Source organism: Panthera onca, chromosome E1 (genome assembly GCF_046562875.1).
Source record: "Panthera onca isolate mPanOnc1 chromosome E1, mPanOnc1 haplotype 2, whole genome shotgun sequence".
NCBI classification, from domain to species: domain Eukaryota; kingdom Metazoa; phylum Chordata; class Mammalia; order Carnivora; family Felidae; genus Panthera; species Panthera onca.
The window spans coordinates 11,032,628-11,139,660 of NC_138352.1; the positions used below are offsets into that span (position 1 = coordinate 11,032,628).

At 49.3% G+C, this 107,033-nt stretch overlaps 2 protein-coding genes across 4 annotated transcripts; both read right to left on the reverse strand.

The window, feature by feature from the left end:
- Nucleotides 1-11,799: 11,799 nt before the first annotated feature.
- On the reverse strand, nucleotides 11,800-17,131 carry FOXJ1 (forkhead box J1). The gene is made up of 3 exons (XM_060645318.3): nucleotides 16,574-17,131; nucleotides 15,374-16,042; nucleotides 11,800-13,575 (listed from the first exon to the last, which is right to left on the reverse strand). The coding sequence occupies exons 2-3, from the start codon at nucleotides 15,872-15,874 to the stop codon at nucleotides 12,820-12,822; spliced, it is 1,257 nt and encodes a 418-aa protein (XP_060501301.1). The 5' UTR covers nucleotides 15,875-16,042; nucleotides 16,574-17,131; the 3' UTR covers nucleotides 11,800-12,819.
- Nucleotides 17,132-17,907: 776 nt separating this feature from the next.
- On the reverse strand, nucleotides 17,908-100,244 carry RNF157 (ring finger protein 157). 3 transcript variants are annotated; one of them, XM_081791111.1, is made up of 20 exons: nucleotides 99,863-100,244; nucleotides 75,699-75,817; nucleotides 46,553-46,641; nucleotides 40,631-40,777; nucleotides 40,076-40,193; nucleotides 39,541-39,607; nucleotides 39,198-39,241; nucleotides 38,781-38,832; nucleotides 36,792-36,859; nucleotides 35,913-36,072; nucleotides 35,646-35,758; nucleotides 32,828-33,066; nucleotides 32,013-32,121; nucleotides 30,007-30,118; nucleotides 29,380-29,567; nucleotides 29,044-29,109; nucleotides 27,987-28,035; nucleotides 26,071-26,181; nucleotides 22,304-22,344; nucleotides 20,530-20,639 (listed from the first exon to the last, which is right to left on the reverse strand). In XM_081791111.1, the coding sequence occupies exons 1-19, from the start codon at nucleotides 99,948-99,950 to the stop codon at nucleotides 22,304-22,306; spliced, it is 1,980 nt and encodes a 659-aa protein (XP_081647237.1). In that variant the 5' UTR covers nucleotides 99,951-100,244; the 3' UTR covers nucleotides 20,530-20,639. The 3 variants fall into 3 exon arrangements, with proteins under 3 accessions (XP_081647236.1, XP_081647238.1, XP_081647237.1); XM_081791110.1 differs by lacking the exon at nucleotides 22,304-22,344 and having other exon boundaries at nucleotides 17,908-20,639; nucleotides 99,863-100,243; XM_081791112.1 differs by lacking the exons at nucleotides 22,304-22,344; nucleotides 26,071-26,181 and having other exon boundaries at nucleotides 17,908-20,639.
- Nucleotides 100,245-107,033: the final 6,789 nt, after the last annotated feature.

A 107,033-nucleotide genomic window follows, 5' to 3' on the forward strand; every position in this document is an offset into this window, starting at 1 on the left:
CCGGACCCATCTGGGGGATAAGTAGAGTGCACGCGGGAGAAGGCAATGAGAGAAAGTGGCCTGGTTCGGGTGGTGGAACACAAAGGGGACTCTACAGCTGTTAGCCAGGGCACAGGGGACACAGAGGATGCCTGCCTGGAGCTGGCTAAGGGCCAGATCTTTCCGTGAGGCTGAGGACTGATGGATCCTGCCTCTGTGGTGGGAAACCAGGAGGTCTTCCTCCCTAACCCTATGCTGCCTTGAGGCAGGGGATTGAATGAGGTGACCCTGCCTTGGGGGTCCCCAGTACACTCTTGGGACCCATTTGCTCTTGCTCTGAGCATTTGGTCTTCTGTTTGTACGTGTCCTTCACACCCAGGGAAGGGTCTTCCCATCTGTCTGAGACCCACTGAATGAATGAATGAATGAATGAATGCATGAATGAATGAGCAGAGAGAAGCCAGTGACAGATGCACCTGTTTCTCGGTGTGCATTACCTGCCAGACACCACACACAACCACGTCCTCAGCGGGGGCTTTTTAACAAGGTCAAGGAGGGGGGCTAGGGTGGGAGACAAGGCCCGGGGTTCCCGAGGGCAGGCAGGACAGACCCGAGCTGTCTGTCCCCTGGCTCCCCACTGTCTCCCCAGCTCAGCGCTCTGACTGCTGGATCTGGCAGAATTGGAGAATTGGGGCACCGCCCGTCCGCCCCCTCCATCCATGCCGCTACACTCTGCTGAGCACACGCCATGTGCCACTCCTGACTCTTGGCGGGTGCCGTGGAGAACCGGGCACTGCCCCTGCACTCCCTGGAGCCCCCCTCCCCCCCGCCCCTTGCAGCAGGAGAGGCACACATGCTGTCAACATGGTGAAATAAAGGGGGCACGCCAGCGCCGCCGCGAATGGAGAGGTGGCAAATGTCCCCTAGCTAACAGAGCCCAAGAGAGAAGCCAACCTTAGCTGTGCAGACATTCTCAGAACTGCTCCTCTCTCTGTGCCTCAGTTTCCTTACCTGTAGGTGGCACTAGAAGGCTCCTAAGGTCTCCTGGGGACTAAAGGTACGTGTGTCTATGACTGAGGACCATTCCAGCTGCCCCCCCAGCCTCCACAGAGAGGGCAAACAGACCAGACTCGCCCTCTACCCCCTCTCTCCAAGAGTCGGGGCCTGCAGATCCCTCAGACCAGACTCAGAACCTTGAGTCTGCCAGAGGCCCAGCCAGCTGATGCGGGCCACCTTCCCCAGCCTTCAGCCCAAGACCTTCCCCAACAAATCTGAACTCTGGACGGCAGCCAGGAGCACCGAGGTGGGCAGTCTATGCTGAGAGCGGGGAAAAGGCGGGAGTATGAGGCAGGAAGTGGACAGATCCCCTGAAACTTGTCCTGACTTTGAGTCACACGACAACCTGCAGAAGTGAAGCAGAGAAAGGGATCGTGTTGGAGGCCAGCCCCCAAACAGAGTTCTAGACCCACCAGTTAAAAGGGCTCCAGGTCAAGGGTGGCCTCCAGAATGCTGGCCAGCTGGAGTCACTGTAAGTTCCAGGGACACTCGGTCCTGATGCTGCCCCTCCCTTAAGGATGTGGCAGTGCTGGTGCTGTCATTGGTTTGGGTACCAGCCCGGGGGCCCTGACATGTGCAACCAACTGCCTTTTCAAGCAGAGGTGCGGAAAGGATTGGTGTGAGTTCTCCCAGGAAGTTGTTCTACCAGCTGGGGGGGGGGGGGGGCGGGGGGCAGCACCGCTGGGGACTCAGACCGTGGGAGCCTGAAACTAAGTCATGTAGGGAGTTACCCAGGTAAAGGGGGAGAGAGGGAAGGGGTTCATTCAGGGCGGGGGTAGGAGGTAGGGTGGGGATAGTGACTGTGAGTAACAGTGTGACTGGTCCCAGAAGGAGGGACAGATGGGAAGATGAGTGGGAGGAGGAGCCAATCTTGGTCATACTTAGAGGGCCTGCAGGTGAGGGGAGTCACTGCAGTGTCCTCAAGGAGAAGTGACATGGCCAGAAGTGCTCCTGAGAAGAGCAGAAGAACACTGGCCGCTCACCCTCCCCTGTACTGAGCAAGCCAGGCTGGTTCCCTCCTCCTCCCATTCTGCATGTAACTCCTTTCCTCTCTGATTCCTGCAGAATCCCCGGGACTACCCTTAAGGCGTACCTCGGAGGCTCAGGCAGTTAAGCGTCGAGTCTTGATTTCGGCTCAGGCCATGATCTCACCGTCGTGATAGCGAGCCCCCTGTCGGGCTCTGGGCTGAGCATGGAGCCTGCTTGGGTTTCTCTCCTTCTCTCTCCTTCTGTCCCTCCTCCGCTTGCTCTCTCTCTCTCTCTCTCTCTTTAAAAAAAAAAAAAAAAAAGAATTAACTCAGGACAGACCAGTCGAGCATGACAAGTGGACCGCATGTGTTTCTCTTTCTTCCTGAGCCCTATCCAAATGAAAGGAGATTTAAAAAAAAAAAAAAAAAAAAAAAGCTATACTACAAAAGCCCTGTCCAAGAACGTTCATAGCAGCTGTAATCACAATAGCCCGGCCCTGGAAACAGCCCAGACAGTCATCAGGAGGAGACTGGATAAAAAAAGCTGCTAGGGGCATCCAATGGAATACTACTCCCCTGTAAAAAGGAACAAACTGTTGACGCCTGCAACAATATAAATTTCAAAAATTACACGCTGAGTCAAAGAAGCCAAACACAAAGTACAAACTGTTTGAGGTCATTTATATGAAATTCTAGAAGAGGCAAAACTTACCTAAGGTGACAGAAATCAAATTAGGGGTTGGGCGCCTGGGTGGCTCAGTTGGTTAAGCATCCTACTCTTGATCTCAGGTCAGGTCTTTTTTTTTTTTTTTTTTTTTTAATGTTTACTTATTTATTTTCAGAGAGAGAGAGGGCATGTACACACTTACGTGAGTGGAGGAGGGACAGAGAGAGACAATCCCAAACAGGTTCCTCACTGTCAGCCCGACATGGGGCTCAGTCTCACAAACCATGAGATCATGACCTGAGCTAAAAGCAAGCGTTGGACACTTAAGTGACTGAGCCACCCAAGTGCCCCTTGATCTCAACTCAGGTCTTGATCTCAGGGTCATGAGTTCAAGCTCTGCCCTGGGCTTTGTACTGGGTGTGAAGCCTACTTAATAAATGGAAGGAAGGGAGGGAGGGAGGAGGAAAAGAAAGAAAGAAAGAAAGAAAGAAAGAAAGAAAGAAAGAAAGAAAGAGAAAGAAAGAAAGGAAAGAAAGAAAGAAAGAAAGAAAGAAAGAAAGAAAGAAAGAAAGAAAAAGAAACGAAAGAAGGAAGGATGAAAATTAGTGATTGTTGTTTGGGAGGGGAGGAGTGGAGGGGCCAGTAAGAGTTGGCTAAAAAAAGGGGCATGAGGCAAAAAGATAAAGCGATAGAAGGTAAGAGAAAAAGGACGGTGCAATTTAATGTTTAATGTCTGAAAATAGTTGTCTCAGAAAAAGAAATCGGGGCACCTGAGTGGCTCAGTCAGTTAAGTGGCTCAGTCAGGTGGTGATCTCATGGTTCATGAGTTCAAGCCTCACATCGGGCTTCATGCTGTCAGTGGGGAGCCTGCCTGGGATTCTTTCTCTCTCCCTTTCTCTCTGCCTCTCCCCTGCTTGTACTCTCTCTCTTTCAAAATAAATATATAAAAACTTAAAAAAAAAAAAAAAAGAAAAAGAAATCAAAGGGAAAGAAATGATCACAGAAAGACTTTGAGACATTGTCGCAGATTAAAAGGCTTCAATGGTGCACTGCAAGTGAATGAAGAAAAGGCCCACAATGAGGGCCACCATCATGGACTTTCAGCACACCAGGTATAAAGCACAGACCCTAAGCACTTTCTAAGAGAGAGAAACAAATCAAATGCCAAGGTTTAAGATTCAAGGGGTAGCAGATTTCATAGCCACAGCCATGACCATGGCTTCAAGTTTCTGAGAGCGATTTTATACCCAGCCCAACAGGCAATCAGATATGAGAATTGGCTAAAGATATGCATACATATTCAAGATCTCTTTTTGAGATCTTGCACTTCCTGTGCACCCTTTCCAGAAGTTTCTGGAAATAAATCAAACAAAGGGTAGAAGTAGAAACAGGGAATCCAGTACAGGAGAGAAGCAAAGAGAAGCCATAGGATAAGTTTGATTTCAGCTGAGTGGGAAGACGGTGTCTGGGAGGGATGCCTGCAAAAAAGAAAGAAAAGTAAAACTGAGATTCTCTGTTGCAGCTAAAATTTCATATTGATACTTATATGCTTGTATAGGTGTAAAATATGCCTGGAAGTCTGCAGGAGAAACTAGCAACTGTGATTGCCTCAGAGGACAGCTGGGTGGCTTGGGGTTAAGACAGAAGGGACATTTGCTTTTCACTTGTCACTGAAGCCCCTTTTTGTATCTTTCTCCAATTTTATAGCATGGGTATTTACGGATTATTTAAAAAGGTATTCACAGGGGGTGCCTGGATGGTTCAGTCAGTTGGTTAAGGCATCTGACTTCAGTTCAGGTCATGATATCATTGTGAGTTCAAGCCCTGCCTCAGGCTCCTGGCTGTCAGCACAGAACCTGCTTCGGATCCTCTGTCCCCGTCTCTCTCTGCCTTTCCCCCACTCACGCTCTCTCTCCCCCCCCCAAAAATAAATAAACATTATACAAAATAATAAAAATAAAAATTAGGGGTACCTGGGTAGCTTAGTTGGTTAAGCATCCGACTTTGGCTCAGGTCATGATCTCGAAGTTTGTGAGTTTGAGCCCTGCGTCAGGCTCTGTGCTGACAACTTCGAGCCTGGAGCCTGCTTCGTATTCTCTGTCTCCGTCTCTCTCTGCCCCTCCCCCACTTGTGCTCTGTTTCTATCAAAAATAAAGAAAATGTAAAATAAATAAATAAATATCAAAATTAAAAATTAAAAAAAGGTATGCACAGAACCATTATTACACTAGATGTTAACTTAGATTTAAATAATAACTAACTAACTAACTAACTAACTAACTAACTAACATATTCACAGGAGCGCCTGACAGGCTCAGTTGAAAGAGGCTCAGTCGAAAGAGTGTGTGACTCTTGATCTCGGGGTTGTGAGTTTGAGCCCCATGTTGGGTGTGGAGATTACTTAAAGATAAAATCTTTTTTAAAAATGGAACAAAAGGGTACCTGACTGGCTCATTTGGTTGGCCATCCGACTCCTAATCTCAGGGTCGTGAGTTCAAGTCCCACCCCCCCCCCCCCACTGGCTGTGGAGTGTACTTAAAGTAAATGAATCCATTTTTAAAAAGGTGTTAACAGAGAAGAGAATAGTATTGAGAAGGATTTGTAAGACCTTCTGGAGCGTTTGTTGAAGATTTAGCCATAAGGGAACAGAAAACTAAGTAACTGACGAGAAATGAGGCACTTAGGACCACCTACATCCTACATGAAAAGGACTTAGAGCACACTCTTGGCTCAGCAGGGAGCAGTGGGAGGGACCTTGTAACATCACGTGATCTCTGGCTGCTTAACCCCACACCTGACCACGTGGGCGAATGGACATGAGCTACATAAGAAGCCAGTACATAATGTCTAGATAAGCTGAAAATCCAGTGCTGGAAGTATTAATTAGAAAGATGGCAAGGCGTATTCTGAGCAAGTGGAAGGATTAAAAGCGGTCACGGTTACTTCTGGGGCAGAAGTTACTGCTTGAAGGGCAGGAGATTTCTTTGTATGTATGTATGTATGTCTATAGGCTTCAATGCTCTGTGCGGAGCCCTGCGTGGGGCTTGAACTCACCACCTTGCGATCAAGACCTGAGCTGAGATCAAGAGTCAGATGCTTCATGGACTGAGCCACCCGGGAGCCCCTGTTGTTTTTACATAATAAGTCGTTTTTTTTTTTTTTTTCAAATTTATTGTGATATAATTGACATATCCAAATCTTTTTTTAACAAGGAGAGAATCCTTTTTTAAAATTATCTTATTTTATTTTTTAAATGTATTTGTGTGTGAGAGAAAGAGAGAAAGAGAGAGAGAGTGTAGGGAGGGGCAGAGAGAGAGGGAGACAGAAGATCTGAAGCCAGCTCCGGGCCCGGTGCAGGGCTTGAACTCATGAACTGTGAGATCATGACCTGAGCTGATGTCAGACGCTTAACCGGCTGAGCCACCCAGGCACCCCAAGACAGAGAATCTTAAGCAGACACTCAGTGAAGAGCCTGACACGGGGCTCGATCCTACAACCCTGCGTTCTTAACCTGAGTCGAAATCAAGAGTTAGATACTAACCGACTGAGCCACCCGAGTGCCCCCCAAATCTTTTTTTTAATTAAAAAAAAAATTTTTTTTTGAGTATTGGCTCCATGCCCAATGTGAAGCTTGAACTCACAACCCTGAGATCAGGAGTTGCATGCTCTATAACTCTCTTTTTAAAAATATTTTTTAATGTTTATTTTTGAGAGAGAGCGAGACAGAGTGCAAACGGGGAGGGACAGAGAGAGGGTTAGAGAGAGAATCCCAAGCAGGTTCCACGCCGTCACCTCAGAGCCCAGTGCAGGGCTTGAACTCATGAGCCGTGAGATCACGACCTGCCGAAGTCAGACGCCCGACCGACTGAGCCACCCAGGGGCCCCACTCTGTAAATAACTCTTTTTAAAACTGGTTTTTTTAAGGGGTGCCTGACTGGCTCAGTCCATAGAGCATGTGGCTTTTGATCTTGGGGGTGTGAGTTCAAGCTCCGTGTTGGGTGTGGAAATGACTTAAAAATAAAATCTTTAAAAAAATGTATAAAACTGATCTTTTAATAGAAGCACATGTATCGTTATGGTAAAAAATTAAAACTTATATAAAAAGAAAAAAAGAAAGATCCACTGGCTGTTAGTTGGAGAACATGCTGGAATGAAATGGCCACACCAGGAGTTCCAGTGAGAGGGGAGGTGGGCTTGGTGCCATCGTTCCCAGAATGGGGAATGTGGCAGGAAGGAAGCCTTTCAGGGAAGGTGGGGACTCAGGCGGGGGGTATGGAGACTTTGAGGTGCCCGTGGCACAGGTGAGGGGTGCTTGAGAGGCTTCTGGGTAAGGAAGGAGGGTTTCAGGAGCGCCCTCTCAGAAAAGGAACCATACCCTGTGAGCAAAGCTCTGAGAATAAAATTCCCATCCTGAAACAGATGACTGGGGTCCTGAGAAAACGACTCTGCCTGCCTCTCGGAGTGAAATCAGAGGTCACGGCAACAAGGCCACCCTGCTCCCCAAATCAGTGGGTCAGAAAGAGTTAGGGAGACAATCAGTTTGGGGAGGAAGCGTGGGGGAAGGGACACAATGGCCACTGACACCTGCAGTATCAGCCTGGTTCTAAACACCCCCCCCCCCCCACCCCTCGCTTGGCTCCCCAAGGTCACAGGGCCAGTCAACTCCAGAGTCAGGGATGAGAACGCAGAAGTCAGTTTTCTCCTCTGCAAAAAGAGGGCCCTGAGCCCGCTCAATGTCTGTGCCACATGGAACACTTTCCCCCTCCCTTCCCTCTCCTCCCCCATCTGATTTTCTCCCGAACTCTTCCTTCAGACAAGAGCTCCCTAGGCCAGAGGGGCGGAGTCTTTGAGGAGCCTTTGAGGGGTGGGGACTGACCTCCCTTAATGACCCGCTTCTTTCTGTGTGGAGGGGGTCAGACCTAGTTGATTCGGGTTCCTTCCTGGGCTGGGAGACCCTCAAGGTCCCTCGCTCTCAATAAAACCCACACGGGAAGTAGGGAGCCTAGAGAGACCCAGGGAACGTGGATGGGGGTTGAGTCCTGGCCCCTCTGTGAGGCCCACCCTCTCACACCCCCGACACCCCACCCCTTCCCTCCAAAACTGACCTTGAACTGGTGGTCCTGACTTCGCCTGGCCTTGTGGGACAGTGCCTGCCCCTGCCCAGCTGCCCAGGCAGTTCCCGCCAGGCCAAGGTTAATCTTTAACCAAACACCAGGCTCTGGGGGCTCCCGGGCTCCAGGGGTGTCGGGCTCAGCGGCCCCAGGACCCCGTCCTGGTGCACCGGGGCAGCTGGGACAGCTGAGCTGGGCACTGCTCTGTCCTGGTGACCTTGTAGCTGGGGCGCGAACAGGCAAGAGGCCCGTTTGCCCGCCACGTGGGTTTAGATGCGGTAATAACAGGTGTGGGGGAGCCCTGAATGCCAGGATGTCCACACCAGCCCCGTCTCTGGGCTTCCTGTGATTCTCATTCCAGGGACCTGGGCCCCCGGTGGGGGAGGGGCTGAGCGGAAGAGAAGGAGGAAGCCAAGGCCTCTTCTGCCTCCTGCTCCTTTCTCCTACCAGGGTCCCCTCTCCCTCACCTGGCTCACAGCTGCCACACACCCCACTCAGCTTCAGCCGGCCTTCAGGGCCCCACCTCTTTTACTACCCCACCCCTACCCACAGGCTCAACAAAGGAGCCTCTTCCTTGCGTCCAGAAGAGGGTGGCATGGGGCTTTTCTCAAAGATCCCCCTGGCCTGAGGGCTCTCCCCCTGCTGTCTCTGTACCCTGGGGGCCTCGGGGGCCTCTTCACCCCCAGCCGCCGGAGAACCCCTAGGTGTGCGTTGTCTGCAATGAATATTTTCGCCAAGGCTCCTGGCGTGTTTTTCTACCTTTTATCCCTCTGCCTTGCCAGTACATTCACTCAGTACTTGAGAAGTTGGGCACTGTCCTTGATCCTGCAAATGTAGGAATGAGCAAGACAGGTTATCTGCCCAGAGGGGTCCAGACGTGTGGGTTCTGAGGCTGAAAGCGGAGGCAGGGCCTGGGTCCCACTCCGCCCCCCCCCCCCTTGCCTGCCCTGCCAACACAGGGCCACGGTTCACGGTGGGCAAGTTAGAGGGACGAGGGATGCCTCGTGGGGTGAGGAGGGGCTTAGTGCCCCAGTGAGGCACGAAGGGGGGCAGGGGGACTGGGGGTGGGAATAGGCCCATGGACAGAGCGGCGGTGGCTTGGCCGCGGGCAAAGGAGACTGGGCAGCCTCTGGGCCTCAGCTCCGCTCCCTGCGCAAACAGTAGGTGGGAGCTCCCCTCCCCCTGCCCCTCTCCCCCATACCTGGGGGAGCCTGTGGGGGGGGGAGGCTGGGCGGGTGGGTAGGCACACTGCCTGCCCTCCCCACTTCCTGGAGCTCTGACTTTCCCCAGAGCTCCGCCTCCTTCCTTCGAAGGGAAAGAGGGTCTGGGGCTCAGCCCCAAGCTGCCACCCTGGCTTCACGACAGCCTTAGGGTGACGGGGCTGGGCTGGGGGTGGGGGCAGCAGTGAGACCTTGGGCCCCGTCACTCCCCCTGGTTACTGTGCACCTTCCTCTCCCTGCCCTGCCACTCAGGTGGGTTGGCTTCTGGGGGACAGTGCCCTCCAGCTGGGCCCTGCCTGCTCTGGACACTCAGGGAAAGTCCAGCCCCAGCACTCCCATCGGAGCGGCTCTGACCTGTCCCACCTGGGAGCCACAGACGGGGACAGACACGTGTGCCTCCAGAGGAAGGTGACCCCCTCACCCCCAGGGGCTCCTCGCATGTCTTTGGCTCGCACTGTTCAGGGCACCCCCAGCATGGGTGGCCTCACACAGCCCCGGGCCCTTCCCCAGGGTCCTCCCCTTCCTTGTCACCTGTATTTTCCTCCTCATCACACAAGACCGTGTCAGCAGGACCTGGGGCCACTCTGCCACCCCATTGTTAATGCAGGCCTCCCCGCCACATCCCCACCCCCGACAGGCCCGCCACATCCCCACCCCCGACAGGCCCGGGCCTGCCCCGCGGGCCAGCCCACTGCCCCCTGCCAGGAGTCCAAATACACCTGTTTACCTTTGGGCCTCAGCCCGGGATGGAGGTGCGCCTGACTCATGACCGCCTCTCCCCCAGCCCTCTCTCCCCTCCCTACCTTCCAGCCCTCCGGCTGGCTGTCTTCCTTCCGCAGGTGTGGGTCCCGGAGCGCGGATGGGGGTGGCGTAGACAGTCCTGCCCTCAGCTCTGCAGGGGGCCTGGCCCATTTGCTCCAGGACTGCAAGGTGCTCCGGAAGCCCCGGGACCTTCCAGACACTAGAGAGTCACTGGAGGGGGTGGGGGTGGGGGCCGTCCTGTGGAACAGGATGTGCTGGAGCAGGGACGGGAGGGCCCCCAAGGTCTGAGCTCCTGCCTGCCTCCTCCCCGTCACATTCCTGGCTGGGGGACCCATGGGGGAAGGAGGGCAGGGGGAAAGGTGGTGCCTCTGGAGACCGAACGCTTCGGGAAGGCGCTGTCCCCACGAAGTGGTTCAGGGGCTTCTCACCTCAAAGGTGGGGGTCAGAGGAGATAAGGAGCCTGCTGGGAGAGCTTGAGTCAAGGGCGCCAAGCCACACAGCCCGAGAGAGATAGAACCACGCAGTGCAACGTGTGAGCCTGGCAGGGGGGCAATCTGCAAATCTGAATAGGGTTCGAGGGATCACCCGTGAGCGCTGGTTTCCTGGCCGTGGGCGCGGCGCTAGGCTTCCATGGGAGCGTCCTTGTTCTAAGGAAATACACGCTATTCAGTGCTAACAGGGCATCACGTCTGTAACTTACTGGCACATGGCGCGAAATCTATTTAGATTGGGATTGCATTGAATTTATATATAAATAGGAGGTAAATGAACATGGTTAAAAACCCACCCAGCCAAGGGCCAGAGCAGGGATGGATCGGGCTCTCCCCGCAGCCTGTTGCCCCGGGGGAGAGTTTGTGAAGCTCAGCGGCCCAGCCCCTCTATTGGAAACATCTGGAGACCCTTAAAATTGCTGATGCCTTGGTCCGACCCCACCTGTCAATCCAGAGTGTACTCCCTTTTGGCCAGGACTGGAGGCTGATCCTGGGGGTCAATGAGAAGGCTGGGGCCCCCTTGTTCCCCTCTACTGGGGACCGTGGCTAGGAAGGCTGGTGCGGGTGGTGGGGAGAGAGAGGGAGGGGTGAAGGGAGTCTCAGTGGAGGCAGCCGCCTCAGCCTGCTGTGGGGCCGGGGTGGGCTGGCTTCTGGGCTCAGGAAGGCCCCAACCCCCTGGCCCAACAGTGTGTGCGCCCTCCCGAAATATTTGGAATAATTAGCAAGTGAAAGCCGCAAGTTAGCACAGGGAATGCCAGGTTGGCCTAGAGCCAGACTGGAGAGAAGGGAAAGAAAGGGGCTTCGGGAGAAAGGGGTCTGTGGAGGCTGGGCAGGGTTGTGCGAGACAGTGCTCGTTTGTGCCCCGGGTGTGGGAGGGGGCTGGGTGGAGAGGTGGGCTCCAGACAAAGCTGGGGGGAGGGACTGAAAGGTGCCGCTGTGCGTCACCCAAACACACATTTCCCGTGCCTCAGTTTCCCCATTAGGACTCCGGCAGGCTGGTCCCTCGTGGGGGACCCCCCTGGTGGCCCTTTCCTCCTCCAGCCTGCGTTGGGCCCGGGAGGGAAGGCGCCTGGCTGGGTGAGCACATGCCGGGCTGGGGCCCTCTGGCCTCACACCCTGTCCCTCCAGGAGAGGACCCAGGGAGGGTGATGCTGGAGACAGGCCCAGGCCAGGACCGCAGACTCAGGCCGGCGAGCCCGGGCAGGCCCTCGCGGTCAGGGACATGTGAGCGTGTCCCTGGGCATGCTTGGCCCTTGTGAGTCCCCAGGGCCAGGGAGGGGGCTGCGTCTCCTTTGTCGCCCTTTCGCCGGGGACTATGGGTGCAATTCTCCCCATTGTGCAGACGGAGGTGCTGAGGCCCAGGCTGGAGGGGACCCCTGAGGACTGCCTCTCAGCCCCTTCCTCCCAGGGGACACAGAGATCACGGAGAGTTCATCAAGGGGCACTCTGGAGGCCTTCAGCGCCCCCACATCTTCCTCCCAGCCATTCCCCTCCTCCCAAACTGGCCCTTGCCTTCTCCTAAAGTTGCAAGCAGGTCCATTTTCAGATTTTTAAAAATTTTATTTTTAAAAATGGTTTATTGTAAATAACTTTCCATGAAAAAGGTTAGGTTGCCCCACAGGGCAGGAGGGTGGATGTGGGAAGCAGACTGAGGGGCTCAGGGGAGAGCGGGACACTCCCCCCCCCAGCAAGCGCGGGCAGGGATGCGGGCGATCCGTCCCCCCCCCCCCCACCATTCCTGGTCCCAGAGGTTCTAGCAAGCTCCATCCCTCCCAGTTAAGCCTCAGCTACAGCTACACTCACTACATTAGTCTGTCTGTCCCCTCCCCACTGCAGCTCAGCTGCCCCTGCCCCCAACCCCCAGAACCCCAACTCCCCCACTGCTCTCTGCCTCAAAGATTAGGGATTTCCACTCTTTGCCCCCACCTCTAGGGATGGGGCCAGGCAAAGACCCCAGAGGCCTTAGAAAACCTCCTCGCCCACCAGGCTCCCCGACCTCATTCTGTCTCTGCCTTCTGTCCCCTCCCCCCTCCTTCCCCAGGCCCAGGGGGGAGGCTTTGCCCGGAGGGGCCTCCAGGGGGTTAATTTGCTGTCACCTAATTAGCATTTGTTGTACCTGGGATCTTTCTCTGGATAGAGACCTGGGGAGGACAGCGGGAGAGGAGGGAGAGGTGTCGTAGCTGAGGCACCCAGGGGCGGGCCCTGTACTGTCGCTCCCCAGCCCGGGCCAGCGCCCCTCCACGTGCAGCCCCCACTGTGCGGGGCCGGAGCCCGTCCCTGGGGCAGGAAAGAGGAGGATCAATGAAACACTGTGTGTGCGGCCGGGGGCCGGGGAGGCAGCAGTTCTGGTCCTGGGCCTCGGCTCTCAGCCTCCTGGGCTGGAATCTGAAGGCAGCCCGGGCTGGGGGCCGCAGGGCCTCGTGGGGCCAGCCTCGGGAGACCTGGCCCAGCCCCTGCCCGGGGCGGTAGGGTGTCCGTGGGCCTGTGCCGGGTGGGTGGGTGGGGGGGGTGCATTCTGGGCCCTGACGCGGGCACTGTCCAGAGCTGGGGGCGGGGCCCGGCCTCTTACAAGAAGGCGCCCACGCTGGCCCAGTCTTGCAGGTCGGCGGCCAGGGTGGCGTCCCCGGCCTCGAAGAGGGGCTCCGGGGGCAGGCAGCCACTGCCGCTCTCGTCCCAGGGGTGCTGCAGGAAGGACGTGGCCAGGAAAGTCTCGTCGAAATCCAGGCTGTCGGCCGCCTGCTCCACCGGAGGCCCCCAGGTCGCGGGGCAGTCGATGTGGCGGCCGTGGACGGTGAGGTCCACGTCCCCGTGCGAGGCGGGGCTCAGCGGCGGGCTCAGCTCCAGGGCCTCCAGGGTGCCCAGCTCGCCGCCCAGCGCGCCGGCCTCGAAGATGGCCTCCCAGTCAAAGTTGCCTTTGAGGGGCTCCAGCTCGCCCTGCTCCTCCTGGGTCAGCAGCAGGGTGCTGGGGGCCCGCGGGACCTTGGCCACCCGCTTGGGCAGCGGCTGCTTGCGCTTGTGCCCCAGCCTGCCCTCGCCCGCCTCCCCCGTGGCCTCCTCAAACTCCCGCAGCAGCTGCTGGGCCTCGGTGTTCACGGTCAGCGGCCCGGCCCACGGGGCGGCGCCGGGCTCCTGCGAGGCCTGGCGGGCGAAGGCCGGGTGGATGTGGACCGGGGGCAGCCGCCGCTTCTTGAAGGCCCCGCTCAGCAGCCGCTCGGCGTACTGGGGGTCGATGCGCCAGAAGCCCCCCTTGCCGGGCTCGTCCTTCTCCCGAGGCACTTTGATGAAGCACTTGTTCAGGGACAGGTTGTGGCGGATGGAATTCTGGGCACGGGGAAGGGAGGGGGAGAGGAGAGAAAGAGGTCGGCTGGGTGAGCCGGAAGGGCCGGCGATGGGGGGGGTGGGGAGTGACTCGTGCTCCTGCCCGCAGGGGAGGAGGGACGGACACAGCGCTCTGACCGGTGGCTCTGGGACACAGGCCACAGGGCACCGGCGGCCAGGAGTGCGGCCGGGGGGCTTTTGTTCCCTGTTGCCGGGATATCCTCCTGCTCAGTCATCCGAGCCCTGAGCCGCAGGGTGGCTCTCAGGGCCACCCCGGCCTGCCCTCCCTCCCTTACCCCACCGCTTGCGGTCTCTGGCCAAAGGCTTCAGCTCCCCCAGGGCCTGGACGGCCATCTCACTCCGCCTGGGCCTGGGCCTGGGCCTGGCGGGCCCTGTTTGTGAAGAGTGGGTGGGTTGAAAGGTGGGGGTGGGGAGTGCTGGGCTGTGGAGGGTGTGAGGGTGTGTGCTCTGAGCGTGTGTAGGGATGAAGTGGGGGGGGATCTGATGCCTTGCCTTGTTTGTTGAGCCCCTGCTGGCCTGCCCTCCCCGCTCGGCCCCTCCCCCCCCCACCCCACCGCAGGCTATGAGGCCTCAGTTGATTATTACCCAGCCTGGAGCACAGCACTCATTCCTGACGCCCAAGTCCCGAGGCTTAAGCTTCACGGGCTTGGGGGAGGAGAGAAGGGGGGGGGGGTCTCTGCTTTCTCATCGAGGGTACAAATGACACTTGCCCCAGTCAGGGCCCCAGCAAGTGTGGAATGGCCTGGGACCGGGATTCTGCAGCCTGCTCCCGGTGGGTGCCCCAGGGAAGAGTCTGGGCGTTCTGGGGCCTCTCTCTCCAACTAGACCCTGATCTAAAGTGGAAGGCTCATATCTGCTTGGCCTCAAATCACCACTCTGCCTTGTTCATTCCTAGGTGCACAGTCTTGTCCAAACCACGCCAGGGGACAGGGGTTTAGGGCCCAGAAGGCAGAGCACGTGGGTGGGTAGTGGCCCCCCAGTAAGGCTGGGATGTTTACATGGAGGCTGGGCCCCTTGGCTGCTCTGTGCCAGGTTCCGGAGACTTGGAACATGAAGCCAGTGAGTGCGGCAGGGAGAGCCCCTGTGGAAAGCACCTGGCCCAGGTAATTGTCCCCCCGGGGAGGTTGACTGAGAGGAGGGGGAGGACAGGAGGCAGGAAACTGAGGAGGAGTTGGGTGAGGGGCCGGGGCAGCAAGGTTACTTTAGGAAGGCCCCACAGTCCCTCCAGGGGGACACAGCTGGCCTTCACATGCCATGTCCCCCCACCCCCAGCCCACCTCCACTGGCCAACTGCAACAAGACAGAATGCAGAGCCTGGCAGGGGCCATGCTCCAGCATCCCATCCCGAGTTGGGCCTTGACAGACTGTCCTCGGGCAGGGCGGTGTCTAGGAATTCTAGGACTTGGGACAAAGATGTGTCCCTTAGTCCATCATCCTCTCTTAGAGGACCATGTCCGCGCATAATCTGGCCCTGATCTTTGGGCTGGGTCTGCTGGACGAGCGACAGGTGCTTTCCCCATGAATTTTGGGGTCTGCATCCTTTCTAAAGCCCTTTCAACCTCCTCCCTCCTCTCTCTCTGAAGTCAAAGGGAGGGGCAGTTCCAAGCACTGGGCTCCCTTGAGGTCCTTCCTCGACGGCCTTCCTCCCTTGGGGCCCTGCCTGCACAGCGGGCCTACTCGGCGGCGTGCGGACCTGGGACCTAAGTCCAGTCAGTCCGCCCCGCGTGGGGAGAAAGGAGGTGAGTGGGGAGGGAGCGGCCGCCACCTGCACCTCCCCTACCTGCCAGGTGGGATCAGCGTGGCGGAAGTAGCAGAAGTTGTCCGTGATCCACTTGTAGATGGCCGACAGGGTGATCTTGGTGGCCTTGCTGGCCTGCATGGCCATGCAGATGAGCGTGGCGTAAGAGTAGGGCGGCTTCACACTCGGGTTGGTGGCGTAGTCCACGTCGTCGGGGGGCGGGGCCTGCAGCCCCGGGGGCGCGCTCCGCGACGTGCATGACGACGTGGGCTTACCCGGAGTGTGCGGCTGCCCCAGGCAGGCGGGATCGGCCGCCAGGGGCGACCCCGGCGCCACCGAGCCTGGCACCTGGTGATGGCCGTGGGGGTCGGTGCCCCCCGGCGGCAGGGCGGGGGCCTTGGCGTTGAGAATGGAGAATTCCTGCAGCCACTGCAGGCTGGTCAGGCTGTCGTCCAGGGCGGCGGCGGGCTCCTCCAGGACTCCCTCCGGCCCCGCCTCCTCCGCCGCCCCTGCACCCGAGAGGCGTAGCCAGCTCTCCGCCATGTCTGCGGGGACCCTCCGAGGGGGCGGTCAACATCCACGGCTGAGCCGGGGGTAGCCCGCCGCGCTCTCCGGCCCGCTGACTCCCGCGGCTCCAGTTACAGGGCCTCCCGGACGCGCGCTTCCATCCCGCGACCAGGGGGTCGCCTCCTCGGAAGACCAGTGTGGTTCCTGCGAAGGACCACGGCGGGAGCTGAGCACTTTCCCCACCCTCGACGGGAGAGTGTGTGCGAGGAGGGGGAGGCTCCTCTAAAATCGTCCCCGCTGCTGGGGAGGATCTTTGCTGGCCGAGGTCTGGGAAACAGGACCAGTGCCCTGGGGTCCGACCCCCGCTGTGTCCATCTCACTCTTTTCCTCTCCGAGGTTTTAGAGGAGACTTTCTTTACTGGGTATCCGAGGCTATCACCTTCTCCCCCAGAGCGGGAGATCAACCCTCTCACAACAAATGGAAACGGGGCGAGGGAGCCCAGGAGGGCAGAGGCCAGAGACGCGGAAGTCGTCTGATTTTTGAAAAGAGATATTAGGATGGGGGGTAACGGGGAAGGAAGGAAACAGGATAGGAATTACAGGGGGCGAGAAGTAAGTGTCCCCCAAACTCAGATGTCATTCCCGGATCCACCAGTTCACTCGAGGACGGATGGGAGAGCGGGCTGGTACAGACACCCTCCCTTCCCGCGGCCAGCAGCCGTCTCAGTCCCTTACCTGGCTCAGAGCGCAGCCCGGGCCAAAGGAAGGTTCTGGAAGAAGTTCCTCCCACCCCCCGCGGCTCTCTGTCCCCAGCTCGAGTGCCCCGCCAGCGCCCCTTGTCGCCCCCCCGCCCGACGGCGCCTCTCTGAGCGCTAGTGGCCCCCGGACCGGCATTAAGTAGCCGCTGCAAAGGCTTCTTCTGCTGCCATGGCGACGCTCCGCCCCCATAAACAGCTTCCGCTGCTGCTATTGGCCAGTGCGTTTCTAAGGAGATCGCGGGCTCTAGCCACTCTCTCTGGCGGTAACTCTCATCGAACTCCCTCCTTCTGCCGCCCTCTCCCGCGCCACCCAGCCCCCCTACCCGCCACCGCGTCCCGGCTCCGCGCATTCCCGCCCGAGGGCCCCGCGCAGGACTCGGAGAAGCGCGCGGCTCTCGCCCGAGGCCCCCGGCACGCCCGCGAGCCGTCCGCCGGCGCAGCCGCGCTCCCGCCCTCGCTCCCTTCCTGTCCCGGCTGCTCCGGGCGTCCACGGCTCCGCGGACCGAGCCGGGGGCGCGGGGGCCAAGGCTGGGAAGGCTGGGAGCCGGCTCAGGCTCGGGAATCGTGTGCTTGGGGTTTCCTTTCCTCTCCTCTGGGCTCACGTTTCTGTGCCCTTTCCCACCCTCCCGACCCTGAGTGTCGTCTGGGTGCCCGCGGGCAGGTCTGACTCTCCGATGCCACCTGCCGCTCAGGCCCGCAGCAGTGGCTGCACCGATCCCAGGCACACCAAGGCGAGCAGGGTTTCCCGGTAAGCGGCCCCCTCCCCACCCCTGCATTCGGCAAGGTTCCCGGAAGCTGACTTTCCAGAGGCTTCTGCGGAAGCGCTCTCCCTCCTTTTCAGATAGCTGAGGGAACAAAGCCGGTGAGTGAAACTCACAGAGGTCACAGACTTGCGGAATTCTCGTAGCAGGGTCATTCGCCCCGCTCGTTTCACCAACTTTCTAGTGGCATGGACTAAAGGTAGGGGGACACCAGGGGCTGCTTCCTCCCCTCCTCCTGGTCCCTGGCCGGTCACCAGCTTTCCTGCTCTTCAATTATTGAGGAGCTGCAGTGACGGAAGTTCTCCGGTTTAAGGGTGAGGGTGGGGTGAGGGCTCCATACTCAGGCCTCCGCCCAGAAGCTGGAGGGCAGGGAGTGGGAAGCCCGTGTCCTCAGGGTGGCCCCTCAACTCCCACCTCCCACGCGGAGCAGGTCTTTCCCTACCTTCTGCCTCCCCCACTCCGCCATTTGGAGAGTCTCTTGAGGAAAAATGTTTGAGTGCTGGAGAAAGTCGGACAGAAACTTTCACAAATGAGCCAAGGACACAGTTAATAGCTCTCCTTCCCTTGTAAACAGTTTTATTCGTTTTAAAGAATCATGCAGCAGTCCATAAATATTGCATCCTTGATGTCCCCACTGTAGTGTGCCCACGAGTGTACTCCAGGGAGTGAGGGGTACACAGATGGCACAAACAGTACACACACACACACACACACACACACACACACACACACTTGCACACACCAGGTGTGCAGGTCCTAAAGCAAAGTGATCAACCAGCATGCCAAGATCAGGTGGACAGGACACCAACTCTCCCCAGGTGAGACAGCTCAAAGTGTGCGGCTCTATGCCCAGGAGATGCCCCAGTGCGGGCATAAACTCCAGTGGGTGGAGCTGGGTGGGGAAGGAAGGAAGGCTCCACGCGGCCGGGATCAGCACACCACCTGGAGGCCACGGGGACCTCGGGCCAGAGTTGGCAGGAGAAGCCACAGGCCTCCAGAAGTCCGTGCCCTTGTGCGAGAGGCCAGGCCCCATCCCATCCTCACTGGGCCAACTGCTCCTAACACAACTGTCTCCGGATGACGGACTGGGTGCGGCAGGGTCAGGAGCTGCCCTGTTCCCTGATCAAGCTGACTAAAGACCAGCTCCTTTGGATGGGATGTTTCTGCTTGCCTCAGAGCCAAATGAGAACAAAGAGGTAGGAGAGACAGAGTGACAGAGACACAGAGGGACCGGTCCGAGAAACAGGAGCGAAAGGGCCATTTCTGACCTGGGCATGTCTTGATTATGGAACCAAGACCTTAAAGAATCTTTCTGAGCCTCTTGCTGGGAGAGGACCCAGCCTGTGCTGTAAGGAAGGACACAGACCCTCCAGGAGGGGCGATGATAATGGTTTTTCTCTCGGGGCTCCTGGCCACTGTGGCAACTGTTTACCTACATCTCCTTCATCTTGGGTAACACCACACGGTGAATACTACCTGCCGAGAGGGCAGGGAGGCTGTGGGCCGCCACCCCCGGCTGAGGGAAGATCCCCACTCCCTGGGGCTTAAACTTCAAGGAAATCAGGCAGTGGGGTTATTGCTCTGACCTCAACCGCAGAAGGGGCCGTAAGGATGTTGGGGGAAAGGACAGGAGTCGGGCCTGAAGCAGCAGGGTCCAGAAGCCCCGGCAGGGCCTCAGAGAAGGGGACATGGGGACTCAAGACAGAAGCTTAGATTCAGGCACGACTCACATATCGTGTCTGTTGGGACAGCAGGCCTTCCCCCCACCAGGGCAGGACCTGAGCCATAACCACTAGGCCGGGCAAGGGTCACCACCGCCTGGCAGTGCAAAGAAGCCACACGGAAGGGGTGAAGGATTCCCCGGGCACGGGGCTCACTTTGGGGTGTTAGAGACGACCCTGAAAGGCTCTTCCAGGGTAACAGTTCCAAATACAAAGACAGGCCATCGTGATGGTCAGAGCCTAAAGGCTCTGTGGTCTCTGGGCCTCATAAATTGCTGTATCTAACTCTGCTTCCCTATCTCATGCTCCACTGAGAGACCACCTTTTCCCAAAGCCAACAGACACATCTGTGCAAGAACTGTGCGGAGCCACCGATGACAACACTGTCCAGAGAGGAGGAACTCCCAGCAGCTTACAGCCCGGCCTCGCTGTTTTAGACTTTTGTTGACATGCCTCGCACGGGGCTGAGGAGAGGTGGCGGGGGTGGGGGTGGGGGTGGTGCATATGATCTGAACCACAGAATCTCTGAATCTCTAAGGAGCCTGCGGGAGGAGTGCCTCCCCCTCCCCTGCTCAGGCTCGGCAGGTCTGGGAGGCAGGGAAGGGTAACACTTGGGGTGGGGAGGCCCCGGCTCCACGTGTGCCACTTCCTGTGGGACTCCTGGGCACCGACTTGCGAATCACTGTTCCACCCCTCTCTCAGCCTATCTCTTCAACTATTGACAAAAAGGGGTGGGGACAGGGACAACAGATAGAAGAACACCACCGGACCGGGCTGTGGTGAGGGAATGTGAGAACATCCGACAGCTCCTAACACAGGTGCCTGGCACACAGAGGTGGTCAAAGATGTGTTTTCTGAAAGGTCACCTTAGGATGGAGTCCCAGGCCTTCAAGAACGCACCTGCTCCTAAATAACCCTCCCGAGGGTCATCACGTAACTGGGGGATGCTCAGATTCGAGGCCTCCTTCCTAAGCACACAGATGCACGAGGCACAGGGGACCAGCTCTGTGACCAGACCAGATGTTCCAGAGACCAGAAAATGCCAGAGGGGTGTTTGTAATGAAGCTGCCAAGACTCCAGGTCTTCTTGGCTGTGCCCCCTAAGGAGAAAAAGATGCACGAGGAGCAACCAGCCCGTGGACCTGAAGGTCAAGGTGGGTACCTTCCAGAGAGTCTCTGCAAGAGGTCTCATGAGCTGCAGTTCACTGAGAGGCTTTGGCCCGCGAGGAGAGAGGAGGCTGCCAGTTCCTTCTGGGTGGGGAAGGGTGGGGATTACGGAGGGCACCGGGCCGGGAGCGGGGGCAGGCTGACCTCCACGTCTAGCTTGCATCTGGGTGTAGAGAGTCTTCGAGGTTTCGCTGAGGACGCCGAGGAGGCCAGCAGTCCAGTGAGGCCGGGATGGAACGTGAGGGTGGCAGGGAGCCCAGGGACGGGCTGGGGCTCTCACACGGCCAAAGGACCCCACACGCAAGGCCTGTCCTGGGGGTCCTCCAGGCTGCCGGAGGGTAAGCGCGGGCGCTGTGTGTGCCGACGACCGACGTTGTCATCGGCCTGCCAGGTGCCTGGAGAAGAGAAAAGAAGGGTATAGGAGCCAGACCCCCGGCCAGGTCCGGATGGGATCTCCAGCAGGATAGCCCAGGAGTTCGGCACGGAAGCTAGCAGGACGCGTGTTACCTGAGACCCCCATGTGTGTGCAGGCCACAGCGAAGGAGAGAGAATCGGGCGAGGTGGGCACCCAGGGGGCAGGGGGCTGTCCCTGTCCTAATGGGCTAGGGACAGTCACGGCCACCATGGACTGCAGAGAAGAACATACAGGGTATTTCTCGTTCTGTGCACCTGCCCTGCAATCCACTTCTGTGTCTTTGTTTTGAAGTTTGCCTAGATGGTATGGGGGGTCGGGCTGAGGTTTTCCCCAGGGCAGGAAGCAGTGGAGGGGAGTGAGAAGAGCGTGTTAATTTGGGCTCGGTGTCAGTGTTTGCCGTGGGAGCCGGGAGGGGCAGGACGGGGCTGGTTGCTCAGCAGGGTGCCAGGGACAGAAAGGTTGGGGGGGGGGCGCGCAGGTGTGACGGGCCCACCTGCCGCTCTTCATCTCTGTCCACCCGAGCAGCCCTCTGGGATCACCATCAACCCCGGGAGACACCAGCCCGAGAGCCTTGGGGTCGCCCAGGCGGCACCTACAAAACTCTTGTCCTCCCCCAAACCCGCCACGGCTCCTGCACAAGGAGCACCGGCTGCCTGGTCTAGAAGCCCATTCTTGGCTGCTCCGTCCTTCGTGCTCTGTATTTCATCCGTCACTACCTCCTGTCTGTCATCAGAAAACCTGGGCTTCCCTCCTGGCTCATGACTGACGGACTGACCGCGTGCTCCTGGGCGGAAGCCTTGATTCACCCACCCATCGAATGGGAGCGGAGTGCTCTCCTCACAGGGCTGCTGGGACGACAAAACAAGGTGACACGGGAGTGTGCAGAGCAGGGCGTGGCTTGTCCAGGCTGCCCTCTTCTCTCCCTGGGGTCTCCCCTCAACTCTCGTGCTGGCCCCGACTGCCTTTTCCCAGTGGCGCCCTCCAGCGCAGTGCGAAGCTCCCCGTGACACAGAGGCTCCCGGGGAAGACCTGACTCCACGGGGCCCGCGGACCTCCAGGCTGCGCCCCCCAGGTGGTGCCCCCAGCCCGACTGCGGCCACAGTGTGCACCTCAGACGGCGAGGGAACCGCCAGGCCCTCGGCCTCCTCCGTCAGACTGCAAGCTCTTCTGGGCAGGCCCGGCCCTCAGAGGACTCATGCAGGGGACAGGCCGGGCTGAGCCGGTGCAGAGGGAGGGCCCGAGGCTCACTGTGCTCGTGTTTGAGGGGCTCAGCCTCCCGCCAGGGCCCGCCCAAGACCCTTTCACGGCCCGCACACTAGGACTGAGTAGCTAGAAACTGCGTATCTCCCGGAAGTGCCCTGGTGTGATTATCCACCTAAAGGCTCTGGCGGCAGTGTGCGGAGGGGGGGCCCCTGGGGCAGAGAAGTGAGTGGAACAGAAAATTCGCGGTGTCTCTCGAATCTAGATGGAAGCTGGAGATTTCGATTCCCTGGAGTCTAGGACATGGGCCAAAGTGCATTCTCCTCTAAGGGAGGCTCTCTTCAGTGTGACAGGATGGACAGAAGGCAAGATTGCCCTTTGAGTCAGGAACCCCCAAATACAATGAGTTGTTTGTTCACTTATAGAATTTGGTAGATCTCATACCTATTCCTCAATGTTTATGGGGCAGGACTCCGGAACTGCGGCTGTTCGGTAGGAAAGACCAAAAGCAAACGGTGAACGAGAGAGAAGACACACATGCATGCACAAAATAAAATCCACGCCACCGCCGCCGCCAACCAGCACGCCACGAAACACCGGACCGACAGGCCGCCCTCACTCTGAATTCGCACGAGTGCCTGCCACAGACCACCGCTCTAGGACCCTGAGCCAGGGCCTGGAACCGATCCTGCCGGAATAGACTCAGCACTCAGACCTGAAGGATCTGTTCTCGCCAGCTTCTTAATTCACTCCGTGGCGAGGGGAGGGTTAGCAGCAGTCACGTGGTGCCCTTCCTGCTCCCCCCCTCCCCCCCGAAAGGACTCCGAGGGGCCCTCAGCAGAACCCTGCTGCTGCTCCCGGGTCACATGTGCAAAGGGGGAGCCTCGCTGCAGAGGGCAACCGGCTCGCAGACGGGGCTTCCCGGACACATGCTCCCACTGGGTCCGGCCCTTCAGCCAGAAACTGGAGCTTGTTGACTGAAAATCTGTCGTGGCGACAGATCAAGGTGCCTTCCCATTTAGAGGATGGGAAACAGGAGGGCAGAGAGACCTCTAGAGGTAGATTTGGGGAGCACACTTAGGGGAATTCTGCACACCCCTTTCCCAGCTCTACCAAGCCCCTGATTAAATGTAGGCGCTCTGACAGTTTGATTGTCTCGTGGAGTTTCCAGGGGAAAGAGAAACCTAATTCAGATTTCTCCTTCGTGTCTAGGAAATATGAAGTCTCCTAGGTGCATCTCAGCCTCGGGTTATGAGGCTTGAAGACAGGAGGAAACTGGATTTCAAGTTTTTGCCGGTATTGCTGTGCTTCGCTGGATATGTCCCCCCCTGCACGCTGCGGTCATTTAACAATGTATCTCTATTTCCACTAACAAACCCAAATTATGTTGGCTTTTTTTCCCCCCTATCACCTACACTACCCAGAACCTTATCACTTACTCTACCCAGACTTGTCACTGGTCCTCTGGCCACTACGTTGCCACCTGCGTGGTATTTCATCCAATTCCTTGGAGCCACATCCACTCAGCATGGCTTCACGGTCCCAACCTGCTCACCACCTGCACCAGTCAACTTAGGCTCCCTCCCCTTGAGACCTTTTAGAACACTCTCAGAACACGCCACCCCCTTGGTCTTGGAGCCCAAGAAGGCCCAGAAGCTTCTTAGGGGAAGAAGGGCTGGAAGGCCACGGGTGCCCTCTCAGTGACACTCCCACAAGTGGGAGAGGAGTGGTGAGGACGGGGACCTGCGTGGTCTTCGTCACGGGCCGGGTCTCCCGGCAGAGCACACATGAGCATGGGGAGCGTGGCATGTGGGGCGGGGAGAGCGCGGGATGCTCCCCTTGGCTCCGCTTCTCATCAGCCCTCCGCGACGGGAGTGGCGCCACCCGGAGAGGGAAACCGACTCGAGCAGAGACCAAGTGCCTGAGAAGCTGTCCTGGTGGCCGCAGGACACGGAGCTGAGCCAGCCTGTGGGTATCCCAGAGGATGGTTTGGACTTAACAGCTGAGCGCGAAGAGGCCTATTTATTCCACTGGACCTACCAAAGCGGATACTCCTGTTATTAATCCAACAGATGCTTCCAGAGAGTTCCCCAGCAGGCTGCTACCAGTGTGATGCTAATGGTAGAACCAGAGGAACATCTGGCCGAGAAAGCAGATGCGCCTTCCCTCTCCTGTAAGAGCCCTTGAGACCTGTGGTGAGAGGGCACAAGGGGCCACCTCACGTGCCTCTACCTGAGTCGCTCTCCCGACAGGCGTCACGGGCATTTGGCTGCACGTCTGGCTTGGACTGTGAACCTAGCTTAATCCCAGCGCGCTGGCTCTTGAGAGCACCATAAGGAACCCCGGAGGTCCTTTCGGCTTCCCGCAGTCCCGCAAGTGGAATAAATATCAACAAGCAGGTTGGCCAGAGAGAGTCAGGAGGCGGAGGGAGCGGAAGGAACAAAGTCAGTTTCCACCAGCATGGTTGGCTAAAACCGTGCCTGGCAGCCCCCTCTGCCAGAAAACGGGGGTGAGGGGGAGCCCCTCGAGGGAGACAGGAGCCTAGCAGAAGGATGGCTGCTAGTGAGCTGCCACAGACACAGGGCAGAGAGGACAGAGATGTCATCATTCCCGACTCGTGCCCCAGGATGCCAGTTCAAAACGACTCCTCCTCATAATGCTTGCCACAGAAGCATCCCCGTTTTTTGTGGAACAGGGACTCATCTATTTTGACAAATATTTTTTTCTCAGGAAATCTCCTATTGAGTGCAGGCCCTCGCCAGTTAGGACCGGAGACCTAGGCAGAAGCCTCTGGCATGTGCACACGCCCAGCAAGCTTGGTGTCGGGCACAGCATGGCTGGCGGGGGGGGGAGGGGTCGCGGGGACAGTGCTGGCGCAGAGTGAACATGAACTTCCATACGAGGTCTACGTGACATAAATGAGCTTCAAAAGAAACAAACCAGACAGATTTACGTTTGGCAAAAAGACGTGAGAAACAAATGGACAGACGGAAGCAAGACACGGAGCGGGAAGGCGGGAAGTGAAGTGTGCCTGGGCCCCACAGCTCCGGTCCAGGCCTGACACGGCATCCTTTGTCCTCGCTGAACGTGAAGAGTCCTGGGCAGGACCTTCAGGACAAACTAAATAGAAAACAACCGGAGAGGCCTTTGAAAGGCTGCAGAAAGCGCCTTCTGGGGATTACGGCTTCCCCGCCACGAGCCTGTGTGGGGCAGGGCGTGCGAGTCCCCGTGTCTCTCCCAGGCTGACGGAGAGCGGCCACCACAGGAGGCTGTGCTGTTCCGACGCCTCTAGCTGCTTCGCTGAGCGAGTAAAGCACTGGACCCATGATGTGACGTGGCTGTTCTGAAGTTCAAATAAGTCTCCATTTCAGGGGATGTTGAAGAGATTTACAGACACCACAACGTGGATGACCATCTCTGCTGTGAAACCAGGAGGGCGGTTTTGACCTAGTCTACCCGGCCGTGATGTGCCTTCAGAGGGGTTCGTGGAGCCCTTGAACGAGCACATGGAATAGAAGGGGGTGGGTGCTTAGCGGGATTAACGCGGTTCCCGTATAGGAAGTTATCCCGGGTTCGGCTTAGTATCATGAGAGGGAAAAAGGGGGCCTATCGATAGTCCTGACTCAACTTAAAGTCAGGGCTCCGGGGAGCATAGTCACCCTCGACCCCTGACTTCTCGTCTGGGATCCAAGTCTATTAAGTACAATGCAAATGTAACCCAAAGCTCACTGGATCACAGAGCCATTTGCTAGTCTAAAAAATGTCGGCTTTCAAATTCCTCCCTGTTCCTCTGAAGAGCTATGGATCCCCTTTCCAAAGGCTCAGGCTATCTTTCCAAGACCTTCTTAGAGAGGCGGGGTCTGCCTCAAACTTCCTGTTGATGAAAACAAGACCAGGCTACCTGCCACGGGGCCTGCAGGATGGGGGTGGAAGGCTGCTTGGTCAGGCCAATTCGGAAGAAGGGGGGTTTTTTACTCCTGTCGTCCTGTCCTCATATTCTTGCTCAGGGCAGGGTGTGCTCTCTGCACAAGTTCAAGGACTCTCCCGAGGCCTCCTCACTTCCTTTCAGCATCTGGCTTCCAGCAGCCTAGCACAGCCCGTGCCTTCTTGCAGGAAGGCCGGGGCAGGAGACAGGTGTCCCAGGGTGAGAGCAGGGGTGCGAGCAGGGGAGCATCTCCCACCAAGTTCATGTTCAGCAGACTGCCACTCACCGGGTAAGCAGACCTCAGGGCACAGCTTATTGTCCAGTGCTTTCACGCTTGCGATGCCAAAGTCATTGTTATTGTCACACTCCATACCTAGAAATGCGCGTGTCCTCTGGCCTGTAAGGGAGTTAACGCAGTTAGAGAGGGGCTGGCGGTATTTTTTCTCTGCTTTGCTGTCCTTAAAAAAAAAAAAAAAAAAAAATCTTAAGGATGGAGACAAAAAAAATCAAATCATATGTTTAAAAAAAAGACAGTAATTAAGTGGGTAAAGAGTGGACAATAAAGGAATCAAATTGTGTGAGGCCGCCTGTGTGCCTGCCCCGTCCTGCCCTGTCTCCCTAACTGGCTGCTTCCCAGCAGGTGCTCAGCCTGCTGGAGGCCGCGGGGTACCGGCTCATGCAGAACCGCACTGGTGTGGACCGCGGCGGGGAAAGCTAGGGACAGCATCTGCCGAAGCTACCCCTGCTCCTGCCTGGGTCTGGGGTGTGTGTGTGTGTGTGTGTGTGTGTGTGTGTGTGTGGTGTGCACGCACGTGCGTGTTTATGACCACAAGGCTCTGTAAGATGATAAATACGTACAACAAACACTAAAAGTCTCAGTTTCCATAATTTTGCATATAAAGTCAGAATCACCACATTCACAAAATTATGTTTTGTTTTCCTATGAAACGTGTTATTTTGAGGCTGCCTTAAGGGTCTGACCAGAAACCTACAGACACGTGAGGGGAAGGGGAAAGTTTCAGAAGTTATTTTTTCTAGCTCCCCCTGTGCCGCCGTTTTTCTCTTGGTGAAAGGGAGAGGGAAAAACGTAAAACCACCGTGCGGGCCGTGGGATGTCAGGCAGAAACCGCCCGCCACCCTGCAGTTTTCAGAAGCGAGTATTCTATGGGTGGGAAGCAATCACAAAGGGCAACTCGGGGACCTTGAGCGCCGAAGGCGTCCACCGAGCGGACGACGCGCCGGGCCCTGTCTTGGCTGGCGTGCAAGCGTGGCAGGGGCACAGCCTTGGCGGCCGTCCCCTCCTCCTTCAGGGCTTCCTGGTCAGGGGAGAGTGGTCAGGCCAGCATGCACACCCCTGAACTCCCCAAGCAATGGCCAGCGCTAAAGCAGAAGCAGGTAGGATGACATCTGCGTCCGGGCTGCGGCCCGGGTCTGCTCTGGAGGTGCCCTTCTGAGGGAGGAAAGAGACGCTGGCCCCTGGAGCACGTGGTAGTCCATTCCCAGGGCCCCCCACCCCCCGACTCTTCTCACTTCCCTGATCTGAAGATCATTCCTTCTCTCCCAGCCTTGCTAGAAACAAAACTCTTCCATCTGAAGCTATAACGGGGGCGTGAGTTACAGTAAAGAAAATTGCGATGACAGCCTACAAACGCCCGTCTACATGGAGCAGCTGGCATCCGTCGCCTTCTCACCCCTGCTCTGCGCCCACTGGCTCCGAAGGTCCCTCCACTAGCGAAACGTCAGCCACCTTCTTCACCAAAGCAAAACCAGACCGACTGCCCGACGGTCCTTTCTCCCACGTGGAGGAAACTGTTCTGCTGCTGTTCCTAATCATGGGGGCTGCCAGAGCAGCTCTGGGGGGGCGGGGGGAGGGCTCAGCTGCAAAGCGGAAGCGGGAAGGAAGGAAGGTGACGAGGGTCGCCCAAGAAGCTTCAGAACTTAGTCCACGAGAATTTAGAGCTCCCCGTGCGCTTTGTGAAGCAGCTCCGTCCTGATGTCCTCGGCCCTGAGGCCTCCAAAAAGCCAGGAAGATCGCTGCGGCCCTCAGACTCCCTGCTTGCCTCGATACTCCATCAAGAAGGCCGCCTTTCCCCACCAGGCACACTGGTGCCACCGAGTCATCCCGGTGTCCCTGTCTGTACCCTTTGAAGAATCCCAAGAGGGGAAATCTAATAAGAGGGAGCGAAAGACCAGGTCTTTTACCATCTTCTTGTGGGGGGGGTCCATCCTCTTCCTCCATAACATCATTTCCCTAGGACAGAAGGAAGGCGCTATGAGTCTGTAAAAGCAGTGAAATGAATCTGTTGGTCAGCTGAAGACAAGTAATTGGCCTAATGGTATCTCACTCCAGGGCCTACGTCAATGGCATACATCTCCCGTCGTGTCTGAGGGGCCCGGGAGGCTGAGCAGAGACAGATTTTCCTTGGTGAGGCGTGGTCTGCCCGCAGGGACCGCGTCTGAGGCCCGTCACAGATGTGCCCGGGGAATGTCAAGAATAGCCTTGGTAACAGTTTAGCTCATACTGTCTCTTGAAGGTAGAAATAAAAGTTGTCAAATGAAAAGGTAAATAGTAAGATCATGGAACTTTCAGAAATTCCTTTGGGATCCCAAACCCCAACGGGCTCTACTCCCGCGAGAGCATCTGGCTCAAGAAAGAGTGCTAGTGCCCTCACTGTGACCTGGGCCTGTCATGCACTTCGCGAACACCTCCATCAGGGCATTCTCATACTGAATTGTAATCCTGTCTGCACCACCTGCCATGGGGCTTCTAGACGGACAGGACATTTAGCGACTCTACACACAACATGGGGCTCGAACTTACGACCCTGAGATCAAGAGTTGCAAGCTCTTGTGACTGAGCCAGCCGGGCACCTCTGCATGAGTCTGTCTATACAGTCAGGGTCGGGGGGGGAGGCCAACACCAGGTCACTGGGGTCTTTGTGTCATCCCGTGCCAGGAGGTGCCTGAGACAGTCATTCTGTGTAAATACTGAGCGAACGAAGGACACGCACGCTCAGGTGGAGGGTCCGACCCAGAAGAGTTCCCTCTAGGACCCACTCCACACCTGCTACGCTGGGACTGGCGCACGGTGCGGTGGGACAGTCCACTGACCGGAGTGCGTGGCCACTCTCCCCTGCACACCACACCCCACCCCTAACTGAGCCAAGCCTGCCACCTTAGGAGGCCTCTTCCAGAACAGCGCCCATCCTACCGCGTCCCCCACCTCCGCCAGCGCCAACAGCCCCACCATCGGCGTTACCTCTGCGTCCTGCTCCTCGGCGGCGAGGCCGACGAAGTTGCTGTCCGGAGATGCTGCCGGCATCACCTGCCACAGAGCGACAGAGATCAAGGCACAGACTGACCCAGCTCGCAGGGTCTGCGACCCGAGCCCTCGGCACGGAAGTGGCACAAAGAGAAGGGTCAGAGGTGAGGGGTGTTTGATTCAACGACCCCACCTCGTCTGCCAGGCCCTCCTTCCGAGCCCGGCGGGCACTCGGCAGCTGTCCCCCCGGCAGACCGTGGGGCGAGCTGCCCTGGCCGCGTGTGCCGAGTCACGGCAGCAAGGACCGTCCCCAACCCCGGGCTCCTCCCTCACCTCTCCTTCTTCTGAGGGGGCCCTGCTGGCGGCCCGGGGCGAAGGGAGCGCCTCTCCCTCTTCTTCAGTGCCGGGGGCGATGTAAGAGCCGGACATGGAGGAGACCGTGTCGGTGCTGATCTGGGAGTGGCGGCTCTGGGAGGACACCATGGACATGACGGACTGGGCCAGACTGCTGCTGGCAGGGTCTGGGGAGGCTGGAGCGGAAGGAAGGAGACGGGAGGTCAGGCTTCGGCGAGCGGACTGAGGAGCGGACCCACCTCCCTGTGCTCACGCAGCGAGGACCACAGCGGCCACACCGCACCCTTACCTAAAAAGCTTCGGGTTCAAGGTTTTCCGAGGTTCTGCCCCTTTGCATTTTAGAGCTCAGGACTCTACCCCGGGAGCCAGGGTTTGCTCGTCTCTGACTTAATGTTACAGGAACCGCTGACAGCAGGCCGGGAAACAGACGAGGACTCCTGCCCCCCTGCCTGGCTGTCAGCAGGACCCCCTTGCCTCTGACTCTGGCCTCGTTAGTCACTCAACTTAGGTATCAACCTGCTGGCCCAAGTCCATCCTGCAGGAACTGTCAGGGGTGCTGAGCGCTGGGCCGAGGGGCCGAGCGTGCAGTCCCCCTCCCTCATGTACCTTCTGGGGAGGAGATTGTGGAAGAGAGAGGCGTCCCTGTGCAAGACGACTGGTCAATAGCTCCCGACGATGACATGGTAAGATTCTCACTTTCTGGAGTTATGCCACATTCCTGGAGGGAAACAGTTAAGTGCAAAGGGAAGGGTGTAAGGGCAGGGGGCTGGCTACGGAGGGTGAGGGGGGCATCGGGGGCGCTGAGGGCCCCTCCATCAGGGGGCTACGTGCAGAGGAGGGGCGGTTTCTCTTGTCCTCACTTCTCTGCCGCCCTGGCCTGGAATGGCTGTCTCCCAGGGGAGGTGCAAACTTCAGTCAGCACATCCTGCCTGAGGCACAGCATCTGCTAGGGCCATACAAAGACTGCAGCTCAGGTGACACAGGTCACCCAGCAGCTGTGACACGGGAACACCCCAGGTTTCCCCAGGATTATAAACCGCTTTCCTTCTGAAGGAGAACACAAAACCAGCAGAGGCCTCACTGCCTGCCAGGCACCTCCGCTTGGATATCGGGTTAGTTCCAGCTCAATCGACCTAACACAAACACTACCTTTGCCTCCCCACCCACTCCTGACACCCCAGCTATCGGTCACCTGGGCCAGTACCCTCACCCCATCCCAGGCAGATGGGGATTCTGCCCCTATAACCTTTTCTCCAGGAGTTTTGTTTGGTTTTAAGTAGTCTCCACACCCAACGTGGGGCTTGAGCTCACGACCCTGAGATCAGGAGTCACGTGCTCTACTGACTGAGCCAGTGGGTGCCCAAGGAGCTCTGTGTTTATTGTAGCTCAAGGATTCCCTCCCGCCTGGGCCAGTGGAATCATCCAGACGGCCCTGCTGGTCTCTGGGCGGCCACTGTGTGCCTCCGTCAGGCAGGCCTTCCTACAGCAAAGCTCTCCCAGACAGCGGGCCTGCTCACAGCCCCGGCCTCTGCCCTACACCTCTGCGTGCCCTGCCCTGGCCATCTCAGATGCTTCTTTCGCCTTTCTCTAGGAGTCTAAAACACGCTGAGAGTCAGCTCAAATGCTACTCCTCCACTCTGCTCCCCTGGTTTATAACTGCTCTTGTCCCTGCCACAGCACTTTACTGTCCCTTCTTCTCTATTGTTAAAATCCGCTCAACGGGGCACCTGCGTGGCTCAGTTGGTTGAGCGTCCGACTTCAGCTCACGTCACAATCTCTCCGTTCAGGAGCCTGAGCCCCGTGTCGGGTTCGCTGCTGGCACCGCGGAGCCTGTTCTGGATCCTCTGCCCCTCTATCTGCCCCCCCCCAATAAATAAAACATTAAAAAAGATTCATCTATTCATCCATTCAGCAAACAGTGCTAGGCACAGCACTGATACTTGTGTGCACGTCCTGTCCCCAACCAGACACTGAGCTCCCAAGGTCAGGAACCACTTCATCAGGTTTGCCTGTTCACTCTCCCTAGCTCACCGCCGTACAGAGAGCAGGGGTAATGAACCTGTTCAATGAAGCCTGTGGGGGGCACGGGTGGCAAGCCCCGCCCTCTTCCACCGGCCTCCCAACGCACCTCTGCTGGGCCTTCCTGCTGCCTGTTCCCACGCCCGCAACCCGCTCTCCTCAGACATCTGCATCGTTCACTCCCTCACCTCCTTCCGTCTTGGTTCACAGACTACTTTTTACAGACAGCAACCCCCACCTCTGGCCTTGAACTCCCTTGTCTGACGAGCCAATCCACAGCACGGTCTGACACACCCCTTTTCTCCCGTCTTTGCGTCCATCCTAGCCCCGATAGCAAGAATATCAGCGCCACCAGGGCAAGGACTTTTGTAGTTTCCTTACTGCTACTGTCCTCAGCATACGCAGCAGTGCCTGGTAGAGAACACAGGCTCAATATATTGTTGAAAAGATGGACGTAATGAAATCTTTGCTGCTGTCTCAAAGGGTGTTCCAAGGTGCCTGAGGAACAAACGAAGGCAGACGGACCTGGAGAGGCCTGTGGGACGGAAGAACCTGTGGTCCAACGTCCGAGAAACGGAGGGGAATGAAATTACCTCTTCGAGATGCTGAGCTGAGGGTCTCTGAGAGAGCGGTGTCTCTGACTCGCTGCAAGAACGCTCGTCTTCCTCTTCACGCAACACAGAAGAGTTCTGGGAAACAGACCTGTAACAGTCCGGAGGGGAAAGCATCTGGCGCCAGAATCCACACGAAGAGGGGGACTGGCTTGTACTCTCACGAGCCGGACTCCAAGGGAAGAAGAGGCCCGAGAGGGGACGGAAGGAGCCCAGGTCTTAAGAAGGAGGACGGAGGTGGGAAAGAGCCCTAGGGGTAGCCTGAGTGCTTTTCAGGGTGTCAGAAAATCTGGGCTTTACCTTTAACTCCTTTAGTAACTTGTGTCTGTACCTGGGAAAAATCACTGACATTTTTAGGGTCTCAACATTTTCATCTATAAAATACGCTCCTTAACTCTGCCACAGAAAGCTTATCATGACTTGTGCCTAGTTGGATTTAAATGCTTATGAGGTACAGGTACAGATTACAAGGTTCCTTCAGTCTTTAGACTGAGCGACGCTCCCCACAGGCGTCAATGACCCTAGGGATGTCCTTTTCCCCCCAAAACACATGAGATTCGCCTGTCTGGTACCCACAGGTACCGTAAGTATCTTCCTCACCTACGGAATGGGGGAACCTTCTGCCAGAGTGTTCACCCCAGGTCTTACGTGGGACAAAAAAGCTCCGGGAACAGCCCAGAAGGTCTACGCTGCCCTGGGGACCCAGGACGTGAGCCAGCACTGAGGAGGTGAGAGAAGGAGTGAGAACCTATCATCAGGGCCTTGAGGGGCAACACTGTCGAGCACCAACCACTCACTTGGAGAGACTCTTTTTGAGCTCAATTCCTTGGCTGCTACAGTCAGACAGGCGGTCGAGTGGGGAGAGCGTCCTGACAGGGGGCAGGTGGCCATCACTGCCGTACGAGGGGAGCATTCCCGAGAGGTGGCCGTCTCCAAGCACGTGAAGGGCAGGGGCCGCTGGGGATGGGGTGAGGGGCCCATTGAGGGCCTCCAGAAGAGACACAACTTCATAACCTGGTGGAATGTTCTCTGAGGACTAGGGGAATCAGAGACAGGTTGAAAAATTAATTAAGTACTCTTTGTTTTATGACATGATCATGTTTCTCACTCTACACTGAAAAAAAAAATGTTTTCTTTTACAGCTGGTCTGGCAAGAAAAGCTTCTGCAAAGGAGGCCAAAGAAAGACACAATGTCAGGGAACCTGCATATTCCTACATTCCGCTTACAGGCGAACATCTTCTCAGCAATGTTTATTTTTCTGATTGTAATGGGAATGCATGTTCGTTACAGGGAATACGTGTTCATTACCGCGAGATCATGACCTAAGCAGAAATCAAGAGTCAGACACTTAACTGAGGGAGCCCCCCAGGCGCCCCTATCTGTAAATCACAATTTTATATCCTGCTTTATTTTAGCAAACGTAAGTATTTTCCTTCACACATGTCCCCTTGTCATAGATTCCATGTTTCCTACCTGTTCTCCTCTGCCCAGGATTTAGCTGCATCCACCATTTCCTACTGTAAGCAACATTTTGAGGAACATCCTTGTGTACAGATATTTTATTGTTTTTGGAGATTTAATTGGCTTCATTAAGCAATTCGTGAAGCGGGCAACATCCCATCTAGCAAGGAGAGAGATGCTACCACGAATCTTTTTTTTTTTCCACATTGTTTTCTTGGTATTAAATTCTTAGATCTTCGATGACCAGATACAGATGTTTTTAAGGCACTTGATGTATACAGCTGTACGGTTTTGTTTCTTCAAAGAGCCTTCTAGTCACACTCCCATAAGCAGCACAGAAAACCTATTTCAACTGCTTCTCTGACAGCATGGAGTATCTTTAAGAAGCTTTCGAATCTGGGGGCGCCTGGGTGGCTCAGTCGGTTAAGTGTCTGACTCTTGGTTTCAGCTCAGGTCATGATCTCATGATTGGTGGGTTTGAGCCCTGTGTGCAGACAGCGTAGAGTCTGCTTGGGATTCTCTCTCTCCCTCTCTCTGCCCCTTCCCTGCTCATGTTCCCTCTCTTTGTCTCAAACTAAATATATAAAACTTAAACAAACAAACAAAAAAAGCTTTCGAATCTGGAAGGTGAAAAATGGTACCTCATTTTATTTTTTTTTAATTTTTTTTTTTTGAGAGAGAATGACAGAAGGGCAGAGAAAGAGAGGGACAGAGGATCTGAAGTGGGCTCTGTGCTGACAGCAGCCAAGTCCAATGTGGGACTTGAACTCACAAACCAATGACATCATGACGTGAGCCTAAGTTGGATGCTCAATGGATTGAGCCACCCAGGCGCCCTGGAACCTCATTTTAATTGATTGGTATATGGTGGATCTCTAATGTGGTTGACTTAAAAAAAAAAAAAAAAAAAAGATGTTAACCAGCTAAGCATCCTCTTCTGAGAATTAAAAAAAAATATTCTGGGGCGCCTGGGTGGCTCAGTCGGTTAAGCATCCGACTTTGGCTCAGGTCATGATCTTACGGTATATGAGTTCAAGCCCCGCGTTGGTCTCTGTGCTGACAGCTCAGAGCCTGGAGCCTGCTTCGGATTCTGTGTCTCCTCGTCTCTCTGCCCCTCCCATGCTCATGCTCTGTTTCTCTCTGTCTCTTAATAATAAGTAAATGTTAAAAAAAATAAAAAAAAAATCCTTTGTCCATTTATCTACTGTTTTATCATATGAGCCATGGCAAAGACATTGTCTTTCCTCTGATATAAATGCTGAAGACATTTTTTTCTCTAAATGATTTGTTGTTTACCTATTTTAATTTTTTGCACATGTGAACTTTTACATTTTTTATACGGTAAAATCTACCCTTCTTTTTTTTCTTTCTGTAGTGTTCCTCTGCTTTTAAGCTTAGAGAGTCCTCTCCCATGCCAAGTCATTAAAGAATCACCTATAATTTATTCTCAGTCTTTAATATTTGGTTTGGTTTCGTTTGCTTTAATATAGTTACTCTATCTGGAATTTTAGTTGTTAATCTGGTAAGGAGTAAAGTGCTAGGCTGATTTCTCCTCCCTAAATAGCTAACTAATTATCCTAATACCATGTACTGAATAATGGCTCTCTTCTATTGGTGTATGAATCTGAAGCCGGTCTCTGCTACGACAGCACAGCTTCGAGGCTGCATTCTAACGCCATCACTTATGCTGTGAAACCGAGGTGAAATATTTCATCCACTCGGGTCGCAGTTGCTAAAGCCATGAAACGGGATAAAGAAAACAGTTACCTTCTTCGAGGACTCGGATAAAGACAGTAAACTGTATTCAAATCCAAAACAATCATCCCCTTGTTCCTGCTTGGGGGGAGTTCCAGAGCTGGACCCCACTGGGAGGAGGCTGCACGCAGACAGCTCTAGGCGTCGTAAATATTAACTGGACGCCCAGTTCCCAGGGAGGAAAAGGGGGATTTAATGATCAGTATCCAATTTTCCGTGGTAATACCGGTCGGTTTTAACACAATGTGACCTCAGCCGGCTTACCAAATACTGCAGCGTGCCAGGGTTTAATTACTTGTTGCAAAGTCAGGTAAAGAAGGGTGAGAGGTGAAAAAAAACCCAGCAAGGAGAGCAGAACGCCTGCCTCACAAACGGTCACGGTGCCCAGCCCAACTTACTGAATGCTCTTCCGAGTCAGATGTCTGAGACGAGATGATGGGGTTAAAGCCGGTTGGGGACAAGGGGCCCAGTTTTTTCCTCATGGCCCGGATCTGAAGCAGTGCCCGGAAGGCTGGAAGAAGGAAACAGGCCATCGGGCCATCCTGATGCAGGAGTCAGGCTACACGAAAGCCCGGGCAGAAACCACAGTCCCCCCACCCCCACCCCAGTGTCGGTCAGTTCGCAGACCCCGCTGTCGGGTCCCGGCCTGCGGTTCTGGGGCTTACGCAGTCGGCAGATGGGGCAGTTGTTGGCCTGGTAGCGCAGGGTGTCAGCACACGTGTTACACAGGCAGAGGTGGCGACAGGGCAGAATCAAGGTGTCGCGGACATCCGAGAGACATACCACGCACTCAGCGCTGTTATCGCTCACTTCATCCTCAGCCACCTGTCCCAGGAGACAGAAATTCAGCCGGTGACACAAAGCCCTTCGTGTCCTCCATTTTCTTCACAAGCAGCTTTGCCTGAAGAGCTGAGACAAGTGGTAAGAACAAAACCTTACATTTGCTTTGGACTTAAAAAAAAAAAAAAAAAAAGTTTATTTATTTTTGAGGGAAAGAAAGGCAGAGAGACAGAGAATCCCAAGCAGGCCCTGTCAGCACAGAGCCTGACGCTCTGTGCTGGGGCTCGATCCCATGAACTGTGAGATCATGAACTGAGCCCAAATTAAGAGCCGGATGCTCAATGGGCTGAGCCACCCAGGCGCCCCTGCTTTGCCTTGACTTTACCGTTCAGCAAGTGTGTTCACATACTGGTCAGTATCACTTCTTCTGGGAACTATTTATCTCAAGCTCGTCCTATGGGGCTCAGATCTGTCCTCTCCGACAGATCTGGCGGGGCCCTAGGAGACCACACCAGGAAGGGCAGGGGCCAGGTAACTGAGTGACCAGAACTCTGTAGAACAACTGATCCCAGCCTGCCTGTGTTTTTCATTTTGGAAGTGATGTAAGCATAAGCATCTGAAATAAGGAACAAGAGAACACCCTCCTAGGACCAAACTGATTCCAGAGTTGGTCATGCTAAACCCCGAGATCCCAGCTTCATCAGAGCATTTCTTACTCCGTCCCCAGGGAAAAAAGTACATTCAGAATTTCGGATGGAACTTGCCTTAGAATCCTGGGTGTTGTACTTGTTTTCAATTCCATAGATCTCCTGAAGGAGGTAGCTGACCCCATCTACCTGAAGAGCAAACAGAGAAGTTCAAGGGCAGGCTGACTCAACAGAGATAAGTAGGAACTTGCCCCTCAACCTTTTCTGGTAACCAAGGACTACTGATGCACAATGAAAAAAAGCAAAGGCCTAGACAAATAAGGATGCTTTTTTTTTTTTAATTAAAAAATATTTTTTTTTTAATGTTTATTTACTTTTGAGACAATGCGAGAGACAGAGTGCAAGCAGTGGAGGGGCAGACAGAGGGAGAAACAGAATCCGAAGCGGGCTCCAGGCTCTGAGCTGTCAGCACAGAGCCCGACGTGGGGCTAGAACTCACGAACTGTGAGATCATGACCTGAGCCGAAGTCGGATGCTCGACTCACTGAGCCACTCAGACACCCCAAGGATGCTTTTATTTACTTATGTTTTCTCTTTGACAGAGAAAAGGAAATCCGATGTTTGATCCACCCACCATTATACCCAACAGGGAACATGAAAGTTCACAAATACAACACTAATCTGTGTACTGCAGCTCACTATTCCAGGCAGTTAAGAAGGGATAGACTAAGCAAATGGAAGAACGTGCATCAAAATAGAAGCATCAGCTATGTAACCAAAGTTAAGTGTAGACATTACAAAACCAAAGGAATGGAAAAGAGAAAGAAAGAAAGAAAGAAAGAAAGAAAGAAAGAAAGAAAGAAGTAGGCAAGGGAAAGAGGGGAAAGGAAAACATCTGAAGCAGAGAGAGACAGTAAGACCTTGAAGGGGAGGCCAATGGAGCCCCTCCACCTGCACGAGCCACCGTCACCCACAGAGCCAAGGACCCCTCTTGGCCCTGTTCCTTAAAACCCCAAGTTCAATGCCCACTCCCACTAGCCTAGCCACGTCAGAGCCAAAGCAGGCCCTTTTCTTGTTTCTTTACATGAGCCCACTCCTCCTTCGGCTTCACCTCTGTCCCACTGATCCCCTCCCCTCAGACCTAGCCTGTCACTGATTTTATACCTCACTCTCCGGTGTGACAGAGTCAGTTGCTAATGCCAAGCTAGCAATAGGAAAATAGACCATTTACCTTGAGCTACCCTAGCCTTTCCATCCTATCTAGGCGTTCTGGGAAATGAGGCCTCCCCATGAGACAACTCACCAAAGCCTGGCCGTGGCAGGCAGTACTCTGGGCCCAGGATCTGTTTCCTCCTGTGCCTCTTAAAACTTGTTTCGACCTACTGATTCTAATGGAAAGGATATTATCAACAGATTTAGACTAAGGTGTTACTGACTACTATTGGCCTCATTAATGAATAACTCAGAATTTCAGACACCTGTCACCCATCTGCAGGGGAGGCTGGCCAGTGCCACTGGCACCACTCTCCAGGACTCTCCGCTCACCGTTGCAAGAGTGGAAAAAAAAGTGCTGGCACACAGCAGGGGTCAGGCCTTTGAGCAGACATATGCGTGACTTGCTGGTCATCCTGGAAGACGGCAGATGGCCAGGAAACTTGGAATTTTAGAAAAACACTTGGTGGGATAAATTAAGCCAAGGGCCCTAACTGGCTCTGAATTGGACCCCGACATTTTATCCTTTAGCTCGGAATGTTTCTCGCCCTGGCATTTTCAATGAAAAGAGTTCTCCCTAAACCTAATGTCAAGAGACAAATCCCGTTCTTTCCTTTCTCAAGACCTTTGCTCAGATAATGGCTGCCTCCACGCCAACAACTCTGGAACAAGAAAGACACCAAAGTCAGTATTCTTTTCAGGCCACCCAAGGAGTTTCTAACACACAAAAGCACTCCTTTTTTTTTTTATTTTTTTTATTTTAACTTTTCTTGGATTAAAAAAAAGGGGGGCAGTGGAAGAGAAAGAAGCATGCTTAGCAAAAAAGAAAAAGAGAGAGATGAAAAGAAAGAAGTCTGGGGGGGAGGGGGCCGACGATCCCCGGCCCTCAGATACCTACCACTTGTTTCTGTTTGAGGGGCTTGACACAGAATGACCCATCGGTGTGCTGGAATGAAACACGACCGTTAGGACCAGGAAGCAGGGGCAGGAACCGGGCGTTGTCGGGCACTCCTCTCCATGACACCTGCGTGTGATGGCACACTCCTCACGCCGCGGGGCCTCATGAGCATCTAGTCTGACCCTTCCGTCTCGGGAAGAGGAGACTGCGGCCTCGAGAGCTGCAGGTCGCGCAGCACGCGGGCGGCAGAGCTGGACCGAGGCCCGAGGGCGGCCCCCAGTGTGGTGCTCCTCCCGCTCCGTGGGGAGCTGGGCCTGCCCTGCCGCGCTCAGGGAGCCGGCCTGTTGGCCGCACGCGTCCCCGCACGAAAGACAGCTAAACAGAAGCGAGTGAGGCCCTGTGAAGCTACTCACCTTTTCAAAAGTGCCCAGCAGTACATGGCAATGGCCAAAATACTCTGAAAAAAATAAAGGGACGCGGGTGAAGGAGAAAGCCAAACAGCACACCTTGCCACCCATCTATCTTCCCCGACTCCCCCCAACCCGGAAGACCAGACGCTCTGGGCCGTCAGGAGAAGGGGCCCGTCCCCTCACCCAGGGCTGTTCTCATCAGCCTAAGGAGTGCAAGGGGCATGGAAACTGGCTGCCTGATCCCCACGGCGGGGGCGTGTTGTTCCCGAGGCCACAGCGACTGCCCGGCCTGTGCACCACAAAAGGGCAGCGCGTAGAGCAAAAGAAGACAGAGAACGCCCATTACCGTCTCCTTCATCCACCACGGCGTGGACCACTAAAGGGTAAACCTCTCGGTCCAGATCAAAGCCAAGCTGAAGGGAAAGAAAAGGGGGGCGGGGGGGAGGAAAGACTTAACACGTTTAAATGGCCCAGTAATCCATCAGAAAGGGAGACATCGTCAAGAAGCATTAACTTCATCTCTGCTCTCGTTCGTCAACTTCGCGACCACCTAAGTCTGTTTAACTGGAGGCCACCGTTGCTTTCTAAAGTCTCATGGCTGTGAAGCCCTCTAACTGGCAGGTTCTTCTCTTTGAACGTGACTTTCTCAAAACACCCGGGGTGAACGCGCTACTTTGGAACAGAAAAGCTATCGACATGAGGTGTGTTTTAAGGGCAAGGAGAAGTTACAGCGCTGAAGAACATGGCCTCCCAGCATCTGGGCGGTCCGGGCACTGCCAGCCGGAGTCCCGACTAGGTCCTAGGCCCATCTGGGTCCACGTGAGGGACCTGCCTCCAGGCTTTCTCCCAGCAGCCTGTCACCGCCCCCCGAGGCAGCTCACCTCCTCTTCCGCCCACTCTGAGGGGTCCACGGTGTGGGAGGGCAGGCAGAACTGCTGGCCGACCCCTCGCTTGTAGTGCACCGTCTCCGACTGGTGGCTGTTGTCCTTGGGGATGTAGCTGTCCATCAGAGAGGGAGACAAAGCAAAAGTCAGTATCTAGCCGGGAAGGATCTGACCGCTTCCTCCGTCCCACGCCTGGTCTCAGTATCAACGGGCTCTAGGTACAGAAAAGGAAAGGAAATATTTCCTTCTAATGTGTCCTTTGCTCTTGCTTGGGAACGCTGTTAAGATTATATGTCCAACCCACACATCCGCACGAAGGTGGCTTAACAGATTTTTAGCAGCATCTTGATGAAATGAAAGGTTGTGCCACCATCTGCCGCTGCACAAGCTGGCCCAGATTGAAGGGAAAAGGCAAAGAGGTGGGGCTCTGCAGAAGAAAGTCTGAGCTCAGGAACCAGATCTCACCCGGTCCGTAGGTTTTTTCCCCACAGGTGAGCGCGGAAGGCTCGCCTGTCTGGGAGGGATGTGGCTCACCTGGCCTCTCGTTCTTACCTGGCAATCCCGTTCTGGAACTCTTCCGTGGCCTGATAGTAGATGGTGATGGCCACCCGAGCGTCAGTGTCAAAGGTGAACTCCACATTGTAGTGGACTTTAGCTCTGCCTGCCTCTTCTCCCAGGGTCTTCACTTCCTCGGCACACCTAGAAAACCAGGAAGACGTGGCGTTTGGGAGCTCGCAAACCAGTTTTCAATTTACCTTTTACAAATTTTTACACTTCATACATCGTGAGCTTCTCTCCAGGGTCGGAAACTTAGGCCCGCACCTTCATTTCGAGTGATGGCTGAACACCCCGTGAGCACTGCTGTTGGGCATTTAGGTGACTTCTGATGTTCTGCGGTGTTATAATGAACATTTGTGCACTTGCCAGACCTGTTTTTCTTTTTTTTTCTTTAGTTTTGTTGTAATCGAAGTTACTAATCACATAGCTTCGTTTCCACGGGGCTTGTTACTATCATAGCAGGCCCTCCCCCCTCCTTTCCCCCTCTTCAGAGACAATCTTTACCTCGTTTAGCTGATCATTGTCGAACTTACCTATTTTCTATACAATATGCTTAGATTATCCTTTTTATTTTTTTAAATGTTTTTATTTTTATTTTTGAGACCGAGACAGACACAGACACAGAGCACAAACAGGGGAGGGACAGAGAGAGAGGGAGACACAGAATCCAAAGCAGACTCTAGGCTTTAAGCTGTCAGCACAGAGCCTGACGAGGGGCTCGAACCCGTGAACGGTGAGATGGTGACTTGAGCCGAAGTCGGACACTTAACCGACCGAGCCACCCAGGCACCCCACGTGGATCATTCCGGACTCTTCAGTTCCAGGTGCTAGCCGCTGACTTCGTACTATGGGAACCAGGATTTCTTTCTCTTTCCTCGCGCTGCCCCATATGTAGTACCCACCCCCCGCCCCCCAGTACGCTCTATCTCGATTCTGCTAGTTCAGCACATCCGTGTCTGTCTTACTGTGATTATACGGACGTGGTTCCCGGCTTAGCCACAGAGTAATCTCTGAGTATTTTTCTTTCCCTTTTTCTCAAGAGTTTGTGCTCATTTCTCTTTCAGTCGCTCGGTTTCCTCGGTACTTTCTCACTAATTCAGACCCTAGCCCTCTGCTGGCCATCCGTCTAAATCTCTCCATGTCCAGAAGTGCCGGGTGTTCCATGCATTTTGTCTTCTTGAGGGGGGTCCTACCTGGACCCCAGGCCCTCTGTGCCTGGGTGCAACCACCCGGAGCCACCCTCCCCCCGTTACCCCGGGAAGTCCCCTCCACCTCTTTCCTGCATCTCCTGGCTTCTTCTTCCTTGGGGCACGCTTTCACTGTGGCAGAGCACCTCTTCCACTAGCCTCCTGAAAAAGGACGTGTTGGAGGGATCAACTTTTTGAGAGATTTTATTCTACAGTCACACCACACTAAAAGTTTGGTTGAGGGGCGCCTGGCTGGGGCAGTCGGTTAAGCGTCCGACTCTTGATCTCGGCTCAGGTCATGATCTCACAGTTTGTGAATTTGAGCCCCGCATCAGGCTCTGCACTGACGGCGTGGAGCCTGCGGCTTGGGATTCTGCCTCTCCTTCTCTCTGCCCCTTCCCTGCTTGTGTGCTCTCTTCTCTTTCACGCTCTCTCTCTCTCAAAATAAATAAATACACTTAAAAATGAAAAGATTATTTGGTTGAATAAAGAGTGCTGGGTCATAAATACTTCTAAAAAGCCATTTGAAAACATTCCTGCATCATCCTCTGGCGTCTACACTGCCTCAAGAAGCCATTCCAACTGCTGGCCCTTTTCCCTCTGATATATAATCTCTGCCTTATCATCCATTGAACTCAACACTCCAGTAGTCCTTTTTTTTTTTTTTTTTTTTTAATTTTTTCAAATGTTTATTTTTGAGAAAGAGAGAGACAGAACATGAGTGGGGGAAGGGCAGAGATGGGGAAACATAAAATCGGAAGCCGGCTCTAGGTTCTGAGCTGTCAGCACAGAGCCTGACACGGGGCTTGAACCTGTGAATGGTGAGATCAAGACCTGAGCTGAAGTCAGACCCTTAATCGATTGAGCCACCCAGGCGCCCCTCCAGTGGTCCGTTCAATTTAGAAACTCACGCCCTCTGGTTCTGGGAAGTTTTCTTAAATTAGTTATGCCGTTAATGATGATTTCCTTCCTTCTATAGTCTCTGTTCTCTTCCTAGAACCGTTATTGGATACGACACCTTGTGAACTGGCACTCTACGCTTTGGATCTTTCTTCTTCTATTTTCTGTATCTCAACCTTTTTGGGCCACTTTCTAGAAAATTTCAACTTTTCTTCCTCCATTCTATTGACATTTTCATTTCTGCTGTTTGTGAGTCTTGTTTATTTCCTAAATGGCCTGTGTCATTGCGTCCATGAAATAAGACAGCATCTACTGTCTCTGAGGCTACAAATGAGCTTTTTCTCTTCCTGCAGTTTTTATTTCCACTTAGTTATATTTTTTCCTGTTGGTTTGTTTGGCCCATATATTTTGTATTTTTTTTTTTATGTTTATTTATTTTTGAGACAGAAACAGAGCATTGAGTGGGGTAGGAGCAGAGCGAGAGAGAGACACAGAATCTGAGGCAGGCTCCAGGCTCCAAGCTGTCAGCACAGAGCCCGAGGCGGGGCTTGAACCCACCAACCGTGAGATCATGACCTGAGCCGAAGTCGGATGCCTAACTGACTGAGCCACCCAGGCGCCCCTCTTTTGTCTTTAAGTAGGCTCTACGCTGGATGTAGAGCCTAACTCGGGGCTTGAACTTAGGACCCTGAGATCAAGATCGGAGCCGAGTTCGAGAGTCGGACATTTAACCGAGCCCCCCAGGGCGCCCCTTGCCACCGTCTTTCATATTATAGGCACTCCCTATGCATCTAGGAAATCTAGGAATCTTTGGTTGTCTGCTCATCTTTAAGAAATTAAATCTCCGATTGGAACTCAGAATGCATGGTGGGGTTTGGGGACCCTGGGCTTCCCCAGGGACCAATCCGGGTCTTTGGAGGAATCTCCAAGGCCAGTCTCTTTGGTCTTCCCATCTGGGAGGCTCCTGCTCCTCAGAGACAGTGTTCCTCTCTTTGGACAAGGGCCTGGCAGCCAGCATTCTGGGGGCAGACAGTGTTGGGTGGTGGGCAGGCTGGAGGGTTCAGCATCCAGTGTGCCTAAATTCCCTTAGCCCCCATCTTTAGTACTGGGTCCAACTTTAGCTGTCCCTGGGTCTCCCAAGTCCACAGAGTCTCTGTTTTAACTTTTCACTGAGAATCGCCTGCCAGCCTTCTGCCAGGGTGTGCAGAGGGCAGCTCTGGCTGTGTGGCAAAGAGAGGATCTGACCACCTCTTGAGCAGGCTTCCCACCAATGCTCTTCATGTTAGCCTTGCACCTCGATATCCAGAGGTCCTGGTACTGCCATTTCCTGAGCCTTTGGGGGGGGGGGGGTCACAGTTCCACTGGGTGATTCTCAGCTTTTCCTTTGGCTCACTTGGGATCCTGATTTCACAGGCCTGCTGTATTATTTAACTCGTACCATTTGTCCCATTCCCCCACTTCTTCTGGATTTATGCTTTTTAAAATTGCTTTTTTTATTAAAAAAAAATTTAACGTTTATTTTTGAGAGACAGAGTGCAAGCAGGGGAGGGGCAGGGGGAGAGGGAGACACAGAATCCGAAGCAGGCTCCAGGCTCCGAGCTGTCAGCACAGAGCCCGATGCGGGGCTCGAACTCACAAACCGCAAGATCATGACCTGAGCCGAAGTCAGACGCTTGACCGACTGAACCACCCAGGCGCCCCAGGATTTATGCTTTTGAAAAAAATGTTTGTTTATTTATTTATTCTGAGAGGGAAAGAGAGAGCATGAGCAGGGGTGGGGCAGAGAGAGAGTCAAAGAGAAGGAATCCCAAGCAGGCTCTGCACTGTCAGCACAGAGCCCATGCGGGGCTCCATCCCACAAACCATGAGACCATGACTTGACCTGAAACCAAGAGTCAGAAGCTTAACGGACTGAGCCACCCAGGCGCGACTGGATTTATGCTGTTGAAAATACTCTTATTAGTGGGTTTTGACAGCAAGCGAAAGATGTTCAATCCTCCATTTTTACCTGGAAATCTGTGAATCAGTATTTACCCTATTCTCATAATCTCAGAAAAACAGACCCAAAACACCCTTCACCTTAATATTTATTGAACAGCAGGTGTTTTCTTCCTATTATCTTGCTGAATTCTGACAAGAGCCATTAAAGGTAAAGTGTGGTGTAGCTCTCTACGTTACGGACGGGAAAGGACTTATAGGGTGAGGGAAAGCGGAGAGAGTGGCCGACAGCCGCTGGCTCCCGAGGGCTCACGGGCCGCGAGCCACTCTGCTGCGGCGGGAGCTGCCCCACGGAGGGTGAGCACCCGCCTGCAGGCTGCTCCGCGCACAGAGCAAGCACCTCCTTGGCTGCCTGGTCCCGAGTTGACTCCAGGGCTGGGGAAATCGTTGGGGAAGCTGTCAGAACTTCAGGGACAAATGAAATACTGTATACAAATCAGGAGAGAAACACAGAAGTAAATTAGTGGTTGCTTAGGCCTGAAAGAGGGGTTTCAGGGAAAATGTGGAGTCACCAGCAGTGAGTTCAGGGTCTCTTTTGGAGGTGATGAAAATGTGCTAAAATTAGATGGTGGTGATGACTGCACAACCCTGAATATACTAAAAACCACTGAATTGCACACTTTAAACGGGCGAATTGTACAGCATATGAGTTACGTCTTAAAAACAATGATCAGAAATAAAACTTCCTACTGCTAACAGGACTGACCTATACGGGCATAAAATGGACTCATGAGTCATCTTCCTTGTCCGTTCAGAAAAACCTGAGATCTGTGATTTGCCCTAGCCAAAGCTGTCTTCCCGGGGGACCAGTGGGCATCAGATTAGCATGCTACCTGGAGGGCAGCATCAGTGTAAAAGTTACACTATCTTACGGACTGTACAGAGAAGGTAAATGTTGAAGATACTTAATAATGATGATGATGATTAACCAGACAAGGACACAAGGAGTTCCTCTGAGGAAGGACACATGAGATGAAGAATAAATTAAAAAGTAAATATAAGCAATAAAATAATGCTTTTATATTCCAACTGCAAATATCCCATTTTTCCACAAGCTTGCTGAGGTAGCTGCAAGATTCACTGTTTCCCCTCAATAATTTTATTTATTTATTTATTTTGAGAGAGATAGGGGCGCCTGGGTGGCTCAGTCGGTTAAGCGTCCGACCGGCTCAGGTCATGATCTCACGGTTCATGGGTTCGAGCCCCACGTCGGCTTCTGTGCTCGCAGTTCAGAGCCTGGAGCCTGCTTCAGATTCTGGGTTTCCCTCTCTCTCTGCTCCTACCCCGCTTGTGCTCTGTCTCTTCCTCTCTCTCAAAAATAAATAAGCATTAAAAAAAACAAAAAAAAACCAAAAAAAAACTAAGAGACAGTGAGCACGAGTGGGGTAGAGGAAGAGAGAGAGGGAGAGAGAATTCCAAACAGACTCTTTGCTGTCAGGAGCTCAAACTCATGAACCACACGATCATGATCTGAGCCGAGATAAGAGGCTCCGACACTTAACCGACTGAGCCACCCAGGCGCTCCAATATATATATATATATATATATATTTTATCATAAAACAAGAATAAAGACTGCTTCTGGGAAAGGGGAAAGTCTTTCATGAACACAGACTCTCACATAAAGTTCTGGACAATCTGGATGCGGGAAGACCTAATCTACGTGGACAGGGGCTGCTCGATCACTGCCAGGGCAGTTCACATCCTTGAGGCCAGGGGAATGAGACTCAGGGTCTGGCAGCAAACTGCTCTGCTAGTCTCTTGAGGGGTGGGGGAGGGGAGCTGCTCCGCACCTAGAACCGGGCCTGAGCCCCAGCCCCAGGGGAACTTACTTTACAAGTCTTAGTGTGTCCTTTCGGATGTTGATCAGGCTTCTCAGAGTCTTCACAGGTTCTTGGGGAGGTGGGGCGGCATAAGGAAACTGTCGGAAGCAAAGTGAGAAGGCAGCATGTTTATAGAGACCAGTCACTGTCCCCGGCTGGTACACAGCTTCAAGGCTGTCAAACAACAGCTTTGGGAGGTGAGACGGGAAGGCGCCACTCTCCTAACTAAGTGAGGACACCGGGACCTGACATGTTAAGTGAACTTGCCCAAGGTCACAGCTAGTGGTAGAACGGAGATTCGGAGATTCGATTTGGCGTCAAAAGGGCGAGATTTCTCTGCCTTTTCCATTAGATGCAGTTCATTTGAGTCAGGATTCGTAATGTGAGTAACTAATAAAAACTCTCACTGAAGTTCCAAATACCAAAGGACATACTGTGGCCGAGTTAATCACAAAAGGCTTTTCCATCTGACCTGAGACGACAGGGAGCCAGACCTGCGAGGTTTTTCCTTCAGTGAAGCCACATGGTGTCTTCGGGATTTAGGGACCGTAAATAAAAGAGAAGCCCATCCTGTGTACAGAGCTGAGGCTGCAAACAGTGAAGAACAAATTTTCCCTGCAGCTGGTTATATAAAGCAGAGTCCTTTAAAATGTGAGCCAAGAGCTATTTTGGGGTCCTAAGAGGTCTGTGCTTGCCTGTCATTTACCTTATGCTTTCACTCTTGCCCCACTTAGAGGGCTGGATTTGGAGTTCTGTATGATGATAATGTGATAAGAAAGGGAAAACAGTAGAAACGTTAAGCGAGACTTGCTTTCAGACAGTTAAGAATGTTCTAGTGTTACCTGGACAATATACGTTTTTTACATATAATTCACAGAAAACCCGCCAGTCTCTGTAGCTTGGCCAAACTGTGGTCCTCCTAGGCTCTAAGAGTCTACCTCCTAGTGCTGGGATCAGAAAATAGGATGCCCACATTATACTCTAATTGTGCCTTCACAGATTTTTGCTGAATGTGGCTCTTTTTCTTGGGAAACATAATTTAACCCGCGGTACGTGTGATTTTATGTATTCAGTATGACTGCTGATAATTCACTTGTATGACATGGGACCCTTAAGAAAATACATTCAGTCTACAATCATGCGCCTTCAGATTACCCACCTTGTGGGTATTAGATAGCAACATTTTACTTTTTCATGGATACATTAAACATGTATTCTTTTAAAATACAGGGTGGTTGGCTTTTCTAATTATAAAGCAATACATGTTCAAGCAGAAAATCTGAAAAACACACAAACACTACAAAATCAGCCATAATTTCAGCACTCAGCAACACCAAAGTTAACACTGCCGAATATGTCTCTCCAGACAGGCATCTACCCCCTCACTCATCCATCTGTCCATCTCCCTGTCTACTTACCCACCCATCTCTGTATCTCTGCACTGTTTCTGTGCAGAGATATCTATGCAGCCGTGCCCACTAATTTTTTCCGTTTCTCATTTAGAAAGATGCGGTAAACACTTTTAAAGTCTGTAATCAATCTGCCAATGTGGCTACACACATCAGAGACAGCAGCGTACTTTCTTTGAAAAATTCCATATTATTCAATGCTTTCCATTGGTTTTCCTTCTTCTTCTTTTATTTGTTGTTTTTGCCGATACCAATGTTGTGGTGAGTGCCTTGTCCCTACATTACTGCATGCTTGTTTGATTACTTCTTTAGGACAAATTCCTAGAAGTGGAATTACTGGATCAAAGAGTAAGCATATTTTGAAGACTTTAAAAAATATTTTGCCAAATTGTTTTCCAGAAAGCTGATTCCAATTTTGCTCTCCCACTGGCAGCGTATGAGGGGGCTTTTCTATAGGAAAGCTTCAATTCTAGTTCAGATCCTCTCTGTGGCCTGTTCCCCTCCCCCCCCCCCCACTTCCCTAGGCTGTCACACTAAAGGAATTTAAAACAATTTTAAAACAAGCTTAAGCAAAAAGTAATTAGGCGAGAAAATCCGACACAAGTGCTAGTCTATTCTAAAGCCAAAATAAATGACTTTGGGATTAAAATTTTTTTCTGGAGTAGCAAAGTTAATCATATTCATTTGCACAGGTACTTGGGAGTTATCCATAACTCCTGAGTTTAAAAAAAGAAAAAAAAAAAGGCGATTCTTCCTTCTTTCTTCACCCTTTACCCTCTATACCCCCAAAAAAAGAAAAACAAAAGGAAAGTGAAAAAGAAAAACTAATGCTCTTCGTCCTCCACCTCGAATAATCCCTGAGCCTCAATCCTCGGTCATAAAGGTACTGATCTCAGAGGTTTTGTCTATCAGTCCCTGACCAGACCAAACTTAATTCTTTGTCCACTCGTCTTTACCTAAACCCTGTCTTCGTTATGAAGAGTGAAGCAGAATCCCCGAAACTGCACTTAGGCGTCCTTCGTGAGGCTGTTCAGTTGATGTGCTCCAGGATGATGCCTGAGGAACAGGAAGGCATTCCATACGCCCACCTTGAGCTTGAGGCAAGAAGTCAGGATATGCCCTGCAGAGGCTCGACAGTCTTCCTCCATCGGTGGGCCTGGTGGCATGCTTTGTCCAAGACAGAAAAGGCCATTTCTTCCCACCGACTGGGCTAATTGTGCCAGGGCACTTGTATCTAGTGGTCCTCCTTGTCACCACTCACTCCCGAGCTCAATGGATGGTTACCGAGTGGATCCTGAGTCTACTATGTGCCAGGACCATGCTGGGTTCTTTGGATATTTTGTTTTTCATTTTACTTTACTTGATTGTGGTAAAATATACAGAACATGAAAATGTTCACCTTCACCATTCTAAGTACACGGTTTGGTGGCCTCACGTACATTCACATGCCGTGCTTCCGTCGCCACCATCCGTCCCCAGTTTAAATACATTTTTATTCAATAGGCTCAACGCTGGGAGACGTGTTTGCCATGCACACCAGATTGTAAAGTCCCGGACGAACTCAAAAATTATGCTGGCTGATGGGATAAATGAAGAAAGTCAGTATTAACATCCTCACTTTGCAGATAAAGAAACTGAGATTCAAAAGATTTTATGATTACTGAAGATCCAGGCCTAATAGCAGAATCAGGATTTGAACCCAGAACCAAGAGTTCTGGTTCTTTCTCTTGTAGCTGCCTCAGCTAGTGCAGGGCAAGTCTATGGGTTGTTCTGATCCCGGGAGTATTCTAGGAACCTGAGCAGAGCGTAGAGAGCCTGACCGTTAAACACTCATTGCAGAAGGCACCGCATCCTGCTCAGGTTCTGCAAGTTACAGTCGAAACTCTGGATTCCATCCTTACGCTTACTTAGCCAGCAGTACATACAAAAGCATACCTAATGCCATGCTCCTTTTAAATTCTAACAGGAGTATCTAAGGTCTTCTCAGAGAAAAGCTTTCTTGGAGCACAGCATGACAAACTCCTTTTGTTTGTAAGATCTAACAGCACCTGCAGGAGACACAAATGTACATTCAGGGTATGGCGGCCACAGCAGGGGCAGTCACTGCTCCTCTCCTGCCCGAGGTGCTCAAACGCATGGCACTGAGAGAGATTTCTAGAGCACAGTGGGTTCCTCTAAACTATTTTCAAAGCACAAAGATGGGTACCCATCCATTCGACACTCTCGCTTCATCCTGAGTACTCCGTGCTAGGCCTGGGATTCAATGAGGGACCCGGCACACCTCTCCTGGTCCTGCTTGTAAGGGGCCCAGAGCCGTGACAGCTTTTGTTGGGCCACTGCGCTCACTGGCCTGCTGCTTCTGCACTGAAATAAGACCAAATCTCAGAATAATTTAAATCCCAAACACCTCATGTCCAGGATAGGAGTATGGTACAGGCTCAGCCAAATGAACCCTTTCAATGAGCCCCAGGGGACTGCCAATCAGGGTTCCCTGTGAATACTGAGCAAGTTCCTCTTTGGCCTTTTATCCTGGTGTTCATCAGTTTCCTTTTACGTTAGCCTTACGCTGGCCAAGTGCCACCTAGTGACCAAATGTGGAACTGCCAGTTTAGACTCAACAGAAGCATGCGTTGCTGGGTGTGTGAGTGTGTGTGTGTGTGTGTGTGTGTGTGTGTGTGTGTGTCTGTATACGTACAAAGTATACACACGTATATATGTGTGTGTGTATCAACCATATATCCTAGACTTCTAAACCATTCTAATTTTCAAGTATTTTGTTAAACCACCCCAACGGATGCACACATTTTGTCGTAGAAAATATGGTCACAAGGCATGTAAGGTAATAGAACATCTTATTTTAGTTGTAAATTATTAGGCGATTCCCAGTAGTCTATAAAAAGGGCTATAGCCATTCATAAAAATAAGCAATTAACTTCAATAAAAAAGTTTTTAAGTACATAATTTGCTAACGTTTACTATTAGATTTAGGCCTGATCAGATGCATACAGCCTCCCAGATTTGGCTGTGGGGGGGCTCCTTCAAGGTGGTTACTGTGTCCTTTGACATGCCCCCATTGTTTTCTGAGCACTTCCTTACTTTCTGGTCCCACAAGATATTCCAGGTTAATCTTGTGTTTTTCTCTGATCCCCGGAATTGTTCCAAGGGGCCCTGGGGTTCATTGAGAGAAGTCTACCTCATGCCATGACTTAGTCACTAATCGTTCACTAATGAACACTTGGTCTGTTTCTAGTTTTCACTATTACAAACAGTGATGCCATGAACATTCCTTGGAAGAAATCTTAATAGAAAAAAGAAAAAAACAGGGAAGAAAAAAGGTGGGGGAGAAAAGCAAATTCAAATGCACTAATGCAGTTTTTATTTAGGAAAGCAAAGGCCCCAAATGCCAAAAACCTGCTTCCAAAGAGAGAGGATATTATTTTAGCCAATCTTCAATGATTAAAATAGAAAAGAACTCATTTAATATATTAGCAGTCTTGTAATATTTGTACTAAAGAATCAAGTAATAGTTACTATGGAAACCGACATCTGGGGTCAGACGAAGAACTCATTTACAGCACTACAGAAACCCTGTCTTTTATAGATTTTTTGGATTTTTATATGTAAATGTCACCTCCTTTTTATTTGATGTCTGCTTATGTTCTCAGCTTTCGCTATTTCCCCTCTTCTCAGATGTGTAGTGTGTCCTAGACTCACCAGTGGGTATTTTTAGAATTGCGATGCTTTAGAACATTTTCTTAGATCGGTGTCAGGGGAGAACAGTTTAGTCTCGGCTTGAGTGCTCTGAAATGAATTTGCCTATTTACCAGCTGCAGCGCTGAGACAGACTGTATTGTCCCTGCTATAGACCAGAGCATCAAATAAGCTATATTCACAGCTGTTAAAAACCCTTTTTCACGAATCTCCCATCCAACCCTCGTGGGGAGTCAATCACCAGTGTAGAAAGACTGGCGATCACAAAGCTGACAACATACAAGACACTCTTTTCGCTTATATCAGAAATGTGAGGGACACACCAAGAGGGTGTCACACGATGACCTGAACACAAAGATGCTCTGTGTTCAGGGTTGGTTACCAAAGGAATCAGTCCAAGAAGGCAGCCTATTTATAGTCCGTTAACTCTTTTGCAAGGTCTCCTGGCAGGAAGCACACAGGACCAATGTCATGGCCATGTGACATCACATCTTATGTTGACCTTTCCCAAAATATTTAAGCCCTAGTATGAGTGTGCCCAATTAACCAAGTCTCTCCAATCCCTCTAACCGGTGATAAGAAAAACATGGAAAATCCACTGCAGAGTAAAGCATCCACCATGAAACCACACGGATCTAGGTCAGTGACCATTGCTATGTACTGCTTTGGTGACAAATGAAACCTACTCGACTTTCAGTTCCCCACTGACAGAAAGCCCTCGCCAAAACCAGGCCCCTCCCGGGAAGGATCAGGATAAAGCACAACCCAATCCTACTGTGCTCCTAAAATAAAAGTACCCTCCTGAGGATGAGCTGTTTTTAGATATACAGGGTTTTGCCTAACACCAGCTAATTTTAAGGGGGGTTAAAAGGGAAGAAGTAGTGCTTTTATTAAAGCAGACACAGTCATCTTTTCCCTCCAGGCAAGTTGGTAAATAATGACTAATGGCCAGAGAAACTACTTTCAGACAAGCACTCCATTCCAGACGCCTGACTTCCGGATTTCATCTGGTCAGAAGACTCATAACCCAGCTCACAAATAAGAATCCACTTTTAAGCAAGAGATTTTGAGATGCCTGACACTGTATGCGAAGAATGTGTCCAAAGAGACAAGCAGCAGCATTAGCTGAAATAGGTATTTTAATACACAACACCTATTTCTCCCCCAATGAAGCATATGAATGTTCTAATGCCACCAAATGCTAGTTTTCTGGTCATTTTTTAAAAATGTTTACTTCCTTATTTTTAGAGACAGCGTGTGCACGTGGGCAAGAGGCAGAGAGAGAGGGAGACAGAATCCCAAGCAGGCTCCTCACTGTCAGCACAGAGCCTGATGCGGGGCTTAAACTCCCCAATTGTGAGATCATGACCTGAGCCGAACTTGGGACGCTTAACGGACTGAGCCACCCAGGCTCTTCGTTTTCCAGTCATTTTGAAACAGGCATTTTCAAGAGGCCAATCCCTAAGAAGGGCAAGAGGAACAAAGCCTTCTTCATTCCATATTTCAAAAAACAAAAAACTGGGGCGCCTGGGTGGCTCAGTTAGTTAAGTGTCTGACTTTGGCTCAGGTCATGATCTCATGTTTCTTGAGTTCGAGCCCTGCATCAGACTCTCTGCTGTCAGTGTGGAGCCTGCTTCAGATCCTCTGTCCCCCTCTCTCTCTGCCCCTCCCCCGTGCTCTCTCTCAAATAAATAAATAAATGAATGAATAAAAAATAAACATAAAAAAAAAGCAAAACCAAAAAACTGTAAACTGCTCTGCTGTCTTCCTGTGCCCCACTGAAATATACTGACTCTAAAACTATATAAATGAGGTCCAAGGTTAATCACAAGAGTTGTCAAGTCTCTTCTCATATTCCTGGAAAGAAAATATGCTCTTGCCTGAAAAAATGACAGTATGAAATACGGAAATGGTTAAGTTTATAAGCCAATCAGTTACAGGATTCTCATCCCTGGTGCGGTCTGGAGACTTTGGCGAGGCTATCTATTCACAGATACAGCCCTAGGAAGAACGCCATTACTCTGAATCGGTGACCCTAATGAGATTTTATTTTCTTTAGCGAACCACAAGATATGGAAACCCCATGTAATTAGAACAAAATAGCATGCAATAAAAATCTATAGCTCATGTCTGATGGTTTTAATTTGTAAGTTATTAACATTACGATCTGTAGTCTGCCGCTAATTTAACAAGGTGATGAGCTCCATGTTGCCCTGCTAAAGTTCCAAAAGTTGTGAGAGCTCTGATTATTCTTCAGCCACTCCTTAGTAGCAGTGAATACCCAAGGTTCCATAACCCAACTGAACTACTTTATTTGGCTCATATGAAAGTCTAAGCTCATTTAAGTACTGTATATAGTGAAATCTAGCAGCTAGAACTGTAACTATTGTCCTGGATGGTGAGTCTCAGAGACAAAATGCACATATAACAATAAACCATGTTCAGAGTCCGGCCTGAAGTTCGATTTTTGTCACTGGCTTCCCTCTCTTCGTGGGATCCGTCCCCGTCCCTTCCTTGGCCTCCTACCTGAGATCTCTGCACCTCTCTGTGCCTGTCATCTCTCAGCCTGTTCTTGCAAATCTCCACTTCTTCAGCCACATGCTTTAACATCTCCAATTTTCCTATTCCCAGCAACCGTGTCTCTATGGCTCTTCCTCTTTTTACCGATTTCCTGCATGCTGTGAAGACCCTGAGCTTCTGCTTGTATTTCAGGGCTTGTCAGAGGTGATTCCAGTTCATCAAGAATAAACAGGTGTCCTAGTGTTAACCAAAAGCTTCCTGAGACTAAAGACGGCCAAGTTCCAAGTTGAACCATGGTGCAACACAAAGATGGATACAATGGATAATAATTCCCCAAGAAGCACTACACCATCGCATCTCCCAACATCACGAATCTGACTCCTACGTTTGTAATTCGCGGCCATGAACACAAAGATCCTTTAAGCGCCGGATAATAATCTGTTCGGAAAGCACAGCTCCGTAATTACGTGGGCAGTGAAAAGTACAGCAAGGGGATTTAGTGGCTGGCTTCTAACAAATAAATTATGGAAAAGGAAAGGCGTATAGTGGGCAAACCTGACAGATCCCACTTGGACCAAGTGATCAAGGTCACCATCGCCAGTAGTAAGTCATGAGCTATCAGGTACCTCTGAGGTGATGCGATCAGAGGAGCACTTCCCTCTGTGGTACTCTTCCCCCAAATCTGCAGCCTTGGTCTAATTACCAGAAAACCCAAACCAAGGGAAGTTCTAGAGAATATCTAACGGTACATCTCAAAATTGTCACAGTCGTGAGAAATAAGGAAACACTAAGATGCTGTCACAGATGAGAGGTGACAACCAAAGGTGATGTGGGATCCCGGATTAGATTTGGGAACGGAAAAGAGACATGGAAAAACTGGGGTGGTCCTAATAAAGTCTGTAGGGTTTTTTGTTTTGTGGTTATTTTTTTTTTTTTTTAATGTGTGTGAAAAGAAAGCTGGGTAAAGTCTGTAGTTTAAAATAGTAATGCACCTATGCTAATTTTTAGTTGGGATAAATGTACCGTGGTGTGTAAGAGGTTAACAGCAGCAGAAGCTGGAGGAAGGGTATTATGGGAATTCTCCACTACCTTTACAATTCTTCTGTAAACATAAAATTATTTCTTAAACAAATGTTTATTTTTGAGAGAGCGAGTGGGGGAGAGACAGGCAGAGAGAGGAAGAGACAGAGGATCCCAAGCAGGCTCCACACTGACGGCACCAAGCCCAGTGCGGGGCTCGAACTCACGAACCGTACGATTACGACCTGAGCCAAAGTCGGACACGTAACCGACTAAGCCACCCAGACGCCCAAGGATAAAATTATTTTTTTTTAAATAAGTTCAGGTGGCACCTGGGTGGCTCAGTCAGTTAAGCATCTGCCTTCAGCTCAGGTCATGATCTCACGGTTTGAGTTTGAGCCCCACATCAGGGTCTCTGCTCTCAGTGTAGAGCCTGCTTTGGATCCTCTGTCCCCTTCTCAGTCCCTCCTCCGCTCATGTGCGCATGTCCTCTCTCTCTCTCTCTCTCTCTCTCAAAAATAAATAAATAAATAAATAAATACACAAATGGAAAGCAGAGGATCTCAAAGTGGAAGGTGCAGGTCCTGGCTCGTGTACTACTGGTTGTGTACTTTCAGATAAATCACTGTACGTTACTTAAGTCTCCATCCCTCACCAGTAAAATATGCCTCACAATTTGTGACATTAAAGGCTGTATTAATCAAGGGCAGATTAGGAAAACAGAAACCACACTGGTTACTTTAACAGAGAGAATCTATTCTAAGGCACGGGTTAAACAGGCACTGGAGAACTAAAACACGAGAAGGGGACCCTGAGCTGACAGAGGGTGACCTCAGGAAGCAGCTACCTCCTCTAAGGGCTGGGAGAACAGAGGAGAGAGTGGGGGTTATCAGATCCCAGAGGCCCTGTGAAGCTGGGCTCAGACTGCTTCTTCTTTTTGGATATAGCTGACAGAAAGAAATTGAAGATGACACAGACCGAAAGACAAATATTCCATGCTCATGGATTGGAAGAACTGATATCGTTAAAAAGTCCACGTTACCCAAAGCAATCTGCAGATTCAACGCAATCCCTACTAGACTTTTGAGGTGGGCCCTTCTCTTCCTCCAGCCCTTCCAGCGCTCCCTGTTGGTAGAGCCTGGCAGTGAGCAGCGGGTAACAGAGAAACATGACCCCTGGACGCCAGTACCAGCCTCTGGGGTGGTTACGGGCCAGGAGACAATAGCTTAGCTATTAACTGTGAGATAGTTTTGTAGACAGTAAACTCTGCCCACAGGTATTTATTATTATCATTACTTCTATGAAGTGCTTAGGCTCACTGCGTGTTCTCTTTCTTTTAAAAAATATTATTGGGGCACCTGGGTGGCTCAGTCGGTTGAGGGTCCGACTTCGGCTCAGGTCATGGTCTTGTGGTTCGTGAGTTCAAGCCCTGCATCGGGTTCTGTGCTGACGGCTCGGAGCCCGGAGCCTGCTTCGGATTCTGTGTCTCCCTCTCTCTCTGCCCCTCCCCTGCTGGTGCTCTCTTTTTCTCTCTCCAAAATAAATAAACATTAAAAAACATTAATAAACATTAAATAAATACTATTTTTTATTTTTAAGGCTGACGAGATACACTTCCAGTGTTTATAGCATTTAACATTTTAGTGAGTAGAATATATGGCTAGGAACTACATTCTATTCTATTCTTAGAGCAACCTTTACTGCAAAGCTTGCTTACCAGTGTTGCCTTCTATAGATAAAGCCTATGTCTGGTTGACGTCTGTAATAATCAGGGCTATTTTATGTGATTGACCTGGTAAGGCCACTTGAGAGAATGCAGAGAGCGTGCTCCTTAGGGATGCTGGTGTGTACGTGTAACCAACTGCTGTTTGACTCAGAAGCCTTTGACTTTTATAGAATTTGTGGAACAGCTTCATGACAAAATAAGGCCACTATGCATCCCTTTAAAAGCTGAAAAAATTCACCAAATTTTTCTTTGAAATGCAACAACAAGAAGCACAGTTTCCCGTAAGGTGGGGTGTACGATGACAACAGGAAACAGAGGTGAGAGTGTGTGCGCTTGGCTTCAGTAGGTTTCAAAGAAATTTCGAGGAAATTCCTCCAACACAGAGGCTTTAGTTTCACCGCCGAATACCACAGCAGTTCTTAGCACTCTGGTTTGTCAAGAAACAGCATTAAACAACAAACCACAAGTTCAAGCGCTTTAGTGGCACCTTCCAAGTCCGCAACACTGATGTCATAGAGCGCCTTTCTCAGGGCTTCTGTGAAACTGTACGATTCACGATCACGTCCTCTCTGTGTGGTCTGTGTCTGCTCTTCCTGCGAGATTATAAACCGGAGGGAAAAATCCATGTTAGAGTTGTCTTTGTATGGCCCAGAGTGATTAGACCAGAACACAGACAAGACAGGAGGAGGTATCCGTAGAACGAATACAGGAGGAAGATCTTCAGAAAAGCATGTGTCCACGGTGGCTCTCAGGATTCTGAACATTTGGCCCTCGGGCTACGTGGCAGGCTGGCACAAACAGTGTTCACAAAATAACTGGACAACGCGCACTGCCACGTGTTTTTTAATAAAGGTTTGTGGGGCAACATTTATTAAGTTTAATGAGGCGTTAAGACCCTCCGGTCCTGCCAGTGAACTGTGTGCAAGACTGGAGAAGGAAAATGAAATTATTTAACGAACTGATGGCAACACCAGGAGCTGGAAGACCCGGTTTCGCGCCTCGGTTCTCGCACTTATTGATACGTGAGACCTCGGGTGAGTAATTTATCGTCTCAGCCTCAGTTTCCTCGTCTGTGAGATGGGATTTACAGCCCTGTCTATCTCCTAGGGCGATTAAAATCAAGTAAGAAATGTTTTAAAAATCATACAGTGCTATGAAAATACTGGTGATCATTAGCAATCCCTGTTAGTGATAATACCGTCTCTTCTTTAAAGAATTCTACCTGTAATGCAATTGTGGACACAGGCATACTTCGGAGAGATTGTGGGTTCGGGTCCAGAATGCTGCAATAAAGCAAGTCAAACGAATATTTTGGTTTCCCAGTGCATATAAAAATGATGTTCACACTATGCGGTAGTCTCTTAAACACGGAATAGCATTCTGTGTAAAAAAAAAACAAAAACAAATGATGTACATACCTTAATTTAAAAGTATTTTATTGCCAAAGAATGCTAACCATCTTCTGAGCTTTCGGTAAGTCATAATCACTTATCCCAGATCACCACGGCAAATACGATAATGGAAAAGTTTGGAATATTGTTAAGAATTACCAAAATGTGACAGAGACATGAAGCGAACAAATGCTGTTGGAATGTGCTCGACGCAGGGTTGCCATAAACCTCCAATTTATTTATAAAAAACTCAACGTGTGCCAAGTGCAATAAAGAAGCACAATAAAACGAGGTACGCTTGTGCTTAGAAAAAAGAACGTACAAATGAAACGTCGGCAACTCGATCTCCCTCTCTTAACTGTGAATCCCGAAGCACTCAGAGTAAATACAGTTAGGATGCATCTCACTTTGCTGTGACCCGGGAGAATTATTCTAAATGTGCCACTTACTCTATCGGAATTCTAACTCCTGGGAAGAGTAAGCTCCCAGGGAGGTACGTAAGTTCCTACCACAGTGACTGGTAGGCTCTTTGAGGTTCTCGGCTTGTGATTAGACGGAAATGGAAGAAGACACTGGCTAAAGTAAAATGAGAGTTAGGCAAGCTCTCCTCTTGCTGTGGCCCTGGCGGCCGAACACACAGGACTTCTGCAACATGACCCCAAACAGTCATGAACCAATGAACAAAACAAAGCACAGGTCTGGGATGAACAGCTTCTGTCCTGCAGCGAGACACACGCACCCGTTGCTGAGGAGCTGGGATTAATGGCTGTGACCGAGGGCTGCCCGTGACCGAGGGCCGCCCGTGACTGAGGACTGCCCGTGCAAAAGCCAGGCTGACCTCCCACCCCTCCCACCACCACACTGGGATCTGTGCCTCTCCATGGTGCCTGTCCACAAACAGGGGCTCCCTGAGCTACGTGGAGACCAGGCCTCAGAGAGAACGCTGGCATATCTATGAACCCCCGCTCCCTTCCAAGATATATTCTTTTTTAAAGTCAGGCTTATTGGGGCGCCAAGGTGGCTGAGTCAGTTAAGCTCAGGTCAGGATCTCGCGGTCTGTGAGTTCAAGCCCCGCATCAGGCTCCGTGCTGACAGCTGGGAGCCTGGAGTCTGCTTCGGATTCTGTGTCTCCCCCTCTCTCTACCCCTCCCATGCTCATGCTCTGTCTCTCTTTGTCTCTCAATAATAAATAAATGTTAAAAAAAAAAAAAAAGTCAGGCTTATTGAGATATGATTTATATCAAAAGTAAAATTCACCCTTTTCAGTATGCAGTTCTATGAATTTTGACAAACACATACAGTTGTGTAACCACCATCATAATCAAGATACAGAACATTTCCACCACCCCTAAATGTTTCTTCATGCCCTTCTGTGGGCACCCCCTCCCTGCACCCCCAGGCCCTGGCAACCACTGATCTGTTTTCTATCCCTATAGTTTTGCCCTTTCCAGAATGACAAGACATATTCTTTACAACACTTACATAAAATAGCCAAAGGCCTCTTCCAACTCGCACACAACGCTGTGTGTTCAGTTGCCTTATGACCCTCTTGCGTGTGCTAGGAGGGAGAACCCAGGGTCTGAGGCTTACAAAGGGCAAGAAAATTCACTGCTTGAGAAGCCTACACATGGTCTCCTGAGAGCAGGACACATCCTGGTGGGAGGGGGAGCCGCTCTTTAAAGTCCAAAAACAAAGGCCTCATTTTAAACTGTCCCTGTGTAAACCTCCCAGCTTCCTCTTCCCTGACTGCACAGCATTAGACACAACTTGATTTCCTTCCGGTTTAGATGGATTTCTGGTGTTAAAGGAAAACGTGAATTACCGTGGCTGGAACTGGATATAGATGAGTAAGAAAATTCTGCTAGGCTAAGAAGCTTGAGTTTCAATAGAATATTCTTCCTGTCAGATCTGGCTTGACCTCACACTGAGTTATTTGGGCCTTGCAAAAGACTGAAGTTTTACTGAATTCTGCAGGAAGCGCTCAAGACCTAGGCTGGTCTTGGGTTAGGGTTGAGGTTAGGGTTCTTTGCACACAAAGGAAATAATTATGTGACCTGATAGAGATATTAGCTAAAGCTACAATCATACTGCAATATAAAAATATATCAGATCAACACACTGCATACCTTAAACTTACACAATGTCATACGTCAATTATATCTCAGTTAAAATACATAAATTAAAAGAAAGGGAGAATGAAAGGCAAGCAGAGACTTTGTAAATATAAACATATATTTACACATATCTATCTGAGAAAGGACTCCTATTTTCTTAGTATTTCCTTACCAAGAAAGAAAAAGCAGATGACCTCGTAGAAAAATCAGATGAGCTAATGGAAAAGATTTGAACGGACACTTCACAAAGGAGGAATCCAAATGGCCAATAAACAAACATAAAGGTGCCCGACCTCATGAGTCATCAGGAAAATGAAACTTAATTCTTGGGGCATGTGGGTGGCTCAGGTGGTTAAGTGTCCAACTCTTGATTTCAGCTCAAGACATGATCTCTCAGTTCATGAGATGAAGCCCCACTCTGGGCTCCATGCTGACAGCGTGGAGGCTGCTTGGGATTCTCTCTCTCTCCCTCTCTCTCTCTCTCTCTCTCTCTCTCTGAGCCCCCCCCAACCACTGTCTACCAATTTGTGCTTTCTCTCTCTCTCTCAAAATAAATACATAAACATTTAAAAGAAAAAAGAAAAACAAAATTAATTCTACACACCCACCAGAATGAAAAAGAGAAAATACGAGGTGCTGGAGATTTCTAAACCATGCTGGATGGAGTAAAATTGGTGTCAAAACAGCGTTGGGAAACGGTTCAGCAGTTATCCACAACAGCGTCCTCCCGTGCCCTGGCAATGCCCATCCCAGGTATACTCGGAACAGACGTGGGTCCACGTGCGCAACAAAATACATACAATGGGATGGGCACAACGGCACTATGCGCGACAGCCCAGAACAGACGGCCGAACGCTGTAAACCGTAGGGTGGATAAACTGTGGCGTACTCACACAGGAAACACACATGCAACAAGCACAATCGCTACATGCAATGAGGTGAGCAAATCTCACAAACACTGAGTGAAAGGAAGCAGACATAAAAGGGCCATATGCACGGTTCCACTGACATAAAGATCAAATCAGGAAAGAAGAGAGGACAGGTGGCCTGGCTGAGTTACAGGTAGTGATAGGAAGGGGTATCAGGGCAGCTTCTGGGAGGCTGGCCCTGTTCTACTTCTTGATCTGGATGCTGGTCATAGAGGTGTGTTGGCTTTGTGAAAATCAGGTGTACATACGATGTTACCTTTCAGTGTATCTGTTATACTTCAGGAAGCATAATTTTTACTTTTATTTAAAAATTTTTTTTAATCTTTATTTTTGAGAGAGAGACAGTGTGTAAGAAGGGGAGGAGCAGAGAGAGAGGGAGACACAGAAACTGAAACAGGCTCCAGGCCCCAAGCTGTCAGCACAGAGCCCGACGCAGGGCTCGAACTCACAAACCGTGAGATCATGACCTGAGCGGAAGTCGGACGCTCAACCGACTGAGCCACCCGGACGCCCCCAGAAGCATAATTTTAAAAGGACAAGCCAGCCCCATGTAAACAGATCCAGAATGATCTCCAAGATGTGCTACTCAATTAAGAAGCGAGAAAAAAAAAACCAACCAAGGGCTGAAGTGAGAATGGGGTGTGCAGTGACGCTCTAACACCCACCTCCACTCCCTCCCGGCATTCCCACTCTCCAGCTGCTGAGAATGTTGGCCACTGACAGCCCACGGCGGCTCCTTCCCCAGGAATCAGGAACCAGAGCCTCCTGGTCCAAGAAAGTGCCCTGGACTTCCCCTTCATCAGACCACCACAGGGCAGTCAGCAACCAGCGAGACCTGGGCAGGGCATACGAAAGGCCAGGCCCCTTGCCTCGAGGTAGGGCGACGCTGTGACCCAACTTGTCTTCCAAAGCTTCCCAAGGAACCAGGCCGAAGCGAGTGTCTACCAAGACCCCACCGTTGTTCAGTTTTGCTCCCCTGCCCCATCTGGCTTCTGCTGTCCCCGTTCTCAGGACAGCCTTCCTTCAATAAACAGACTTCACAAAGGTCTCCGTCTCACGTTCGTTTCCAGAGAACCTGGTATCAGCAGCTGCCTAAGGAAGCGGACTCTGCGGGTGCAAGTTGGGGGTAGGTTACCTACCAGCCAGACGGCAACGAGGACCCATCCCCCGACACGGTCCCTGGCGTGTTATGGTAAGTGTACCACTGGCTGGCTTACGGGAAGTGCAAGTGAAATTGTTCCGATAAAACTGTAGAAGTGGGTGGCTATTATTAAGATCCATCCATTCACCAAAACGGGAAAAAGTCTCGGACACAGCAGTCAACAATTTAAAGCCAAGTAGGACAGGCAGTCAGCCTCCTTTGGCAAATTTTAAAGACCGCCACTTCCTGCAGCCACAGGACCTAACTGCAAGGAGTGGAGGACAAAAAGAAGGCTGTGCTCTTAGCCCAGGTAAGTCTATGAAGGCAAAGTCAGGGCTCTGATGGGGAAAGAGTGGCCTCTAAGGCTTGAGAAGGGGATATCTATGTATACTCACTGGAGAACCATGAACCCCAGAGTCCCTCGACTCCCTCTCCTTGGAAGACAGGCGACACAGCGCTCTCACACAAGACAAGCCCCTTACAAGACAGTGCTTGCCCTGCAAAGGACCTGCCCATCTTCCATCTTCCCCCATGGCCGTAGACCATAATTAGGGTCAAATCTCAGCATTATTCGCTTGGGGCCCGCTAGGCCTGCTAAGAGGAGGGCGGGGGGGGGGGGTGGTGGCACGCGGATTTTTATGCCAAAGATGTGCAGGCCCAGGCTAACACGGACACAGATAGGACTAGAAGCATACGTGGGAGTGGTCCGAGGGCACTGGGGCAAGGAGTGTGGAATATAAAGCTGGATGAGGGACAGCCCACTGGTTACGGGGACATTCTCTCGTGACACAGAATTAGCACCTTGGCAAGCTCCCTGGGTCTAACGTGTTGGGGAAGGTGGCCTCTCGGGAGCTTAGAAAAGCAACGGACCATACTAAGTGATATCAGAACTGGTGCAGCAGTCGCCGGAAGGAAAGATCAAAGGCTTGCAGGAGCAGGTACACTAGGATGGGTCTGCCACACAGGAAAACCCACCAGCTGGCCATGTCCTGTGGGGGAGCCTAGAAGAGTCCAGTTACCAAAGCCTAGACGCTGCCGCTTACACTGGTTACCAACGTGAATCCTGCCTCACGTATCAGGGCCTTCCTCTTCCTTGGCCCTGCAACCCGAGACGAGACCTCCATCAAATCTCATTTGGACAACTGGCTCTCCTTTACCTGTCCCCACAACCCCCTAAATCATCTTCTACACTGTCATCTGAGTGATCTCTCAAAATGTGTATTATATGACACCCAGTTTAAAACCCACTAGTTGGGACACCTGGGTGGTCAGTTGGTTGAGCATCCCCACTCTTGATTTCGGTTCAGGTCATGACCCCAGGGGTTGTGGGATTGAACCCCAAATTGGGCTCATGCTGAATGTGGAGGCTGCTTAAGGTTTCTCTCTCTCTCCTTCTGCCCCTTTCTCCCACTCATACTCTCTCTCCAAAAAAAAAAAAAATTTTTTTTAAACCCATAAAACCCATTAGAGGTTCCCCATGGCTACCGGAGAAAATTCCGAAGCCTGCAGAAAGGCATACGAGGTCCCTCCGTCTAGGCCTGGCTCCACAGCTCTCTGGATGCTACACTTCAGCTAGATGGAATCATCTGGAACACACAAACCACCTTCCCTTCTTTAGATGCCTTTCTGCCTTTGCTCATCAGCCCCTCCTCCGACACGTTCAGGTTTCCTGACTAGTGGATAAGTTCCTTAGGGCAGGGGCTGCATTTGCTCTGCCTTTGTGTCTCTCGTGTTCAACATTAGTCTGGAATGTCACAAGTGTTCAATAAAATGTTAAACGAAGGAAGGAATGATTGAGTCAGTCAATCAACGATTTGTGTCACAGGGAGGGGAGAAAAAGATCAACGGCATGCTGTAATGATTAGTAAAGAAACCTGTATTCTCAACCAGTACAGACACCAAATTAAGGCAAGAACAGAAAAGAAACTATTTCTTCCTCTTCCTTCTCTACTTCTCCCTTTTATAATTCTCTTCCATTTATAATCCAACCTGATTTTGAAATACTTTTTTTTTTTTTAAGCTTTATTTATTTATTTTGAGAAAGAGAGAGAGAGAAAGCACGTGAGAGACAGCAGGGAAGGGGCAGAGAGAGAGAACTCCAAGCAGTTCTCTTGGGGCTCGAACTCACCAACCATGAGATCATTCATCTGAGCCAAAATCAAGAGTAGGATGCTTAGCTGACTGAGCCACCCAGGAGCCCCTTGAATATAGAGAAGGTAACCCACTAGCAGTCAACAGCTACTAAAAACTACTGTTCCTCATTCATCTCCAGCAAAGTTTCTTCTCCAGAGAATTTCTCTCCTTTCTCCCATAATCTCAGGTTATGCTATAACTGCCTTCTATAGCTTCTCTTCATATTACTATACCCTGAAGTCCGCACACCAGACAGATAAAACCACGATCCCTGTCTTCCATCTCAAAGCAAGGCAGTACATCTAACATGGAACATCCTGTTTCACTAACCTTGGCCAATGCAGAAAATGTAGCTAAAGGAAGGAGCAAACTTAGTTGATGTTTTTTTGCATTAAAAAAAAAAAAAAATCCAGGCAGTAGTTGCAAACTATCTTCCCCAAGATACTTATCATTTATCTGCACAAAGCTGTTACTTAACAAAGTAATACAGATGCAATCAGGGTTAGGCACGGGGAGGTGGTGCCGGCAACATTCCACTTTTTGATCCGGGTGGTGGGTACAAGGGCGTCTGTTTACGGTTTCTTTAAACTGTAGGCATATGGTTTATATAGTTATGAATATTTCACAAGTCACAATAAAAAAGCGAGAAGAAAACTCATAGGAAGTAAATTAAAAGGAGTTGTTTTTAAAAAAAAAAAAGAAAGTAAGGGGTACCTGGGTGGCTCAGTGGGTTGAGTGTCTGACTTCAGCTCAGGTCGTGGTCTCGCAGTTCATGAGTTTGAGCCCCGCATCGGGCTCGTTGCTGTCAGCATGGAGCTTGCTTGGGATTCTCTCTCTCTCCCCCCCTTCTCCTTCTGCCTCTACCCCGCTCACAAGCTCTCTCTCAAAAAGAAATAAGCTTTGTCCATCTGGGTGACTCAGTCAGTTAAGCATCCGACTTCAGCTTGGGTCACGTTCTCACTGCTTGTGAGTTCGAGCCCTGCTTCGGGCTCTGTGCCGGCAGCTCAGAGCCTGGAGCCTGCTTCAGATTCTGTGTCTCCCTCCCTCTCTGCCCCTCCCCTGCTCACAATCTCTCTCTCTCTCTCTCTCTCTCTCTCTCTCTCTCTCTCTCTCCCTTCTCTCTCTCTCAAAAAATAAACACTAAAAAATTTTTAAAAAGAAGGAAATTCTGACACCTGCTACAACATGGATGAACCTTGCAGACATCATGCTAAAGCCAGACACAAAAGGACAAACACTGTAAGATTCTACTTATATGAGGTAGCCAGTCAGATTCACAGAGACACAAAGTAGAAGACTGGACGCCAGGGGCTGGGGGTTGGGGAGAATGGGGTGTTAGCGCTCAGTGGGTACAAAGTTTCAGTTTTACAAGATGGAAAGTGTTCTGGAGATCGGTTGCACAACAAGTTTACCGCTGAACTGTAGGCTTCAAATAATTAACATGGTATGCTTTATGTTATGTGTATTTTGTCACAATTTTTTAAAAAACTATTAAAGCTCACTTATTGAACTGAGCAGTATGGTCACCTCTGGGAGGAAACTAGGAACAGGGAATTAATAAGGAAGCAGGAATATTAATAAGGAAGCTATTTTTTTAAATACTTAAGTAAGGGGTGCCTGGGTGGCTCAGTCAGTTGAGAGACCGACTTCGGCTCAGGTCATGATCTCACAGTCTGTGAGTTCAAGCCCCATGTCAGGCTCTGTGCTGACAGCTCGGAGCCTGGAGCCTGCTTCGGATTCTGTGTCTCCCTCTCTCTGCCCCCCCCCCCCCCATGCTCTGTCTCTCTCTGTTGCAGAAATAAATAAACATTAAAAATAAACAAATAAATAAGCAAATAAATAAATAAATACATACATAAATACATAAATACATAAATAAAATACGTAAGTAATACTGTCTATAAAGCCCTAAACCGTATTTAAAAAACGGGATTATTCATTCTCCAGTTTAGGCATTTCAGTCTGGATTTTCTTTTACTCTCAGATTATTAAAAACTAGGCTGTATCCATCATGAATCAAATGGTTCTAACAGTGAATCACTGCACACTGGCACCAAGAGGATGAAGCCACCTGATTCCATATTCCTCTTCATGCTTATTCTGATCTTGTTACTGTTCTCCACAAGCCCCCAACCCCACTCGGCAAGCCACACCCTTTCTGTAGTTCACTAAACAATTAAACCATTATTTTATTAATTTCCTTAATTTTCCCACTCTATGTATTTTCCTAGAACTGTCTCCTTTCCTGCTCAGTAGTGGGCCCTTTTCCTATTTTTTTTTTTTTTTAATGTTTATTTATTTTTGAGAGACAGAGAGTGAGCAAGGGAGAAGCAGAGAGGGAGACACAGACTCCAAAGCAGGCTCCAGGCTCTGAGCCGTCAGCACAGAGCGTGACGCGGGGCTCGAACCCCACGAACCGTGGGATCACGACCTGAGCCTAAGTCGGATGCTTAACTGACTAAGCCACCCAGGTGCCCCCCCGCCGTTTTTTTTTTAATGTTTATTTATTTTTGAGAGACAGAGTGAGCAGGGGAGAAGCAGAGAGAGAGGGAGCCCTTTTGCTATTTTTACAAAAAAATGTAAATGCTTCTGATTTAAAAAAAAATTCAAATTCAAATATATATTCACACAGAAAAATACCAAGTCAGGAGTATGTACCTCCCCTCACTGATGTAGCCCGAGAGTTACCACTGTAACGGGTAAAATGCACTATTCTCTTATGTATTTTATGCACCTACAAATATAAATACACAAAAAAGCATACAAATACACATATATTGTTATGCACTGTTATTTTTATCAGAAATGAAACTGGATCCTATAGGATACATAACAACTTGCTTTTTTCGGCACACCATGTGGCCATAGACGTATTTTTATCTCAGTGGGGTACAAATCTACTTTATTTTTGGTTGAATACCAGTTCTTAGTGTAGACACACTATAATTTCTTTAACAATTCCTGCCTGATGTGTGCGAAGCCCACATATCTGGTGTCAAAAACGAGTTAGCATTGTGGCAGAATATTGAGAGAAGAGGAGTAAGTTTCTCCTTTACTCAGAGATTCAGAGAAATGAAACAGGTTGGCTAAAGGGTATGCATAACTAGAAATGTAATAAATATGGCCAAACTAAATGGCAAAGACAGCTGTAGTCCAATTTATAAGGGAAGGAGGAAGGAGAGACAAGAGCAGGCAAAAGGCAAGTAACTCAATCTACAACACACACCCACATACACACAGAAAAGAGGCACGTTCCCGTCATGGACTCTCATATCAAAATTCTTATGTTAAAGCCCTAACCCTCAATGTGACTATATTTGGAGAGGAGGCTTTTGGGAGGTGATCAGGGTTAGGTGAGGTCATAACGGTGGGCCTCTCAAGATGGGATCAGTGCCCTTATAAGGAGGGAAGAGAGAGAGCACTTTCTTTCTGCCATGTGAGGACAGAGCAAGACAGTCACTTGCAAGAAACCCTCACCAGAACGAAATCTGCCAGCACCTTGATCTTGGCCTTCTTGCCTCCAGGACCTTGAATAATGGATACCTGTTGTTTAGCCCCCTAATTTATGGTATTTTGTTTTAGTAGCCTGGGTAGACCAATCCAGGCTCTAAGGCAACGCATGCCAGGGTACCTTCTTGTGACCCGCCTGTCTGATTACACTGGGGCCAGGGCACAAACGAAACTGCAGATAGGGGGCGCCTGGGTGGCTCAGTCAGTCTGACTCTTGCTTCCGGCTCAGGTCACGATCTTGCAGTTTTAAGATCAAGCCCCAAGTGGGGCTCTGCACTGAGCATGAACCTGCTTGGGACTCTCTCTCTCTGCCCTTCTCCCACTTACGTGGGCTCTGCCCCCGCCCCAACAAAATAAATAAAGAAATTTTTTTAAATGTTTATTTATTTTTGAGACAGAGAGAGACAGTGCATGAACGGGGGAGGGGCAGAGAGAGAGGGAGACACAGAATCGGAAGCAGGCTCCAGGCTCCGAGCCATCAGCCCAGAGCCCGACGCGGGGCTCGAACTCACGGACCGCGAGATCGTGACCTGAGCCGAAGTCGGACGCTCAACCGACTGAGCCACCCAGGTGCCCCGAAATATTTTTTAAAAAGAGTAAAACTGCAGGGGCTCCTGGGTGGCTCAGTCAGTTGAGCCTCCAACTTTGGCTCAGGTCATGATCTCATGGTTTGTGGGTTTGAGCCCCATGTCGGGCTCTGTGCTGACAGCTCAGAGCCTGGATCTTGTTTCAGATTCTGTCTCCCTCTGTCTCTGCCCCTCCCCCACTCGTACTCTGTCTCAAAAATAAATAGACATTTAAAAAAATGTAAAAAGGAGTAAAACTGCAGATAAAACCCACACATGGCATCCAGTTGAAGTGCTAGCTGTCCCACAGAGGCTGTTCCTCATGTCCTTACCTACTCCTTGCCTTCAATTCAGACCGCCCACCACCCTTGAACCCGAACCAGCTTTATCGTTAATGCCACTGTTCTTGTTCAGGCACCGTGTATCTTCCTTCTTATCTAAAACAAACCACTACCTAACTGGTTCCTTATCTCTTGTCTTTCCAACTCACTCTCTACACCATGAGATGATTTAAAGAATTAATTTTCTGGGGGCACCCGGGGGCTCAGTCAGGTAAGCGTCCAACTTCGACTCAGGTCACAATCTCCCAGTTTGTGGGTTTGAGCCCTGGGTCGGGCTCTGTGCTGATAGCTCGGAGCCTGGAGCCTGCTTCGGCTTCCGTGTCTCCCCTCTCTCTGCCCGTCCCCTGCTCACACTCTTTCTTTCCTTCAAAAATAAATAAACATTTTTTAAAATGTAAAGAAATTCAGTAACAGTAGGGTGCCTGGGTGGCTCCGTCGGTTAAGTGTCTGACTTCAGCTCAGGTCTTGATCTCAAGGTCCATGAGTTCGAGCTCCGCATCAGGCTCTGTGCTCACAGCTCAGAGCCTGGAGCTTGCTTCGGATTCTGTGTCTCCCCCTCTCTCTGCCCCTCCCCCAAAATAAATAAACATTAACAAGAAAATTAACTTTCTGGGGGTACTTGGGTGGCTCAGCCAGTTAAGCATCCGACTCTTGATTTCGGCTCCAGTCATGATTTCAGTTATGAGATTGAGCCCCAAGTCGGGAGCCTGCTTAAGATTCTCTCTCTCCCTCTCCTCCTGCCCCTCCCCAGCTCATACACACACGTGCTTTCTCTCTGTCTCTCAACAACAAAAAAGAATTAACTTTCTGAAAGGCAAATCAAATCATAATAGCTGTCATTTTTGGAAAACTTAAAATATATCTGCAAGATAGGTATTTTTATAGATGGGGAAACTGAGGCTCGCTGATGGCTAATATGTTAACCAACACCAAGAAGCTACTCAGTGGCAAAGCAACTCATGACTATGACCTTCTTTACTGCCTTAGAAAGAAAGGCATAAACTTCTCAATACGACCCTCATCGCCCTTCCAACATGGGCCCAGTCTGTCTTTCCAGCCTCACCTCCCACCGACGTACCTCATGACCCAATCCTTACAGCCTGCTCACCCTTCTGGAAACCCAACACGCACTTCTGCCTCTTAGTCGCTTCCTCACGTTGCTTGTTAATTCTGCCTTAGTGACCTTCCCGACACCCACTAGGGACATCCTGCTCATCCCACCCGGTACAAGGAGTCGTCTCAGAGCCAGCGCCCTGGGCGGAAATCATCCTCACTCCCCCCTGCTCCCAGAGCACTCTGGCCCTGTCTCTCACACAGTCACACAGGACTTACCGGAACACATCGCAGTCGGGAGCAATCTGTCTACCCCATCATACCGCGAGCTCCTCGGGGCAGGGGCAAGCCTTCTCCATCTTTGCACTCCCAGCTGCTAGCGCAGTATATGACCCACAGATATTTACTGAACGAATGAATGGCACCGTGACAGACACAATGCTCTGTATGGCCCAAACTCTACTTCCTAACTGGATATATTGCCAAGTTGTGTTGAATAGCTTGCTCTCCCTGCACACCTGTGGATAAAACGGCTGAATTTACGGAGACTTGATGCGAGTACAGCGTTTAGGTGTATCTCTGTTAGGGGGGAAGAAAGACCCACCTGTGCCTATCTTGATTCTTACGGCCAGCTGTGCGGCCCTGGCTGCAGGGAGCATGACACAGGACCGGTGTCAAGGGGGTCTGGTGACACAACACGGGAGATGGCGTATCAGAGGCCGCACTGGAACTCAGCTGCTTTCCTCTAAGGTGAGATGATAGATCTGAACTCAGGTAGGGTCAAGGGATCACTTGATTCTCGGACAATCCTGAGGTCACCACGCCTCTAAATAACTTAGAGTTTTAGCAGTAATTTGCCTCAACAAAAGAAGCCCTCACTCAGTAAAGGAGCAAAAACTCACACCAGCTCTTCCACCCCGTAGGAAGGCGAAGGATGGTCTTTATTTAACATTTTATAACTGTGATGTACAAACACAGGGATCTCAACTCCTCTATATATGGGGACCAGAACAGAAAGACCGTCAGAAGCCCTGTTGACTGCTTAAGACAATTACTTAAAAACCAGCGACTATTCTCTCCACCCAAAACTATCGGTAGCTGCAGAAATAACCAACCTGAAAGGGTAGCAGTACAGCCAACATTATTTTTATCCTGGCTTCTTTTTACCCAGCAATCCCAAGACATTCTTCAAGCATCACATTCCCATAAAGTCAGAGCTATCCCCCTTTACCACTGGGTAATCTGAGAGCCTCAGTGATAGATTTGCCAAGGTTGCAAAGAGTCTAGTGGTTAAGATGTAAACAAAACCTGAAATCTTGACTCCGGCCTCTCTTCAACCATCCATGTCTATGCACGCGCTCTAGTTCATTAAATCTGACCCCTGGGACTTGATACCAAATTTGACGTTGACGGATTATCCCAAGTGGGAGATCGGCAGGGCTCCAGTAAAAACTACAGGCTGAGTGATGCGTTTGCAAACGGTATTCTTTTTAGTTTGACCATTCAGAAATGACAGGAAATACCACAAGTCCCACAAGCCAGGAAGTCTATGGCACTTATATTTTATGTAACAATTTATTTCAACATCTTCCACTCCTTATCTTCATTCTCCCTCGAAGGAGGAGCTGCTCGGTGGCTTTAAAAGGCTGTTCCCTTTCCTCCGCAACCGGATGCCCACGTACTGACCCTGGGGGACATGTTGCTAGAGAGTAGAAGTCAAGTCCTCAGAACTCAAGCTACAAGTCCATGTTCAGTCTCTGGGCCGTCCCCCAAACAGGTGTGACGGGCAGTAACGACAAAACACAGAGGTCAGGCCAGCAGATGGAATACACACCAAACAGCAGCTCTCTCAAGGGACACTCAGAAAGAACATGTCCCTGCCACTCGGTCTACTTTTAGATCTCTGTCTGCATCTCACAAATTACACTTGATGATCTACTAGGACAGACTCACAGACAGGATATGCACAGAGTTCCTGAGCACACGTGCTCTGAATAGCAGAAACCGGAGTGCTTCAGGCTCTGGGGCTGGACGGCTAGGTTCAAATCCCAATTCAACCACGTACAGGCTTAGTGATCCTTGTTTAAATTCCTTGCGTCCATGTTCCTCATCTGTCAAATAAGGACCTTCCTCACCAGGGTGTGAGGACAAAACGACATTAACATGTATGAAGAGCTTAGAGCAACCAGGCCTGACAAATAGTAAGTGTTCAGTGAATCATTATGAAATAACGTGTGGGGAAAGAAAAGGAAATGTGCCACGTTTGTTCTGTATACCTTCTTTTTTTTTTTAATTTTTTTATTAATGTTTTATTTTTATTATTTTTGAGACAGAGAGAGAGTGAGCCGGGGAGGGGCAGAGAAAGAGAGAGACACAGAATCAAAAGCAGGCTCCAGGCTCTAAGCTGTCAGCACAGAGCCCGAAGCGGGGCTCAAATTCGTGAACCGTGAGATCATGACCTGAGCCGAAGTCCGATGCTTAAACCATTGAGGCCCACAGGCACCCCCTGTATACATTATTTCTATATATATCTGAAGTTACTCCAATTTGCTTTATTAACCTGAAATTATGATATCTCCTGAAAACATCTGCTCTTACAACATTAAGCATATTTAATGATGACTACATAGAGACAACAACCAAAATGTCAATACTCCTTTAGAAAAAGCCTCAAACTTCAGGTCAGGGCTGCTCTTTAGGGCTTCAGGAAGACCTCAGTCCTTCACAGGCTCACAGAGAAGCATAAACAGGGCAGCTGAACCAGGAGTCTGCCAGCCAAAAGAAACCTCAGTAGGAACCAAAAGAAGTATTTATTTGATTTAAAATAATCTTTATGGGGCGCCTGCGTGGCTCAGTCGGTTAAGCGTCCGACTTCAGCTCAGGTCATGATCTCACGGTTTGTGAGTTTGAGCCCCACGTCGGGCTCTGTGTCAACAGCTCAGAGCCTGGAGCCTGCTTCAGATTCTGTGTCTCCCTCTCTCTCTGCCCCTCCTCCACTTGCATTCTGTCTATCTCAAAAATAAATAAAAACATTAAAAAAAAATCTTTATGGTCTGAAAAGGTCAAAATTAAAAAAATAATAATAAACTATTCTCACACAAGAGGAAAGAAGAAAAGAAAGGAAGTAATTGACGTAAAAAGAAAGGGCCATTTTTCAAGCACGAATTGACTCCCAGGGAGGGAGGCACAATTCTTACCTGTCTCTGTCAAAACAAAACAAAACAAAACAAAACAAAACAAAACACCAAAGATCCTTCTACTCTAATTGCTAAGGCAGCAGTAACAAAATCAGAGAGCAGACATTTGGTGAGCATGAGCTGGCATGACTGAATGTGAAGCAAGAAGGACGTGGTATTTTGAAAGCACTCCTGGTCTATGAATTAGGGGAGGGGGTCACTCCAGATACAAAGGGAGAAACCAGTGAAAACCCATCATCAAAATATGTTGTTTAATTAAAGCTCAAGATGGGAGACAGTCACTGGATGAATCTCCCTAAAGAAAAGAAAAAAAAAAATTCTCCAGGTCACTTATCTACCTAAAAGTCTTCAATATTCCCCACAGCCTACAGGTAAGAGTCAAAAGCCTTGGGGGTAATGCAGCCCCCACCTACCTTTCCAATCGTGTCTCACCATCAGGAAATGTCTACTCCTGCCAGCCTGGCTTCCTTATTTGTTCCCGGGAGAAACAGACCATGCTCATTTCAGCTTGGTGTCCCCAGCGCCCATCACAGTACCTGGCACACGGCAGTCGCTGGGTAAAGGTTTGCTGATTTGACAACAACGGGAAAGCGTTCGGGCCTGTGCTCTGCACCTGCTCCTGGAAAGCCCCTTCCCCACCCGTCTGGTAAAAGCCCAGGCCTCTCCAAAGGCTCGCTCAACACCGTCCGCCTCTTCTCAACACGAGCATGAGGGGGTCAGGCCCGCCGTTCTCCTCTCCTGCTCGCAAGCCCCACAGCATCCAATCACTTCAGACCTCTCCAGCTATTTATGCATCTCCTGTTCCTGTGTTTCATCTGCCCCACTGACCCAGGAGTTTCTGGAGGAAGGAAGGGCTTTTTGAAGCAATGAGAAGCAGTGGGAAGGTCATCGACCTGTGGCCAGGCAGACCTAGTTATTGGAGTTTGGGAAAACTTTATGTAAATAAACACTTAGACCAGTGCCTGGAACAGAGCATGCACTTATCATTGGTCATTTCTTGGAACCTCAGTTCTCTTGCTTATAAAACAGGATTAATAATCGGGGCACCTGGGTGGCTCAGTCGGTAAAGCGTCCGACTTCTCAGGTCACGATCTCATGGTCCATGAGTTTGAGCCCCCGCTTCAGGCTCTGTGCTGACCCTGGAGCCTGCTTCAAAGTCTGTGTCTCCCTCTCTCTCTGCCCTCCCCAACTCACGCTGTCTCTCTTGGTCTCTCTCAAAAATAAACATGAAAAAAAATTTTTTAATAGGATTAATAATTAATCTTCTGGTGCACCTGGCTGGATCAGTCGCAGAGCATCAACTCTTGATCTTGAGGTTATGAGTTCAAGCCTCACATAGTAGGTATAGAGCTTACTTAAAAATTAATAAAAATAAATCTTCTGTCAGGTGGGTCTTACGAAGATTAGGAATAATGTCTGAAAAGTCTCTAGGACCTTCCTTAGCCACTCACTAGCCATATGGCAGGCTATTCTTCCAAAGCCTCGGGCTGGGTACCAAGAGGATGCTACATACGTTTATGGAATGAGCTGAATGAACGGAGACATAGCCTAGTATCAATTCAGATATGAAGGGAAACCTTTTCAGTCATTCATTCAACAGCTCTTTAAGGGCTTGTCAGTATGCATCAGGCTTTGTTCTAGGTGCTAGGACGCAACAGTAAAAATAGTCCTGACCTGTGAAATATACATTCTAATTTTTTTTTTTAAATGTTTATTTATTTTTGAGAGAGACAGAGACAGAACGCAAGTGGGTTAGGGGCAGAGAGAAAGAGGGAGACACAGAGTCCGAAGCAGCTCCAGGCTCCGAGTGGTCGGCCCAGAGCCCGACACGGGGCTCGAACTCACGAGCTGTGAGATCATGACCTGAGCCCAAGTCGGACCCTCAACCGAGTGAGCCACCCAGGCGCCACCCCCCCCCCCTTTATTTTAATTTTTTTTTAATGTTTATTTATTTTTGAGAGAGACAGAGACAGGATGCGAGTGGGTTAGGGGCAGAGAGAGGGAGACACAGTGAAATTTACGTCCTACAAGGAAGGGCAGATAAAAAACAGAGGGCGAGACAGAGAAATACAAGCTTATATGGCATTAAGTGCTATGAAGAAGAGAAAAAGAGGTGGCATTTAGCAGAGACAGGAATCTTTCGGACATCCAGACATCGGGAACCTGTGAGATGTCCTCCCCCTTAGGCAGACTCCCGCAGTCTTTCCAGGGGTCAGCCTCTAGTGACTGGAGACCCAACGCCAGCCAAGGGGCTGTGGCCTGGCTCCCAGGGACCCTCTCAGCTCACACCAAGCTACAGACACCTCTGAACCAATGAGTACAAGCTTATTTTTATAAGACTGTTTGTATTGGCCACTGAAGCCCCACGTGGAAATAAACAGGTCATAACCATACCGCTACTGGTCTGTTCCCCAGAAAGTTCAGATCACTGTTCTCTCCAAATAGGTAACCTTCGGGGTGCGTGGAGTCAAACTTCTCTCCTCCCATAATGAAGTGGCTGGCAAAATAGCTTCCTAGACAGGGAGACACAGAGACATCAAACAGAAACCAGTCAAACTAAACCAGGTAAAAAAGCTGACTCAAAAAAACGTTAATCCTTCCAACAAATAATCAGTGCAACAGTTAATAACTGTTAGGGATTTTCTCTTGACTTGGGACAATGGCACAAAGTACGCCAAATCATAGCAGCGAAAACCCAAGCTACTAACCATAAATAGATGAATTTTCCTTTTAACGTTGTTAATCGAATCCTTATTATGACCTGTCTGTAATACCATCGGCCAAAAGACCAGAAGGCCCCACAATGCACATTAATGAACACATGTACGTATTTTGTCCCTGTTTTTTTCCCTTAAACTTGAAGTGGTTATTTCCTATACCCTGTATATTCAGGGATCTTAACTATAGGCACCAGCATGTATACGCACACATACATTTCTCTGCCTGGATCTTCCTAAGCCAGTTCATACCTAAACACACACGTCTCAGTACCTGCCTACTACTACATACATAATCCCATAACCCTCTACAGTGAAGGCTCTTTCCTTTTCACATTTGCTTCAAAATGATTGTTGTTGTTGTTGTTTTTATTGAGAGAGAAAGAGAGAGAGAGGACACATAAAGACGGAGACAGAGAGGAAGAGAGAGAAAGAGAGGGAGAAGCAGGGCTCACCCAAAGCAGGGCTCGTGCTCATCCTACGTGGGACTCGAACTCACTCACTGTGAGATCATGACCTGAGCCAAAGTCACATGCTTAACCGACTGAGCCACCCAAGTGCCCCAAGATGATTATTAAAATGAATTTATATAATACAACTGTCCTTGGGGGCACCTGCGTGGCTCAGGCGGGTAAGTGTCCGACTCTTGATTTCGGTTCAGATCATGATCTTGCAGTTCATGGGATTGCGTCAGGCTCTAAGCTGACAGCACAGAGCCTTCTTGGGATTCTCTCTCACTCACCCTCCCTGCCCCTCCCCTGCTCTTACACTCACACTCTTACTCTCTCTCAAAATAAATATCTCAAAATAAATAAATAAACATTTTTTTTATTTTTTTTTCAACGTTTTTTTTTTTTTTTTTTTTTTAATTTATTTTTGGGACAGAGAGAGACAGAGCATGAACGGGGGAGGGGCAGAGAGAGAGGGAGACACAGAATCGGAAACAGGCTCCAGGCTCCGAGCCATCAGCCCAGAGCCTGACGCGGGGCTCGAACTCACGGACCGCGAGATCGTGACCTGGCTGAAGTCGGACGCTTAACCGACTGCGCCACCCAGGCGCCCCAACATTTTTTTTAAAACATAGCTGTCCTTGGGGCTCCTGGGTGGCTCAGTCGGTTGAGCGTCCGACTTCAGCTCAGGTCATGATCTCACACTCCATGAGTTCGAGCCCCACATAGGGCTCTGTGCTGACAGCTCAAGAGCCTGGAGCCCACCTCAGATTCTGTGTCTCCCCCCCTCTCTGCCCCTCCCCTTCTCATGCTCTGTCTCTGTCTCAAAAATAAATAAAAACATTACCAAAAAAATGAAAAAAATATATATATAGCTGTCCTTGACTTTACCTACCAATTACCACACAGATTATGGAGTTCGACAGGACAATAGTTTAGAACTATGAAAAGACACGTGTGCACACACACACACGCACACACACAAAACGCACACCCTCAGTCCCAAATTCACTAACGGTGTGAACGGCCGGCCAGGGTTTCAGAGACATCAGTCATGTCTTGGCCCCACCTTGACTCACGAGGAAGCAGGGATATTTTTTTTTTTTCAACGTTTTTTTATTTTTATTTTTGGGACAGAGAGAGACAGAGCATGAACGGGGGAGGGGCAGAGAGAGAGGGAGACACAGAATCGGAAACAGGCTCCAGGCTCCGAGCCATCAGCCCAGAGCCTGACGCGGGGCTCGAACTCACGGACCGCGAGATCGTGACCTGGCTGAAGTCGGACGCTTAACCGACTGCGCCACCCAGGCGCCCCAGGGATATTTTTAACACTACAGTAACTAGAGGCAATCGGTACTCAAGGTTCAGAATCCCCATCTGCCTCATCCAGACAAACTGAGGAACTGTACCAGGACGTGAGGGCACTGATAAGTCACCAGGGAAGGCTTAGGTAACACTGCAAATTCCACCTGGGAATACTTTCCAACCTAGACTGAAATGAATGCCTCTTAACATAAATTTCTTTTTTTTTTTTTTAAGTTTATTTATTTTGAGAGAGAAGGAAAGTGGGAGGGAGGAGCGGGGCGGGAGAATCCTAAGCAGGCTCTGCGCACTGTCGGCGAGGAGCCCGATGTGGGGCTTGAACTCACAAACCGTGAGATCACGCCCTGAGCTAAAATCAAGAGTTGGACGCTTAACCGATTGAGCCAGGCAGGCACCCAACCCAAATTTCCATAATCTAATTATCCCATGAAGATAAGCCATCCGAAGGAAAGGATTTATCCCCCAGCATGCCTTCTCACGGCTCTCCTCACATACCCCAATTCCTGGACGAATTCAAAAAACATATGAAATGGTGAGAGGCTTCGTCGTTATCTGTCACACAGCAAGAGTATAGATAAATTTTCTAAACCAGTTTCAATTTTTGTCGAAGGTTTATAGCAAACTAAACACAGTGAGATTCAGCATTTTCGGCTGTGAAGAAGCCATACGAAAGAAGACAGAGAAGCAAATTCCAACAGAAAAACTGAACCAAATGTTCATTTGCGGGTGTTCTTCCCATGCAGCTTTACAAACACTTATTACACAAGGCAATGTGGATTAAAATCACTCACCACAAAGTGAGACGATTCTTTAATTAAACAACAAGTAGGAAAACATTATTTGAGAGAAAAAGCGGCCAAACTCAAAGCAATCACCGAGGAACTCGCGAGAGCTACCCACCAAAACTGAAAAATACAAAGTGTATCTATCTGCAGTGACAGTGCAATTCGTCATTTGGGAAAGCTTCATTATCAATTATTTACGTCTCGCACTTGCAAGCCCTATTTTCCAAGTGCATAATTTATAGAGGGGGGAGGGGCCGAGTTGCCCTAAGTAGAAGCTGCCACCTCAAACAGTTGAAGTCATTTGCTGTTGAACCTTAGCAAAATCTATTTTCTGTACGTTAGAGACTATATATTTATCATCCATTCGCTGAAATTTTAAAAGTTAAAGATTTTGGGGCGCCCGGCTGGCTCGATCAGTAGAGCGTGCGAGTCTTGATCTCTGGTCAGGAGTTCGAGCCCCACGTTGGGGAAAGAAATGACTTAAATAAATAAATACCATAAGATAAATAAAAAGTTAGAGGTTTCACACGCAGGGATGGCTTGCCCGAGTCACGAATAAAGAATGGAGAGAGGAAGGTTTGGTGTCTGGAACTGGGACACGCTGAGTTTCCAGCACCTGTGAACAGTCAGGTGAGGGATGTAGGGACAAAGAAATCCAGATAACCCACTTACAGATGGTAGTGATTACCCTGGCAAGAGAAGAGCACTGATGTCTTGGGGGGTAAAGGGCTAAAGATGGTGACAGGGTTCTTTCGGAAATGCCTTTTTTTTTTTTTTTTTTTTGCCATAATATTAAAAGAGAAGAAATTACCAAGAAAGTAGGGTACAGCTAGCTGTACTTTTGCCTTACATTAAAAATCAAGAGCACAGGGGCGCCTGGGTGGCGCAGTCGGTTAGGCGTCCGACTTCAGCCAGGTCACGATCTCGCGGTCCGTGAGTTCGAGCCCCGCGTCAGGCTCTGGGCTGATGGCTCAGAGCCTGGAGCCTGATTCCGATTCTGTGTCTCCCTCTCTCTCTGCCCCTCCCCCGTTCATGCTCTGTCTCTCTCTGTCCCAAAAAAAATAAATAAAAACCGTTGAAAAAATTAAAAAAAAAAAAAAAATCAAGAGCACAAATATACACAGATTTAAAATTAGGGTCAATATTTCACAGGTGAAGAAAGGACTTCTGCATTTCAGTAGAAGAGTCGACGTAAAATTCCTTTAAAAAGATGATCTCCGGGGGCGCCTGGGTGGCTCAGTGAATTGAGCGTCCGACTCTCGGTTTTGGCTCAGGTCGTGATCTCACAGTTTGTGGGACTGAGCCCCGCACTGGACTCTGTGCTGACAGTACTCTCTCCCTCTCTGTCTCTGCTCCTCCCCCCCACCCGTGTGCATACACGCGCGCGCGCGCTCTCTCTCCCTCTCAAAAATAAATAAACTTAAAAAAAAAAAAGATGATCTCCCTTGGTGCACTTAAAATACAAATACTTTCTCTGTTAAAAAATAATAATAATGAGCTTAAAGCAACCAAAAATTTGCTCGTTCCTTTCTTTGAAACGGACCCCTGTAATCACTTGCCCTAGTTCGACGGGCAAGAAAGAGCAAATCTGCCGTCTGCGGCCTGGATAAAGCTTTCTGTCTGTCTGTCTGCCCAGCTGTCTAAAGGGACAGATCAGCGCACAGTCATGTGCCGCTACCACATCAGCAGACGGTAACGGTCTCTGAAAACGATGCCTGTTGGCGTAGTTGTGCACAGTTTCACTTTTCAGCATAAACTACACTCTAAAATCAGAAATGGTAGGGGGGAAAGAACTGTACTCGAATACTTTGCCTGTTTGCTAACAGGAACACGTATGACTAATGGATAAACTGCAAGCTTTTCATTATGAGTTAGCTAGAATTTCTTAATCAGAACTCGTATTCAAATTCTTTGTGGGCTTGAAGAAGGTATATCTTGTGGTAATCATTTTACGCGATAGACGTGTGTCATATCATCGCTTTGTACACCTTAAACTTATACGACGTTTTATGTCAATTATATCTCAGTAAAGGGGGAAAAAGAAGACACATCATACATGGATCTCCAACATTATATTTAAAACACAGCACGAGTGGGAGGGAGAAGGGGGAAATGGTGTTTAATGGGTATAGAGTTTCTGTTTTGTAAGAAGAAAAAGTTCTAGAGATCTTAACACTACTGAATTGTACACTTGAAAGTGGTTGAGATAATAAATTTAATGCTACATAATTTCCACTACGGTAAAGAAAAAAATAACAATAAGGTTTGGTCCAGAATGGCCAACACTAATTCAAGTTCAGGATTAAAGGAAACAAATATTAAAGAAAAAAAGGCATCCAGGCAAAAAAGTAAAACTATTTCTAAGGGAAGAAAATTACACTAGCACTGTTCCTCCAGATCAGGGCTGTCCAATAAAAATATAACACAAGCCCCCTACGTAATTTTTAAATTATCGAATAGCCGCATTTTTTAAAAAGCAAAATTAATTTTAATATATTTTATTTATCCCAATATTGGATATCCCAATATCCCAATAGATCCAAAATGTTTTATCAACATGCAAATCAGTATAAAAATTATTAACAAGCTATTTACATTCTTTTTTTTTTTAAGTATGGAGTCTTCAAAATCTGGCACATATTTCCTACTGTTTACAGTGCATCTCATTTTGGACTGGCCAGGTTTGGTTTTTTTTAATGTTTATGTATGCATTTTGAGAGAGTGAACGAACAAGCAGGGGAGGTGCAGAGAGAGGGAGAGAGAGAGAGAATTCCAAGCAGGCTCCACACCATCGGCACAGAGCTGACATGGGGTCATGAGATCATGACCCGAGCTGAAACCAAGAGTCAGACGCTCAACCAACCGAGTCACTCAGGCGCCCTTGAACTTGCCACATTTCAAGTGTTCTACGGCTACATGAAGCCAGTGGCTGCCACAGTAGAGAGCACAGCTGCAGACACTATTCCTCATCCTCTGATTTCATCTTTGTCACTATCAACACTTTCTGGCTCTACAAAAACTTCAGAGTAATTCCAAAGGAACTTGTATAGTACCGAAGGAATCCTACCCTATCAAAGACAACTTTTGAACCAAGAGCTCAAATCAGTAAATTGACTTCAACTGTCCACAAAGAAAAATACAACTCTTTGTTCCTTATGTGAAGAAGAGAAAAACCTCAGTTTTTCTGAGAAAACTGGTTTTCTGGTTTTCAGAAAAACCAAAGAGAAAAACCTCAGTTACAATTCACTATCTTAAACAATTTGCCCAATGAATTTAAGCTATTGGGCCATATTCCTAACATCACAGTGAAATTAAATATTGCTCAATTGATTCCATAATTTACATCTGATCCAATGAGACATTCTGATATATGCCACCAAACTGCTATGAACTATAACATCACACAATAAAGAACAATTAGACCCACTTCCCATTTTCCTACAACTCTGTATGCCTTTTATAAGATATACATATATCAAATCATCACATTGTTCACCTTAATCATTATGGGTACCCTATATATTAACAAAAACTCTAATTTCAAAAAAAAGGGGGGAGCTGGCTGGCTCAGTCCCTAGAGTATGTGACTCTTGAGTCAGGGTTGTAAATTTGAGCCCACGTTGGGGGTAGAGATTAATGAAAACTAAAATGTAAAAAAATAAAAACTGAGCCCGGGTGGCTCAGTCTGTTCAGCGTCGGACTTCGGCTCAGGTCATGATCTCACAGTCTGGCAATTCGAGCCCCGCGTCAGGCTCTGTGCTGACAGCTCAGAGCCTGGAGCCTGTTTAGGATTCTCCCTTTCTCTCTGCTCCTCCCCCACTTGTGCACAATGTCTCTGTCTCTGTCTCTCTCTCAAAAATAAAAAATAAACATTAATAAAAAAGATTTTAAAAAATAAATAAGAACTTTTCTTTCCAAATCCATGAAATTACTGAAATATGTCTGCCTACAGAAACCAGGCGTAGGAAAAAAACCCCCAACTGCTTAGGCCTCTAAGTAATGGCACATTGCAAATCAAAGATTTTAAACTCAAGTCATGGAAACTTTATATTTTATAAAACAAACAAAACTCAAAGATGAGCAAGCAAAAAATTTTGATAATTTATGTGGAGTAAATGATAAAGGAAAATGTATTTGGGATTTTAGCCCCTATCTTAGGCTAAGTGGGAGTTTTTACTGCAAGATTTATAAACAATCTTCCCTTCTTTTTGCATTTTGAATGATGTCACATAAAACAACTATTCTGCCTATAAGTGAAAAATATTAATCTTCAACTTAATGGAGGTGTATGCTTGATTATTGCAAAAAAATGGAATTATATTTAAAAATAACTTTAGGGGTGCCTGGGTGGCTCAAGGTTAAGCATCAGATTTCGACTCAGGTCATGATCTCCCAGTTCATGAGTACAAACTCCTCATCCGGCTCTCTACTGTCAGTCAGTGCAAAGCTGGCTTCAGAGCCTCTGTCCTCCTCTCTCTGCCCCTCCCCCATTCTCTCTCTCTCTCTCTCTCTCTCTCTCTTTCAAAAATGAATAAACATTTAAAAAAGTAAATAAAGGGGCGCCTGGGTGGCTCAGTCAGTTAAGTGCCCGACTTCGGCTCAGGTCATGATCTCAGGTTTGTGAGTTCGAGCCCCACATCTGGCTCTGTGCTGACAGCTCAGAGCCTGAAGCCTGCTTCGGATTCTATGTCTCTCTCTGCCCCTCCCCTGCTCGCTCCCTGTCTGTCTGTCTCTCTCTCTCAAAAATAAATAAACATTAAACATAAATAAATAAATAAAATAAAAATAAAAAAGTAAATAAAATAAATTAAAATAACTTTAAAAATAAAATAATAACTTTATACAAAATTTAAATATGAGAAAATTGGCTATAGGAATCCTATTAGGTTTCCATGTATTTGAAAAAGCTTCATCTACACAATATTTAAATAATATACTTTAAGCTTTTGGTCACAAAAATGAAAAAACAGTAACAAAATTTTTTCAAACATCTCTATTCGACTCAATTCTTTAAAAAAAATTTTTTTTTTAATGTTTATTTATTTTTGAGAGAGAGAGAGAGACAGATTGTGAGCAGGGGAGGGGCAGAGAGAGAGGGAGACACGGAACCTGAAGCAGGCTCAGGGGTCGGAACGGTCAGCACAGAGCCTGATGCGCTGCGAGCCGTGAGATCATGACCTGAGCCGACTAATGCTGTTCACTCAATTCTAATGCCACAGCACTACTTTTGTTATTTATGCTTTTATTCATTTAAAAAATTACAAAGGGGGGCGCCTGGGTGGCGCAGTCGGTTAAGCGTCCGACTTCAGCCAGGTCACGATCTCGCGGTCCGTGAGTTCGAGCCCCGCGTCAGGCTCTGGACTGATGGCTCGGAGCCTGGAGCCTGTTTCCGATTCTGTGTCTCCCTCTCTCTCTGCCCCTCCCCCCTTCATGCTCTGTCTCTCTCTGTCCCAAAAATAAATAAAAAAAAAAAATAAATAAAATAAAAAAAATAAAAAATTACAAAGGGCACCTGGCTGACTTAGTAGGTGGAACGCAGCGACTCTGGATCTTGGGGTTAGGAGTTCAAGCTCCATGTTTGGTGTAGAGATTACTTAAAATAAAGCCTTTTTTAAAATTACACAAGTAAAACATATCCTTTGCAAAAAATAAAAAACAAAAATACACAGAAGCGCGTAATTTAAAAAGTGACAATCCAACCCGATTATCCGTTCTGTGAGATGTAACTCTGCTATTAAGAATTGGTTTGTGGCCTTCCAGATTTTCCTACACAGATGTAAACACATTCGGATTTTCTGTTTTACTTTGTCTTTTAATTTAATTGGAATATACACATATCGATCTGCAAGGTTTTTTTTGTTTTTTGGGGTTTTTTGCCTATCGCACTCTATGCATCTTTCCATGTCTGCCCTTATAAATCAAACTCAAGGGGTACCTGGGTGGCTCAGTCGGTTAAGTGTCCGACTTCAGCTTAGGCCATGATCTTGCGGTTTGTGAGTTTGAGCCCCACATCGGGCTCTGTGCTGACAGCTCAGAGCCTGGAGCCTGCTTCGGATTCTGTGTCTCTCTCTCTCTCTGCCCCTCCCATGTTCATGCTCTGTCTCTCTGTGTCTCTCAATAATAAATAAACGTTAAAAAATTTCTTTTAAAAATCAAACTCATTATTATTATGACCACGTTATAATACCTCATAATAATAACCTCAATGTAACAACCCCATATCGAGGACTCACTCTATACCAGCACTGTACTAACAAGTAGCACATAGGTTATTCCTCACAACAACCATATAAGGTAGGCGGTACAAATTTTTTATTTTGCAGAAGAGACGGTAAATGCACAGAGAGGGTAAGTAATTTGTCCAGGATCACACAGCTAGTAAGAGGCAGTGTCAGGGGGTACCTGGGTGGCTCAGTCAGTTAAGCATCCGACTTCAGCTCAGGTCACGATCTCGCGGTCCGTGAGTTCGAGCCCCGCGTCAGGCTCTGGGCTGATGGCTCAGAGCCTGGAGCCTGCTTCTGATTCTGTGTCTTCCTCTCTCTCTGCCCCTCCCCCGTTCATGCTCTGTCTCTCTCTGTCCCCAAAATAAATAAACGTTAAAAAAAAAAAATTAAAAAAAAAAAAAGAGGCAGTGTCAGGTCCCAAACCCAGCTATTTTTATTACAGAGTTCCTATGTGTACTCTTAACCATTGTACTATATTCCCATTGAATGCCCAGATTTAATGACCTGGTTCCCTACTGATAAACATTCTCTACTTTCTAGTTTACGTTGCTTGCATGCTTTTTTTTTCCCTCCTGGGTATTGTTGTTGTTGCTATTTGATCTGGAATTTGTCCTTATAGACTGTGTGGGATAAGGGGTTAGTCTTTTTTTTTTTTCCCCAAACGGGAAACTTTACTAACACCATTTATTGAATATTCCATTACCCCCACTAAACTGAAAATCTATTTTTATCATGCTATATATATATACCTAGCTCCAGACTCTATTCTATTCCGAACGAGCACAATGAAGTGTTTTTGTTTGAGTACAATATAGTTTTGCTTTGTTTTTTAGTAGGCTCCATGCCCAACGTGGGGCCCAAACTCACAACCCTGAGATTGAGAGTCGCATACTCTACTGACGGAGCAGGCCAGGTGCCCCTGAGTACAATATAGTTTTAACAACTATAGCTTTCCAGTATTTAGAGCAAGGCGCACATCGACAGAGCCAAGCCTTCCCCCCGTTTTCAAGGTACCAAACCTGACTCTTCCACTTTGCGACATCCCCTCAAAACCCTTCAACGTCACAAAAGCTTCACCACCTTGGGGTGCCGGGGTGGCTCAGTGGGTTAACCGTGTGACTCTTAACTTTGAGTCAGATCATGATCTCACAGTTCTTGAGTCTGAGCCCCACGTCTGGCTCTGTGCTGACAGTGCAGAGCCTACTTGGGATTCTCTCTCTCTCCCCCTCTCTCTCAAAATCAATCAATAAACAAATCCTTAAAGAAAAAAACAAAAACAAAAAACCAAAGTTTCAACACCTTCCAACTTCCCTATATTTCTATCCACACATTCTTCCGATCTCAAGAAGGTAGCCCTTTCCCCATTCCAAGGTTAACTTCTCCGCTTGAGTTCCCATTCCCAACCGCCTCTCCCTCCTGATGAGACCTCATCAGCAACCTCCCTCTTTCTCAATATTGCTATTCCTCTGTCCACCATCTTTTTACTTGCCTTGCGCTGAAAGCATATTCTGGTCTCCCCAACTTAAAAAGCAAACACAAAAAGAGTTTCATCTGCCATGCCTTAAAATCTGCCCCCTGGGCCCGCATCCGTCATTCCTGCCTGCTCCCACCCACATCCAGTAACTCCGCAGCTCTTACAGTGGTTTCCGCTGCTCTAAATTCTTCCCTGCAACACCAGCGGGCCAAGTCTGTTCTCACACTTCCTTCACCCTTATGAACGCTCAGAAGACTTCCACACTCATTTCTGAGGCTCCTTGTCCCTTGGCTCCCCAAGCCCTCCCGGTCCTGAATCTCGTCTTACCTACCACTTGTTCCACGCTTTTGTGCAGCCCACAAACGCGGAAGTGTCTCTAAGAGCTCAGGTCTCTCCTTTTCTTTCATTCTTTCTCCCTCTCTCTTCCCCATAGAATCAAAGCAGAGGCTCTGACTTAAGGCACACGTGAATTTGCTCCTGGTGCCACCTTCTACCACTGTATGGCCTAGGACAACTTATTTAACTTTTTTGAGCTTTGGTTTATTTGTAAAACGGATAGTAACACCTCTTTCAAAGGACTGTTGTCAGGCCCAGGGAGCAATCAATACACACGGGCTCCTCCTTTCCCATAACGCGACTCCCAAACATTTTCCTCTGATCCTTCCTTGGAGTTTCAGCCCAAATCTTTAACCACCTGCCGTATCTTTTCATCCGGGTAACCCCTCTTTGCTTCAAGTTCAATGAATCACCTTTATTGCTGGGAGGAGGGGGAATAAAGAGCATTTTATCTCAGGAGCTGTCAGCACAACTCCTCTGGGTGAAGGCACAATCTTTTTTTTTTTTTTTGGAATATACCTTAATGAGCTTCTGAGAATGAAGAACAACACACCAAGGGTCCGTGTCCTTTTGTTACTGGTTGCAACTCAAACTGTCTTGTGACTTTTCTTCTCAGGAGAAAGGGTGAGAAGAAGAGTCAAAAAGGCAGAGAAATGACAGGATGAGAAAGGCTGGGGCTGGGGAACCTAAGAGCCAGTAAAACTCCGTAGCTGAAGTTCGGTTTAGGGCGATGCTGCTTGCTACTCCTTTGTATTTCTGCGACGTAAACCCCAACTTCATTGCCCTCCGCAGACCTTTAGCAGAATCTATACTTTGTTGGGGGTTTTTTATGTTTATTAATGTATCTTTGAGAGAGAGTTGAGCGAGTGCTCGTGAGCACAAACATGCATGTGAGCAGGGGAGGGGCAGAGAGGAGAGAAAATCCCAAGCAGCTCCAAGTTGCCGGCGCAGAGCCTGACTCGGGAGGGATCGATCCCACACGACCCGGGAGATCATGACCTGAGCAGAGACAAAGAGTCCGATGCTTAACCGACTGAGCCACCCAGGCGCCCCAGGACCTACGCTTTCAGGGTTTTCTGTGAACGGAATTTTTTGGAGAAACTGAAGAATGGACTGAAGTCACATTTACTGTGGGGCAAAGACAGCAAGCTGGAGCCCCGGAGCCAACATGACTGTACCACGGGACATGCAGGAATTCGCAGAAATCTTGGAAGCGGCATTAGAAGTCTACACTCTATGATTTGGGGGGGTTGGGGGGGGGGTTCCGTCTAATTCTTCTAGATTCTAAGGAGCAGTAAAGCCCTGGATGACATTTGGAACTCACTTTAAAATTCTTTATTTTTTATTTTTGAGAGAGACAGAGAGGCAGAGAGAAAGGGAGACACAGAATCCAAAGCAGGCTCCAGGGGCTCGAACTCATATCATGACGTGAGCTGAAGTTGGACATCTAACCGACTGAGCCACCCAGGCGGCCCGTTTGGCACTCACTTGAAAAGCAGTGTCTTCCCCAGATTCTCAATTTCTGTCAATGGTGCTCACTTCTCTGGTCACCCAGCCTAAAAATGTCATAGTCATCAAAACCACAAAAACAGTGAACGTGTGCTTGGTGCCAAGCATCCTTGTCAAGACCTCAGCCCTTTCCAAGTTCGGTTACAGTGGATTATCAGGTTATACTTCCCTAGCAAATCTCCATGCTTCTGGGTCTTTTTCTCCCTACAACCTATACCTCTAAGAGATAAATCTTCCTAAGAACACCACCTGGCTCCTCTCTCTTTTGGCTCCTACCCACCTCCCAAATTTTATTCCACGCTATCTTTCTACTAGAATTCCCTGCCTCAACCAACTAATCTATTCGCTATTCTCTAAATCCATCAAGAATACTGGCAAGTACACCTGAAACTAATACAACACTAGATGTTAACTGGCATTAAAACAAAAACTTATAAAGGCCAAAACCAAACCAAACCAAACCAAAACAAAACCAAAACAAAGCAAAGCACACCAGCAAACTTCCAGGCCATTACTAACACTGTTCTCCCTCTTGGGCTATTTGAGCGTTCTACCCTGCCTTCGATGCGTTCAGAACCATTGCTTTCTAGAACTCTACCCTTACTGATCAAGCTCTTTTCTGTATTTTACTCCCTTGGCAGAAACCCCTGTGTAGTTACTTTTAACAGCTTTACTGAGGTATACTATACATCACATAAAATTCACCCATCATGGGGCACCTGGGTGGCTCAGTCGGTCAAGCGGCCGACTTCGGCTCAGGTCATGATCTCACGGTTCGTGGGTTCGAGCCCCGGGTCGGGCTCTGTGCTGCCGGCTCGGAGCCTGGAGCCTCCTTCGGATTCTGTGTCTCCTTCTCTCTCTGCCCCTCCCCAACTTGTGCCCTGTCTCTATCAAAAATAAATAAATGTAAAAAATAAATTTTTTTTTTAATTCACCCATCGTACATTTTAATGACTTTGGTAACTATCACCACCATCCGCTTGAAAACATTTCCACCACGCCCAAAATGTTCCCTCGTGCCCGTTTACAAAGAAGTCCCACTCCCTTCCCCAGGCTTAGGCAAACACTGCTGTTTTCTAGCTCTACAAATTTGCCTTTTCTAGCCATTTCATATAAATGGACTCACACAATATACGGTCTTAAATCTGGTTTCTAGCACTTAGCACAATGTTTTCGAGGTTAATCTGTGTAGTGCAGCATATATCACTAGTTCATTCCTTTAAATTGCCGAATAGCATTTCATTGTACGAATTTATCTCATTTTATTAATCCATTCACCAGCTGATGAACATTTGGATTACTTCCCATTTCTTGCCTCTTCATAGATGCAATGCTGCTATGGACATGCACATACGTGTCTGTGTGTGAATCTTCTGGACACACTCGTTGAGAGTGGAATTCTAGATCATAAGGTAACTTTATGTTCACTCCCAAACCCTTCCAAAGTGGCTGCTACCATTTTACATTCCTTTCAGAGACGTACTAGGATTCCATTTCCATGCATTCCCACTAACACTTGAGATCTTTTTCTTTTTTTTTGACATCGTCTTTCTTATCGTAGCTCTCCTAGTGGTTGTGAACTGCTATCTCCTTGTGGTGTTTTGTTTTTTTTTTTAATTTTTTGTTTATTTATTTATTTTTGAGAAAGAGACAGAAAATGAGTGGAGGAGGGGCAGAGAGAGAGGGAAAGAGAGAATCCCAAGCAGGCTCCGCACTGTCAGCACGGAGCCCAATGTGAGGCTTGAACTCACAAACCTTGAGATCATGACTTGAGCGGAAAGCAAGAGTCAGAGGCTTAATCGGTTGAGCCACCCAGGTGCCCCTCATTGTGGTTTTGACTGTATTTTCCTAACGACTACAGGTAGTGAGCATCATTCTATGGGTTTATCAGCCATTCCTATATCTTCTTTGGGGACATACCTATTCAACTCGCTTGTCCATTTTAAATTGGGTCGTCTTAACACTGTTGTTAGGGACGCCTGGGTGGCTCGGTTGGTTGACTGTATGACTCCAGCTCAGGTCATGATCTCACCGGTGGTTTGTGAGCTGGAGACCCGCATCAGTCTCTGTGCTGACGGCTTGGAGCCTGGAGCCTGCTTCAGGTTCTGTGTCTCCCTCTCTCTCCATCCCTCCCTCACCCACGCTCTGTCTCTGTCTCTCTCAAAAATAAACATTAAAAATAAATAAATAAATACTGAGTTGTTAAAGTTCTTGGTATATTCTAGATGCAAATCCTTTATCCATGTGTTTTGCAAATATTTTCATTCAGAAGATGGCTTGTCTTTTCATCTATCTTAATGTTTTCTGAAACAGAAACATGTTTAATTTTGGAGAAATCCAATTTATCAGTTTTTTCTCTTCTGGATAGTGTTTTTGGTGCTGTATCAAAGAACTCTTTCCCTAATCTGAGTCAAATAAATAATTTCTCCTGTATCTATATCTTCTTTTAGGGGTTTTACAGCTTTAGTTCTTACATTTAGGTCCATTTTTCTAAACAGCTTTATTGACATATAATTCATACACCTTACAATTCACCTATTTAAAGTACACTATCCAGCGGCTTTTTCGTCTATTCACAGAGTTCTGCAACTATTCACCATGATCCTATTAGTGGACATTTTCATTATCCCAAAAAGAAACCCATTAGCAGTCACTCCCCATTTTCCCCTCCCCCAGTCACTGACACTCACTAATCTACTTTGTCTCAATGGATTTGTCTTTTGCAGACATTACGAATAAATGGGATTATTCGATGTATACCATTTTGCATCTGGCTTTTCACTTAACATGAATGTTTTCAAGGTTCATCATGGTGCAGCAAATACCCTGTTATTGCCAAATAAAGTCCCATTGGGTGGACTTGTCACATTTTATCAGTTGTTCCATTTGCCAGTTGACGGACGTTTGGGTTATTTCCACCTTTTAGCTATTACGAAAAATGCTGTCACGAACATTCATGTACATATTTTGGTGTGGATTTTCCCCATTTTTCTTGGGCACATATATACCTACGAATGGAATTGCTGAGTCATTTAAGGAACTGTCAAACCGTTTTCCAAAGCAACTGTGCTATTTTACATTTCTACCAGGAGGGTACCAGAATTTTAATTTCTCTACATCCTCACCAACACTTATTATTTCTTATATTGATTATAGCCACCCTAGTGGTTGTGAAGTGGTATCTAACTGTAGCTTTGATTTGCATTTCCCTAATGGCTAATGATGCTGTTTTCATGTGCTTATTTTCCATTTATGTATCTTTTTTTGGAGGAATGTCTATCAAGACCTTTGTTCCTTTTTTAAGGTTTGTCTTTTTCTTTTTTTCTTAATTTTTTTAATGTTTTATTTATTTTTGAGAGAGAGACAGAGCATGAGCAGGGGAGGGGCAGGGGAGAGGGAGACAGAATCCACAAAGCAGGCTCCAGGCTCTGAGCTGTCAGCACAGAGCCTGACATGGGGATTGAACTCACAAACTGCGAGATCATGACCTGAGCCAAAGTCAGAATGCTTAACCAACTGAGCCACCCAGGCGCCCCAGGTTCTTTTTCTTATTGAACTGTACAAGTTCTTTATATATTCTTGATACAAATCCCTTAACATATATATGAATTGCAAATATTTTCTCCCATTCTGTGACTTGTGTCTTCATTCTATGATCCATTCTGAGTTAATTTTTGGTGATGTAAGAAAGAGTTTAAGTTTATTGTTACTATTATTTTTTGCTTGTCATTATCCAAATGTCCCAGCACCATTTGTTGAAAAAAACCATTCTTTTCCTGTTGATAGGTCTTGGTACTTTTGTCAAAATCAACTGACCATGAACATAAGGTTTTATTTCTGCCTTAAAATTCTGTTCCATTGATCTATATGACTTTTGTTGTGCCAATACCACACTGTGGTTTTATAGTAATTTTTTAAATTGGGTAGTGCAAGTCCTTTAACTTTGTTAGTCTCTTTCTTTCTTTCTCTCTCTCTCTCTCTCTCTCTCTCTCTCTCCCTCCCTCCCTCCTTTCCTCCCTCTCTTCTTCCCTTCCTTTTTTTAAGATTTTTCAGGGCACCTGGGTGGCTCAGTTGGTTGAGCATCCAACTCTTGATTTTGGCTCAGGTCATGATCCCAGAGTCATGGGATCGAGCCCTGCATCAGGCTCTGTGCTGAGTGCAGAGTCTACTTAAGACTCTATGTCTCCCTCTGTCTCTGCCCCTACTCCACTCGTGCTCCGCCTCCCTCTATCTCTCTCTCAAAAAGAAATGTTAAACAAAAAAAATTAAAAAGAGAAAAAGAATCAGTTGGTCAATTTCTTTAGAAAAAGTTTGTTGGGATTTTGACTAAATTTTTAGATCAATTTGGAGAATATCGGCATCTTGACAATACTGAGTTTTCCAACATGAAGTGTTTAATTACTTAGATCTTTTAAAACTTCTTTAGTTAAAGCATCAATCTCGGTAACATTGTAGAATTTTCAGTGTACAACTTTTTTACTTTTTTTTTTAAAGTTTATTTATTTATTTTGAGCCACAGTGTGTGCAAAAGTGTGCAAGAGTGAGCAGGGGAGGGGCAGAGAGGGAGAGAGAATTCCAAGCAAGCTCTGCGCTGCCAGCACAGAGCCTGAACCAGGGCTCAAACTCACGAAACCCTGAGATTATAACCTGAACCAAAACCAAGTGTCAGACACTTAACTGAATGAGCCACCCAGAAACTCGAGGATGAATTGCTTTCTTTCTTTCTTTTAAAAAAAAAAAATTTTTTTTTAATGTTTATTTATTTTTGAGAGAGAGACAGAGTACAAGATGGGCAGAGGCAGAGAGAGAGGCACAGAATCTAAAGTAGGCTCCAGGCTCTAAGCTGTCAGCACAGAGCCTGATGCTGGGCTCAAACCCACGAACCACAAGATCATGACCTGAGCCAAAATCCGACACTCAACCAACTGAGCCAGCCCGGTGCCCCAGCTTTCTTAATTTCATTTTCAGATCATTCCTTGCGTGTAAAAATGCAATTGATTTTTATATATTGGTCTTGTATGTGCAATCTTCCTAACTCATTTATTGATGGTAGTAGTTGTGTGTGTGTGTGTGGAATCCTTGGTACTTTCTCATACAGGATCGTGTCACCTGTGAACAGAGTTTTACTTCTTCCTTTACATTCTGGGTGCCTTAAAAAAAATTTTTTTTAATACGTACGTGTGTTTATTTTGCCATACTAGTCCGAATCTCCAATCAACACTAAATGACAAAAGCAGACATCCTTGCCTTGTTCCTGATCTTAGCAGGAAAGCATTCTGTATTTCATCATTAAGTACGATATGAGCTGCGGGCTTTTCAGAGATGCCCTTTATCAAGCTGAGGAAGTTCCCTTCTATTCCCAGTTGGCTGAGTGTTCCTCATCTTGAAAAAGTTGGATTTGTCGCGTTTTATCTCCATTTATTGAAATAATCATGTAGTTTTTATTTTTTATTCTACTAACATGATATATTAACATTAACTGATTTTCAGATATTAAACTAACCCTGCATTCCTGGGATATATACCTCAGTTGGTGACGGTAGTCTGCATTCTTACTTACCTCTGTATGCCTGCATTCCACCTCTGACAGTAGATTATAAGCACTGAAATTCTGGAAGAAGCATAATTTTTAAATAATGATTTCTAAAAGTTATAACTTTTAGATTTTTTTTTTTTTTAAATAGGTTGTGGGGCACCTGGGTGGCTCAGTCAGTTAAGCCTCCAACTCTTAGTTTTCAGAGGCTTGGTTTCGGGTCAGGTCATGATCTTGCAGTCTGTGAGTTCGAGCCACATCTGCACTGTCAGCACAGAGCCTGCTTGGGATTCTCTCTCTCTTCTCTCTGACCCTTCCCTGCTCATGCTCACTCTCGCTCTCTCTCTCAAAATAAATAAATAAACTTAAAGAAAATTTTTTTTTAAAAAAGAGGTTTTCACAGCACAAGTACTCTTTCATCAACTAAAACCTCGAGCTTAGCACCTACTTCACAAGAATAATTAGTTAAAATAGGAAGCCACTATAGTTGTAACTTTTATGTGTCTTGGCTGGGCTATCATGCCCAGCTGTTTATCCAAACGTTAATCTAGATGTTGCTGTGATGGTATTTTGTAGATGTAATTAACATTTACAATTAGTTGACTTTAAAGAAATTACCTTGATAATGTGGATGGGCCTCATCCAATCAGTGGAGGACTGTAAGAGCAAAAACCGAGGTTCCCCAGAGAAGAAGGAATTCTGTCTTAAGACTGAAAGAGAAATCCTGCCGGAGTTTCCAGTCTGCTAGCTTGCTCTACAGATTTCAGACTCATGACTACATCAATTCCTGTCTGTTTCCAGCTTGCTGGCGGGCCTTATAAATTTTAGACTTGCCAGCTCCCACAATCACAGAAGACAAGTCCTTAAAATAAAAAGCAAACATAAAAAATAAATCTTTTTATTTTAAGGAACATACATATATTTTTTAAATATACATATATCTCCTATTGGTTCCGTTTCTTTGGAGAATCCTGACTGATACTGCCACCAAATAGCTTGTGTTGTTAATACTCCCTTCTGTGACCCATATCATGAATTCCAAAGTTGATTTGAGAGCTATCCTGCTGCTTGCCAAAGGAATCAAAATCACTGAGCACAAGGATCAGAATCTATATACTGGTGCACAGTACAATGCATGATACATACCAGGTGCTCAGTAAAGGTACATAAATGGTAATAAACAGAAAGAGAAAACATGCTAAAGAACAAAAGGATACAACCACCATCATATAAGGAAATCAAAGGCCCTAAATCTTAGAACAAAATCGAGAAGTAAAAGAAATCGGTCTGCTTTTAATGAAGTATAAATAAAACAAAAACACTGGAGGTTTCAGGGGCACCTGGGTGGCTCAATTGAGTGTCTGACTCTTGATTTCAGCTCGGGTCATGATCCTACAGTCAGGGGATTCTCTCCATCTTTCCCTCTGCCCCTCTCTCATACTCTTTCTGTCTCTCAAATAAAAAATAGAAAATTAAAAAAATTAACAATAAATACTGGAGGTTTCAAGAGGAAAATCACTACATTTTAAGTGTTTGAAAAATAATGCTGGCATTTGAACTCTTGACCTTGATGACCTTCATTAAATGGAGGAACGTTTAGGTTTTTTATGGTATTCAGTGTATTTACTATGAATTTCAGATTATTTTCTTTTTTTAATGTTTAGTGCAGGGGAGGGGCAAAGAGAGAGAGAGCCTATCAGAAGTGGCCTCTATGCTGACAGAGTTCATGACCTGAGCTGAAGTCAGTTGCTTAACCGACCGAGCCACCAGGCACCCCAAGGAACTTACTTAATTTTAAAGTTATCAAACGGTCCCAGAACTGAACAATTCTTTATTTTGTGGTGAGTTACAGATTTTAAACTCCTTGGCTTCGAAACTAATATTAAATTGATGTTCCTAAAAACTAAGAGAAATTGTTATAACTATTTCACAGACAAGAGGCGTTATCCATGCTTAAAAAACTGCTCTTGGGGCACCTGCGTGGCTCAGTCGGTTGAGCATCTGACTTGATTTTGGCTGAGGTCGGGATCACAGGGTTGTGGGACTGAGCGCTGCTTCTGGTTCCACACTCAGTGTGGAGTCTGCCTGGGATTCTCTCTCTCTCTGCCTCTCCCCTGCCCACACTTGCATGCTCTCTCTCTAGCTCAAAATAAATAAACATTTAAAAAATAAATAAAATCTTTGGGGTGTCTGGGTGGCTCGGCTGGTTAAGCAGCTGACTTTGGCTCAGGTCACGATTTCACGGTTTATGGGTTCAAGCCCCACATCCAGCCCTGCGCTGACAGCAAGCAGTCTGGAGCCTGCTTCAGATTCTGTGTCTTCCTCTCTCCCTCTGCTCCTCCCCGTCTTGTGCTCTTTCTTTCCAAAATAAATAAATAAACAAACATTAAAAATGTATACAAAATAAATAATAAAATCTCTACAAAAAAAAAGGTTTAAAAAAAAAGGTGCAGAACAGCCTAAATAGCATGTTATGCTTGTATTCGCACAAGAAACTGGAAGAATTCCAAAGAAACCAAAAATGGTTACACAGGGATGGGAGGAGGTGTATGGGGAGAAACCGGGTGATGAACAGAGCAGTGAGAACAAGACTTTCACTTTATGGCTTTTCATTCTTTTAAACTTTGAATCATGTAACTTAGATTACTTATTCAAAAAATAATTATAAAACAATTTAGGCTATCTCTCTCTAAAAAAAAGAAACTTAATTTTTTAAAGAAACTTCAGTTTCAACATGAAATCAGCTGTTTCCAGTAATTTCTAAAAAAAATTTTTAGGGGCGCCTGGGTGGCTCAGTTGGTTTAAGCGACCGACTTCGGCTCAGGTCATGATCTCGCAATTTGTGAGTTCGAGCCCCGCGTCGGGCTCTGTGCTGACAGCTCAGAGCCTGGAGCCTACTTCAGATTCTGTGTTTCCCCCTCTCTCTACCCTTCCCCTGCTCACGCTCTGTGTCTCTCTGTCTCTCAGAGCGTTAATAAACGCTAAAAAAAAATTTTTAATTATTTTAATATTTACTTTTGAGACAGAGAGCGAGAGACACAGAGCACAAGGGGAGGGGGGGCAGAGAGAGGGAGACACAGAATCCAAAGCAGCTCAAGGCTCTGAGCTGTCAGCACAGAGCCCAACACGGGGCTCGAACCCACAATCATGACCTGCGCTGAAGTCGGATGCTTAACCGACTGAGCCGCCCAAGCGCCCCTGTTCTCAGTAATTTCTAAATGTTTCTATTCCAATGAGCGTACAAAACTAAGGGGTTCCTCTAAAGACACAAACAAAAGAAAGCAATTTCTGCCAGGCACTGTAACTATCATCACAGGGCCAGATGACACAGTTGCTTTCTGAAACTCTTCCACGGGCAGCAGAGTCTGAGACTTTCCAGGGAGTCAGGGCACGGTCTCAGTTTAGCTGGTCACCTGGAGAAAGCCGACTCTGTTATCTGCTTTGTCCTACTATCAGTACTGAAGATAAGAAGGCTTAAAATCAACCCAGTCTGATTCCTCAACAAGGACGGGCCTTTGAGTTCTGTTTCAGTCCTGATGCAGAGCAGCCTCCTTTCCACAAGTCAATTCCTTTGCGAAAGGCAGAGGCTGATGGCTTAGAAAGAAGTGCCCTAACTTGATGGGTGACCTGGCCAGACTAATTTACGTCTCTGGACTTCCACTTTCTTACCACCCACATGAGTGGGTCTTGGGCCAAATTCTCTCAAAGGTCCCTTTTCAGGTCTACAATACTATCGTCCCCATAAAAAGCCAAGTCAGGGAGCGCCTGGGTGGCTCAGTCGGTTAAGCGTCTGACTTCGGCTCAGGTCACGATCTCGCGGTATGTGAGTTCGAGCCCCGTGTCGGGCTCTGTGCTGACGGCTCAGAGCCTGGAGCCTGTTTCCGATTCTGTGTCTCCCTCTCTCTCTGACCCCCCCCCCCCCCCCGTTCATGCTCTGTCTCTCTCTGTCTCAAAAATAAATAAATGTTAAAAAAAAATTAAAAAAAAAAAAACAAAAAAAAAGCCAAGTCAGTTTAAAGATCAGATGAAGGGTGGGAAATGTCTCCAGACTAGAGCATAAATGCAAGTTCATGGAAATTCTCAAGTCCACAAAGATGTGCTGGCTGGGACATGAATGTTCTGGTTCTTATCTTCTGTGTTTTATCTTCAACACAAATAATTTGGCCCTTTTGCTGTAAAGATTTCTCACATATATAAGTTCCAATTAGAAATGAGCTACGAATGGGGCGCCTGGGTGGCTCAGTCGGTTGAGCGGCTGACTTCGGCTCAGGTCACGATCTCGCGGTTTGTGGGTTCGAGCCCCGCATCAGGCTCTGTGCTGACAGCTCAGATCCTGGAGCCTGCTTCCGATTCTGTGTCTCCCTCTCTCTCTGCCCCTCCCCCGTTCATGCTGTCTCAAAAATAAATAAATTTTAAAAAAAAATTAAAAAAAAAAAAAAGAAATGAGCTACGACTACTTAGCACTTTTAAAAGACTGGTGGAGTGGAGAGGATTATTTCAGACTGTCAGCACAAAGTGTGCTGCATAAGGAAAGTTTTAGTTTGGGGATACCTAGGTGGCTCAACTGGCTGAGTGCCTGACTTCGGCTCAGGCCATGATCTCCCAGTTCGTGAGATCGAGTCCCGAGACGGGCTCTTCACTGACAATGTGGAGCCTGCTTGGGATTCTCTCTCTGCTCCCCCCCCCCCCGCCTCTCTCTCTAAATAAATAAATAGACTTAATAAACAAACAAATCTTTTTAAAAAGTTTTAGTTTGGTCCATTTTCCTTTTATGGTCATCACCCAAGACTCATACTTGTATTAATATCCTTTGGGGAACCGCCTTCTAGAGATTTACCCATGCTAATTCCCACACGTGAAAGGAGGGTGAATCCTCTTCTGAGACTGCAAACTCTACTGAAAACTCCAAGCTCAGCAAAACATGTTCCATACTCTGATCAATAAAAGCTAAGTGATTTCGGGGGGGGGGGGGGAGGGGGAACCCCCACAAATACTTGTGCATATTTCTGTCCATTAAAAAGCAAAGTGCATGCTTCTATGGGCATTTTTTCATACAGTCCTAATTAGCTAGAGTTTTCTTAAAACACTAGAGATCCCGCAGCTTTGTCTTAGACTGTTCTAAAACGGCTCTTAATCATATTCAGCAAGGATTCATGCTTTGGCACAGCAGCAGCAAGAAACAGGGCTGGCAGACATTCTGCAGGGTGCAGGTTCATCGTCTGGTCCCTGCTTCCACCTGGCACACACTGGACACACTGCTGAGAAACCAGCTCATCTCATTAGCATGTCTTTACCCTGAGGCTCCCATCCTGACACCTCTCCAAGATCGCCCAAAGCCTCATTAGGTCCCAGGCCAAACAGAAGACGGTAGCCATCCGTCCCCCAGAAGCCTTGGGAAAAAGCAATGAAAAATCACGAGCAAAGAGGTCATGCAGCAAGCAGTTCAGAACTGGCTGCTGCTCAATCCACTCGGGATCCTCTCCCCCTCCCTGGCAAAACCCTCCTCCACCTCCAACGCTTAGGGCACAGCCCAGGGGCTGCAGACATCGCTCTTTTCAACGATTCTGACCACACACACAGTAACTTCGAGACATTCTAAATGCCTGTGCCCTGTCCCCTAGCTCTCCCCATTCCAAAAGCCAGGCCTGCCGCTACTCTGGCAAAGCGACAACCCGGGTGACTCTGATACTCAGATGCCCAAACGTTTCTGTGAAACACTTCTTTCTGCTTCTGACAGCTTCCTGAAAAGCGCCAGCCTGCAAACGCATTCTGGGCCTCCATCCTCCCGCAGGCAATGGAAGCTTTCCGCGCCCCCCCCCCCCCCGCCACTCCACCCCTCCCCGAGAAACCTACTTCAAACCTTGCGTCCGCGCCTCCCTCTCCAGAGGCCTGGATGCGCGGCCCCCGGCCCTCGGCCCCGGTTTCGGACGCCAGGCCCGCCTCACCTAGCCCTCAGCAACCCCCCCGGCGGAAAGGGCGCACCGGGCGCCAAGAAGGGCCCCGCGGGCACCCCGCCCCTCCGGAGCCGCAGTCCCCGCCGCTCGCGTCTCTGTCACCGGGCAGACGGCCTGCAGGCCGCTCGCGTCCTCGGGCGGCGGGCCGGCCGGCCACCGCGGCTACCCCGCCAACGGCCCCGCCGCACCGGCCCACAGACCTCCCCACCCCCCCGGCCCCGGGGCGCGCCCAGCCCGCGCCCGCCGGCGCTCACCGGACTTGGGCGGGTAGCGGTACACGGAATTGGACGGGATGTCCACCTCCTCCACGCCCGCGTGCTGCCGGCTCGTCAGGGCCCCCATGGCGCTGCGCCCGCGCCGCCCTCTCGCCTCACCGCGGCCGCTCGCCCCGCGCGCGGTGCGGGGGTCGGCTGTCCGCCGCAGCCGGCTCCGCCTCGGCGCTGCGGCTCTGGCGGCGGGGAGCCCCCGGCGCGCCGCGCACCATCCTCCGCCGGGCCCCGCGGCGGCGCCTCTGCCGACGGGGGGGTCTGCGCGCTGGGCCGGGGGCGCAGCCGCCGCCGCCGCCGCCGCCGCCGCCGCCTCGGGCCGCGTGATGTCAGCGGCAGCTGGAGCAGGGGGCCCGAGGCGGCCGCGGCCAATGGCGGGGCGGGGCGGGACGGGGCGGGGCGGGGCGGCGGCGGCGCGCCAGCCAATGGGCGGGGGGATGCGGCGCGAGCGGCTGCCATCCGGGCGCGGGGAGACGGCCGGGGGCTCGCGGCCGCGGGCTGGGGCTGTGGGCTGCGGCTCCGGCTCCTCCGACCGCCCGGCCCGGAGCCTGCTCGCCGTCGACCCAGACACCTGAAGGCGGCGCGAGGCCGCCGGGCGGTGGAAAGGCTGCTCCAGCCCCGCCCCCGACACGAGCGAGCCGGCGGCCAGAACCCCGCAGAGGGGCGTCCCCAGCCGCAGCGGTCCGAGCGCGCTCCAAGCAGAGGACGGCGTGGCATCGGCGTCTCTCTCGCCGCCCCCCACGCTCACCGCGCCTCTGCTCTAAAGTGCCCTGCTGATCCCATCTCCCAGGGGCCGGGGAGATTACTCAAGACTGGTGACCCGCTATGAGGGTATCGCCATGCCTCTCACGTAGCTCCTTTCGGAGCGCCCAACTCTGTACATGCTCCCTGTGGGTCCCTGAGGCGGCTCCTGCAGCTTCGAAGTTCGGAGAGCATCAACCCACGTTAAGATCCAAGACATCCAAGCTCTGATTGCACCTTTTGGGGGCCTTTGAGGACTGCGTGCGCGAAGAGTCAACGCAGGGGAAGGCGAATGGGGCCAGGCAGAGCAAGGGGCCTCTCTTGATGAAAACACTTAAGACAGTGAGAAGCTGGGCAGAAGGCGTCATTCTAAAAACTTAATTCTAGACATTTGTATTTTAAACCTTTTATTTTATTTGTGGGTCGGGTGTTTTGTTATGTTTTTCTGAAAAGGTGGGCTGATCAGCAGAAATTTCAACTGCCAAAATATGACTTCAACAACTTTTCACGATGTTTAAAGTACCGTGTGGAGTGTCCAGTTCCCTTGACTAGGTTTGCAAAGGCTTTTTATAGCCTTTCCTGGTTATGTTTTGCGTTGTTCATTGCCCTCTTTTGGTGCTAAAGGCACCTAGGACAAGTTGCCTTGGTTTTCTCCAAGGTCCCCAGGATGGCAGGAACATGTCTCTGTTATTTATGTTGACTGATGCTATGAGGAGGGCTTGAGCTACAGGGCAAGTCCCTGGCCCAGACATGTTGGTGGGCAGCCTTCTCCCAAGCTCCAGGGCTCCCTGGCAGAGTCCAGAGCCTTCCCTCCAGCCCCTGGCCCCAACCACTAGTAGGCTCGCGGACATATCTCTGGGAGGGAACTGGCGTCCTCCTCGATACTCCATTCCCCACATGCAGGTCCTACCTTATAGTAATAATAAGGTAAAATACGAGTCATGAAGAATCTACAACAACCTCAAAATAGAAGGCCTTCAGCACATCGCAGAGTAGAATTTAGCCTTATAATCTTGGGCTCCATTCAGAAACTTTTGTTCTTCCTGCTCTCAGCATTTTGTAAAGGGGGTACTGTCCTTTTTATGAGCTTCTCTGCATCTAAGGGTTTTAGTCAGAGCCGGGGGGGGCGGGGCGGGGGGATGTGTCTCAATAGGGCAGCTCAGGGGCACCCGGATAGTTCAATCATTAAGCATCTGACTCTTGGTTTTGGCTCAGGTCACAATCTTGAGATTCGTGAGTTCAATCCCCATGTTGGGGTCTGCACCAGCAGCACAGAGCATGGTTGGGATCCTATCTCTCCTCTCTCTGCCCCTCCCCTGCTTGTTCTCTCTCTCTCTCGCTCTCAAAATAAATAAACTTTAAAAAAAAAAAAAAAGGGGCAGCTCAGTTCTGTTGCTTGCAAGGATCTGTTCTGGTCCCACCTCAGCCTGCGCCGAGTCTGGGAAACCGGTTCATTCCTCATCTTGGATAACACTCTACAAGCCTGTAACCTGCTTCCTGCTCCCATGAATAGTCAGGAATCCAATGCTTGGAAGAGTGAAGAAAAACAGGGCATAGCACAAGAACATTAGCAGACATTAACTGAACACTTTCTATGTGCCATGCCCTATTTTAAGTGTTTTTACATATTAAAACATTCATCCCGCCACGGCAACCCTACGAAGTACGTGCTATTAACCCTTTGGTTTTACAATTGAAGAAACGGAAGCAGAGGAAAAGCACTGACTTTTGGTTGGACAAATCAAGACCCTAGCCAGTTATGTAACTTTGGACTAGGCTCTAATCAAGTCTGTTTCCTCGTCTGTAGAATAGCCCGGACTTCATTGGTTATAAAAGAACCAATGAGTGAATCAAGAGGCAGTTAAAAAGAAACCGTAGAGGTGGTGCCTGGGTGGTTCAGTCGGTGAGGCATCTGACCCTTGATTTTGGCTGGGGCCATGCTCTCACGGTTTGTAAGTTCGAGCCCCATGTTGGGCTCTCTGCTGACAGTGTGGAACCTCCTTGGGATTCTTTCTTTTCTTCTCTCTCTGCCCTTCCCCCCACCTCAAAAATAAATACACAAACTTTAAAACTAAACAACAACAAAAAAGAGAAGCAATAAGAAAAAAGTAAACATAAATAAATAATTAAAAAGCATCAATAAGGGTGCCTAGCTGGCTCAGTTGGTAAAGCATATTAACTCTTGATCTCAGGGTCATGAGTTCAGGCCCCACGTTGGGTGTGGAACCTACTAAAAAAAAAAAAATGTTTTTTAATTAATTGCTGTTTTCACAAAAGGGGTAAAGGAGCCTCAGATCAGCCTTTCATCAATTCAGATCAGTTTGTACCACCAAATTTAGGGTTTTCTGAATGTCTGGGGTTTTAGGAGTTGCAGATAAAAAAAAAATAGTGGAGATCGGGGCGCCTGGGTAGCTCAGTTGGTTAAGTGTCTGACTCTTGGCTCAGGTCAAGATCTCACAGTTCATGAGTTCCAGCCCCAAGTCAGGCTCTGTGCTGGCAGCCCAGAGCCGGCTTGGGATTCTCTCTCTCCCTCTCTCTCTCTCTCTGCTCCTGCCCTACTCGCACTGTCTCTGTCTCTCTCAAAATAAATAAATAAACTTAAAAAAAGAGAGAGAGACTTTCTGTGAATTAATTGGGTTAAAGTCCCACTTTCTACAACATAATCACATAATGTTAAGGTTTGGGGAAAAGAGAACTTCAGCCAGTGCCCAGGGCAAAGGAGAGAAAGCTATGCAACCAAGCCTTGGAGCAGCCACCTCTGGGGGGGCCAGTCCTGCATTCCTCTCTGGTCCTTCCTTGGCGCCACTTGGCTCCCTCGCCAGAGATCTGGGCCAGGGAAAGGGCCCGAGGGAGAAGACGGCACAGACAAGAGGAAAAATCCAGAAGTGATTGCCATCAAGAGAGCCATAAAAATGCTTTTAACTTGAATAAACGGTCTGGTGAGGGGTGGCAGAGCAGTGAGTGGGGAAATTACATGCAAATACCATGCATCCTTTGTGTAAATAGCCTCACAGCATCCTCTCTATTTGCATGCTACAGATGCAGCCCTTGGGAAAATCCCCGCAGAGAACCCAGCATTTAAGGGTCTCAGGGGTTTCCTCTAAGCATCCACTCAAGGCTGGGAGGTAAAAGCCACATGTTTTATCACGTCCCACCCCTTCTCAACCTTGGGTCTAAGGGACAAAGGAGAAGCAGGGAGAGGAAGCACAGGGATGAGTAATTTCGAGGTCAGCCGGTCCCTTAGAGCTTTCAATTTTGTTCATTTGGGCTGTCCTGATTTCAGCTCAGATGCTCATTTTCCACCTTTGTAACACATCCACTCATTTGAACAATTCTCACAGATTCCTGTAACGGGAAGGAGAGAGAGCCTGCCAGTGAGAAGCTGACAGATGCTGGTCTGTTTGTAGCACAGCATTCCCATGATAGCAGGGGAAAGGGGCGGGGGGGGGGGGGGGGGGGATGCCTCCTGGGAGCCAGAGGAGCTAAGACAGGCCCCTTATTGGCTGTTGGCTTGGCCTTTCCGCCCCTGGTAGGGCGATAGGAAGAATAGCCCTCTGGCTGTTCTGAGCAAGTGCAAGGTCTCTCCAAAAATGGGGCCCAAGCAGCAATATATGGCCCCTGATCCCTCTCTAAGTCCATGGGCCATGGTTTCAGTGGGTTAAAGTTAAAGCAACCAGAAGAAAATTTCACACGCTACCCCAGATCAGCCGACTAGGCTGACACTGACAGAGGGGTCCGATCCTAAACGCTTTGGGACCCTGCAGATGGTTCCTTCGGCAACCTTTTTTTTTTTTTTTTTTTTTTTTAATTTTTTTTTTTTTTTAACGTTTATTTTTGAGACAGAGAGAGACAGAGCGTGAACGGGGGAGGGTCACAGAGAGAGGGAGACACAGAATCTGAAACAGGCTCCAGGCTCTGAGCTGTCAGCACAGAGCCCGATGCGGGGCTCGAACCCACGGACCGTAAGATCATGACCTGAGCCGAAGTCAGACGCTTAACCGACCGAGCCACCCAGGCGCCCCCCTTCGGCAACCTTAAGGCTCTCCGTTGAGGAAAAGAACCTTGTCCGTTAGGAAATCAGCGATCAGGCTTTCATATTTTGCTTCTTGCCAAATGTGAATTCCTCATTGTTAATTTCCTCCTCAGCTGCCAGCCGCCGCTCACAAAGGAAAGCTGTTCAAATGGCCCCGAACTTCGGTTGGGGTTCGTAGCTTCTTAATCTACTTTTCCATTCCAGACTGTAACCGAAGACGAGGCTTGCACTGCCCAGTGTGGCTGAGCCCAGGATGGGGAGAATAATGTGTTAGGGTGCATGACCCTTATGTGGCGCTCACACTCACCGGCATGCGGGCGCTTCTGCTGCCTCTCCCTAGTTTTAGCCCTGCTGCCTGGGCATCTGGCATTTGCAGAAATGAGGCACCTGAGACATGAATCCCATTCAAGAAATTAGGAGAGTCCATTCTACTGCACTTTATTATTATTTTTTTTAACGTTCATTTTATTTTTGAGACAGGGAGAGACAGCATGAACGGGGGAGGGTCAGAGAGAGAGGGAAACACAGAATCCGAAGCAGGCTCCAGGCTCTGAGCTGTGAGCACAGAGCCTGACGCAGGGCTTGAACTCACGGACCGCAAGATCCTGACCTGAGCCAAAGTCGGATGCTTAACCCACTGAGCCACCCAGACGCCCCTATTGCACTTTATTTTAGTTTACTTCCTGGCTGTTCTACCAAATACCAGACCCTATGTAAGCTTGTGTCAGTACAGTCACTTCTGCCTTCATTTGTCTGGTCCTGCTTTTGTATTTGAGCTCAACCCCACCTGAGGCTGCACGTTCTACACGATGAAGTCAGGGTAAAAAGAATGCACCTCTAACATTTCAGCCCGGGATCCACTCAACTGCCTCTTCTGCCCTTCTCAGATAAACACACCTACACCGGGCAGGCAAAAAGCCCAGCATCTGTCACCTGCGACACAGAGAAGCCGGAACGTGAAAGAGGCAGGGAGGCAACAGCCCTCAGACCTCCCTTTAACAAATGTTCCCCTGTGGTTACTTAGACAAATCAAAGGAGGAAAGTAAGAACAAAGGCTCTTCCTTCTCCTAGGGCTTCTTGACAATGTGTGTCCTGGCTGAAGCATCAGATCTGGAAGAAGTCTAAAGGTCATCTAGTCCAGCCCCCTCCCCTGACAGATGAGGCAGGTGCAGCCTGGAAAGGGAAAGGGGGACTGGCCCAAGGCCACACAAGTGGCAGCACGGCTCGGAACTCGGGGATCCCAGGCTCTATGCGCTGGGCCTGGCAAAGGGAAACCCAGACTGCTGGTTTGGTTTCTATTTATTACAGGATAGACTGTCTTCTAGAGCCAGTATACGAGGACAAATCAACTCAAGGAAAAAGCTCAGACACCCAACGCAAACACAGTACCAGTATGGACGCGGATGTGATGTGCATTTGCCTGGAAGCTATCCACAACCATGCTCAAGTTGGAATAAGAAAGCCACGGAGACTCTCTTGCCCGGAGTCTCCCCACACTCCCCCTCTACTCCTTGGAAACTGGAACGGAGGTCAGATCTGTCACCTAACTCCTCGCAGGCAAAGGAAGCAAAGCTCAGATGAGAAAAGGGAGGGAGGGAGAGCAGCCACCGAAGGGATCAGATTCTTATCAAGCGGGTTAAAAGTGTCCTATCCCACTGATGTTGTGTCTCTGCTAAAGCCTGAGCTAAAGTCCAACACAGGCCAGGGATTCGATGACTTCATTTACAATGACACAGTCATTCCTGAGCTAATTGCTTATTTATTTAAGTGATAACTACCGTCCTCATTAGGGCACTTCAAAGACTGTGTTGAGCTGAAGAGTAATCAACAGAGATCCTACCTACTGTTGTGGTTCTCACAGTTACTGTTGCAAGCCCTAGACCTTTTTTATGTACCATGAGATGCACATTTATTATACCTCTTGGTTGTATATACTGTTGTCTTTTATATTGCAAGATGAAATCTGCGCATGAAAAGAGGTCCGGCAACTGCATTAGCTTCCTCTCTGGTCTTCCTGCCTCTTGATCCTGCCCCTAAAAATCACTCTCAGGGGGCGCCTGGGTGGCTCAGCCGGTTAAAAGCATCTGACTTCGGCTCAGGGTCACGATCTGACGATTCGTGAATTTGAGCCCCGCATCAGGCTCTGCATTGACAGTGTGGAGCCTGGAACCTGTTTCAGATTCTGTGTGTGTGTGTCTCTCTCTCTGCCCTTCCCCGCTTGCGTGTGTGAGCTCTCTCGCTCTCTCTCAAAAACAAATAAATAAATAAACTTTAAAAAATAAAAATAAAAATAAATTGGGGTTCCCCAGGTGGCTCAGTCAGTTAAACATCTGACTTCGGCTCGGGTCATGATCTCACCATTCCTGGGTTCAAGTCCCGCATAGG

Coding starts and splice junctions, on each gene's coding strand:
- RNF157 (XM_081791110.1), bottom strand. CDS start 99,950: ATGGGGGCCCTGACGAGCCGGCAGCACGCGGGCGTGGAGGAGGTGGAC. Junction 39,608..40,075: donor CAGAGTGGGCGGAAGAGGAG/GTGAGCTGCCTC, acceptor CTTTCCCTTCAG/CTTGGCTTTGATCTGGACCG. Junction 32,122..32,827: donor CTCAAAAAGAGTCTCTCCAA/GTGAGTGGTTGG, acceptor GGACTGTTACAG/GTCTGTTTCCCAGAACTCTT.
- FOXJ1 (XM_060645318.3), bottom strand. CDS start 15,874: ATGGCGGAGAGCTGGCTACGCCTCTCGGGTGCAGGGGCGGCGGAGGAG. Junction 13,576..15,373: donor ACGCTGATCCCACCTGGCAG/GTAGGGGAGGTG, acceptor CCCCGTGCCCAG/AATTCCATCCGCCACAACCT.